The 144,179-nt window shown below is 43.4% G+C and overlaps 2 protein-coding genes across 2 annotated transcripts; one reads left to right on the top strand and one right to left on the bottom strand.

Moving 5' to 3' along the window:
- Window positions 1-41,008: 41,008 nt before the first annotated feature.
- Window positions 41,009-104,571, top strand: LOC147616515 (ATP-dependent 6-phosphofructokinase 6-like). Its single transcript, XM_086777589.1, has 15 exons — window positions 41,009-41,695; window positions 43,311-43,357; window positions 43,453-43,492; window positions 43,777-43,842; window positions 44,017-44,154; window positions 56,201-56,359; window positions 56,464-56,517; window positions 56,681-56,749; window positions 56,848-56,977; window positions 88,790-88,830; window positions 88,964-89,185; window positions 89,368-89,416; window positions 103,407-103,561; window positions 103,654-103,895; window positions 104,025-104,571. Exons 1-15 carry the CDS (start codon window positions 41,390-41,392, stop codon window positions 104,260-104,262), a joined length of 1,956 nt encoding a protein of 651 aa, XP_086633715.1. The 5' UTR covers window positions 41,009-41,389; the 3' UTR covers window positions 104,263-104,571.
- A 17,774-nt stretch (window positions 104,572-122,345) lies between these two features.
- LOC147616516 (uncharacterized) lies at window positions 122,346-123,350 on the bottom strand. The gene is made up of 2 exons (XM_086777168.1): window positions 123,009-123,350; window positions 122,346-122,555 (listed from the first exon to the last, which is right to left on the bottom strand). Exons 1-2 carry the CDS (start codon window positions 123,348-123,350, stop codon window positions 122,346-122,348), a joined length of 552 nt encoding a protein of 183 aa, XP_086633294.1.
- Between the last annotated feature and the right edge of the window lie 20,829 nt (window positions 123,351-144,179).

Consider the following 144,179-nt stretch of genomic DNA (forward strand, 5'->3'; position numbering starts at 1 on the left):
TCTAGATAAGCTTTGAAAATTTGTATGGTCTTGTGAGAACCTTGCTTTGCGTATGTGAAAGGAATGAAGAGAGTGAATCAGTTGTGGGCTTTTGTTTGTGATGAGAAGCGTATGGGTGGTTTGGGAGGGGTGAAGAGTAAGTTGGAAACATGCGGTGTTGGGAATTGTGTGCCCTATTGTCTATGGTTTTAGGCTGCAGGAGAGGATGCATTGAGCAGTGGAGCTCCGACCTCGATGACCTGGCCGTTGCCATAGGGTAAGGGTGAGTAAGAGTTTCTGAAAAAGTGTCCAGCCATAGCTGGTGGTGCCCCCGTTTTTTGTGTTTTGTATATTCCGAGCTGGGTGGGAGAAACGCTATAGAGGCATTCCCATCTTATTTTTTTTCCCTCCACAGTCTTTGGTGCCCCCACTGAGGAGTAGCTCTTCCCAGACATTGTTTCACTGAGGATTGCACTGTTATTTCCTTCTGTTATCAGGGTCTGTGCCCTAGGCATAGAGAGTTTCAGAGGAGGTATTGTCTTGGGATCTAAGGTGAAGTTTGGGGGTTAGGATGATGTCTTATCCAGAGTTTTATGGTGGTCCGAATGAGGATGTGGCAGACTTCTTGGAAAGGATGGAGGTTGCATGCATAAGCAACCATATTAATGAGTCGGTACAGGTGTTGCGGCTACTGAGCATCTGTTTGAAAGGGGATGCAAGAACCTGGTTCAGGGCTTATGAGGAGTCATTGAGGGTTGCTGTTCCACATCTAGATATGACTGAAAATGGATTAAAGACAGCACTCAGCAGCAGGTTCAAGAAGGTGGAAGACCCCGACAAGGTTTGGCATGAGGTGCAAGCTCTGACACAAGGTGAGTTTGAATCATTAGATGATTATATGAAGAAATTTTCTTTGCTTTGGGAAACTCTATGCAGGGCTTTAGGGGAAGACCAGGTGCCACCTGACATGATGAAGAAGAATAAATTTGTAGCCGGGCTTAAGAGGAGTATTCGCTGGAAAGTGGAATTGAAGAAGCCCAGGTCTTTTGAGGATGCGGTAGAAATTGCTAAGTCAAAAGATTGGAAGCTGCAACGAATGAATCAGCTGGGGATGATTCCAGTTGTAGCACAGCCGGAGATTCGTAGAGTGGAGGCTACACCCATGAGTGCAGTGATCGAGAGGATGAAGCCCACTAAAGCCCAAGCTATGCAGATGGTACCTCAAGCTAGTCAAGGAGTACCTATGGTTCCTGCAGGCTCTGATGAAGGATTGCGGCAGGATATGAAACAGATGGTTGATCTTATGAAGAATTTGAGCTTAAATTTAATGGGAAGTACAGGTGGTGGACGTGGTAGAGGCCGAGGCAACAATCATGAGGAGGGAGATGGACAAGCAGGGTATGGACGTGGTCGCGGTAGGGGCCGTCGTTTCATCCCTACGTGCTGGAACTGTGGTGAACTTGGTCATCTGAGTACAGATTGTGATAAGCCTCAGCGTATGGGTGGTGATATGTACCCACTACCTTCACAGTTACCTGATAGGTCAAAAGATTATGGTATTGATATCAGGGATCAAGCAGGCCCCAGTGGAATCACAGCTGAGGAGAAAGGGAAGGCAAAGGTCATGAATGTTGTTACTCTGGAGAATGTTCAGGTGAGAGAAGAAGGGGATGTGATGCCTGTTGGCAAGCGCACAACAGATGAAAGAGAAGGAAAAGGGGTGGCTGGACCCAGCCGTAAGAAGGGAAAGTAGCAGGAAGGAGAAGATGTGAAAGCCAAAAGGAAACGGAAGCCTCGTAGAAGGTTCCAGGTGTCAGACTTCCCACTTGGGGGATGGGCAAACCAGCTATGATTTGAAATCTGATTTGGTGAACAGGAAAGCAAACATCACCTTTGGTTGGAGATGGTGCCAAAATTGAGAAGACAATGGAAGAGACTGGTGAATCCAATGGAAAAGGAGTCAGAGAAGAGGTCAGTCAAAGTACTATCTTTGGAAGAGCTTCCAGATATTTGCCCTATTGTGGAGGTGTGGAGTAAAGGCAAGAGCCTTGGTCAGGCCTATATAGATGGAGGAGCTCAAATCTGTGTGATTACCCAGTCATGTGTGGAGCAGTCAGGCTTGAGGGTGTCTGGGGTTTCTGGGTTTCGAATCAGGATGGCTAATCATCAAAAGGTAAAATGTCTTGGTATGATAAAGGAATTGGAAATTGAAGCTTTTAATGTCAAAGCTACTGTAGATTTTCATGTGATGCCTGCGGGTCTGGGTGCTTTTCCAATCATTCTTGGACGACCCTGGTTGCGAGTGGTGGGTGCAGTACAAGACTGGAGGTATGGGACCATTTCTTTGTATAATAAGCAGGGTAATAAAAAATCTTTTGAGATGCATAGTAGGAGATCTTTAAATGATGTGTGGGAGAGGCCACAGGATTCAAGTGAAGAGGAAACTACCACCACCACTTCTGAATCAGAGACGGATTCATCGACCACTGCTTCTAGTGGAGAAGGGGCAGATGTGGCTTTTCTTATATCAGAGCAACAAAGTAATGAAGATAAAGAAGTGCATGAAGTGGGTGCTGAGGGAGAAGATACTATGGGGTCATATGAAGTGATCGAGGAATTACTGCAGCCAAAGATAGAAGTGAAGAAGAAGCAGGAGCTGATTGAAGGAATGCTGAGTCCGGATCTCTCGAGTGGAGAAAAGGTTAGATATGTTAATATGCTGTCTCATTTTCCAGAATTGTTCATCACTTCTTATAGAGAGATTCGAGGATTTAAAGGGCCAGACTTGAGGATTGAATTGAAGGAAGGTGTAAAAACAGTTAGGCAGAAGCTTCGCAGGATGGGACGAGAACAAATGCAGGCCCTGAGAGAGGAAGTTGATAAGTTGTTGAGTGCAGGTTTCATTACACCAGTGGATACAGCTGAGTGGGTAAGTCCTACAGTGGTGAGTCCCAAAGAAGGATGGTAGGTGGCGTATATGTGTGGATTTCAAGCCTTTGAATGCTGCTACGAAGAAGGATTCTTACCCCCTACCTTTTTTGGATGAGATCTTGGACACTGTAGCTGGATATGAAAGGTATAGTGTTTGTGATGGGTATTCAAGTTATTTCCAGTTAAAGATTGCAGAAGAAGATCAGCGCAAGACGACTTTCATTACACCGTGGGGATGTTTCTACTACAAAGTTCTTCCTTTTGGATTGATGAATGGACCAGTCTACTATCAAAGAAGGGCAAATTGGGTATTATCTCCTTTTTTAAACAAGTTTGTGAAGGATTTTATTGATGATTTTTGTATATACAGCTCCAGACAAGAGCATTGTGATAAGCTGGCTACAGTTTTTCAGCGTTATGATGAGTGTGGTGGTCAATTAAATCCAAAAAAGTGTTTTTTAGCTCAACCGAGGGTGAAGCTCTTGGGCCATGTTATTTCAGAGAATGGTATTGATCCAGATCCTGATAAAGTCAAGTCTCTTCTTCTTCTTCCTACACCAAAGAATACAAGGCAACTGGCTACTTTTGTGCAAAAGGTGAAGTATATGGCTCGATTCATTTCTCTATCTTCACAGTTGTTATATCCTTTGCAGCAAGCAGCAATGCATGATCCTTTGCATTGGACGGAGGAGTGTGAAGTGGCTTTCCAGAAAGTGAAAGAGGTGTTGGGAGCTATTCCTACAATGCAGGCACCTAATTGGGAACAGGTATTTTATGTCAATCCTTCAGTAGGTGAAGATGCTATTGGAGCTATGCTGTTGCAGAAGGGGAAAGGATCACATTATATGCAACCAGTCTACTGTGCTAGCAGAGTAAAACTTGCCAGAGAGAGGTTGCTATCAGAGGTGGAACTTGTTATGGTCAGTGTACTTTATGCATGTAGGCGGTTCCGCCACTACTTGTTGCCTCGCCCCTTTGTGTTTTTGACGAGTTACACTTTTTTGCCTCAGTTGATAAATGGTACAAATTTATCTAAGGCAATGATGAAGTGGGTGATTGAGTTGCAGGAATTTACTTTCTCATTCTTGGTGGAAGAGAGTACCAGGGCTACCTTAGCTGATCTACTGACATATAAGGAGAGTCCTCTTCTTATAAAGGAGGAGACCATCAAGAAGCCAGTTGAGGATGCAGCTGAGTTGATGAATGCACACTTATTATATTTTGATGGTTCTTACAGGAAAAGCCATGATGCAGCCTCAGGAGGTTTGGTGCTTTATGATCCACAGGGTTGCCTTGTTTTTAAAAAGGGTGTTAAGGTGGATGCACATAGCAACAATGAAGCGGAGTATCTGACTTTGGAAGTTGGATTGCAAATATGCTTGAAGCATGGTGTACACAGGATTCGCATTCGAGGAGATGCATTGCTTGTGGTAAAACATGTATTGGGAGTTTGGAAGTCAAAGAATATATTACTCAAAGAAAAGTGTTTCAAGATTAAGAGTCTGTTGAAGGAATTTGAAGCTTGGAGTCTAAAGCATGTGGATCGAGGCCATAATGAGGAGGCTCATGAAGCAGCCTAGGGAATGATTGGTGAAGTATTTGTTCTTAAAGCTCATGCATCATTTTATTGTTGGCAGGGAGAATTTACAGGATGTTGAGGAGTTTTTGTTAACAGGGATGATTCCTAATGGTGTTGACAAATCAAAAAAATATGGTTTCATCAGGAAAGCTGCAAGGTATGTGATGATTGGTGATGCTTTGTATTTGAAGGGAATTGATTTGATAATGCGACGGATACCTTGGAAGGAAGAAATCTATAAAATTCTCAAGGAAAATCATGAAGGAGCATGCGGTGGACATTTTGCATCAAAGATTACCTTGCATAAGGTATTGCAGGAAGGTTATGTGTGGCCAAGTGTGCATAAAGATGTTAATCATTGGTGCAGGTCATGCAAACAATGCCAAGCTCACAGTAAACGGATATTAAAGCCTGAGATGAGGAAGACAATTCTTGCTTATGATGTTTTTGAAAAATGGGGAATTGATGCTGTGGGACCATTACCTATTACCAGCCGAGGGAAGTGTTACATCTTGACTGCAGTTGATTACCTTTCTAGATGGGCGGAAGCAAAGGCAGTGAAACAAATTACTGCTAAGGAGGTAGCAAAGTTTGTATATCAGGATATTTGCTGTAAATTTGGTGTGCCATTGGAATTGCTTTATGATCAGGGTCCAGGTTTCAGAGCAGAGCTTATGGATTATCTGTGTATAAAAATGAAGATCAGTCGCAGTTTTACCACACCTTACTATCCACAGTGTAATGGCCTGAATGAGTGGTTCAATGGTGAATTGATCAAGATTTTATCTAAAGTGACAGAGCAACAAGGGAAGAATTGGGATCTGGAGTTGCCTGCTGCCTTGTGGGCATACCGAACAGCAATTAAGACTGGTACGGGTTTCACTCCATTTTATCTTGTTTTTGGAAAGGAAGCCTTATTGCCTATTGAGGTGGAGATACCAGCTGTTAAAATGTTGGAAAAGCTTTTGGAAGAACCTAAAGATGCCCTTAAAGAGCGGCTGTTATATTTACAAGAAGCACAGCTGAACAGAGATAATGCTTTGAAGCATTATGAAGATATGCAGGCAAGGACGCTGGAGAAGTTCAACAAGAAGATTAAAAGTAAAGGAATTATGAAGGATGATCTGGTATTACGTTATAATAGCAGGCTGGATAATGCCTTTCATAAAAAGTTTCAAATCAAGTGGGAAGGACCTTTCTTGGTGATGCAAGGATTTACAAATGGCACCTATCAATTGGCAGATTTAGATGGGACTTTACATGCTTCCAGGGTAAATGGATACAGACTGAAGAAGTATTATGCACGTCTGATGGTAATTGTGCAGGATGCAGTGTCTGAAGATGTTATTCCAGATGAAGGGCAGTTTTTGGATATGGGTTTAAGTCTGGAAATGCTTTTTGCTGCTGATCATGAATGATTCAGCAGGCTGGGGGTTGGGCAAAGTATGTCAGGCTTTTTCTGTAAAGCTGTTTTGAGTCAGTGTACATATGGTGTGGATAGTGTGTGAAATACATTTGCCCCGAATGCCCTGGCAAATGTACAGCCTAAATGGTTTGGTTGAAAGTCGTTTTTTGCATGTGTTTTTTTGGGAGAAAATGCTGAAAATCTGGTGCTTTATAGCAATTGTGTGATGTGCGGGTGGTTGTTAAATATAGGACACCATCTGGAAAATTGACGGATTTGGTATCATGATGATGCTGCTCATGGGAAGTGGGTAGCTCTCGCATTTGCTTGGAAGCTGTGTGGGCACCGTGTTTTCTGAAAAAAGGAGGGAGAGGGAGAGTTTTTTTGGTAATAATTGTGGCCTTTGCTTTGTGGCTTGGAGACCTTTTTAAAAAAAAGGAAAATATATATATATATATATATATATATGAACAAAGTATTATTCCATGTGGCCAATTTGTAAAAGGCCACATGGAATAGCAAGGTGGCGGCCAGCATGAAGTTCTTGAGAAGGAGTCGCCAGCGAGTCGAAAAGGAGAAGCTCTCGAAGGTGGTCGAAAAAAAGCGAATGAAGGTGTGAAGGCGAGTGGGGAGTCGGAAAAAAAGAGAGAAGTAACCAAAAGTGCTGCAGGGAGAAGGGCTGAGAGAAGAGTGAGTAGCCAGGAGGGTCGCGAAAGCCAGAAGGGAAGTCGAGCAGTGGCCAGAGGTGGTCGCAGAGAAGTCACGAAGGTGTGAATCGTGAAGAGATCGCCGAGAGAAGAGAAGGGTGGTCGACAAAGAGGAGAGTCGCCCAAGGGAGTCGAAGGAGGTCGCCAGCGAGTCGCTGAAGTGCGGCAAGAGTGAGTGGCCAGAGAAGTCGCAAAAAGGGAGAGTCACTAGAGTGGTCAGAGAGAGAAGCCGAGTGGTCGCCGAGAAAGAAGTGACCAGAAGTGGCCAATGCAAACCAAAGTGCTGCAGAGAGAAAGAAGAGTGAGTCGCTGAGGAGAAGTGACCAGAGTCACAAGAGAAGTTGTGAAGAGCCGGCACTTGCTGAGCTGGAGGCGACTGGGTTGCTCTACTCCAAAGGCTTGCTACAGGCATAAAGAAGGAGAGCTGCTTTTGAGTGAGTTTGCGCAGCTAGTTGGGTAGATGCCTTGTTGAAGGCAAACTGGTTTTGTAGAGAAGCCTCTTGAGCTGTACAACTATAGGTAGTAGTGTGTGTATGAGCAAGCAGGGTGGGTGCATGCTTCAATGTTTTTAGTATGTGAAGAGAAGGATCTCCATGTTCTCTTGTGTTTTCTATGAAAGCTCTGGATAAGCTTTGAAAATTTGTATGGTCTTGTGAGAACCTTGCTTTGTGTATGTGAAAGGAATGAAGAGAGTGAATCAGTTGTGGGCTTTTGTTTGTGATGAGAAGCGTATGGGTGGTTTGGGAGGGGTGAAGAGTAAGTTGGAAACGTGCGGTGTTGGGAATTGTGTGCCCTATTGTCTATGGTTTTAGGCTGCAGGAGAGGATGCATTGAGCAGTGGAGCTCCGACCTCGATGACCTGGCCGTTGCCATAGGGTAAGGGTGAGTAAGAGTTTCTGAAAAAGTGTCCAGCCATAGCTGGTGGTGCCCCCGTTTTTTGTGTTTTGTATATTCCGAGCTGGGTGGGAGAAACGCTATAGAGGCATTCCCATCTTATTTTTTTTCCCTCCACAGCAAGCATACCCATTTTTTTCTCATTCTGGCCAATCAAAGTGCGCATTCTTCATTGGAATGCTCTCTGCCTAGTTGTTGCCTCAAACTCACTTAAAGTTTCTTCAATGCCTATTGAAGCAGTAAGTTTCAAACAGTAGTACAATGTAAAATTAAGTTACATAATAAGAGCAAGCTAATGGTAGCAAAACGGAGACGGATAGTGGATGAATCACCTTGAATGGTATCATGAGTGATGCCAATCACTTCTCCTCCTCCATAGTCTAGCAAATTGTCACCCTAGCTTTGACCATTTTTATGCCATGAGATTGACAACATCTCCATGCTGCCGAAGTAATTGGGTCATGGCGGCTGACCAGAATGTATCCACGACAAATGGCTCATTAGGGTCCACTATACTCAAGGTAGGTGTAGATGTGATTGCAACGTTGAGTTTCTCAAAACTACTTTGTTATGGATCCTCCCAATGGATAGTTTTACCTTTAGTTATCAACTAATATGTCATTAGGACTGTGATCTTTGCATAGTCCTTTACATACTATCGGTAAAACCTTGGCAAACTTAGAAAAAATTGTAGTTCTTCAAAGTTTTTTGGCTTATGCCATTTATTAAGAATAGCATCCACTTTCTTAAGATCCATCCATGTTCCCTCAATGGATATAATATGGCCTAGATAATGAATTTCCTTAGCAAAGAATTTGCATTTGCTTTCCTTCACAATAACCTATTCTTTCTAAGTAATTCAAACATTAAGTGTAAATGATCTACATGTTCTTTTCTCAACTTATTGTTTGTAAGCAAGTATGTCATTTAGGAAAACTATTAATGTTCCTAAGTATGCTAAAAACTCGTAGTGCCCAAATTGAGCTCTAAACATGATCCTCGGAACATCCTATTCATTGATATTGACTTGGTGGTAGTCGACCTAAGGTCAATTTTAGAAAAACAGCCTCGTCAGGCATTGGATACTTGTTCTTAATTGTAATCTGATTAAGAGCATGGTAATCTATGCACATACGAATAAAACCATCCTTTCTTTTACCAAAAGAACGGACAAAACCCATGCAAAGAACTAGGTTTATATAATTGGCCAATTGCCACTCCACCTTTTGTGCTTCGGTGTGGCTATCTATAAGCAGGCTTGCTTATAGGCTTGGAACTTGGTAGGACATCAATGGAATGGTCTACCGGCCTAGATGGTGGGACACCATCTCCAATATCCTTAAGAAAAACATCCCAATAATAAAGCATTTAGAGTATCTACATACTTACCATTTTTTATTATCTCATTTTTAACATTGGATTTTTTCAAGTTTTGCTCACATGCAAACAAAACACAATTCAAAAAAATAGGGGTCTTGTCCAAGGCCATTTAAATTTACTATTTCATCTACGGAAACATTATTCACTTATATTTCATCTTTGGAAACAAAATTATTCAAAATGTTACAAATGTATACTAGCTGAATCTTGTCAAGCTTGTAGGCATGGCAAAACTCCATGGATGCTATCAAAGGTGTAGCTAAAACATCATGCTCACCATGTGCAAGGTAGGGCCCAGATTATACAACCACTCCCTACCTAGATAGACATTTTTCCTAGCTAAATGTATGACCTACAAATCAAGCATGGCATTGTAGCCTTGCATAGCAAGCGGCACTCCCACCACTCCCACCTTGTCATAACCATTAGCCAACGACATTGTGTACTTATGGTCACTCTTGATCTCAAGCAGCTTCAACTTTTTGACTAATGAGTAGTTAAGAAAGTTGTGGGCTCCATCATCAATCATAATGGTGACTCTACGGCCATCAATCCTACCATATAAAGGAACCAAATCGTGTGGCCCGACAGATGGCTACCACATAGCCTATGAAACACAACATGCATGGGTGTTGTTTGTATGGTAGATTGTCACCTCTCTAAACTCTATGGATCAGAGAGGTTGAAAAGATGCAAGGGGGAAGAGAGCTTGAACTCTTGAAAGCACACACACACTCACAAAACCCTAATAGAGAACACACAAGGTGAGAGGCTGAATATCTTCTTCTTCTTCACTCAACACTCAACACACCATATACAAAGATGAGAGTACACACAATATGAAAGGTACTCAACCAATACATACACGGGTTCTCTATAGTGTGAACCCAACTAGCTATAACTATGCTAGTCTCTAGAATGGCTGTCACACAGCCTATCATCCCACTGGCCGCATATCACCCATGATCTCACCAACCATGCCAGTGGTGTAAGTGTGGGGCCTATCCCCCAGGCGGGTCATCAGTGTCCACCGCCTCACTAGACGAGCTCGATATCTCAACACTCCCCCTCGAGCTCAACTCCATCTCATGTATACCAAGCGAAGCCCTGAATCTACGGAGCTTCTCTGTACCCAATGCTTTGGTGAAGATGTCAGCTACCTGATCCTCTGTGCTGACATAAACAAGGTCAAAGTTTCCTGCCAAGACCCTCTCTCTAACGAAATGGTAGTGGACCTCTATATGCTTCGTGCAAGCATGAAAAACTGGGTTCCTGGCCAACTGTATACTGCTAATGTTGTCACAAAAAATGACAACTTGTCTGATAGACCCAAATCTGCAAAGTAGCTTTCTCAACTAAGCTACCTCACATGCTGCCTCCTCTGTACTCGGCCTCTGTATTGGATAGAGCAACCGTAGGCTGCTTCTTACTGCTCCAAGTCACAGCAGCACTCCCTAAAGAAAACATGAATCCACTGGTAGATCTTCTATCTAAGATACTACCAGCCCAATCAGCATCTGTGTACCCATGTACACATATCTCTGTCCCAGTCTCATAGAATAGTCCACAATGCAAAGTAGACCTCGCATACCTCAGTATGCGTCTCAATGCATCCAAATGCGATTTTTGTGGAACCTGCATAAACTGGCTCACCAACCCAACAGCATAGCTCAAATCTGATCTGGTGATCATCATGTAGATCAAGCTTCCTACTATGAGCCTATACATAGTAGGATTCTCCAAGATCTCTCCTTAATCTGCACTCAACTTGCCATTCTGATCCAATGGCACTGAGATAGGCTTACAGCCTGTCATACCATACTTGGACAACATGTCCAAGCCATACTGTCTCTGCAGTAATCCAATACCATGTGGTGACCTAATCACCTCAATGCCCAAGAAATATCTGAGCTCCCCCAGATCCTTCATCTCAAACTTCTGTCTAAGCAAGATTTTTACATCAAAGATCTCTGCATCATGGTCCCCCGTAATAATCAAGTCATCTACATAGATGACAACAAGCACAACCCCTCTATCACCATGTCTCACATACAGCGAGAAATCTGCATTGGCTACATGAAAGCCAATAGTGACAAGATATTCAGAAATCTTGTCAGACCATGCTCTTGGTGCTTGCTTTAAGCCATACAAGGCTTTCTTCAACCTGCAAACATGCTCGGGGTGACCCACATCCTCATAACCAGGTGGCTGCAACATATACACCTCTTCTTGCAAATCCCCATGCAAGAATGCATTCTTTACATCCATCTGATGTAAAGACCATTGCTTTGACGCAGCCACTACTATCACAACTCTCACTATTGCCATCTTGGCAACTAGACTGAAAGTTTCCTCATAATCAATGCCATATGTCTGCGCATATCCTTTGGCTACCAACCTAGCCTTATACCTGTTTATGCTTCCATCACTGTTATGTTTTACTTTGTACACCCACTTGCATCCAATGGCTTTCTTGCCTTCAGGCAATTGCACTAAGTCCCAAGTTTCATTTCCATATAGTGCATTCATCTCCTCATCCATAGCTTTCTCCCAACACACATTTCCAATAGCCTCATCAATGCATGTGGGCTCTACAACCTGCACAACCTTTGCCATATATGCATAGTGATGTGCCACATAACCATCATAGGTAAATCTCTGCACAAGATTTTTTACTCTCCCAGATCTTCGTAGCTTTTCATTCATGGCTTCCATAGCCTTCTTTACACCAGGTGTTCTCATAGCTGGGATCCCAAGCTCCTCATCAAGGCTCATATCTGAGCCACTAGACTCTCCATCAACATGAGAATGCCCTACAGAAATGTCAGGCATGCCAAGGGACTCAACCACTTTCTCTTTTCCTTTATGTGATGTACTAATCACATTTATAGGACTGGTATTATGACACAACCTACCACTCCATGATCTATTAACAGACCCACTAGATGAGGACTCTCCTGGTCCACTCAAAGACTGTGATTGCTGACCTGCATTCTGTGCAACCACACTTACACTCACATCAGCCCCAACAGCTTCTTTTTCAACAGCATACCAGCTGCTCATCTCATCAAAGACAACATCCCTGCTTACCCTCAACTCACGTGTAGCAGGGTTATAACACCTGTATCCCTTTTGCTCAAGGGAATATCCAATAAACACACATTTTTCAGCTTTCGGATCTAGCTTAGTTCTTAGCTCATTTGGCACATGCACATATGCAATGCATCCAAAGACTTTCAGATGAGACAAGTCTAGTTTTCTGCCAATAAACCTCTCCTCTGGAGTTACATCATGTATGGCTGCAGTTGGAGTCCTGTTCATGATGTATACTGCTGTAGAAACAGCCTCAGCCCAATAGCTATGCGGCATATTTTTCTCTTCCATCAATGCTTATGCAATCTCAGCAATGTTCCTGTTTTTCCGCTCAGCAACTCCATTTTGCTGTGGAGTGTATCTGCATGTAAACTGTCTCCGAATACCATTCTTCTTCAAAAATTCAGAGAACTCATTAGAGAAGTACTCTCCCCCTCCATCTGACCTTAGGCAGTTTACATATTTCCCTGTTTGCTTTTCAACCAAAACTCTGAAATTCTGAAAGTGAGTGAACACCTCACTCTTCTCCTTCATGAAATATACCCACACTTTCCTTGTGTGGTTCATCAATGAATGTCACATAATATATGTAGCCTCCCATAGACATGGTCTTCGTTGGACCCCATACATCTGAATGCACAACATCTAGTGCATTTCTGCTCACATATCTGTTACGTGGAAACACATGCTTTGTTGCTTCCCAAATTGGCATGCTTCACATATTTTCTGCATACCTTCCACTTTAAACTTTGGCAGCCCTGTCACAATTCCTTTAGTCTACATAGACTTCATTCTCTGCACATTCACATGTCCAATCCTTTTATGCCAAATGTCTGTGTCTGCAACAATTCCTGAACCATTTGCAAACATCGTAGCACTCATTTCAGGCATGTCTACATTCAACGTAAACATTCTGCCCACTCTGTTGCCTTTTGCAACCAACCTGCACTTGCCTTTAAAGTCTTCAACATAACAACCATCAGGGTTAAACCAAACCTGCAAACCCTGCTCAATCATCTGGCCAACTGAAACCAGATTCTTTGTTATGTTCGGAACGTGAAGTACATCTGCAAGGTACTTCACTTTGCCATCCTGCATAGACAATGGCGCATCTCCAACATGAGCAATTGGATGAGCAGTGTCATCCCCTGTTTCCACAAAACCTGGTCTTTCTGGGTTTTTCATCTCCTTGAACCACTCCCCATGACTTGTCATGTGGTTCGAAGCACCTAAATCCACATACCATACATCATCTTTTTGTGCTGCATCAACATTTTCAGACATGGCATTCACGACATGCTGCATAACAAACAACCTTTCATTATCCTCATTATTTCTGCTTGAGGACGCATAGTTGTTTTGCTACACTTTCCCATTTTGCATGTCAGCCTGCTTCTTATAACATTCTACCTACACATGTCCAGGCTTACCACAATAATAGCATTCATGTGCATCATTATACTGCCTTTGCAATTTCCACGGCCTCTTTGACTCCCCCTGCCTCTGAATTTGCCTCTTCCACCTGCGTGTTGTTGTTGTTGTTGTTGTGTATTCTGGGACTGTTGTTGCTGTGTATTCTGGGACTGTTGTTGTTGCTGCTGCTGGCCATAATTCTAATTACCTGTTCGGCCACGTCCTTGACCGCGTCCACGGCCTCCTCTACCTCATCCTCTACCTGAACTTGTGTAGAAGGCCTGTTGCTCTGAACTGTTTTTGTTTTGTGAAGACTGTTGGTCTTCACCCAAGCTCTTCTCTTCTATAATCAGCATAGACACCAAATCTGTAAAGTTGGGAATGTTTTCCCGAGTCTGAATAGACGTCTTGAACGCCTTGTATTGTGGCCCGAGACCACGTAGACAGACTTCCACCTTGTCATCATCTACTGACACACCAATAGTAGATGCAAGGGATTTCACAATACCCTTTATCTTCAGCGCATAGTCATTCATAGACATGCTCTTTTTCTCCACAGTATGAAGTTCATTCTTCAACTGTATCTTACGTGCCTTGGTATTTGTTTCATAGAGCTTTACCAAGGTGTCCCATGCCTCCTTGGGGGACTTGGCATCCTGAATGTGCCCAATCATGGTGTCCTGTATACTAATGGAAAGCCAATACATAACTTTTCTGGCTCCTTGGTTCCAGTCTTTAAACTCTTTCACATCTGCAGCAGTCGGATTTATGTCCGGTATCTCTGGTGCCTCTTCATGCTGCTCACCTTCTATGTAGTCCCAATAGCCCTTTCCCATCAGGAAATTGGTCAACATGAACCTCCAAGCATGGAAGTTATTCTTATCAAGCTTCTCAGCCACAATCTGAGTTATCCCATCATTTGACATCTTGCCAAACACACAATTTTACTAGAAACAGCACTCTGGTTTTTCTGCACAAACTGCTGTATTTTCTGCAGCGGTACTGTAGTACTCTCAAATGTCACAACCAGTGACTTCAATGTACATGCATACACCCAATGGCAACTGTTCACCTCTTTGCAGCACCCACAGTGTCTGCACAGTCAATCTGTCTTCCTGCAATTCTTAAAACAGAGTTCTGCAAAGAATCGATGACTTACCCTTAGTGCTCGAAATCGCCTGCTTTCTGAAAAACAGAGGTCCAGACGCATCGGAAACGCTTTTTCGGCCTAGAAAATTGTTGTCCGATAGGACAGTATAGTTACCCTATAGCTTTACTCCCGCGAAGAAAGCTCCTCAATCAGAGATCGTTTGCCGGTGCTTTCCATAGAGCTCCCGACAAGGGTGTAGTCACCAACACAAATAGAGAAGAGTAGTTAAAGCTCTTACCCTCGTACTGCTTCCTGTGGTTCTCTTGCTTGTAGCTCAGTCCTTAGCACGAACCAGGCTCTGATACCACGAAAAGATGCAGGGGGGAAGAGAGCTTAAGCTCTTGCAAGCACACACACACTCATAAAACCCTAATAGAGAACGCACAAGGTGAGAGGCTGAATATCTTCTTCTTCTTCACTCAACACTCAACACACCATATACAAAGATGAGAGTACACACAATATGAAAGGTACTCAACCAATACATACACGGGTTCTCTATAGTGTGAACCCAACTAAATGAGCTGGCGCTATAACTATGCCAGTCTCTAGAATGGCTGTCACACAGCCTGTCATCCCATTGGCCGCATATCACCCATGATCTCACCAACCATGCCAGTGGTGTGTGGGGCCTATCCCCCAGGCGGGTCATCAGTGTCCACCGCCTCACTAGACGAGCTCGATATCTCAACAAAGGTAACACTTACACCATATAAACTTTCCAAGAGGATTTACCACATCCTTCTTAGCATTGCTAGAACTACCTCCAGCTCTAATCCCTAGCTTAGGACAAGCCGCCTTGCTATGCCCCGTCTCAAAGCAGTGAAAGCACAGATTTTCTTTCTTTACATTCTTGTACTGTTGCTATTTTTTGAGTTTTGTAGTGTTTTTCTTCTCTATTTTTTTTTGTAGTTTTTTAGACCAACGTCCCCTTGTTCATCTTAGCCATGTCCCTTGTTACTCGAAAGAATTTTCTTATAAATTTTGTACCCCCACTCTCATATGTCATCTGCCTAGGAACTAATTTTGACATGTGAGATATATGATCGAATATCTAAGCATATTTTATTGCCTCGTCAAAATCCTTAGACTCCTTAAGCTATACATAACTCTCATAATTTGGGTCAAGAGCTCGCATGAACCCACAAAGAGTTTGGAATGCATCGATTTCCTTTAACTTCAGTACTATTTCTCGATAGTTCAAGATATATTGGGTGAGTGAAATGCCATGCATAGAGCATTTATCCCATTCATGCCAAGACCTCTGAAGCTCATCAATTGGTAAAAACTCTTTGTGGAATGCTATCTTAAACTATACCTAAGTACAAGTGCATCTACACTATCGACAAAACTCATCCACCGTTTATGTGCTTTGCCCGTTGTTGTCAGGAATTCCATACGCGGAATCACCTGCCTCTATAGCTGTCCATCCAACAGCCTTGGAAATCACTAGCAACCAGGGGCACCACCAGCACACTGGCTGGAACACTTCTCACACAATTCACCACACCACCCACACCAGAAAAACAGCCAAAACAGGGGCACCATAGACAAAATAATTTCCCAACAACACATACAGTCTTGTTCCCACGTGTAAACATACACAGCACCATCCACAAATAGTGCTAAAACCAAGGCTGTTTTCCACAACAAACTCTATGCTATTTTCACAGTCTCAAAGAGCCCTCGCTGAATTGCATAGGCTGTCACAAACTGTAAATACATGAACACAGCGTTCTGGACAGGTCCCTTGATTCTCAAGGCAAGGAGTGCCAAACAGCCTTGAGTTCACAAACCCACACAAGCCTGTCTCCTATCTTTTCCTGAGATACATCTTTGAGTCCTTGTACACGTAGACAAGTGTCCATGCATACAGCTGTAAACGCAGCCATTAAAAACAACCCATAAGCTCGTCCTCCAAAACAGCCCCGAAGCTTTCCCTGCAGTTGGCGTTCTCTCCTTCACTCTACTTTGCTTTAGCTCTTGCGCCCAACAGTAGCACCTCCAAGACTCACCGCTATCAGAGGCGGCCACCTTCACATAGTACCACACGTAAAGGCTCTCTCTGTCCTCGACAGCCACCAGCCACGTCCAAGCAAACCAAGGAAACTACTTTGTTCTGCTCGCCGGCTCTTCACAACCTCTCTCTGTCACCACCACCACCGCAGCAGCCCACTCAAAACCCAACTCTCTCTCTCTCTCTCTGTCGCCAGCAGCTGCGCCAACACAACAAACCTGCTTGTTACAGCTATCCTCCTTCTTTTCGTCACTACCAGCCACCGCCGGTGCAACAAAGACAAAAGCAAGGCAACTTTTGTCCTCGCCGCTAACATTCAGAAGCTCGAGCGACAAGGCCTTACCCAAAAAACCCTGAAAACTCCCCCTCGCCGCTAACCTTCTGACCCGTTGTGCTTTGGCGAAGCTACAGTTAACGTTTTCCCTTCTTCTCTACTGTCAAATGTCACCTTCTTTAGCTTCGCTGCACTCTTTCTCCTTCACTGCCAGCCGTCTCGCCGTCTTCCTCTCACTCTTCGCTGCTGCAGTTGGCGCCACCTCCCCTCAACTCAGCTGCGCCCGACACCAGCAGACCTTCTTCCACTTCTCTGGCTACAATCGCCGCCCACAGTCTCTGCGCTGCCCTTCAACTGAAGGCAACCCTCTGCTCCTGCAAAATGAGACGACAACCCTCCACGTCAAGAAAACAAGCTCTCTGACGTCGCCACCAGCCTCCGCAACAACCCCACAAAAACTTCGCAACACCTACCCTCCACTCCCTCTTTCTCTGCAGGATGACCTTCGTTCTGGAAGAATCCGCCGCCTAAGGCCCAATTCAGCATCTTCCTTTCTCGAAATCTCCCTGCGCCACCTCCTTCTCCTCACTATTTTCATCTATGGCAACTCTCCATCTCTCGGGCACATAGCCTCCAACTACTATTTTTGATGCATCCAAATGGCCAGCTTCACTCTTGTTCACATGTCGTCCCATACAGTTGACTTCAAAGCTTCTATTACCTGCTCTTAGAAAAAAAACCATACATGTACTAGCCTACTACAAAGCCACCCACTCTGTACATCTGCCAGGGCGTTCAGGGAAAAACCTTTTAACATGCCATGCATCCCATATGTACACAAGCCCAAAACACCTTTAAAAATTTTACCTGACATACTTTGCCCAACCCCTAGCCTACTGAATCATTTATGATCAGCAGCAAAGAGCATACGACCACGTTTCCCTCCGTCAATCCTTTGAGCATCATACAAGGTAACCAAAACATCTCTATTCCATGTGTTCGAAAAAACACTGTCATCTTCCCAAGACGTAGTTTGCCATCCCGCATCCCACAACATAATATAAGAACTTTTAGAAACAAATCTTTTGACATACATAGCATCCCGCCTCATTTCGATTCCATAATCACTGATATAGTCACCGCTGGTATTAGAGAACCAGTGAAGCAACTCCTGCTGAGGGTAATAACTGATGAAAGCTTCATCAAGAAAGACCTGTTGTGCTATGGCACTTTCTTGTCCATCAACATAAGAAACATCACCATCAAAGCCAACCACTACAGGCAAAACAAACTCCCCTTCAACAGGCACCATTGCCAAAGCATCCACCTCAGTTCCTGTATGCTTACCTTTATCAAGGCCAATAAAAAATTCATCTATTACAGCATCCATAATCTCGTCCATAGCATCAATATCATTCATAGTCTTCTAGTTTTTCTCCTCCTTCATAGCATCAATTCTGCTTGTGGCTTTCTTAACATTAATGCACATTTGATCATCCAATTCCAACTCAGGTTCATCATCCTGCAGACTTTCTATATCCCACTCATCCCACAAAGGTTCATCATCCAAAGACTCAAAAGCATACTCTTTCACATCACATGCATTATCAGAGGCGGCCACCTTCACACAGTACCACACGTAAAGGCTCTCTCTGTCCTCGCCAGCCACCAGTCGCGTTCATGCAAACCAAGGCAACTACTTTGTTCTGCTCGCCGGCTCTGCACAACCTCTCTCTGTCACCACCACCACCGCACAGCAGCCCACTCAAAACCCAACTCTCTCTCTCTCTCTCTCTCGTCTCGCCAGTAGCTGCGCCAACACAACAAACCTGCTCGCTACAGCTATACTCCTTCTTTTCATCGCTACCAGCCACCACCGGCGACAAAGACAAAAGCAAGGCAACTTCTGTCCTCGCCCGCTAACCTTCAGCAGCTCGAGCGACAAGGCCTTACCCAAAAAAACCCTGAAAACTCCCCCTCGTCCCGCTAACCTTCTGAGGTCCCGTTGTGCTTTGGCGAAGCTGCAGTTAACGTTTTCCCTTCTTCACTACTGTCGAATGTCACCTTCTTTAGCTTCGCTGCACTCTCTCTCCTTCACTGCCAGCCGTCGCCGTCTTCCTCTCACTCTTCGCTTCTGCTCTGCAGTTGGCGCCACCTCCCCTCAACTCAGCTGCGTCCGACACCAGCAGACCTTCTTTCACTTCTCTGGTTGCAATCGCCGCCCACAGTCTCTACGTTGCCCTTCAACCGAAGGCAACCCTCTGCTCCTGCAATGAGACGACAAGCCTCCACGTCAAGAAAACAAGCTCTCTGACGTCGCCACCAGCCTCCGCAACAGCCCCACAAAAACTTCGCAACACCTACCCTCCACTCCCTCTTTCTCTGCAGACGACCTTCGTTCTGGAAGAATCCGCCGCCTAAGGCCCAAATCAAAATCTTCCCTTCTCGAATTCTCCCTGCACCACCTCCTTCTCCTCACTATTTCCATCTATCGCAACTCTCCATCTCTCGGGCACATAGCCTCCAACTACTATTTTTGATGCATCCAAATGGCCAGCTTCACTCTTGTTCACATGTCGTCCCATACAGTTGACTTCAAAGCTTCTATTACCTGCTCTTAGAAAAAAAACCATACATGTACTAGCCTACTACAAAGCCACCCACTCTGTACATCTGCCAGGGCATTCAGGGCAAAACCTTTTAACATGCCATGCATCCCATATGTACACAAGCCCAAAACACCTTTAAAAATTTTGCCTGACACCCGTCAGGGACAATCTTGCCTAGATGGGCCTCACATCCTCTCGCGTATGCCTGAGGTTATGTAAGTCTTACCACTTCTATAAGAAAATGTTGATTGCATCTTTGTTCAAATTAAGCATGTTCACATGTCGACAAATTTCACTTTTCTTTTCTTTTCTTTTTGGCTTTGTTCAAGCATCTCTAGATCATACTTTCCCTTGAGCACGGATAAGTTTTATACCAATACACATTTCTACACTACGTGTTGTACGTAGCGTGTTATCAACAAACTGATAGAGGTGATAAAATTGACGTTACTTTTAGACCCAATACAATTTGATGAAACTCTTGCATGTGGGGTTAGTGCATTGTTTAAGAAAATAAATTTTCTTTGTATACAAAGTTAATCCAATGGTTGAATTTGAGCATATTTTGATATTAAGACATGCAGATTTATGGAGTCCATGGCCATAGAAAGAGGTTTATTGAAAGAAAAGATGTCTTTAGATTTAGATAAAAATCCAACGATCCAAACGGTCAAATTTTAGATGGTAGTGAGTACTATAATTTATCAGTTTACTTTATTTTGATTTAATAATTTGATTTAGAGTTATAGTCTTTGTAAAACCAGTTTTAAGTTTATAACGGTTAGATTTTGAGCCATTAAAATGATAACAGTTGCCCTTTTAAAAAACTGATGGAAATTTGGATTTCACTTTGTCGACAGTCGATTTTGGAATCCAAATTTTCATTGAGACTAACGTTTCTATCGTGACATCCAAATTTTTACTTTTTTTTACAGAAATTTTGGTCCATAATGAACCAAAAATTCACTTTTATTAGATGAAAATTTTAGTCTGTCAAAAAATTTCGTAGACAAAAAACAAATTCGTCAAAAGACACCATCGATGGAAAAATTATCATCAAAAAAATTTCATCGATGGAATTTTCAATCCGTCAGAAATTTGGATTCCAGAATATTCTAGTATCTAAATTTTTATTGAAGGAATTTTTTTCATCGACGAAATTTTTTGATAGAATTTTTGGCAGAATTTTTTCCATCGCCAAAATTTTTTCGTCGAAAATTTTGTAGTCGGCGGAATTTTTTCCGTCCAAAAAAAGTGAAATTTTTATTCATTATGGACCAAAATATTTCACTCTCACAATAGAAAAGTTAGTGTGTCCAAAATTTTAGATTCTAGAATCAATTTTGTCAACAAAGTGGATTCTAGAACCCAAATTTTCATCAATTTTTTAAAACGACAGATGTCATTTTCATGCTTCAAAATTTAAATGTTATAAACTAAAAACTGTGTTTTTTGAAAGACGATAACTCTAAATCAAACTATTAGATCAAAATAAAATAAATTGATAAATTGTAGCACTCACTACCATCTATAATTTGACTATTTAGATCGTTAGTTTTCTATCTGAATCTAGAGAAATCATTTCTTTCAGTAAGCCTCTTCTATGGCCATGGACTCTATATACCTACTTATCTTAACATCAAATATATGCTCTAATTCAATGATTAGATGAAATGCAATGATTGGGATGAAGTTAGTTAAATTTTTAGAGAAAAAAATACATTTTTATAATTCGAAGTAAAGAATACATTATACATTACATAGACATGCGTGAATTATTAGTAGTTTTAAAGAATATTAGATCTTGTATTGACCTTGTTTTTTCCATTTTGTTATTCGACACAAAAAGTGAAAATTTTTTCACCTTTAAATTAGCAATATGTACATATTTAAAAAGAAGTTTAAAACTATGCTTATTTTGTAAAATTTCTAAATACATTTCTCTTCAATGTCTCTAAAAGAGTGTAAAATTGATCAATATTTAGGACTAGTGAAAAATCAAGACAACTTGTTGCAAACGACAACTCATGACTCGTTGTCGTTTTTCATGACTCACTGTTTAAACCCTTTCAAGTGCCAATTTTGGGTAAAACATGGAGTCATATTAGGCCATAGAGTGTCCAAATATGGGATCTTCACGAATGAGGGTAAGATAAAAATTATCTTAGAATTACCTCCACCTACGAACTACAAGGGAGTCCAAAGGTTTAGATGGCATGTAGGTTACTACATACGGTTTATACTCTTCTATGTTGAGATTGCTCGTCCATTGTACTACACGCTTCTCATTATATTTAAGTGGAGGTAAGAGTGCCAACATAACTATGATACATTAAAACAAGCTCTGCCTAGCTCTCCAATCTTAAGGGTGCCAAATTGGGATACATTTAAACAAGCTTTGGCTAGCTCTCTAATCTTACGAGTGCCAAACTGAGATATTATATTCCATGTGCATATAGATGCTTCTAACTTTGTTGTTGTATGCATCCTAACTGAATCAGGTGATGAACACAAAGTAGACTACCTTATAAGTTTTGCTAGCCATATACTACCACAGAACGTGAAGGATTAACTATGGTGTATGCCGTGAAGAAATTTCAGCATTACCTATTAGCTATACCACCATGAAACATGAAGGATTAGCTATGGTGTATGTGGTGAAGAAATGTTTGGCATTACCGATAAGTTGTTTTCTATGTTGACCATCAAGTCTTATTATACCTTGTTAATAAAACATGCCCTATAGGTGGTTGTTGATCCTTCTTAAATTTGATTTTACAATGGTTGTGAGACCTAGCAAAAAATATGTCATGCGCTGATCATCTATCTCACATACCTAATGGTGAAGGACCATGATCTAACTAATACTACACTATTTAAGGTTGAAAGCTATACCAGAGTGGAGTGAGAAAATCAACTTTCTAACTAATGGTTTTCTAGAACTAAAGAAGCTAAGGCAAAATCTAGCTAATGGTTTTTTAGAAATAGAGAAGTTAAGGCGAGATCCAGCAAGGAAATTGTGAAAAAGAAGTAGAGCTATACCAATTGATTGCTAGAACCCTTTGTAGAAGAGGTAATGATGATATACTAAGACACTACCTCAGGGAGGATGAATATTTATACATCTTAGAACAAGCACACCAAGGGGTAGCTGGTGGATACTTTGTAGCAGACATTACTACAAGAAAGATACTTCAATTCGGGTATTGGTGGCCCACGTTTTTTAAGGGTTATATATTATTTGGTAGAGGATGTTACGAGTGCCAAAAACCCCAAAAAAAAAGGACATACTGCCTTTGCACCCTATCAAAGTTTTAGAACCCTTTATGAAATGGGACATTGATCTTGTGGGACCCATCAGTTCGGCCGCACATAGCACCCAAGTAAGATACATTTTAATCTTATCGTGGCCATATTCAACCCTGCTACATATTTCATTAAATAGTGCCCCGCAAGCGGGCACTATTTAATGAAATAGTGCTAAGGTTTAAATGTTAGAAATGTTTTAAAAATACAATAAACATTTTCAAATCCTTAGCACGATACGTCTTCCTCTCTCTCTTGCACGATACGTCTTCCTCTCTCTCCCTCTCTCTCCCTCTCTCTCTTGCACAGAGGTTCAAAGCATGTTGCCCTCTCTCTCTTAAAACATAGCACAAACATCCTCTCTCTCTCCTCACGCATCAAAGATCACAAACACACACAAATTGTCTCTCTCTCTTTCATAGAGGTAATCGCAGATCAAAGATCGTAAACACACACAAATTATCTCTCTCTCTTTCATAGGTAATCGCAAATCAAAGATCGCAGACACATATAAATTATCTCTCTCTCTCTTTTATACGTAATCACAACATTCATTCTCTCTCTCTCTCTCTCTCTCTCTCTCTCTCTCTCTCTCTCTCATCGATATGTCTATGTCTCTCATGCACATGGGACTAGTGCCCAGTCTAAAAATGAGACGCACCAGGGTTTTATAGCCTGCATCTGAAGTCTCTAATGCACCAGACAAATCGTCGATTCACCGCCTTTAGCTGTCACTTATGCAACCTTAATGTGAGAGAACGTTTTTTATAAAAAAAACCTTAATCAAAGGTTCGAGCCCCTCACTAATTAATTAATTGGCCAAAAGAATTTGACACCCATATTCACAAAATGGGCCGCCGCAACAACAAGAGCTTTGAGGCCACAACTAAGTTTCTTTATGACAACATTATTACCCGTTTTGGCTATCCTTTTGAAATAGTAAGTGACCAAGGAAATCACTTTATAAATGATGTCATTAAACATCTTACCACAACGTTCAAGGTTGCACATCGCAAATCCACATGATTCTACCCAGTCCGTATATTGAGTCCGTATTTCTATACTAACTAAAACTGTTGAGGCTCAATGCAATGATTGGGAATTTAAGCTCATTATAACTTTATGGTCTTATCACACCTCTTACAAAGTTGTAATTAGTTACACAACTTTTAAGATGGTATATGGGGTTGCACTGGTAGCTCAAGGGTAGCAATAGCTAAGAGACTTAAAGGTAATATGTTAGCAGACTGATTGTTCATTCTTGAACAACTTGAGGAAGAAAATTGGTGTGTGCAAAACATGTTAACTAAAAAGGATCATAAAAATAAATGGTTCGATATACTAATCTTGGAGATCTTGTATTTATGTACGAGGTCCACCAATAGCAAGAAAAAGAAACTCAAATATATGGGGAAAGGACCATTTAGAGTTTGTAAAAAAACTCCCCAAGCTACCATGCATGTTAAAACTCTAGAAGGAGTTGAAACACTAGGTTTCCTTAATGGAAATAAATTCAAAAAGTACTATGGCCCTCTCCCTGAAGGCAGCCTTGCGAGCTACACATGATAAGAAAGTGGCCAAGGAAAAAGCTGAGTTAAAAAATGCATGCTCAACAAGAAGCAAAAGAGTGACAAATCCGACAGTAAAAAAATCGAGAAGCTAGCCTTGGACCCTCACAAGCCTTTGTTGGAGAGGTTGAAGAGGGAGGGGAGAGGGGGGTAGGGGGATGATCACATAGCACCTCTTCGAATACCCATAGAGTTTACTAGCCCTTATGGTAAAGTATTCTACAATGCATTGCTTGATACTAGAGCTAGTAACAATTTACTCTCTTTCAATGCATGGAACTAGTTGGGGAAGCCTTAAATCATAGATACTTCTTGAAAGTGAAAGGTATTAATGTTAGGAATACTATAAATTAACATATATTATGATAACAAATACCTGGTGGAGACTTCCTAGTTATGCCTACAAGAACACCAGTTAGGGAAGCCTTAACTCATAGATACTTCTTTGAAAGTGAAAGGTATCAATGGTAGGAATACTATAAACTGGCATATATTGTGATAACAAGCACCTAATGGTGGAGACTTCCTAGTTATGCCTACAATAACACTAAGGGAACCACTAATACTTGGTCATAGGTGGATGAAAGATGCAAAGTGCACTATATGACTGGTCATCGAGCACATCTTTGTGGGGAAATTTCCAACCCCCACCAATCAACCCTCTACCACACAACTCATTGCTACCTCTTACTCTCATCAAGAATCGCAAAGAGGAAACCTCACCATTGTTTGAACCTAAAGAAACCTCTTCCACCTCATCATCCATTTGATCAGCCAACTCATGGGTTCTTTTCCCTCCACATTGTCAAAACCTCCTTTTCAAAAGAACCAACCACCCCAATGGGCTAAAAAAGGAGTAACCCTAATCCACCTTCAAATGGGTTTTTAAAATTTTACTATCCATGCCACCTCAACTATCCTAGCAAAGAAAATCTCGAAGAGACAATCTCTGCAGAAGGTCCACATTGCGAGCTACCCCAAAATGGACACATATATGCTTACTTGAAGCTCAAGGCTACTGTAAAGGGTAACCATTGGATTTGGATCCCTATGCAAAAACAAGTACCCCTAGCTTCAGTTGCTAGACAACTCCCAAGTCTCGTCAGTGGTCACAAGCTCTAACGATTCAAAATCGGATAAGGGAAGAAATTTTTAGATGGACATTCACCATCATCACCCCAGCGAAATCCGAATCCCTAAAAGATACCCATGCTCACAAGTACCTGAGAAAGGGGAACACTTGGGAAAGTTTCTACTACTATGCAAAAGTTTATAATACCCTCATTAGATATCCAAACATAAACCCCCAAGGGAGGCCCATCACATAAATAGAACTCACCTTGCCCCATAAACACCACCTCTAATGCTCGTTCATGAGAGGAAAAAACCATAAGCCCTATCCAAACTTATAAAGTCCCTTACTACCCTTGAAGCTTGAAATAAACATGTTGCAAACAACAAGCAACGAGATGTGCCTATATACAACAAATATTTATGGAGCAAAGCTAGAGAGGATGGTTAAATAAGACCTACAACACCTTTCAAGATACGAAGGTATGATATGAAGTAGGAAGGGGGGAAACTTGCTATTTTCTACACTTCTATTCCCACGTTTTTTCTCCTTGATAATTTTCATGCCCATGGGAGAGAGCTTGTTAGGAAAAGTTCGCTCCATAGCAATATAGCTTGCACCAACATGTACAACAAGATAGTACATATACACAAAATAAAAAAATAAATTTTTTAAAAAATTACGATGAGAAAGAGCAAAATTAAAATGTAAGTCTGTCTTGTAAGGAGGCTTGGCATGGCCTGAACAATAGCACAAAATGAGAGGAGAAGTGGTAGCAAAGGAATAAATCTGAATTCAGGGGGGGGGGAGTGATGGAAGCTCAACCTTGTCCTACCGGGGTGTGCCAAAAATTACTATATCTATGGAAACGTAAAGTATCTAGCTAAACCAACATGAAGTGTAAACAATAATGAAAAGCAAGAAGTAGAGTGAACATAATGCTTTAATCTCTCTTTTACTTAATCCCATTATTACTCATCTAATTATCCACTAATATCAATCTTATCCACTTCTCCCTTCTTGTGGTCCAAAATTACAAGAGCTTGTTCTCCTCAACCAAGCCACCATTTCCCTTGAAATTTTATGAACAAGTTACCCAGCCCTAGGTGCATCTATAGCTCAGAGCAATTTGGCACATTTAAACTACGTAGCCCGAAAGAGGCGCTGCAGTCAGAGCGATTGGTCTTTTGATGAATTCGTTGCACCTACTCCAAATTGAGTCAAGCACTCTTAGGGAAAGATTAGACATAGCCTAAGCTACACACATTCCAAACTTGGGCCCAAATCGACCACAGGTTAAGCCAAATCAAGCAAAAAAACAATCAGAAGAAGAAGCGTAAATTCGCCTATTTTGTGGTTTTTTTTGTTGGATTTTCCTTGTGTTTCTTATCTTCTCATCAAGGGCAAAGAGCTCAAGAAAAAAGCCCCTTCAATGCTTGCTCCCTCATGCTCAATTTAAGGCTCCATCTTTTAGCTCTGTAATCACAGTGATTAACACTAATCACTGTGATAGTGATTAACACTAATCACTATCATTAGCAGCCATTTAGCAGAAATTGAGCTCAATCAAGGCCAAAATTGAAAAATTAGAGTGATATTCCGTTGTGGGAAATTCTTTGTTACATCAAAATTCATCTCAACCATTTACATTGCTCAAACTTAAGTGAATTTTCACTGCATTGTGTTTATCTCTAGCGTATAGTTTACAAATCACTTGTAAAAGAGTAAGACACTGCCTGAGCACTAAAATCAAGGCTCAAGGTAAGACCCCCTTCCAATCATGGAGCATGTAGAAGTCGTCTCAAGATTTACTGGTGATGGTTTTTTCACATGGCAAAGCAAGACCATGTACTTGATTATGCGTAAGAGGCTTTGGCACCTTATTGAGGATGAAGAAGTGGAGGTTGAGCCACTTCAAAACAACAAAACATTGGGCCTCATCGCTCAAAATCTTGATGATGATGTGATTAGTCACATTGCTGGCATCAAGGATGCTAAGTTGGCATGGCAGGAACTCAACAAGATTTTCGGCACCGACTCAAAGAGCTCAAAGATCAACCTTCTCATGTAGTTTTACAAGCTCAACAAGGAGGAGACCGAGACTATGGCACAACACATCAGTAAATCTAAAGGTATCAAACAACAACGTAGTGCATTAAAGAAAGTCATTGAGGAAGATGAATCTATTGTTGTATTGCTAAAAAGTGTTGACAAAGAACCTTATGAATCAATTGTTGCTACACTTAAAAATGTGCCCAACACTAAACTTCAAGATATAGAATCATCTCTACTTGAACAAGAATCCAAATTCAAAGATAAAGACTCATTCAAATCACATTCAAGTGAGCAAGCACTGTATACAAAGGGTGGGAGATTTCAAAGGACAAATTAATCAACATCTCAACTTCCAAGATGCTATCACTATGGAAAAATTGGTCATACCAAGAATGAATGTCGCAATAAAGATAAACCAAACCTTGTTTGTGACTATTGTGAAAAAATTGGTCACCTAGAAGAAGATTGCTATCAAAAAAAGAAGCAGGCAAACTACATCGAGGCCAAAGCTGTCCAAGCTGAAGACGTGCTCTTCTAGAGAAAGAACCATTGTACTTTTCATCCCTCTTGTCTCTACAAAAAGTGTGATGTAATCAACCTCTAAGGCCATATGATGCACTCAAGCTGAAATTTATAGCCAAAGTAGCTATAATGCCAAAGTAACATAAAGGCCAAAGTAGCCTAGCACAAGGGGAGAGAGAGGAAGAGTGAAAGCCTAAAAATTGTACCCAATCTAGCATCAAGGGGGGGTGTTGAAATGAGTGATGCTACAGTGCCAAGTCACCTAGCCAAGTTATCTCACATGAGCTATCATAGCTTTGTTATACTTTCCTCATATAAAAGGAGGACATTTGAAGCATTAGAATACAAGCACAACATCTCAAGTCTTTTTATGAGTACAAGTTTCTATCTTGTAACATAATTGAACTTGAATCTAAACTTAGTTAGCACACACTCATCACCATGAGTATTGTTCATTTTTATCCACCTTAGATTAGTGTTATCATTAGTGTAGGATTAGAGTAAGATTAGGATCTAATTAGATAGTTGATTGTCATTAGGGATCTTGATCCATGAATTTCATCACCCTCAATGGTAGGCCCCTCCAACTAGCATGCACCAACACCTTCCCTTGATATGGAATCTTAGACCACCACCTTAGAATAGTGTTATCATTAGTGTAGGATTAGAGTAAGATTAGGATCTAATTAGATAGTTGATTGTCATTAGGGATCTTGATCCATGAATTTCATCACCCTCAATGGTAGGCCCCTCCAACTAGCATGCACCAACACCTTCCCTTGATATGGAATCTTAGACCACCAACCCTCCTGTAAGATTACTTCCTTCCACTAGGCCCTACTTTTCCTGATGTTCCATATCCTATTAGCCTTCTCAGTGATCCAACGCTTATCTTCCACCATCATATGGTGTACGCTGGACAATGTCCTAAGGCTTTCGAAATGCCCAATATAACCAACATTGCTGATCCTCCAATTGAGGAATATCACCAAATGGTGTAAGTCCTGCCCTCACCTTCTCCCATAACTATACATATTCACATGGAACCCAAAAATATTGACAAATTTTTCGAAAAGACAATAAGCGGCCTCTATGTGGCAACATTGCATCCATAATTCTCACTAGTCCCAATCGAGCCATTCTATTATTGAATTTTGGCCCTCAACAAGTTTGTCAGGCCACTCAAGAAGTTGTGAAGTAGCCAACACCTCACCTGCTATAGAATTCAGCTGCAAACTCTTATCTAAAGGCTTCCATTTAGTGTGTGCCAACACCTCCTTCCATGAGATCATCAAATAAGAAAGGAGAGGTGAAGCCACCACTTGACCCTATTGGGAACCATTCACTACATCCCACAATGTACCATCAATCCTGGTATTACCATGCACAAGTGCGACCTCCTCTATGAGGGCCTTAGCCATTACCACCCATGGATCTTAAGATACACACATATCTTGCAATTAAGGCCATCTCCTCTAGCGACCATATGTAATCTGACATCTAATAGGGCTACCCCTCCACTCCTCTTCGGAGTAGTAACATGTTCCCAAGAAATCCACGTCTGCCTTGGCTTATTTCATGGTCTTTTCCATAGCATAAATCTAATTGGATGTTGTACCTAATGTAAATCTTTGCTCGTCCATAGAAATAAAGGCAAGAAAAAAATATCATGCTAATCATAATGGATTGTGCCACTTTGAACCTAACATGCTAATCATAATGGACTTATCATTTATCCTTGCAAAAATTCATGCCAACAAATCTTGTGAATTAACATCAACTTCAATCGGATAACCCAAGTGGCATGTGCTACATCCCCTTTGTATGACCTGTCCATTCCATCCCAAACCAAGTAAATCACTCTCGATACAGCTTATCACAGCAAATTTTTGCATATTAATGTATAACCCTAAAGCAAAACCAAAAGTATCCCAAGCAACCATAGCCTTCTAAACATTATCTCTTTGAGCCTTAAGGAACATAAAAGAATCATCTACCAATGGCCTGGCTGACCATCTGCTCTCTGCTTGGAAGAGTAAGCCCTACAACTTCACCATCCTCCACTAGCTTATCCAGTTGTTCTGCAACTTCTCCCTAAAATACGATACATTATGAATCCCATATTAGAGCGAGCAAGCTTTTGAATATTGAACATACAACACTCCCAAGATGACACCCCAATAGAGACTACATGGCCTGAAAAGTTTTGTAACACCTGTAACATAAAATAATGGAAAATAGTATGCTTAAGAAAGTCTGGTGATGCATCTCCAATACCAAAGGGAAATGATCTGACAAAATATGATTATATTCCACCTGCATGGACATATCTCTGGCAGAAACAAATCATGATATCAAAAATACATTCGGTCTAGATAAGCTCTTGTGCCCACGTACTGTTGAGAGGCATATGTAAATCCTCTCTCATGCGAGTGTAGCCATGACCACATATCTTGTTTCAAAACTTGATTGGCAAACACATTCCAGCTCAACCTCTCCAGCCCATCCATAATAGAGTGAGGTGTAGAAGCATGCTCCATTAATTCAAATACATTAAAATCAACGCAAAGCTATTCTTAGCGTTGAACAAACACAATAAATTGTCCCATAACTAACGATGATGTGCACCACCATTAGGTGCATACAACCCCACAAGCCATAATGTTTCATCCATAAACTCCACTTCCACAACAATGAATCGCCCTCGGACATCCTCCATAACCAATGATGGATTAAACTGAGATTTGAATGCAATCATAATCCCTAATTCTGTAGTGAGTTGCCCACTATAAAACACACAAAATTCCTTGTATTTATACACTTGTCCAGCCATGGAATGTTGTTTATGATCCACAGCACAAAACATATCCCATTTGTTGGAATTAGGGTTCGGGTTTCAACAATGCACACACACAAGATAGAGAAGCTTGAGAGCACACAAACTCACTAAAATAGAATGACAAATGTGTGCCAGATACAAAAGACAAGTACACACCCCAAAATGAGTAGATAAGAGGGTGTACATACGCACGGGGGAAAAAACCTCCTAGTCAGGAAAAAAATGCCCCAACGGTCCTAAGTGTGTTCACACTGTTATGAGAATATATTTTAAGTCCTCTAGAAAAATATTATTTATCCCCTCTTGAGTAATTTGGGGACGCCTAGATTACTCTTGCGTCATGCCGGCTAGGTTAATATAGTGGGTGACACCACTATAAATATTAATACGTGCGGTATATGACATATGTTTGAGGCCACCTATGATTATTTCAGTTAGGTTTGTATGGCAGGGTGATTCCTGGGGTACTTACGCCTGGTAGTCATGAGTTGGTGATGATTTGTGCCTGTTTAATATTTGTGGGATTAATTAATTGGGCTTATATTTTCAGGTGACGAAGACTATGGGAATTGAAGAGTTTACTTTGGAAGAAATGTCTTGGAACATCACATTTCATTTTTTGGCAAGCATAGTATCTTGTAACCTAATCAAATGATTTTTCCATTTTGAACTTTAGGAAAGATACATTTATTTATGTGGAATTTATTAAAGCCTATGGCTTTACCCTAGTCCCAATTTGACACTCTATTTTTGTTAAAGAAGAGTGCCGTGCTCTCTAAAAAGCACATCTTGTATTTTGGGGGCTATGGCCTAATTTTGGTAAAAAGGAAAGCTAATAAAGAAATACTCTTGTGTGGGGAGAGGCCACGCACAAGAGGGGGGAAGATTGCACCCAATATGGTCTTTTTGGAGCTAAGTATTTTTGTTTAAGTGTTTAATTTTTCAATTGATTTGATTTAGTTGAAGCTTACAAGCAATGGTTTTTATGATTGAATTAATTCTCTACTTTCCACAATCAATTCCTAGAATAAGATTCTGGTTGCAGTGGTATCAAAGCTTGGGCCAGGAGATTTGTGGAGAAGGTAGGAAAGGGCTTCAACTTCTTAAAAATCAAGAAAGTGCAGGAATTTATCCAGTGGACAGAAGGGTGTTTTGTAGGTCTTTACCCAAAGGTCAAAGATTCAAAACTAGATCTACTCTCAAACCCACTCACCACCCTACAAAACCATCCCTCTCTATCAAAAAGTGGTTTTTCCAAATACTCAGTGAAATCAAAATCTGACCATATGGATGAAATCCTCATAGCCAAAAACCTCACGGGTATCTCTCAGAAATCAGAAAGCTTCAAGGATGAGCAAATCTATAATGGATGGAGCAGATAAATCTGTGTAAAAGCCATAAAAAAAATCTCAAGAAACTTTTGGAGAAGGAGGCGCACGGCGGCAGCCTGCCGGCGCAAAACAGCGTGGAGAGGAGATATATAAAAAAAACCAAAGCTTAATCACTTCATAAGCTTAATCTTGGTTAATCGCTTACTTTTTCCAATCCCCATGCAAGTCACATCACTTTTTGAACCTTTACTTCTCCTATTTTCAAATTTGAAGAGAAATTCAAAGGTTTCCAATTCTGAAAATTTCTGGGTGCAGAAAAGTGATTTACAGGTTTTAAAAGGCTTGAAAATTACCTAGAAAAGGCCAAAAAATTCCGAAATCGCTTCTGAAAAATTTTGAAAAAATTTTGAAAATATTACAGAGATTGGGCAATGTTTACAGGACTGTTTCAGCATGTTTCAAAGTGCAAAAAAATTATTTCATCAACAATTCGACTAGTCCAAGTCTCGTAAATCACGCGGAATGAGGGTACTTCTTCTAAACCATTTACTAAATCTTTTTATGCTTCAAATAAGATGTATAAACTAGGTTATGACAAAGGCAAGGATGAGGCTAAAGGCAACATGAGTACCAATAAGAAAGTCAATGGTGGCAAACCGAAGACATCTCCTATCAAATGTTTCAAGTGCCACAAAGAAGGTCACATAGCACCGAATTGTCCGGATCGTACCAAGAATTCAACACCAGCAGCAGCAGCTCGAGTCAACATGATTGAAGAAGACGACAATGAAGAAGAATCATTCAAGCAAGAGGGTAATTCCGATCCAGATTACTCAGAACAAGAAGGTAAACCTCATGTTCATTCTTTGCTTAAAATAAAAGGAACGATAAATGGACATGAAGTTCTTATTTTGCATGATGATGGTAGTACACATGATTTCATTTCTGAAAAGGTACTTAAAGCATTAAATCTTCATTCTTCACCTACGCACTATAAAGTCAAAGCAGCATTTACTGGAACAAAGTATAATTGCATGCAAGAGGTGAAAGATTTGGATTTATGCATCAAACCTTTAACAGAAAAGAGGGATTTCTTAGTTGCACCTTTACAAGGGGTAGATATAATTTTGGGTATGCCTTGGAGACACAAATACAATCCTATTATAGACTATGACACTCATAGCATTTCTCTAAGGAAGGACAATGAAAATATTATCCTCCAGTGCAACCTTATAGACAACTTGTCTTGGAAGAGATGCACCAACCACCATTTGTGGGACATAGAGGAGTTTCCGCAACACTTCAAGTAGTTTCTCGAGAATTCTATTGGCCTCATTTGAAGAATGATGTAGCTAAGTTTGTAGCTGAATGTAACATTTGCCAAACAATTAAAAGCTTCAAAGGCAAAGCTTTAGGATTGCTTATGCCTTTACCTATTCCTGAGACCATGGGAACAAGTGTCTATGGACTTCATTACTGGCTTCCCTACTACTTCCAGTCACCATGACATGATTTGGACAATAGTGGACAGATTTAGTAAGCAAGCCTATTTTATTCCATGTAAAAAGACACTAACTTCTCAGCAAGCCGCGAACATATTTATTAAGCAAATTTTTGTTCATCATGGACTACCCAAAGTGATAGTTTCTGATAGAGATTCTAAATTTTGTAGTCACTTTTGGGTTGCTCTTTTCTCAAACTTAGGCACTAAGTTAGATTTTTCCACGGCATTCCATCTGGAATCGAATGGACAAACCGAAGTCACAAATAGCACTATCTTAGATATGCTTAGAGCCTATGTTTCCCAGCAACCTAGTACATGGGATAAGTACATACACCTACTCCAATTTGCTTATAATAATACTCCTCATACTGCTACTGGTTGAGCACCATTTGAGATTATCTACGGAAGAGCATTGCCTATTCCGGCTACTAGACTCTCTCATAAGATTGAAGCAGCCGACCAATATGTTAGAGACTTTGATCGCATTCTATCTGAAATGCGTAATTGTATTGCAAGAGCTCAAGAGAAGTATACATCTCAAGCAAATAGGAAGCGCAAAGATTTTTCATTTCAAGAAGGTGATTATGTACTTTTGAGAATTGAAAAGCATCGATTAAAGAGTGTGGAAAAATTCCCTGCACAGTGAAGCTAGCGCCTAGATATTATGGGCCATTTAAAATACTCAAAAAGATTAATGATGTGGCCTATAGACTAGAGCTTCCATCTAATTGGAATATCCACAATTCTTTTCATATCCATCTCTTGAAACCTTTTCGAGGAACACTTCCTACTCACCCAACATATGAGGAACCACCTCTTATTGAAGGAGAGGAAGAAGTACTAGTTCCTGATGCTATCATTGACCAAGAGATAACAACAAGAACAGGTAATCAATACTTCAAGTATCTTTTGACTTTCAAGAATCATCCACAAGAAGATGCTAAATGGATGCCTGAGAAATTTTTCCGAGTTTACCCTGAAATTCTTCATTCTTTTCAAACCCAGCAAATCCGCAATTGAGGACAATTGCAAACTCAAGCAAGAGGGATGTTATGAGAATATATTTTAAGTCCTCTAGAAAAATATTATTTATCCCCTCTTGAGTAATTTGGGGACGCCTAAATTACTCTTGCGTCATGCCGGCTAGGTTAATATCGTGGGTGACACCACTATAAATATTAATACGTGCGGTATATGACGTATGTTTGAGGCCACCTATGATTATTTCAGTTAGGTTTGTATGGCAGGGTGATTCCTGGGGTACTTATGCCTGGTAGTCATGAGTTGGTGATGATTTGTGCCTGTTTAATATTTGTGGGATTAATTTAATAATTAATTGGGCTTATATTTTCAGGTGACGAAGACTATGGGAATTGAAGAGTTTACTTTGGAAGAAATGTCTTGGATCATCACATTTCATTTTTTGGCAAGCATAGTAGCTTGTAACCTAATCAAATGATTTTTCCATTTTGAACTTTAGGAAAGATACATTTATTTATGTGGAATTTATTAAAGCCTATGGCTTTACCCTAGTCCCAATTTGACACTCTATTTTTGTTAAAGAAGAGTGCCGTGCTCTCTAAAAAGCACATCTTGTATTTTGGGAGCTATGGCCTAATTTTGGTGAAAAGGAAAGCTAATAAAGAAATACTCTTGTGTGGGGAGAGGCCACGCACAAGAGGGGGGAAGATTGCACCCAATATGGTCTTTTTGGAGCTAAGTATTTTTGTTTAAGTGTTTAATTTTTCAATTGATTTGATTTAGTTGAAGCTTACAAGCAATGGTTTTTATGATTGAATTAATTCTCTACTTTCCACAATCAATTCCTAGAATAAGATTCCGGTTGCAGTGGTATCAGAGCTTGGGCTAGGAGATTTGTGGAGAAGGTAGGAAAGGGCTTCAACTTCTCAAAAATCAAGAAAGTGCAGGAATTTATCCAGTGGACAGAAGGGTGTTTTGTAGGTCTTTACCCAAAGGTATTTGGCGAGCGCCTCTCTTAGCCACCATAAGCCAAGCTCTATCTTCTATATCTACCAAAACTTGTTTACTTTTATCTACCAAAACTTGTTTACCTTTATCTATCACTTGCTCACTTTGTTTTGCTACTTGTTTTCCCTTCTCTATATTCAAACCAAATGGCAAAATAAGAGCTAACATATCCTTATGAGTCAGTTCCTTGGATACATTCGGTTGTGTGGTTGAGCATTCACCTCCTTTTTGGACACTTTGAAATGAAGTGACCCATCTCCCCACAAAAACGGAAGCAATGGCCTGCAAACAATCCCCACTTTAATTCAAAATACAAAGGATCAAATCCATCCACGCATAACCTCAATTGTCGAGGTCGAGATTTCCCAATATCCCCTAGCATGCAAACCCTATTTTTATTCTTGGACAACATTTTGGGCTCCACCAACTCCTCCCCAATAGTACGCATGGCCAACGGTAACAATTCCCACATAGTTGATGGAAAGTCTACAACCTCAACCCAAATAGGGCGTGCTTGGCGCAACATATCTCTATACTCTACCATAGGGCATGAGGGTACAACATGCACCAACTGTCCATCTAGAAATAACGGGAGTTTCTGCATAACCAAATCTCAAACTTCTTTGGATGAGAATAGGGCCTCATAGAATCCTATGGGACCATCAAATATCTTCTCCACAAAATTACCATATAATAAATCATGTAACCAATTTGTAATCCTATTAAGAATGGAATTTGTCCAGTAAAAAGAGAATTGTAGCCTTGTTGAAAGGATTCCACTTGTGCCACAAACCACCATGTTTCCACTCCGGCATCTACCACTTCCTCTATTGGAACCTTAGTAGCCCTAACATGATTTGGCATCACATATGGCTGCAAAATCTGATTAGCTTGTGCAAGTCAAAAGTCAAAAGCCACCTCATGCTTCTCTTCTTGAGATGCATCAAGAAGCAAGGTATCTTGAAGCATCCGACCAGTCTCCTTCCCTCCTCACCTCCGATCAATCTTTGCCTTTTAGCCTGATCTTCAAGCTCTGGCTCTAGCCCTCCACCCTCAAACTTCTCTTCATCTTCTGTTGAGACATGTGTCTCTACAAAATCCATATCTATGGTTCCCTAACTCATTTCCACTACTCAACATCGGGAATTAATGCTTCCACTAGAAGAAAGAGAAGAGTTACGTTTTAGCCCTGCAATCAAAGAGGAGAAGATCCACTGCCTGGATGGAAAATCTGTTTGCAAAACGAATGGCTCTGAAAGGGGGTAAAACCTCAGCACGGCTAGTGGAACCGCTTCAGGCTCACCCACAGAGAAATTAGGGCAAACACAAACACTCTGCAGGCTAAAAATCTATGCACGGCCGTGATTGCAACTTCTCCACTACTCGAATGGATAATATGTCTGCACAAATGGCTCCGAAAGGGGGGTAAAACCCTAGTAGGGCTGGTGCGAGGCTCACCCATAGAGAAATTAGGGCAAACACAAACATTGTGTAGGTTGAAAATCTGCGCCTCTCTCTCTCTCTCTCTCTCTCTCTCTCTCTCTATATATATATATATATATATATATATATATATATATATATATCTCACACACACACACACACATATATAAAAACTAATATATATATATATATATATATATATATATATATATATATATATATATATATATATATATATATATACCACACACACACATATATATATATATAAACTAATTTTTATTTTCCTTATTGGATAAATCTTCATAAAGGCCAACATGATGAAAGTTTCCTTTGAGAAATATAAAATCCTTTATGGGAAAGGATTTTTTAATTCCGAAAGCATCACCCTTAGAGTTCAAGTGTAAAGAGGACATCATATTTAGAGACATATTCACAGAAGATTAAGAGACATGAGTGATGTAAAGAGGACATCATATTTAGAGACATGTTCACAGAAGATTAAGAGACATGAGTGATGTAAAGAGGACATCATATTTAGAGACATGTTCACAGAAGATTAAGAGACATGAGTGATGTAAATGTTCCATTGAGAAATTGAAAATATTTTATGGGGAAAGTATTTTCTAATTCACAAAGCATCACCCTTAAAATATAAATGTATTGAGGATATCATATTCACAAAGATTAAGAGACACAAGTTGTTCCACATCAAGATATGGAAGGTAGGAATCACTATATCCTTGATGGATCATTCTCTCTTACAAACGAGTTAATTATCTCTTTAGAATATGATACAATTTGCTCTATTTTTATAAACCTAGAAATTATGTCAAAATTTTAAAGGAATTTTTATTATGTATAATTTGATTAAATCAAGGTAATTTTTGCTAAAATGGTCAATAAGCTAAGGTTAAACTAGCTATTCATTTGGGTCAATTGTGTGAATTTGGGGTAAATTATTAAAAGTTCGGCTCAAATTTGATTAACTTCATGATTTTTCTAGGGGAATTATGCCCTAATGCAATATTGTTTATGTAAAAAATCAAGACCAAAGACTATCAATTAGTTGAAAAAAATCCCCAAGGCAATAAATAGATTTATGTTAGAATCATATTATCTCAAGTTCAATTATACAAGCCAAAAATCTCGATTAGTTTGAGACTTGCCAAAAATATTACCCCTCCACTTGTTAACATATAATTTCTCATTCTTGAAATATATCATGGTTTGTGACTAAAATCAAGATGTTGTAAAAGCAATAGTTGATTCTCTCTCTTCAAGATTTATATAAGTGTGATATCACAATACTCCATCCTCTTATTAATATGAGAAACAAGAAAATCAAATCCTATGGATGAGGCTAATGAACACCTCCTCCTCCCTCCCTCCCTCCCCCCCCCAAAAAAAAAAGTGATAAAAAAATCCAAACTCCAACCATAAAGTCTTGTCATAATATCGGGTTTTGTATATGCCCATTGGCAAGGTGAATATATAGAAATTAGCATTTAAATATGAATGAATGAATGAATGTGAGAATCCTAACATATATTAAGGATACAAGCTTCAATAAGGATAATTAGGAGTATTAACGGCACACATTACAATGAGCGTTAAAAGCAACAATAAAAAATAAATCTTACATTGAAACTTAATATGGTTTGATGAAACCTAAATGTGGGCCTAGCATCAACTTTGGCCTTTTTGCTTAATTTAGCTTAATTATATGATGAAATTCATGTGTTAAAGGAGTTTATTTTCACTAATTGAAGTAAAGTTTTAGAGGCCAACTTTATAAGACCATACGATATGATGAAATTCATGTGTTAAAGGTGTTTGTTTTCACTAATTGAAGTAAAGTTTTAGAGGCCAACATTACAAGATCATACGATTTGATGAAATTCATGTGTTAAAGGTGTTTGTTTTCACTAATTGAAGTAAAGTTTTAGACGCCAACATTACAAGACCATACCATATGCTTGTCTCACAGTTCAATGAGCTCACTCACTTATGCACCTTCTTGTATATATACCCTTTAAGCAACAAATCTTAGCTTGCTTTAATGGATGCTTAAGTTATGTAATATCCTATAAGAGTTCCTCCTCTCACTTTAATTTGGAGACGACTTTAAAATGTTCTTCTGCATAAAGGTGCCAAAGGCAAAGTAAGTATGCTCATCAAAAGTCGTTTCATGCATTCCTATATTACATTAGATGAACTATTCCTCCTATGTAGACTTTTCTTCTAATCATATTATCCACCCATATCTTATGCCTATAGATAAAAGATAATGACAATTGTGCTTGTGTCAATTTATGTAGTGCTCTTCCATTCATTTTCCATGATCTTTTAGGGCCACCTAGCTAAGAACACAAGTTAAATCATGTAACCTTGAAGAGTTTACATATATGTACACCCCCATGTGCATGCGTGCATGCACACATGCATGTGCACACACATGCATCTACATGCACACATGCATCTACACACACATATACACAAGTATGCATGATTGCATGCGTGTGCCCACACGCATGATTGCATGCGTGTGGGCACACACATACACACACAAGCATGCACACTCACATGCATATCATTTGACCTCAAGCATATGGTTGCTTAATAAAGAAGCAAGCGGCCTTTTGTTATTAGACCGTGAATAAGCAACCATGTGCAACCGCCTTCATGAATAAACAACCTCAGTGGAATTAATTACGAGGGAATACAAATGTGTTTCAAGAATAGCTTCATTAATTTATATTGCTCTTGGAAAAATGGATAGTCTCCTTACATAATGCTAAAAAAATCTTATTTTGTTGAATATATTGTACGAGTGGAGTGAGATGAAGTATCTTGATTAACAGGTAAATTGTGAATATCAAACTTATATGCGTGCTTTTGATATAAAGCATCTTGTCTAATTGAATTAGGAATATAACACTTCTTAAATCAATGAAGATTTGATACTGAAAATTTAGAGGTAAAAAGGTTATGGTCACTTCTAAATTAATCGTGCTTGTCATGTTTATATTAGATAGCAAGTCACAAATGATTTTGAAAATCTTGGTAGGATGAAGGAGGGCCTTCACAAACGTAGAAATGAAATCTAAAATATTAGATAGCAAGTCACAAATGATTTTGAAAATCTTGGTAGGATGAAGGACGGCCTTCACAAACCCAGAAATGAAATCTAAAACAAAGACACTTATATAGGTTGTAGCAGGAAGCCTTGAATAAGCCGAACCGCCAAGGTCAAGGCGAGACCCACCAACCCACTCCTTGTTGGCCTAGTGAAAGGATGAGAATCGAGATGCATCCACTTAAAGAGCATGGGGGTGTCAAATGATTGCACATCAATCCATAGCTCTTGCTATAGTGGCATTCATAGGAAATGTAAATTTGTTAATTATGTACGTTGGCTCTAAAACATTAGCCATTTTCTCATGTGGAGCGAGATGTCTTTCTTAATAAGCACTTCAAGCACACTAGAGGAGGTTCAATTTCAAAGCAATTTGATAAATGGTGGGAAAGGCATCGTAGTTGAGAGAAAGCGAAGTAACGTGAAGTACCCCTATATTTTGAGTGTAGTTTGGAATTTAGATACTTTGCCTTAGCAGGGGGCACATTTGCAGGACACATCAACTTATAAGATTTAAGTTTCAAAATTGTGTTATATCAAAGTTAGAGTGGGAACAACTTTACAAGTCTACGTAGGGGGGACTAGTGCTCATAGAGACGGTAGAGAGTGAAACAATAAAGTTTATTTTTGAACCAATAAAGTATATGTTTCAACATGCAAATACATAATTATCAATTTCCAAAACCTTCAAAATCAGTATTTTGAGTTATGGAAGAAATACAAAATCAAAAATACTAATGGAATTTGACGTTGTAAATTTGTAGGTTTGGTTAAAAAAAATATTTTCCAAAGTCAGCCCATAGGATAGGCGGAGCCAAATACTAGGTGCAACCAAAAAAGTTCAAAGTCTAAAGCAATCCCGTGCGGTCCTAGCGAGCTGTCCGAGCTAAAGGCATTTCCTGCTGCCGACGGGTAGAGAGAGAGACGATCGTTTTTGTCATTCAAGCGCCATAGCTCTCATCTTTCAAATAGCTCTTAAGAAGCGCCATAGCCAGGACCTTCAATCTTCAACAGTCCGTCTTGCTATTATCCTCTCCACACATTAGCCGTCGCTGCATGACCACGTTCATTGGCTTCATCCATAAATTTCCTCCTCCGCCTTGATGGCTTGCGCGCCAATTCTTGTGCATTTTCTCACCGCTGCATGCCTAATCCACTAATAATCCCCGTTTAACGCCTTCTTAAGCCCCATGGCTTCGCGCAGCTTCAACCTCACGTTCGATGGATCTCCGCAGAGACTCCTCTGTCTACATCGTTCACCAAATTATCCGTCGCAACGCTCTTGCTCGCTTTCTGCCCATGGAAGGATCCTGCAGGGCAAGATTAACATAGCTCCTACTGAGTGGATGTACGGCCGATCGTACACTCGCCATAATCTGAGGCCATCACGGAGGCAGTGGAGTGTCCAAGCTTCCACGAATACCAAAATCGAAAAGCACGGTCCAGCTGTGCTTGAAGACGTGCCTCACTTGACAGACTGGCTTCCTGATTTGCCTGTAAGAACCGCTCATGATTTCCGTTAATTATGACAACGAAAATGTTGATGATGATGCCAATGTAAATATTAATCATTCCAGTAAAAATGTCGTTGATGATAACAATGACAACAATGATGATGATGGAGGCGGTGACAGAGTGGCGGTGGTGGTGATGACTACGAGAATCGTTTTTTACTCATTACAAACCATTTGTAGAGGCAAGGCTTTATGTCTGGTTCCTCTGGTAGAAAGGTTACATACCAGGGAAGGGAGAAAAACCACAATGGCCTTTATCCCATTTGTGCTCACCTAGCGAACAGGACGCGAGATCCAAATGCACATAAAAGCTGCATTGTGTCCTTGTAGAAGCAGAGAGTAGTTCTCAAAGCGCTTCTGTTGACCATTGAGCAAATGAATAAGATGTGTCCATACGGCAAAAACAGTCTTCCCTATTCCCTGCATTGGCCAAACTAAATGTGCCAAGCAGTGAGGCTGCCCCCCCCGAGTCATGTTGAGGGATCTTGCCGTGTCACGAGGGCTTGGCAGGCCTCTACTGCAAATATCCCAATACATATTCATGCTGTCCTCTTCATACAGAGCAAGGCTAGTCTCCACGGCTCCCATTGTGTAGTAAAGCTAGTGTGAGGGTGGCCCTGAGAAAATAGCAGCGCAATCCTGTGCGAAACCTGTGTGCTGTAGGATAGTACCACAGGCACTGACACTGAGACTCCCTCGCTGCTCCAGAAAGCTCACAAGTGGCTGGTCTACCTGTGGTTGGCCAGTACGATGCCTACTGTCAAGCCACATTGAATAGCCTGGCATGTCATTCTCCATGCAATCCAGTGAGACTTCATGATGGGGGTGTGGCCGTGATGTCAAAAGTTGGATCTGGTATGGAGCCAATGAGCCATGTTGAACAAATGAAAAAAGAGTAGGTGGGGTGTTTTGGTCCTTTGGAGTTGTTACTATTAAAACAACCATATTCCATCATGGTTGCCAGATAGTGGGAACTGTTACAACTGGTTGAGCTTCCTCACCAGGAGTTTTGACACCTGAGCAGAACTGGAATTCTTTCCTGCACAGCTGATTTACCAGAAGCTGAGTCACTGTCAAATTCGCCCCCTTTCTGTGAGTTTGATGTGAAGCTGTAATCTGATGTCAGGCTGGCCCCCCATCTTGTCAACCATCATGTCAGCCTTACCCCCCCCCCCCCCCCCCTCCCCCCCCCCCCCCAACAATGACATCAGGGATGGCCAGCCGGTTGGCCATTTCGCTTTGAAAACGGGTTGTTTTTGCCATGGCGGTATTTTTGAAACAAGAGTGTCATCCCAATGGCTGTTCCTTTCCTCTTAATGAGCCTCTAGTGATGCTGGAAGAAGACGACTATCTTTCCCCAGGCACTTTCAAGTACCTGGAGGGCTACCAAGATAAAGCATCTGAGAGCAAGGCTAAGTATGATTGGTGTAGGGATAGCATAGGGATCCTGCAATTTTGATTTTTATAAAATGTTACAACTCAAACTATTAATTTTGATTTTTATAAAATGTTACAACTCAAACTATTAAATGCAATTTTCATAGTGTACAGTCATGAGCTATCATGTGATGGTTTACTTGTTTGGCTCTTGTTGCAGACGTATGACAGTCCTCTTAATTACAATCCTGCTTATGCCACTGGGAGGTAAAGAACAAGTTTTGTCTCTATTTTGCACGCTCCTTTTCAGGCTGCCTTTGAGTTGACCTTTCTAAGTGCTTTACTTGCAATTTGACTTGCAGGCACTATTTTGTGGGCCCTGATGATGTGGTTGCCAGAAATGTGAGATCTGGATGACTTTTTTATGAACTCTTTGCAATCTCTTATGTCTAAAATTGCCACCCCTTTGTTCATGGGTCCCTGCCTGAGTAGCTACTGCCCAGAAGGGGGCTTCGACACTTTGTGCGTGTGCGTGTGGGTGGGCATGTGTGTGCATGTCTGCCTGCTTTTGTGTGTGCGCTTGTGTTTATATATATAATAACAAACACACAAAAAAGCAACACTTATATTATTGTTTTTGTAATGTTCACTCAATTTTGTCACGAAAATGGGTTTTGTGTTTGAAGGTGGTTGTGTCACTACATAATCCAGGAGACGGGGCCCATTTTCGCCGAGCGGGACCTAGGGAAAAGGTCTCTCTCTACAGCTTTTGATGGTGGTGTTTTTTTTCTATTTCAGCTTGTAAAGCTTGTAAATGCCTAAACTTTGATCCCATGGTAGCCAATGCCAGCTTGTACCAGAAACTTTGGCAGCTTCTATTGTTTTCCTTTTGTAAAGCTAATTTTGCTGTTTTTGTGTGGAAACAGGTTTACTTCAAACCTGCAGAGGTTCGAGCTAGCATTGTTACATGCGGAGGCCTTTGCCCTGGGTTAAACACTGTCATTCGTGAAATTGTGTGCGGATTGTGGAATCAATATGGAGTTCGAGACATCATTGGCATTGAGGTACTTGTATTGCCTTCTATGGTTCCTCGTTTTCTTGGGGGTGTCCTAATCCCACACAGATAATGGGAACTCTTATCAATTGCATAAAGAAATGAAAGGCAGTTTGCATCAGTGGAACATGCAAGTTATGTGGACATATCGTCGTCAAACTTTAACACACCAGTTGAGTCCACTCTTTTTTTTTTTTTTTTGAAAAAGATCTTTTGATTAGTTACCAAGAAAACAGCCAAAATGGCTACATACAAACTCATCCTCAAATGTGAAACGTGAGTCAAGATGCATAAAAGGGGAGGATGCTCTTCTCCTTCAGCTGGCCGCTCCAGGAGGAGAAGGCGATCTCTCATATAATGGGGGGAGGGGGAAACAACCACACAGGTGGTCTGTAATGCCAAGTGGGCTCACCACCGCTGTTAGTGAGAAAGGGACCATGATGCCAGATCCTCAAGAAGGCCTCTTAGCGTTTCCGCATGCAGTCTGAGCCACCCTGGAGCTGCCCTCACTAACCATAGAGGGTATGAATGATATTGAGCCAGATGCTCGGGATGGGCTCCGCTGGTGGGGTGAGGGTGCCTTCGCTGCATCGAGCTCTCCATATGTGCCATGCAGCTATACTGCTGCAATTCTCTCATCTCTGGTAATTACCTGGTGACCAACGACTTGTGGATGGAGCTGGGACTAGCACTATAGAAATGTGAAGGTGAGAGACCTGGAGGGCTAGTCCCCCACCTTTCTCCTCATAAGGCATGACAACCGCGGCCTTTGTGGCCTCCCAAAGATAATGACGCTGAGACTCCTCAGGATGGCCACATCTTGGACATAATGCTGGTCTACCCCTAATGGCCAACCAGGTGCCAATTCCCAAGCTCCTATGTGCCAGTTGTTGCCACATGAAAAGGGTAATCTTCCGCGGCCAAAAAGTATACCACAACCGCTTCCAAAAATCTGAGAGTGTGTGTGGCGGGAGGCCCTGGGACCGCCAATGTCCTGCTGCTATTGGAGTCCCCTCTACCTTTGACATCTGAATCTTGTGACCTAGCTGTGCAGTGTAAACAAAAAAGGGGGCGCTAGGCGTCTCCTCATTGTCCTCTGGATCTTGTTATGTCCACTCTCCCAAGTCCCATTGGAGACTCGTGAGAGGCCGGCCACTCATGTGCATGAAAATCAATCACCCTCACCCTGGTTTGCCGACAAGGTTCCATGCCCTCCCGATGATGATGATTATGTTGATGCCGCTGTGAATGTAACACGTGGAAGCTCTGAGAGTCTTCTTTCAGCCCTAAACACTCTTGGGAAACCATCTGATGCAAAACGCAGATATAGAGAGAGTAGAGAGAGAGATATGTGCTGGAAATTCAGTATATTTCTATGATACAAAAAGGTATCTGAATCTGCAGCCATGGGCTGCCTTACATAAAAGGTGATGACACCTAAATCTGTCCCCTATGGGACCTCTAATGATCCAATCCCCTAATGGGAGAGAATGCCTAACACAAGGAGCAAGTGCGCCTTTATATAGGCCTTGGGATCCATGGGAAACTGGCGGACTGCTGGTCGGCCAACAGCCCTGCCAGAAAATACCAAAACGCATGCTCTTTTATTAGATGCTCTTGACTTTATGATGCGCTTCAGCCCCTGGCCCTTCTGGAATCAGCCGACAGCCCTTATCTGGATCATGCGCTTCAGCCGTCTGCTTCCCTCCATGATCCCACTTGTCCTGCTCCATGTCCACCTCAGATATTACACCTGAAGCTCCTACATTCTGGTTCTACCTATCTTCTACTGGTTCATGGTCTTTATCTGTTTGCCCCCTTCTGGATTTATCCTTGAGAAGGTCCATGGCATTGCTTATGCACATGACATCCCCCTTTGCTAAACTTGATGACGGGAATCCAACATGCTCTTGGATGATTGTCATCATCCCAATCCTGTCCCGAAGTCCCTCTGTCATCATCCATCCCTGGCAACCGTTTTCTCTGAAAACCCGGCCTGTTCTCCAAACCACTCTGTCTCTGACGAAGATCTATGCATCTGTTTCCTCTAGTCCACAATCCATTCCTGCCCTGACTCTGAACACCGTCTTGGTCTTCTTTCCTGAGAGATGAGTCTAGCACCCTCACATCACCCTTGGAGGATCAACCTCCCTTGGGACCGTTGCCTGAGAACCTATTTGGCTCACGGAACTGCCATCCCCATCTGGCACTGTGGAACACCACCAACAAACCTCCTGGGAGTTCTTCCCGATCTGTGTTCCTTGCCTTGGGCTTTGAATCCGTGTACTTTCCTGTACCTTGGACCTGTACACCATCATCTGGGACTGAATCAGTGTTTAGCTTTGCTGAGCCTGATGCTCTGATACCAATGTAACACGCGGAAGCTCTGAGAGTCTTCTTTCAGCCCTAAACACTCTTGGGAAACCATCTGATGCAAAACGCAGATATAGAGAGAGTAGAGAGAGAGCGATGTGCTGGAAATTCAGTATATTTCTATGATACAAAAAGGTATCTGAATCTGCAGCCATGGGCTGCCTTACATAAAAGATGATGACACCTAAATCTGTCCCATATGGGACCTCTAATGATCCAATCCCCTAGTGGGAGAGAATGCCTAACACAAGGAGCAAGTGCGCCTTTATATAGGCCTTGGGATCCATGGGAAACTGGCCGACTGCTGGTCGGCCAGCAGCCTTGCCAGAAAATACCAAAACGCATGCTCTTTTATTAGATGCTCTTGACTTTATGATGCGCTTCAGCCCCTGGCCCTTCTGGAATCAGCCGACAGCCCTTATCTGGATCATGTGCTTCAGCCGTCTGCTTCCCTCCATGATCCCACTTGTCCTGCTCCATGTCCACCTCAGATACTAAACCTGAAGCTCCTACATTCTGGTTCTACCTATCTTCTACTGGTTCATGGTCTTTATCTGTTTGCCCCCTTCTGGATTTATCCTTGAGAAGGTCCATGGCATTGCTTATGCACATGACAGTGAAGCTAATGATGATGATGATGATGATGATGATGATGATGATGTTGCTAAGGCTGATGCTGATGTGATACCGCTGATGACACTGATGATGGTAATGAAGATGATGCTACTGATGCTAGTGATGCTCTAAATGCTGACTTAATCAGGGATTCCACTGCTCATGCTGAGGTTTAGCCATGGCACGGACGCGCACGTGATAGATGGTGCTCCTGTAAGAAGAGAATGTCAATGGATCCACCAACTGTTGCTTTGTAGAGCTCCTCTCTAAGGACACCACGCCTCTGGAAGCACTGTGGGTCCCCCAACCCCTGGATGTTCCCTGAGACAATCCGCATAGCTAAGAGCTGAACTGTCGGAACTGCCCTCCACTCGAATAGTCTTGGGCGTGGGTTTCGATGGAGAGCAGTCAGTGTTGGTCTTGGGATGAAGCCGTGCCAGATGGGCATGTATCCTGGCCTCCATGTGGACCCACTCTGTTTGAGCCCTAGAGTATGCATATTCTGGACTCTATCTATCACAGTGTAGGTATCTATAGGAGGGGGGAAGTGGTACCGCCACTAAAACATGAAGACACAAAAAGCAGCACCGCCAGGATGGAGGACACCATCTTCCTTGTCTGATCCCTGAGGCCGGAGCCGCCCAACTCCATCCGAACCAAAGGCCAGAGGTGAGGAAGCACATCAGTGATATGCAAGTCGTGCAGATGACGCGAAAGCTCTATGGCCCGCCCTTGTATAGCAGTGGACATTGACTCCGTGCTCTAGTCCGTCCCTTGTGTTGCACTTAGGGGGAAGGAGAAGATCATTGCTCTACTCTTTGGGGTGGACGGTTTGGAGTGGTATAACACGACACAAATGGGGATGGGAGCCACCATCTCCTCGAACATGCGAGCTCCATCAATAGGGAGGCACCGAAAAAAACTGTAGTTGACTAGCTGTCCCAACACCTTTGGGGGGGCCCCACCTGTGGCGACTCAGGAGGGAGAGTTGGGACCGGAGAGGCAGCGATGGTCATCTCTACCGGCTCCAAGAAATGATGAATAAACTGGGGGACAGAGCTGGTTGGTTGTCGCCGCTCTAGATCTAGCGCAGCCAGAGGGCAGTGGGAGTGCTCTGGAGGCTAGAAAGGGGGGGAGGGGGGGGTTTCTTGTATAGCTGGGGCAGAGAGGGATGGCTACGAGGCCAGTCCCGCTACATGCTCTGGGGTCAGTGATCCCCATGAGAGGCTGAAAACTTGGAGGGGGGTCCTGACAAGGTAAGAGTCTCCAGAAGGTGGGGGCCGGGGCGGGTTCCTCGAGGGAACTGAGAGGGGACCATCACCATCGGGGGCTGTTGAGATAAATGCTCAAAACGGTTCTCTGACACAACCGTATCCTCCTGGATCCTGCCGGCCTAATGTGCCTGTCGATGCCGCTCGATTCTTGGCATCGACCGGCAGTCCCACCTCGGGCCAGTGGTCTACCACTCCTGTGCCGGCCTTAGCCGGGGCTTGGTGATCGGCGTGTGTCTCGCCCACCCACCCTAGGAAGGGTCTGAATTGGGGCCGGGGAGGTTGGGGGACAACTAGAGGCGGCCTTCTGGACTGCTGGCAAGGGAAGACTCTAGCGAGGTGTCCCATGTGGCAGCAGATGAAACATTAGCCTGGACTCAACTGTCTCCAAACCCCACCCACCGTCGGAATGCACAGCGGAATATGAGACACACATCTGAGAGCAAACACGTGCAGGACTCCACGTTTGAACAAGGGCACACGTAGAAGACAAGCGCCAGCCTGCAACACATTGAACTGGGAGCAGAAGGAAAAAAACGCAGACAAGAGTGTGGCTGGGTATGTACTCTGTATATACACAGGAATCCCAAATGAGTGATACAATGGCATGGGTTGTGAGGGTCCATTTTATATGGACCCGGCAGCACCCAACCACAGGGAGCTGGGGTGCCGCCTGAGCAAATCCTGAGATAGCGACTTCGTGAAGAGGACCACCGTACTGTCCTCCGTCGAACAGAACTCTAGCAAGATGTCATCAGCAACGATCTGTTCACGAACAAAGTGCCTCTGGATGACCATGGGCTCCTCCAGTGGAAGCCCAATCTTGCAATGCAACCTCTACATCCGCACCACCTCACAAGCAGCATCACAAGCAGCCCGGTACTCTGCCTTTGTCAACGACAAGGCAAAAGATGACTGCCTCTTACTGCTCCAAAAAACTGCTCCTGGGCTTGAAGTAGATCTCCTCGTGTCCGGATCTCCTCCCCAATCCGAGTCAATCCAACCGTGGAGTCGGACTCCATCCATCAATCCCCCTCCTGTGTAAGAGAGTCCATGATCCTTCGCATGCCACAGAAACCACAGGATACGCAATCCTGCCTCCCAAAGAGTCATCTGCAACCATGAGGTCAATTGCCTCAGCAGGAAGCTCCCGTCCAATCTGGTGTCCATCAACCAGATCAATGAACCATTTTGCTTCTGAGTCAAAGAGGCATCATACTGCGTGGAAACCTGCTGAAGACCACGCAAGGCCTTCTGAAGCTTGTCAACCACCCCCTCTGAATCCGGAACCACAAAGCCTGGAGTATGCACCTCCTTCTGCAAGTAATCAACTGCCACCTGCCTGGCTTTCCGAGAGGTCCCCGTGGAAAGAACATCCTCATCTACAGGAGTTTCTTTGTCCCGAATACTGCGAGACATCAAAACATAAGTTACCTGTTCAGGTTCCTTTGACTGACAAACACAAGAACCACCAACATCAGTACTGGAAAGTTCTTGCCAACTGCTGCCATCAACTGGCAAGCTATCCACCATCTGGTCCCGGAAAGCCTGCACCTGCAGCGTATCCACACTTAAGTGGCCATTACCAGATTGCCACTTATCACAATCTTGAGGACCTGGGGGAGAGAGTGCTGAAAGCTTGTAAACTCCATTCTCCACTCCGCCTTCCCAAACCACCTGGCCTGTTGCTTTGTCCCGGAGAGCAACAAAATGCTCATCAAACTCCACCCGTACGCTAGTCTTGCAAACTTGATGCACTGACAACAGATGAAAACCAAGTGACGGAACATACAACACCTTAGAGGAATGCTTCCCCCCTCTGCCATCGGGAACTATCTCCAACCTACCCTCACTGTGAACTGGAATAGTGGATGTATCTCCCAGTAAGAATGTGACTAGAATACTTGCAGAGATGTAAATCTGAACGGGAAGGAGTCATGTGCCTGGAAGCACCACTGTCTAGAATCCACTCCCGAGTATCCGTTGCGGAGAGTCCTCCAACCTCCTCCCTGCTTGAAGAAACTGAAACATCGGTGTCCATCACCTCCAGGTGCACAAAAGCCGGAGTCTTCATGATTGCTGCTGAGGAATCTTCACCCTTCTCGGTCTTCCGCTTGGGACACTGCCTCCAATAGTGGCCTTTCTTGCCACAATCATTACAGGTCCGCTCTGCCTTTAGTTTCTCGCGGTCAGCGACGGACTTCTTCTTAGAAGACTTCTCTGATGAAGCCTTCTCTTTGCCTGTGTTACGACCTTTCGACCGTTGGCTAGTTAGGGCCTCCAAACCTCCACCCTGAGGAGGGTTCGTGAATTGTTCCTCCTGGTCCAAGACCATGGGCACAAGCTCCTCCCACCCGATGGTGCTGAGCGTGCCAGTGGTAATCAAAGACGAGTAAAATGCTGAGTACTGAGAGGGCAAATGCGACAGCAACGTTATGGCCATGTCCTCTGACAATATCTCCTTCCCAGCTTGAAGAACTTCTTGCTGAAGTGCCTGCAGCTTGTTAATATGCTCCCGCATCTGTACTTCCAAGGAAATCCTCTTCATGGGCGATACCCTGTTGTAAAGAGAAGCCACGGCCGTGGAACCCCAACAATGATGAAATCAGCGAGGTCGTAAGACTCCAGAACAAATTCCATCATAACCTTCCATATGCCGTAGGGAGTGTCGGGATCTTCACATGCCTCTCGGCCATCTCTTACAGATCTGCCATTGCGGGGGGTGAACTTTAGTCGTGTGAATGGGGAGGGTGGGTGGGAACAAAACCTCAAGACGAAGCTGCACTTGCTGCTCCCTGCTTCGCCACGTCCCGAATGGCCCACAAGGGACCCCAAACAGCACTAAAAACACGAAGAGTCCCACTCCTTCGGGGGGGTGAACTTGGTCTTCTCTGAAGGGAGGGTGGGTGGGAAACACAATGAAGAGGAGGCTTGAACTACTTACTCCTCGCTTTTCCACGTCCCGCACGGTCCACTGATGCCTTCGATCAGCACCAATCACGAACAGTCCCGAATCTCCAATTCTCCCGCAAGCTCTTCCAAGGTCTTCAAGGGCTTCAACAGTCCCGCAAGCTCTCCACGTCTCCAGGATCTTCAAGCAGCCTTGTGCTCTGATACCATGTCGAAATGCGCAGCGGAATATGAGACACACATCTGAGAGCAAACACGTGCAGGACTCCACGTTTGAACAAGGGCCCACGGAGAAGACAAGCGCCAGCCTGCAACACACTGAACTGGGAGCAGAAGGAAAAAAATGCAAACAAGAGTGTGGCTGGGTATGTACTCTGTATATACACAGGAATCCTGAATGAGTGATACAATGGCATGGGCTGTGGGGGTCCATTTTATATGGACCCTAGGCAGCAGTCGGCCTGCTCCAGAGGCAGCCGCCGACAGTGGACAGATCACCACGACCAGCCCTCATATACCAGTCGGCCAGCAACCTTGAGTTGGCCAGGTCAGAAATGAGGACGTGTACAGTCGGCCAGAGGAGATGCGCCTGCCAGCCCGTGACTGCCCCCCCCCCCCCAAAGCCATGGAAAAAATGGGAAAAGTATGGGGAAAAATATAGAGAGTGGGGAAAAATGAGAAAACACCTAATAAGGGCGGGCACACCCACAACAGAGGCCCTTGTGTATATGTATAGACAGGAAATGACTTCTAACACCCCCCCCCGGTTAGAAGTCATCTCCTGTCTTTATGTTGACACCAGGGCCTTTGTTGTGGGTGTGCCCGCCCTTGTAGGTGTTTTCTCATTTTTCCTCACTCCCTGTATTTTTCCCCACATTTTTCCTATTTTTCTGTGGCTTGGGTGGCAGCCGCGTGGTGGAAGGAGGACCTCTGAAGCTGGCCGACTGCATTTGGACATGTGCTGCTGGCTGTTTGTGTTGCTTTGGGTCCACGACCTTCCAGATGAGATGGCCGACACCCTGCTGCTGGCTGACTGGTGATGATGGCTGGTCGTGGAGGTTCAGGCCCTGTCGGCTGCCCTACAGCAGGCTGATTGCTGTAGGGGGGCCATATAAAATGGCCCCCAGTCCCTTGCCACATATTGTATCATTCCGGGATCTTCTTTGTGTATATAGAGCAGAGTTACACGCCTCCCTCTCTCTCTCTCTCTCTCTCTCTCTCTCTCTCTCTCTCTCTCTCTCTCTCTGTCTCTTGTGCTGTTATTTTCTGCATTGCGTTTGCTCGTGTTCCCAGATCCGGTCATCATCTCCGCTGCGTATTCTGACATGGTATCAGAGCCCTAGGCTCTTGATAGTTCTTGGGATTTGTGTGAGCAAGAGGGGGACTGTTGTGTTGCTGATTGGTGGACTGTACGGGACTGTTTGGGAAGAGGAGAAGCAAGAGGACGGCGGGTTGATTTGCTGGACAGCCACTTGCAAGTGTAAGTTCTTCTTTGTTCCCACCCACCCACCCTTTTTCAGAGTACATTCCCGCAATGGCAGATCTGTTAGAGATGGCCGAGAGGCATGTGAAGATCCCTACACTCCCCACGTTCCCACTGGACCGTCAGTTGGACGGGAACAACTACGGCATATGGAAGGTTATGATGGAATCTGTTCTGGAGTCTTCCGACCTCGCTGATTTCAGGGTTCCACGGCCGGAAGTAGAGGAAGGGGAGTTACCGTCGATCTGAAAGGACCGGGAGGCACAGGCATAGATGTGGGATCGTGTCAACGCCAGGGTCCGCTCGTTTATCTTCCTCAACTGCACACCGCAGGTAATCAATTATGTAAAGCATATGACGCTGGCCAAAGGTATATGGCAGCATTTGGCTTTTCTTTACAACAGGGTATCGCCCATGAAGAGGATTTCCTTGGAAGTACAGATGTGGGTTATGAGCCCTGCAAAGTCGTTGACGATGCGGGAGCATATTAACAAGCTGCAGGCTCTTCAGCAAGAAGTTCTTCAGGCTGGGAAGGAGGTATCGTCAGAGGACATGGCCATAACGTTGCTGTCGCATTTGCCCTCTCAGTACTTAGCATTTTACTCGTCTTTGATTACCAGTGGGGTGGCAGGCTCAGCACCATCACGTGGGAGGAGCTTGTGCCCATGGTCTTGGACCAGGAGGAACGATTCACGAACCCTCCTCAGGGTGGAGGTTCGCAGGCCTTAACTGGCCAACAGTCGAAAGGCCGTAACACAGGCAAAGGAAAGGCTTCATCGGAGAAGTCTTCTGAGAAGAAGTCCGTTTTACTGACCACGAGAAACTAAAGGCAGAGAGGACCTGTAATGATTGTGGCGAGAAAGACCACCCTTGGAGGCAGTGTCCCAAGCGGAAGACCGAGAAGGGTGAAGATTCCTCAGCAGCAATCATGAAGACTCCGGCTTTTGTGCACCTGGAGGTGATGGACACCGATGTTTCATTTTCTTCAGGCAGGGAGGAGGTTGGAGGATTCTCCGCAACGGATACTCGGGAGTGGATTCTAGACAGTGGTGCTTCCAGGCACATGACTCCTTCCCGTTCAGATTTACAGGATCTGTGCAGGTATTCTGGTCACATTCTTTCTGGGGATACATCCACTATCCCAGTTCATAGTGAGGGTAGGTTGGAGATAGTTCCCGATGGTAGAGGGGGGAAGCATTCCTCTCAGGTGTTGTATGTTCCGTCACTTGGTTTTCATCTGTTGTCAGTGCATCAGGTTTGCAAGAATGGCGTATGGGTGGAGTTTGATGAGCATTTTGTTGCTCTCCGGGACAAAGCAACAGGCTAGGTGGTTTGGGAAGGCGGAGTGGAGAATGGAGTTTACAAGCTTTCAGCACTCTCTCTCCCAGGTCCTCAGGTTTGTGATGAGTGGCAGTCTGGTAATGGCCACTTAAGTGTGGATAGGCTGCAGGTGCAGGCTTTCCGGGACCAGATGGTGGATACCTTGCCAGTTGATGGCAGCAGTTGGCAGGAACTTTCCAGTACTGATGTTGGTAGTTCTTGTGTTCGTTAGTCAGAGGAAACTGAACAGGTAACTTATGCTCTGATGTCTCGTAGTATGCGGGACAAAGAAACTCCTGTAGATGAGGATGTTCTTTCCACGGGGACCTTTCGGAAAGCCAGGCAGGTGGCAGTTTATTACTTCCAGAAGGAGGTGCATTCTCTGGGCTTTGTGGTTCTGGATTCAGAAGGGGTGGTTGACAGGCTTCAGAAGGCCTTGCGTGGTCTTCAGCAGGTTTCCACGACTTGGCTTTGCAACGTAACAGGTGTTGATCCTTGTGAGCAGTATGATGCCTCTTTGACTCAGAAGCAAAATGGTTCATTGTGGTTTTTGTGGCATGCGAAGGATCATGGACTCTTTTACACAGGAGGGGATTGATGGATGGAGTCCGACTCCACGGTTAGAGTGACTCAGGTCGGACACGAGGAGATCTACTTCAAGCCCAGGAGCAGTTTTACGGAGCAGTAAGAGGCAGTCATCTTTTGCCTTGTCGACGACAGAGGCATAGAGTACTGGGCTGCTTGTGATGCTGCTTGTGAGGTGGTGAGGATGTAGAGGTTGCATTGCAGGATTGGGCTTCCACTGGAGGAACCCATGGCCATCGAGAGGCACTTTGTTCGTGAACAGATCGTTGCTGATGACATCTTGCTAGAGTTCTGTTCGACGGAGGACAGTACGGTGGATCTCTTCACGAAGTCGCTATCTCAGGATTTGCTTAGGCGGCACCCCAGCTCCCTGTGGTTGGTTTCACAGCCAGGAGCTGATAGGGGGTGTTAGAAGTCATCTTCTGTCTTCATGTTGACACCAGGGCCTTTGTTGTGGGTGTGCCCGCCCTTGTAGGTGTTTTCTCATTTTTCCTCACTCCCCGTATTTTTCCCCACATTTTTCCCTATTTTTCTGTGGCTTGGGTGGCAGCCGCGTGGTGGAAGGAGGACCTCTGAAGCTGGCCGACTGCATTTGGACATGTGCTGCTGGCTGTTTGTGTTGCTTCAGGTCCACGACCTTCTAGATGAGCTGGCCGACTGGTGATGATGGCTGGTCGTGGAGGTTCAGGCCCTGTCGGCTGCCCTACAGCAGGCCGACTGCTGTAGGGGGGCCATATAATATTCCCTCTTGACCAGTCAAGGCTTATGTCCAGTGCCCGGCACTTGGTCTAATAAGCTGCTAGACATGGGTACACATCTTAACTCCAAGTGGGTTACAAAACTGTGTGGGATTCATGCATGGGAACTGCCTGGAATTACCCAAGCCTACCTTGATGGCTACTGGCGTGACATGTCCTTGGACTAGGGCTCACAACGGGCACATTGCACATCACTTACCCAAAACTTGCACATGAAGCATATCTGCTTGTCCACGTGGCACCCAGGTGCAGGGTGCACCTGACAGATACTGATGAGTGTAGCTTGGTGTGCATGGTTGAGAGCTCCAATATGAGAGCAGAAAAGAAAAAGTGTGAAAAAGAAAAGGTACAGCTTTATGTGTCTAACTATATCAAGAAATGCAAGAGCCACTTTTAAAGGATTTTGAGTGCCAAAATGAATAGGCAGGAGTGATGGATCATGACTTAGTATGGTTTATGCTTGTTGAGAAATAACAAGTATCTTCAGGGGAAAAGCAGCCAATTCTTCGGATCCCTATTGTGGTTTATATTGTGCTTGCATACAATCTGTCTCTGTACCATTTGATCTTTACCGTTTCCATTTTCAGTTCTTCATCTCTATCTTGGCTCAAGATGATGGCCATTTTATTGGAATTTATGTTCTTACGAGATTTGAGTCGTAGCAAGAGCGTTAGTTTATGGTGATATGCTTGCTGGTCTTTAGTGTAAATTTTGACTGTCTGGCTTTGGATCGTCATCCAGGGTGGTTACAGAGGATTCTATGCTCAGAACACTGTATCCTTGAACCCAAAAGTTGTCAATGATATCCACAAGCGTGGAGGGACTGTACTTGGAACTTCCCGTGGTGGTCATGACACCTCAAAAATTGTTAGTAGCATTGAGGACCGTGGTATCAATCAGGTGATTGTCGTGTAATTTGCTCTTGCTTTTTGCATGGTGGGCAGTGTACTGATGGTGACATATCACATGTGTACCTTTGCTTGCTTGTGTTGCCTGGATGACAGGTATACATCATTGGGGGTGATGGAACTCAGAAAGGGGCAGCAGCAATTTACGAGGTATTATTGGTGTTGACCTTCTGTATTTTTCTGCATTTTGGTACACAACATTGCAAAGCAACGGCATATGATTGTAGAGAGGGTTTAAGCATAGCGACCACGTGGCTTGCTCTGTGTACCTCGTTTGTGGAATTCTTATTTGGCAGTCTAACTTTGCATGCAGGAGGTGAGAAAACGAGGTTTGAAGGTGAATGTTACAGGCATACCCAAGACAATTGACAATGATATTGCTGTATGTATAGCTTTCCACGTGTTCTGCTTCATGCACCTCTTTATGAAGAGATATGTATACTCATAAGTGCTTAGGAGCTAATTGTTTGCTTGTTTCAGGTGATTGATAGGTCTTTTGGTTTTGACACTGCTGTGGAGGAGGCTCAAAGGGCCATCAATGCTGCACACACGGAAGCAGCAAGTGTGCAAAATGGCATTGGTCTCGTAAAATTGATGGGTCGTTACAGCGGTAGTGTATTCTATCCATTTACTTCCTTGTTGATTGATGCAATTATCTGTTGTTTGGATTCCATGTTGAATCTCTCTCTCTCTCTCCTGTGTGCGTGTGCGCACGTGCGTGCATGACTATGGTCTCAGTATTTGGGCAGCAACATACACTTAGCTGAGTCATCAGAGATTATATATGGTGGATACACACTCAAAAGAACTAGGCAACTAGACATGCTTCCCTCCAGGATGAGTGTGTAATGAGATCAGTTTCCCACGGTGAGAAGGATGGTTTAAACCATAAACAAGCATCCTTAAGAATGCTGGCTACATGCACTTTTGGAAAATTCATGGGATAGTGCAAAGCACAGTAACAGGAAATGGTTGTTTCCCAGCCAAAATTGTGGAAACCCCGTTTCTTCGGAGGGGCCGTTTCTGTTTCCTGTTTCCTAATTTCGTCTAAGGATTTTTGCCACACTTTTCCCTTGCTATGTTTTAATTTTTCCTTGTTTTCTCTTTTAAATTATGATCTATTCTCTATTTCTCTTAACTATTTTCATCATTTCTATTTACATCTACTATATAATGCTAAATACATGCCGTTTCCTAGTTTCACGCTGTTTCCGTTGTGGAGACATCATCTGTTTCTGTTGTGTACAACAAGGGTGCAAAGTTTTCACATAGGTTCTATATTGAGATAAGTTAGGAGATACAGCTGACATGAAGACATCAAGAGCCGTGGATATGCAGAATATGCGATATAGATAGAGGATCAGGCCATACGACAATGCTCAGCAACCAGGATACCATGAGATCAGAGGCAGATTTTATTGCTTTGAGGCATCTGGTCCCTTTTGCCTGATCATAGAATTTTAGGATCAGGGATGCGTGGTTGGACTAGTCACACATATGCTTTATTACATTGACCTATATTGACCCTTGGACGAATTCAGAGAAAGACACTTGCTACATTATTATCCACTTCTTTGTGTTGTTTTCAATCAGGAGATACTGTAGGCATCTTTGTAAGAATGTGTTGTACACATCATACAATTTTTGTCAGTGGCCATTTTTTGGCTTTCTGCCGATGTAGAAATCTTTGATTTTCTTTCAAGAGAACCTCTTCCTCTCTCCCCCCTTGGACTAGTCACACATGCTTTAATACATCGACCTACCCAATGTACCTTCTATTTCTTTGTTATAGCCCTTGAAGATGCTATATGCATCTCCTATTACAGATTGTATACACATTGTGTCTTCTGGGGAATCTATGGGTGGGTGGTGAACTTGAGCTTGCTAAGAATTTGGACTATTAACTTGTGTGTCTCGTGTTTAGAAGATCTTGGGAGGATTCTGTCCCGAGAAACTCAGTTTCCGTCTTGCGAGAATATGTTATGTACCTGATGCTATCCAAAAGGGTTAGTTGGACCAATCTTGGGTTACAGGGATCAAAAGCAGGCTGACTATAGTGGCATAAGGTTATAAACACTAGTAAGTTAATAATCCCGTAAGTGATTGCTTTATGCTTTTGTGGGGGATTACTATTTAAGTGGGATGAGTGGATCTATTGTGCATGTAATTGTCTTGAGGACAAGATGGGTCTGTACCTAGACCCGAGGGTTGATCCACTCATGGATTTGTCCATTCAAGATGCACGTAGCTTGCCCAGTGCTTTGGCTAGGCAAACCGTGGTGGGATGGGACACTAGGGTTGATAGGCATGCATTTGTGATGGACGGGAGCCTTAGCTTGGAGGTAATCCCTGATGGGGGATCTATGGTTGGGTGGTGAGCTTGAGCCTGTGAACTTGAATTTGGACTACTACTTTGTGTGTCTTGTGTTTAGGAGAGCTTTGGACGATTCTCTCGCAAAGCGTTGCGAGAACCCCTTACAGTTAATATCAGAGTACCCTAAACCAAGAGGAGGCATGAAGGTGAAGCATGGAGCAAGATTTTTGTAAGGTTCTTCATTGCTTTTATTAGGGTTTTGTGCTAAAAGCAGGTATTCCTCTGAACCGCTTTTGCTAGGGTTTTGATTTATGCTTGAAGGATGCAAGTTTGATGCTTGTAGAGAAAACGTAGGGTTTGATTTTTGATGACGATGCATGGTGAAGGTTTGGTCTGGAGGGAGGAGGAGAAGAGACAGTTTATGTGCGTGTGTGAAGTTTTGAGTCTAGGTCGCTTGCTTTTAGTTGATGCGTTTTGAGTGTGTGTGTACAAACACATATGAGTGTGTGTGTGGAATTTTCGAACAGGGAGATCTGCTGCTGCTGACGCCGACTTAGCCTCTGTGCGGCGTTGACGCCACTTCTGTGCAGTCCTGTTTGTGCAGTGTTGACTGTGCAGTGTGGTCCTCTCCTCTGTGCACCATCTTCATTTCTGGCACATGAATCCAAGTCTGTGTCTCTGTTGTGCGCGTACAGGAGTTCGATGCCTCTGTTGGGGTCTATGGCGTGTCCCGTCTCTCTTCTGTCGACTCTTCCTGCACCTTCACATCTTCACGAATCTTTGTTTTGACCTGCTTCGGCTCCCTGTTTTACCTTCTGCCTACCTACTGTTTTTCGGTCCTCTTCTGCCCTGTTTTACCCTCTGCCTACGTACTGTTTTACCCTCTGCCTATGCTGAGCAAGCAGGTTTACGCTCATCAGGGCAGGCAGGCTTCAGGAGAGCTTTCTCTACCACTGACCATGTATTCACTTTGAGATGTATGATTGATCAGGCCAGAGTGAGGAAGAGAGAGCTCTATTGCTGCTTTGTGGATTTCCGCAAGGCATTTGACACAGTACCACGAGAGAGGCTCTTTCAGCGCCTGCAGTCTCTTGGCATACTAGCAGATATGACATGGGGCATCTATGCATTATATGAGCAGGTTTTTGGGCGAGTCAGATGCCCAAGAGGTATGTCCGAGACTATTGCTAGTACCATTGGTGTGAAGCAAGGATGCCCACTTTCCCCCACGCTATTTGGGTTATACATTGATGAGGTGGCTGACTTCATTACACGGGGAGGCGGAGACGGAGTTGATCTAGCAGGTACCTCAGTACATATTATGCTTTATGCTGATGATATTGTACTAGTGTCTGAGTCTCCAGGAGGTCTACAGCAGCATCTACATGCACTCGATGATTTCTGCACACAGAGGGGTCTTACTGTGAACCTTGGGAAAACCAAGGTTATGGTCTTTCATACATTGAGACAAGGTAGGAGTCAGCTGACATTCACTCTCGCAGGACGCCAGGTGGAGGTGGTGACATCATATGTGTACCTAGGGGTTACCTTCTCTGCAGCAGCCACGCGCTTCACCATGGGTTCAGCAGCCAAAGCCAGATTGACACGGGGATATGCAGCATTGGCTATGCTAGAGAGACAGTGCCACCAGGCGCATTTTCAGGAGCCCCGGACGAAGGGGTGGCTATTTGACACATTAGTCACACCGGCACTGATGAATGGAGCAGCGGTATGGGCGCCAGGACTTGCTACCTATTGGTGGACACAGATAGAGAGACCACAAGCCCTCATGATGGCACGCATGATACGCAACAAACCGTCAGTACCTCATGACATTATCCGAGCAGAGTTCGTTGCGCCTCCTATGACGGTAGAGGCCATATTCCATACTATATGCCTGCTAGACAGATTTAGAGAGATGCCACAGGACAGATTGTCATACAGAGCTTTTGAGGCATTTAGACAGCTGGTTGAGACAGGAGACAGAGGATCATGGTATGCACAGGTCACACATTGGTTCTCACAGCATGGCCTAGACATGGATCATCTACCACCATTCCAGTATGACAGGGATGCACCACATATCCGTCTCTCTCATAGTGAGAGGAACAGATTATTGAGACAGGACCTATGGCAGCTCTATACACGAGAGACATGGATATCACCTACACAGCCTCTTCCACCGAATATGCTATACTACAGAGATCACTTCATGAGTATCACTGATGATGGATTTATAGAGAGGCCTAGATACATGGAGGGCTTTTTACCACACGGCTCCCGAGTCTCATCACATCGATTGGACATCGAGACTAGCAGAGCAGCACGGATCCCCCGAGAGGAGAGGGTATGCAGATTGTGCAGAGAGGAGGAGAGTGAGGAGCATTATGTATGCAGATGCAGAGCATATACAGCCATCAGAGAGAGATATCCCATTTTATTCAGAGAGCCACATTCCCTACGCCAGATCTTTGAGGCAGCAGACCAGCGCATACTGGGGAGATTCATTCTAGACATACAGCGTCACAGAGAGACATCATTACAGGCTCAGACAGCTCCAGAGGGGGGACGACAGACACAGATTACTACATTTTTTCAGAGATCCACCCCACTCCCAGCCCCTACACAGCAGGGAATTACTCTCCAGAGAGCAGAGACACTCAGAGCCCGCAGGAGACAGAGGACACCTGGCTTTCGGACACCACGCCTATACCAAAGAGAGATGACAGAGATCAGAGCTCAGTTTCACAGAGAGGGTGCGGAGCGACTGGCTCGCTTCAGAGCAGACCCAGGCATGTTCTTCAGGGAGCTGTGGACACCCCCTTCATTGATGTATACCATTCTATACCCCCAGTATGGTACAGGATGGAGCTAGCTAGGTTGCATATCATGATTGTATACTCCATGCATATAGCTTTGCATTCTCCTAGTAGTAGAGCTCCATCACCTCCCCCACTCACTGTACTTATTGCACACCCAGATTCAGCTTTTTTTTAGTTTAGTACTTTTTCATTTTGTTGGGATGACAGAGGATACCTCACACAGGTACACTGATTTGTCTCGTAGGCCGAGTTCGGTCTTTTGGAAGACGTTAATAAAATCTTTCTTTCTTTCTTTCTTTCTTTCTTTCTACGACCCTGTGTGTGTGTGTGTGTGTGTGGGTCTGTGTACAGTGATCAGTTTGTATCTCTTCAGTCCGTGGTTTAGCATGGCTTCTTTTCCAGACCAATTGGCTTCAGATCAGAATGTGAATATTAAGGTTTATCATTATGCTCACAAGAATGATGAGCACAGGAACAAAGTTCATCTTTCCAATGGTGCCCTTGGCTCGCGGTCAACCTTGTTTGACTTTTTGCTTTTTCTTGCTTTTTGACCAAGAATGGTGCTTTTTCTTAATCAAACCTTATGGACCCTGTCCCCATGTCTTCTTCTACATGTCTGGTGTCCGGACATGGGTTTCATCATGTGAAATAGAGCTAGGAGGGCCAAACAGTTACATAAGGTTATTTGTCCTCCTCGACTTGCTGAAGATGGAAATTGTTTCATGATTCTCTGGGATACAACTAGACCTGTTGTTCCCTCGGTCTCTATTGGAATAAAATGTATTGATGATAGACAACTTGGGATTGGCCGTTGGAACTTGGAACTATGAGCTTATTTGGGACACTTTTGCTGGTGCATGCTTTAAATGTAAACAGTTTGGCATATCTCCAATAAATGGCCTACTGTCATTCATAAACCGCCAGCTATGGCCTAGCCCCTGGGGCCCGGTAGCATCAGCTTCACCTTCTAATTCTCTTGCAAATGCCATTCTTGTGTCGCCCTCTGCTATTTTGCATAAGCAGCAAGAAAAACTGAAAGGCTCTTTACCTGTGGTTAATCAGCAAGCTTCCACTAGTAAGGCTACGCCATCTGCCAAGTCTAAAGGGATAAGTATAATGGATCAGGATGGTTTTATTGCCCCAAAAAAGACTTTCAAGGTGCCTTTGTACAAAACCCATAATTGGACCTAGACTCGAGAGAATGTAGCTCACAATGTGGATTCCTTGGCAGCTAATGTTCTCAATGCAAAAGCAAATCTTGTTGTTAATGCGGTCTCACGTAATTGGGTTCAAGTTTGTACTGGAGGTACTCAGCTCTTTGATAAGCATGATGCTATTTGGAATGTATTGCGGGATCTGTGCATATGGATGAGAGTTAAATCCTCTCATTTCTCTATCATGTACATAAGATGCTTCCAAGAAAGTGTGTCACCTATAACGTACACGGTATTTGCAATCCTCATAAATGGAGATGTTTATGGGATTATGTACATACGATGAGACCGGATATAGTTTGTTTGCAAGAACACAATTAGCATGAGTATGGTGGCCAATTTGGCCATTTTGTTGGATATGACATTTTCTATGCCAAAAGCAAGCAATTCTCGGGTGTTGCTTTTCTTTTGCGACATGAATTGGAGCCAGCATTGGAATATAATGATTCATTGGGCTGATGTATCATTGTGCAATGTACTTTGTTGGCTGAAATTTTTCATTTTGCAGGAGTGTATGCATCATCTCAATCTTCCCATGAGCGGCAAAAGATTTGGAATTTCCTCAATTCCTATCCTTGGTTGTCAAATGCTTTTGTTTGTGGAGATTCTAATAACTCTCCACAAAGGGGATAATACATTTGGCTTTTCTCATGAGCGTCAGGCTTGGGACAATTTCATTCTGCAAACAAACACCTCTGATCTTTGGCTGTCAACTATGGCTAGAACTCCAGGATTCACTTATCGCCATAATGCTCTCACTCAATATTGGGCTAGATTGGATAGATGATATTTGTTACATACTCGATAGTATGACTCCTTTTTGTGCAAGCTTTGGGTTGATCGTGCCTCAACACTCTTTGATCATTCACCACTATGGTTGGCTTTATATTTTCATATGCCCTTATGGGAAACTCCTCTACATCATCAGAGATTGTTACACATAATTAACATCTATCTTCTGCATGATGCCTTCAGAGCTTAGTATGTGATGCCATTTCTCCGCTTTCTGCACAGTTATTAGATGATGTTGACACTGCTTGGTTTCATTTTGTTCAATGAATGTAGATAGTCATTGCTGACTATGGTAGGTATTATGTTGCAAACGCTAGGCAAAGAGTTGAAATGGCGAAGAGACAAATCCAATCGCTCACGTCACTTAGCCATCTTCAAACTCTTACACAAGATCAACAAAATATGTTATGTGAAGCCAAAGCGTGTGTCTCTATGAATCAACAAAGCAAGATATAGAAATGGTAAATCAGATCGAGATGTAAGCAACTCCAAGATAAAGGTTGCTCATCCACGTAATTTTCCAAAAGCTTGCATGCTGATAGAGGCAGAAGCATAAAATAGTGTGTTAAGAAATTTGATGGCACATGGACATCCACACAAATGGAGCTTGCAACTGAATGTATCAATCATTATCAACACATATTTCATAGTTCATTTCGTGTGGATTCTGATGCCCTTGATGCTCCAAAATTTTTCTTAAATTGTGTGCACTTCGTTGTTGACAATGAATCTTCTTTGAGGCATGATCTCCCCTTCACTGAGGAAGAGCTGATACATGCATTATATGGTATGGGACGTTGGAAGTCACTTGGTTGGGATGGTCTGATGGTTGAATTCTTTGTTGCTTTTTGGGATGAGCTTAAACTTTTGATTTTGAAGATGATTAATGTTGCATGGGAAACATGATATATGCCTGATTCTTGGAAAGAAGGCCTTGTGTTACCTTAAAAAGCATTGGGACAATCCTTTGATGATTGGAGACTAATCACGTTGATGCAAGTTATCTATAAATTGGCAACTAAAATGCTTGCAAATCGTATTGGTGGTTTTTGCTTTTCCATGATTTGCATCCACAACAATATGGTTTTGTCCCTAGAAGACAAATTCTGGATAATATTGCTAATGTATATCTGGTGATGGAATACGCCAAATATACTTCTTAGGATGTTCTTATTATGCAGGTGGATGTAGCTAAAGCTTTTAACATAATTCAAAGGGATTACATAGTTGAGGTCATGGCTACAATGGGCTTTGGTTGTAAAATGTAACAAGCTATTTTTTGGCTATATATAGATAGTAGTGTCCATTTTGTTTTTGGTCGTGATCTTTCATCGAAGTGGACTTTGAAAAAATATGTGTGTCAAGGATGCCCTCTTAGTGCATTGCTCTATGTGATTGCTACACATCCACTTTTGATGTATATGGATCTTTTAATTGCACAAGGGGCAATTACATGGTTTGCGATTACTCAATGGTTCGCATTTTGTGGCTCAAGCCTATGCAGATGATTCTTTGTTCATGTCTCAAAATGATCCAAATGATCTCAAATGCATCATGAAAACTTTGGAATTGTTTGGTAAAGGAGCTAAACTTTATATCAACTTTCAAGTCTAAATTACTTCCGTTGACTTCTTGTGATTGGCATGCATTGCTATGGTCAAGGCAAATTATTCCAACAGACCACTTGGTTAGACATTTGGGATATCCACTGGCATGGCATATGTCTACGCAGGATGCTATTCTTTGGGTATTGAACAAATTGAAGGCCAAGCTAGCATACTGGAAGATTTCTACATGGCCTTTATGTGTGCATCTCAGAATTGTTCAATCAATCATTATGGCCTATGTGCAATTTTATTTGCCGTTGTTGATCAGGTGCAAAACTAATATTGATTCTTTTATGTCTGATGCCTTGGAATTGTTGTGAAAAACCAAGCATTATATGAGAGCGCTACGTCTTTTAAGACGATCTTTAGGCTGCACTCCTAAAATGCATGGTGGATTAAATATACTTGATGTGCATTATCATCTTTTTGGCAAGAAAAGCCACCTTGATTCCCACTTTATTTCAACTTCGGTAGCCATGGGCCATAATGCTTGTAGGCATGTGTGCTTCTATCAAAACTAGAGCTTATGGCAATTGGCACATTTCTCACTAGGAAGTAGTGATTAGTAAATCTGAAGAAAAAATTCCGGGATGCCCTTACGCATCTTCTCTTCTTCGTGATTGGAAATTAGCTCTGTCTTCTGTTCGCTAGCATGGAAGAGATATGCTGACTTGGAATTCTTTTTGATTGGAAAGCACTTATTGGTCTTCGGTGTTTCCTCGACCACTTGCAGTACATGAACTATGAAAGGCATGCTTTTTGGCCTCTATTGGTGTTACCACTATGGCGGATGTTGTCACAGATAATGGATTTGTGACGACTTTCCCACAAGCCTATTTGAAACATAACTTGGGTTTGCATCACAGGCAAGTGTGGAAAACTATTACTATGTTGTTGCGGCCTTTTGAACTCATCCCACCCTCACGATTGGCAACTTGTTGCTCATACTAGCACTCTTCGATTGAATGTGCTTTCGGCAAGTAATGTGTACAAAGTGTTGCTTTCTTCATCATGGATTCAACCTCATGCCGATGCATTATGGGATTTGCATAAGACTACTAAATGGTGTGACAGTCTCCTTTCGAGACCTTAGGAAGGAATACCTTCCTCTCCTCCCGTGATAGGTGGTGCTATTGGGAGGGCGATGGAATCCCCCCCCCCCCCCCCCCCCCCAACCACCACATCGGTTCTTGCGCGGACGGCCGGGATTCCATTCCTTAGTATTTGCATCACCTCCCCAAACTCAGTGCGTCACATCATTTTGCTCCTAGTCTGCGGGGGATTTGATTTTGCAGAGAGTGGAGTACTCTAGTGTCCTAGGCTAATATTTCATCTGCTAGATGGGACATCTTGACCAAGTCTGCCCTCGTCTCGACAGTCCAAGAGGCCGCCTCCAGTTGTCCCCCTTTCCAGCCACGTTTCAGAATCTCCTCAGGGGGGGTGGGCGAGGCTCAGGTCCCCATGTACCAGAGCACCAAGCCCCGGCAGAGGCTGGTGCAGGAGAGTGGCACATTGCTTGCCCAAGGAGGGACCGCCAGCCGATGTCAAGAGCCGAGCGGCATCGGCAGGCGTTCCAGGTTGGCAGGATCCAAGTGGATACGGTTTTGTTAGAAAACCGTTTTGAGCATTTATCTCAGTAGCCCCCTGATGGTGATGGCCCCCCGCAGTTCCCCTGAGGAACCACAACCACCCCCCCGCTCCCCCCGTCCCGCGCCGCTGAACCCTCCTCCCCCCATCCCTCCCTCCTCCCCCCCCTCCCCCGCACTCTACCTCGACTCTCCCCCTCTAGCTCTCTCTGCTCCAGTTGTTCTAGATCCTCCTCTCCTCCCCCCCAGCCTCTCCAGAGCACTCCTCTCGCCCTGCGGCTGTGCCAGATCTTGAGCAGTGATGACAAGCGGCGAGCTCCATCCGCCACCGGTTGATTCATCATTGTGTGGAGCAGGTAGAAATGACCATTGCCACCTCTCCGATCCGGGCTCTCCCTCCAAAGTCGCTAGGCGCCCCTCCTAGGGTGTTGGGATAGCCAGTCGACTATAGTTGTTTCCGGTGCCTCCCCGTTGATTGAGCTGGCATGTTTGAGGAGACGATGGCTCCCATCCGCATCTGTGTAGTGTTATACCACTCCAGGCTGTCCACCCTATAGAGTGGAGCGATGATCTTCTCCTTCCCCCTGAGTGCAACATAGCAGGGGACGGACTGGAGCACAGAGTCCGTATCCACTGCTATACAGGTGCAGGCCATAGAGCTTTTGCATCATCTGCACGACTTGCGCATCACAGATGTGCTAACCCACCTCTGGCCTTTGGCTCAGATGGAGTTGGGTGGCTCCACCCTCAGGGATCAAGCAGGGGAGATGTGTGGAGGTGTTGCTTTTTGTTTTCCTACATGTTTCTGTGGCAGTACCTCTTCCCCCATCCTACAGATACCTGCACTATGACAGCTCGAGTCTAGAGTATGCATACTCTAGGGCTGCGATAGAGTGGGTCCACATGGAGGCTAGGATACGTGCCCATTTGGTGTGGCTTCGCCCCAAGACTGACAATGATTATTCTCCATCGAAACCCACGCCCAAAACTCTTTGACTGGAGGGTAGTTTCGATAGTTCCGCTTCTCACCGCTCCTAGCCATGTGGATTGTCTCATGGAACATCCAGGGGTTGGGGGGCCCACAGTACTTCCAGAGAGGCATGGTGTCCTTTAGAGGAGCTCCAGAGAGCAGCAGTTGGTGGTACCATTGACATTGTGTCATGACCCTGTGAAAATGGAACAGCACAAGTGTGGGCATGGTGGTTGTTGAGCAAAAATATTAAAAGATTCACATATGGGGTGCCCGGACAAATGAAATGATGTGTGGACACTTCAGATGTGAAAGGGGGGACCAAGACATTAATGTTTTTAATGTTTTATTGATGGTTGCCCCTAGGCCTTAGTGGCCCCTAGGGAACTTTAATGATTATTAAAGTTGGGGCCCTAGGATAAGTTTGGAGAGAGGCCACTCCACTTTTGGAGTTGCATGCCTCTCTCACCTCTCTCTCTCTCTTGCTTTTGGGAATCGTGCAAGCTTAAGCGTGGAGAAGAGGAGAAGCAACGTGGACTGCTGGCTGCTGTGTTTTTGCTGCTGTTTTCTGTGCAAACCTGCCCGTACAATCCACGTGTGCAGGCCGTACAGAGTTGTACGACTGCTGCAGGTTTCTCTGCTGGTACAGGCGGCGCTAACAGGCTGAGCAAGTACAGGCGGAGCTGTGGGATCTGACAGAGGCTATACTGCAGGTACAATCGTACGGACAACAGGTACAGGTATCTGTACGCCTGCTGACAGGTGGCTGTGCTGCAGGTACAGAACTGTACCATCAGGTACAGTCCGGTACAGCAGGCACACCAGTAAACTCAGGCGACAGTAGCACCGTTCGTACAGTTTTGTACGGACAGATTCAGTCAGGTGTGTGTAGGCTGTACGCACAGGTACAGTGCTGAATTACTGACCTGTACGGACAGGTACAACATCTTCAGTTGCAGACAGAGTTTTTCCAGAGCTTGGTTGGTGCAGAAGTCAAGTGATTGCAAGGGAAAGAGTACAGACAGTCGTTGTCAAGTGCAGATTGGTACGAACTGTTCCACGGGTGCAGAATCACGCACTGACTTGGTAAGCACTGAACTTGTTCATCTGTCTTTCTTTCCATTGGCTTATGTCTGCTGCAGATTTGTGCTATCTGGCCCCTTGTGAGAGGAGGGGTACGGCAGATTGAAAAGGGTGGAAACAGAGATTGGACAGTGAATGTATGTTTGTGCTGAGTTGTTGAATCATGTGCATGAGATATGCCAGATGTATGCTCAAGGCTGTCCTGCTGAATGGTCTTGGCTGATCAGAGGGAAGCAGAGAGTGTTGTTTTGAGACACAGATCTGTGTGTGTGAATCCTCTGTGCTAAGAGGTATTGTGGGCTGCCAGATTGGACATACAGGTGTATTCTCTTGGCTGGTTTTGTTGTACTCAGCCTTACATATTTTTGAAATTGAATAAAGAAATACCGCAAGGGGCGCCAAGCTTTGGGGCCAACAGGTGTCATTCTATTTTCAGATTTGGGGCACTCTAGCTCCAATCAAATTTGTTTTCATATCTGGACTACAAGTGGAAGGGTGACTGCTAGTCTACCGCACTTTGGTTTCTACCAGAGGCCGGTTTCAAGGTTCCGTTGCCAGGACCTATCATCAACTTTCTTAAGGGGGTGAGCTCGTGGTTGCCTCGAGGAAAGTCATCGCTGAAGAATTCAGCAACATGTCTGATACAGAAGATGAGTACTTTTATCATGAAGAGGAAGAGCAAGAGACCTCTCCTGAGAGAAATGCATCTGAGGATATTTTTGCAGGAGAACAGGCTGCAGATGATGAGCATTATGAGGATGTAACACAGTTAGAAGATGTACTTGGTAAAGAGGATGATGATGCTCGGTTTAAAGACCGTTTGGTTGGTGTTATGGATGTGTTTATGCAGCTCACACAAAGTGAGAAGTTTGCTGAATTTATGAGATCCCGTACAGAGCCCGAAAAGAAGAAGAAGAAGGTGCGTTCTAAGAACCTTCCTCAAGGTCATAGTGGTGCCATCCCATAGGATCCATCTTTTGGCCAGTTTCCGAACATGCAGCATGCTTATGGTGCTAACTCTCAGAGTTCCTTCTTTGGACAGCCATCTATTCCTCAGCAGACTATGCATCCAGGTTATTTTGGCGGTGGCTCGGTGTTCCAATCTATGATTGGGGGTTATCCTCAGGGAGGCATGGGTATGCCACGGCCTTTTGGAGCAAATTTTCAGCCTGGAATGCAGGGAAATATGTATGGTGGTATGCAGTCCGGTATGCAAGGAACTATGTTTGGGGGCATGCAACCTGGAATGCAAGCAAATATGTATGGTGGTATGCAGCCAGGTATGCATAATGGTATGTTTGGAAACATGGTTGGAATGTATGGCATGCCAGGTGTGGGAATGGGTAATGTTGACCCTATGATGGGCATGAATGTTGGGGGCAGCAATCTTATGAAGCCACTTCCCATGGTTGTCATGGTACGAAAATACGATACCATACGATACGATACCGTACAGGAATTTTTGGTACGATATGAAATTTTCGGATACTGTACGATAAAATACGGTTTTTATTTTTTACACTTACAAGCTATGGAGCTTCAAGCTTGAATGTGAGGGAAGGTTGGGAGGGGAGGAGTCTACAGTGCTTGAGAAACCAGTACATAGATATGTGTCTCTCCCGGTTGGATCTCCCGATTGTCTCCAAAAAAGAACCTGGATGGGTAATGCAATACCAAAGGTCTCCCAGTGTAGCGTTTATGACTAAGGGACCGTCCTTGCACAAATACGAGGAGTGCATCTAGGGTGATAAGTTTAGGGACTCCTCTCTAGATCAAAATGGCCATGTCCAAATGTTCTCCCTCGTGCATAACTTGAGAATCTAATTGTCTAGCCTACCTATACTAGGGATCCCCAAGTGATGTAGCAAGATTCTCTCATCCTACCAATCAAGTGTACACTACCAGTCTACCTCGCCAGATTTTTTAGGTCTCTCCACAACCCCATATGGAATACTGAGTGGACACAAAAGTTGCGAAGTATTGCGAGCATTTGGGATCTTCGTAAAGCAGGGTTTCTATTTTTTTAAAGCATTTGGAAAAATTTTTTTTCAAGGAAAAAAAAATTTGGAAAAAAAAAACAAACTCCTACCGTACGATATCGTACGAATTCGTACGATATCGTACCGTACGACTCGTACGTACGAAGAGGTTCGTACGCGTACGAGAAACAACTATGCCACTTCCATACGATAATCTAACGCCTATGGGAAAGGCGAAGGATTATAAGGAAGGGGGAGCTGCTGTGAAGTTTGATACATTCAGTGGAGCCAAAGATAAATTAAAAGCACTTACCTTTTTACAGCAGTTTGATGCTGCTTTTTCTGGTGGGAATTACACAGAGTCCTCTAAAGTGAGGAAAGCTGCCACTTTTCTCAAAGGCAATGCTTTGCAGTGGTGGTCTACTCTTCTTTTGCAGGGCATAGCACCCACTACTTGGGTACAATTTAAACAGGTCTTCTCTTCCGTATGGCTCACATCTACATTTGAGGTGGATGTTATGACTGCATGGCACAAGTTGGATGCTTCAAAATGTGAAAATTTGGAAGATTATAACAAGAAGTTTTGGAAAGCTTTACTCCCAGTGACTTCTTACTGTGCAGTGCCTTTGTCTGAGCAGGTAGAGAAGTATTGTTGTGGGCTGCCCAAAGAGGTGCGAGATTATTGTATCAAGACTCGAGTAACGAACATGTCACAGATGATAGAGAATGCTATGACAGCTAATGCGTTACTCACTGGAGGATCATCTGGGTTTAAAGGTAGTAAGAACTTGAGCAAGAAAGCTGAAAAATCTGGGCATGCTTCACGTGATGCTAAAGGGTCTTCAGAGACGAAGTATAAGAAGTTGCCAATGCCCAAGAGGACTTCTGAGGAAAGACAGGCTTTGAGAGATGCTCGGAAATGTTTTTACTGTACCGAAGAGGAGCATATGTCATTTAATTGTCCCAAGAGAAAGTCCCAAAAGGACTCTGACAATAAAGGAGAGTCCAAGTCAAAGAAACCAAAACCTTCTGCAGGGTTAGTTTCTGATCTTGTTGGGGAACAGCCAGGTGGTGAAGAGACAGAGTTGTGCAGGGCATGGGGCAAAGTGAGAGTTCAGAATGCCTTGATATTCTTTGACACAGGTGCTAGAGCCAACTTCATTTCACCAGATTTGGCTGGCCGATTGGGGATTCGTGTAGAAGAGATGGGGCCGTTACATGAGGCTAACATGGCTTGTCCAGGGTATGCAGAACCTGTTACTCCTATTATTGGGAAGCTTCGGCTTCATTTGCAGGGTTATGTGGACAGCGAAGAGTTCTTCATCATGCCACTTGATGGCTGTGATGTTTTGTTGGGGATGCCATGGTGCCACAGAGTACATGCGGTGGTGGATACTTACAATAGGAAAATCACTTTGACTCATAGAGGGAAAGAACATGTATTGGATGTGAAACTCAAAGGGGAATCTGTTCCTATTGTATCTGCTTCGGCAATTTCATCAGTAATGAAAAAGCATCTTTCCGCGTACTTGATTTATGTAAAGGATGCACAAGATGATGAGTCTAAGTCTAATTTGTCTATGTTAGATAAGGACAGGACTGATTTCTTATGTGGGTTTCAAGATTGTTTTTCCGAGTCATTGCCAGGAGAACTCCCTCCTGAGAGGCCAGAAGATCATGCCATTGATCTAATTCTTGGTAGTACTCCACCGAATAGACCGCCGTACGGTGTTAGTGCAGCCCAACAGGAAGAGATTATGAGTCAGGTGCAGGAGCTTTTGAATAAAGGGTTGATACAACCTAGCTCATCACCCTTCTGCTCACCTGTACTCTTGGTGCAAAAGAAGGATGGTTCTTGGCGCATGTGTACTGACTACAGGGCGCTGAACAAGAATACCATCAAGAATCGATTCCCCATACCGAGGATCGATGACATTTTGGACCGCTTACAGGGCTCCACAGTCTTTAGTCGCATTGACTTGAAAAGCGGGTATCATCAGATACGTATTAGACCCGAGGATGTGCATAAGACAGCATTTCGAACCACGTTTGGGTTGTATGAGTTCTTGGTTATGCCCTTTGGTTTGACAAATGCACCTTGTCACATTTAACAGAATGATGGACAGGATTTTCAGGCCTCATAGAGCGTTTGTGGACACATTCTTTGATGATATGATTGTGCATTCACAAACTGAGGAAGAGCATAGAAGGCATTTGGCCATTGTGTTTGCAGAACTCAGGAACCATAGGCTGGTTGTTAATGGCAAGAAGAGTGAGTTCTTTTTGCAAGAGATACATTTCTTGGGGCATATTGTGTCTAAGCATGGAGTCCGTATGGATCCAGCAAAGGTGGAAGCAATTCTTAATTGGCCAGATTTGAGGACCGTGCATGATGTACGCAGCTTTCTAGGATTGTGTTCCTATTACAGGCGGTACATACGGTATTTTGCTGAAATTGCTTCACCCCTTCATGCCTTGACAAAGAAGGCAACTCCGTTTAGATGGGTTGATTGGGAAATTACAGCATTCAAAAAGCTCAAAGAAAAGCTTACTTCGGATCCAGTATTGGTGTTACCGGACCTCCGAAAGGCTTTTGTTGTCCAATGTGATGCATGTGGAAGTAGCATTGGGGCAGTTCTCATGCAGGAGGGACATGTGATAGCCTATGAGAGTAGAATATTGCAAGATGCCGAGAAGCATTTACAGGTTTATGAGAAAGAGATGTTGGCTGTAATTCACGCTCTTTCTACATGGAAACACTACTTGCTTGGGGCTGATTTCACTGTGCAGACAGATCATCAGACCTTGCGTTATTTCCTCACGCAAACTAAGCTTTCAGAGAAGCATATGCGTTGGGCAAACTTTTTGTCTATGTTTCACTTTCAGATTGTGCATGTGGAAGGCAAAAAGAATGTAGTGGCAGATGCTTTGTCACGCACGCCACAGGTCTCCGCAGTTTCACTTGCTTATCATCATGAGCTTGATGAAATGAAAGAGCAGTATGCCCATGATGAGGACTTTGAAAGGTTGTATGATCTGATGTCTGAGGGTCAGCGACATGAGCATTATACTCTCAGAGCTGGGTTTTTATTGATGCATGGCAGACTGTGTGTTACCAGGCCATTGCGCCTCAAGGTTATGATTGAAAGTCATGCTCCACCGTATGCAGGTCATAGAGGTATTGACGCTACGGTAAAAGCAGTTGAGACTTTCTTTTATTGGCCAACCTTGAGAAGAGATGTTGATGCCTTTGTGAGGCAATGCATTGTATGTCAGAAGGTAAAGTTTGACCGTCAAAAGACACCAAGGTTATTACAGCTTTTACCTATTCCAGATAGGCCTTGGGAGAGCATTGCCATGGATTTTATATTTGATCTTCCACGGACACAAACGGGCAATGATGGCATTTGGACTATTATATGCAGGTTCAGTAAGCAGGCTCATTCCCGTGCGTAAGACGATCAAAGTGGATCATATGGTGAAGTTGTTCATGGCGAACATCTTCAAGTATCATGGCTTGTCTACGTCTATCATTAGTGACTGTGATCCACGGATGACGAGTTTGTTCTGGAGAGGGTTGTTTGACAACATGGGTACAACTCTCAAGTTTTCATCGTCATTTCATCCACAAACAGATGGTCAGTCAGAAGAGGCCAACTCTACAGTGTTAGATCTTCTTAAGTGTTATGTGTCAGAGCACAAGCAACAATGGGAAAAGTATCTTCCTTTGGTGGAGTTTGCATATAACAACACTGTTCATACCTCGACAGGCAAGGCGCCTTTTGAGATTGTGGAAGGAGGGAAGAAGGTACCACCCATTTTGCATACAAAGGATAAGATCTTTGAGGCTAATCAGTATGTGGAGAGTATGGATGAAGCTTATCGGAGAGTTAAGTTGGCACTCCAGAAAACTCAGCAGAAGCAAAAGAAAGCCGCAGACCGTCATAGACGTAATTTAGAGTTTGCATTGGGTGATTGGGTTCTTTTGCGCTTTGAAAAGGCTAGACTCAAGAAGATGAAGGGTAAAGAGCGCTTATTCCCTAAGTTGAGAATGCGTTATTATGGGTCTTTTCAGGTATTGGAAAAGATTGGTGAGGTAGCCTATCGTTTGAAGCTACGAGATCACTGGAGGATTCACAATGCTTTTCACGTGAGTCTCCTTGGACCTTTCCGTGGGGATGTGCCTGAGGATATATCAGATGAGGCTCAGCCGGAAGTTGAGGAACTTGATGAGGTTCTGATGTTGGAAATAATTGCACACTAGGTGTACTATTTCTCTAGTCTAGTTTCAGTCTTTGTGTCTTGAGTCTAGTGCCATGTGGCACCTCTACATTTATCCCATAAGTGAGTCTACTCAATCTTGTACTTCTCACCTATAAATTGTAGGTGTCACATCAATGAATATATCAATCTTGTGTCTTGTCTACACTCAAACATGGTATCAGAGCAGGCTGCTTCTGCCCTGTATTGCCTGCCATAGCTTCAGGCCACCATCTCCCTAGCTGCACTCAGCCTGTAGGACCAGCCTATTCACATTCTGCACAGGCTGCGCCGACCTGAACAGCCTATTCACATTCTGTCCGCCCTGTGCCGACCTGAATCTTCTGTCCGCCAGTTTTTGCTGTCCGCCCTGCGCCGGCCTGATTTCAGTAGCTGCTGTTGCCCGCCGTACTGTTGCAGCTCTTCTTTGGCTGCCTTCTTCATCAACTCAAGGGTGCGTATCATCTCAAGGAAGCTGCAGATCGACTGTCCTCCTAAACGAGCTATTTTGCTGCATTCAGTTCTGCCATTGCTTCCTCTTGAAGAGTCTACAAGGTACTGTACATTGTCTCCATCAGTTTGCTGGTTAGTCCTTTTCTTATCCTCATATCTGCAAACTGCCAGTTCCTCATGCTTCGATGGGCTGTCAAATGCTATGGCCTTGACAAGTGGTGAGAGAGCCGGCTTCTAAAAACAGTTTGGATCTCTTCTTTCATTCATTTCTGCAATCTTGTAAGGGAATAGACACTGCCCTTGCATTTTAGCAAGAGGTAAGACCTTCCCACATGGCCTCTTCTACTCATTCTCTCATGTCTATCGACAAATTCAATGGGTCCAACTTTCATACTTGGCAAATCAAAATCAAGTGCCATCTTATGAAAGAAAGTCTTTGGGACATTGTTCATCCTGCTGCTCCCGAAGATTCCGACATTGAGCAAGTTATCACTTATGCTCCCACTGCCAAGAATGACAAAGCCTATGCTATCATCTTGCTCGGTCTTGGAGATGATTACATTCATCACATCTCCGAAGTACAGTCTGCTTCTCGAGCATGGATCACTTTGGATACCCTTTTTGGACCCCGCTCTAAAAATTCTAAGATTGCACTTATGATCTCATTCTTTGATCTATATATGCAGGAGGGAGCTACTATAGCCTCTCATGTCAATTATTTTCGCAGTCTTATGGTTCAGCTTGCATCAGTGAAGTCCCCCATCTCCGAAGATATTGCTATTGCTGTGCTTCTCAAAAGCTTACCTGACACCTATGCTACTCCTGTCACTACCTTCAAGTATCACAATAATCCTACTCTTGAAGGTATCATCAATGCTCTCCAAGAAGAGGAAAGAACAAAACAACAAAAGGTAACTGACACTGCATTTTTAGCAAAGAAAGGAGGTTCTAAGGTAAGAAAGCCTTGCACCCATTGTGGAAAAACTAATCATATGGAGAAGGACTGCTTCAAGGCTCATCCATGCACCATTTGTGGCCGTGATAATCACCGGGAGAAGGACTGCTACTCTAAAACCTCTACATCAGCCCCTGCATCTACCTCAGCCCATGTTGCTGCAGCATCTACATCAGCAGATCTTGCTGTTCATTCCTCACATGATGAGGAATGGGCTTTCTGATTACTTCACCTTTCTTGTCTACCACTTTGACCACCGATGATGTAGGTCAAGGGGTTCTAGTGTCTTACTCATTATGCTTTTTGACCTCTCTCTTGTCCCTACCCAAGAGGCAGAGATTGTCCTTGAGGAGGGGATGTCTTCAAGGTCCATCTGTTTGTCTACAGTCAGTCTTCTGTCTATCTAGTCTTGTCTGTCTGTCTATCTGTTGTCTGTCTATCTGTCTATCAATCTGACTGTGTCTTGTTTTAAGATCCATCTTGTCCCTATCCTTGTGGACCCATATGAGGATATCACTTGAGGAGGGGTGTCTCAGGATCTTTTGTCTCTCATGTCTTGTTTCTCAGTCTATCAGTCTTTATATCTGTCTTCTAGTATTGTCCATCTTGTCTTCTAGCTTGTCTCTCAATCCTTGTCTAGTCTCCCTGTCTTGGTCTTATCTTTTGTCATGTCATAGTCTTGTCTTTTTGTCTTCCTCCTAGTGTCCACTTAAGGAGGGTGTTGGAAATAAGTGCACACTAGGTGTACTATTTCTCTAGTCTAGTTTCAGTCTTTGTGTCTTGAGTCTAGTGCCATGTGGCACCTCTACATTTATCCCATAAGTGAGTCTACTCAATCTTGTACTTCTCACCTATAAATTGTAGGTGTCACATCAATGAATATATCAATCTTGTGTCTTGTCTATACTCATCTCAAGGTAACTCTTTGTCTTTCATTTGTTCTTGTTTCATTTCTAGTTTTGCTCTTGCTTTTATATTTTCAACATCTGATTCCAGAGCAGATACTGGCACATAAGGAAAGAAAGGTACGAGGTAAAGTTTCCCGTCGCTATCTTGTGAAGTTCAAGAACTATTCACCGATGGATGCGAAGTGGATGGAGGAAGGTGACTTAACAGATTCACCTCAGGTTTTGCAGCTTTATCTCGATGCCTTTGAGTTAGAGCCGACTCTTGTTGTGGCTCATTCAGGTTCAGCAGAGCATGGGTCTGGAGCATTACCTGATGCTCAAGAGGGGGTAGCACCTCCACTCCCTTGATACAGACAGGCTCAGATGACATCTAGAGGTCGCTTGGTGCAGTTTTTATCTCACCCGAAGGTACTGATGGCTGACAGTACATCTGTTTATGGGACTTCTATGATATATGTGTACTAGTCACATGGGATGTTGTGGTTGTGTATGGTTCACAGTGGTATACAACTTGGACTACTACTACGCCATTGGTTTGCAGTGAATGTTGATACATGTGCATGGCTTAGAGAGATTGGGACGCTGATCTTGCCATATTGTATATTTCACTTTGGATATTTTGTTGTATCACCATAATGCAATCGAGGACGCTTGCCATTTTTCAAGAGGGGGGTATGTCATGGCCCTGTGAAAATGGAACAGCACAAGTGTGGGCATGGTGGTTGCTGATAGAGCACCCCGACTCCGTCACCGAGAGATAGCAGCTATCCGAATGAGACACCAGATGGAGACACAGGAGAGGCTAGCTCGCTTTCATTCAGACTCAGGGTACATGTTCATGCCATTCACAGCCTCAGCATCGGCGATGTATGATATCTTATATCCCTCTTATGGCACTGGATGGAGTTAGACATAGATTTGCATAGCATGCTTGTACTACCCCTTCAGCATATAGAGATGCATCTTGCCTTAGCACTCCATCCACAACCCCACCTCCCATATATTGTTTGTATATGGGCTCCACCGATCCATGATGATTCACAGTTGTATCCAGACACATGTTGGGGTAAAGGCATAATGCCCACCCTTATAGTGTGTACAAGCCCATAAGTTATAGTACATAGTACACTTAGTACTTTTAATGTACTAAGTGCACTATGTGTACTAGTGCAATATACATGTGTGATAGGGGAGTCACACACTCACTTGATGAGTTGACTTATCCCCACAACTCTCTCTCTCTCTCTCCCTTGTTCTCTCTGTGTATGTCTCCCACATGAATTACTCTAACCCTAATTCTCCCATTCAACTGGTATCAGAGCCGGTGCCCTTTGAATCTCTCTGCTGCATAGCTCTCGTTTCACACAGCCATTCTGCTGGTCGTACCCTGTGCTGGTCGTACCCTGTGACTGCTATCAGCTGGCTTAAGCAGTGCTGCTCTCCCAGGCGCAGGTGGAGAAGAAGGCGAATGCAGGGGTGTCAGTGCAAGGCAGCAAGCATTGGTCGCTAATCGTGTAGCGCTACTAGGAAGGCGGCGAAGGCAGCGCTGAGTGTCAAAGGCGGGCGTCAACAGCAGGCGGATAAGCGCATATGGAGTCGGCTGCAACATGAGTCCTAGGCAGGCGGGCGTCAACAGCGCGAACATAGGCGAAGGCAGGCAGGACACGTAGGCCTTTGTCCATACTCTGGCATAACCAGGCGCATAGCCAGGCGAACACGCGTGTAGCGCTGGGTGTAGACTGGCGCTAGGCGAAGCAGGCAGAAACACAAGCGAAGGTGCGTAAGCGTGGACACGTAACTGGCTGCGAACCAGAACCAGGGGTAACTGGCTGCAAACCAGAACCAGGCGCATACCTGGTGGTAGCCTATGCAGGTTCGTTGGCTTCATCGACTAGCCCCTTCTCCTCTACGGCAAGCAAGCTCCACGTCACCTTCTCCTCTACGGCAAACATCACCAGCAGCTAGGAGAAGCCTTGTACGCCTGCACTTGCCCATTTCTGCACAACAGCAGCAAAAATCATCAACCCCATTTCCCTGCAACAAAAAGAAAAATCAGAAAATTACAAGGTATTTTCCTCAATTTTTTTTTGGGATTTGCAATTGAGCAAGTACAATCAACAATTGAGCAAGTACAGGTGTCGAATTGCTCAATTTTGAGCAAAATTGGGTGACATTGGTCACAATCAGGATCAATTTGCAGGAAATTGGTCACAATCAGGATCAATTTGCAGGAAATTGGATGTCGAAATTTGGGGCTTTTGATGTAATTGTGCAATTAAGCAGTCATACATGCTGTATGATGTGAGAAATCGCACATTTGGGCAAAATTGCAGCAAATTGCAGTGCAAATCAAGGGGCTTTTGTGCCGATTGGGTTGATTTGCATGCAGGCACTCGCAGTTGATGCTGTGGATAATGTGTTGATGCCTTACAAGCACTCAATGTGCCTGTAAATCAAGGGGCTTTCATTATTTGGATGTATATGTGGCCAGGGGGAAGCATCGTGAACACTTTGGATGCCTTCATGTGCGTCAATGTACCATGTATGATCAGAAATTGATCTTAAATCAAGGGGCTTTTCAAGTTTGTATGCTTGTTAAGCTTGGCAAAGCAGCAAGCAAGACATTTATGCCTTGAATCCTCAGAAATCAGCTTGCAGTCAAGGGGCTTTTGCCCAATTTCTGTTCGGAACTGTTGTATGCAGTGTTCGGGACTGTAAAAGTCTGATTTTCACTCATTTGGACAGCCAGGAAAGCATTTATTGCCATTGTACGTGCTGGTACAGATTTGGCACAGCTTTGTGCAAGTTTTGGCATGGCTGTACACTGATTTGAGTGAGGAAAAGGTTCAATTTCAGTTGCTGTACTTGCCGGTATAGGTTTGGTACATCATTGGTGAGCACTTGGTACTGCTGTACAGTACTTTGGAAGGGCAACAGAGCACATTTATGGTGCTGTCCAAAATCTGCAGCAACCAGATTTTGGTGATTTCATCACAAACAGTGGGAGAAAAGTTGCATTCTTGCTTCCGCAGTGGGAGATAAAGCTTGGGAGAATAACTGTGAGCACTTTGTGTGCTTTTGGTGCAGTGTTTGCACATTTTGCAGGGAGTCAGGCATTGACAGGTTGCATTTTGCTATGGCAACCACCACAGGTGAGAGCTCTTCATTGCTTCACATAAAGAAGCTTGAAGGCTCACATAACTATGATATTTGGCAAACCCAGTGCTATAATGTGTTGCTCCAGAAGAAGCAGCACAAGCCTATCAAAGAAAGGGGTGTGATGCCCGCTTCTCTTACTGCTGAAGAGTGGGAAGATATGGATGAGCTGGCAAGATCTACTATCATGTTATCTGTGTCAGACTCTTTACTTTTCAGCATTCGTGAAGAGAAGACAGCTTGGGGAATGTGGCAGAGATTGCAGGACTTGTATGCCCAGCAAAGTGCCTCAAGCAAAGTGTATTGGTTGAAGAAACTCATAGGTCTTCAGATGAAGGAAGGGGCGTCTATGATAGCCCATCTAAATGAGTTTAATGGTATTGTCAGCTAGGTCATTAATCAAAAATTGGCAATGGACGATGAGTTCAAAGCCACTTTTCTGTTATGCACTTTGCCAGAGAGTTGGGACACATTCAGGACAGCCACTAGCAATTCGCATGCTATGCTGTCATATGCAGATGTTGAGGGTGCTCTTCTTCAAGAAGAGATGAACAGGAAAAACAACTCTGTTGGAAAGTCCAATGCAATGAATGCACGTGGGAGATCCCAACAAAGGGGAAAAAGCCAAGAACGGGGAAGGAGCAAGTCTCGCTCCAAAAAGGATTTGGAATGCCATTATTGTGGCAAGAAGGGACACATTAAAAAGCAATGCTACAAATGGAAAAATGATCAAAAGGAAAAGGGAAAAGGCAAAGACAAAGAGAAAGATGAAGCCAAAGATGTAAAGCCAAAGGGCAAAAGTGGAGTCAAGATTGAAGAAATCAATGTGTCACATGCAGGTGGCAGTGAGGATGAGGTCCTATTTACGTCTTCACTTGATGCCCATTCACTTCTTACAGGTGGTCATGGTATGCACTCATGGATCATTGATTCAGGTGCCTCCTTTCATGTCACAGGTTGCAGAGACTTGTTTGTCAGGTATACTGCTGGCAATGAAGGAGTGGTTTATTTGGGTGATAACCATGCATGCAAAATTCTTGGCAGAGGTGATGTGAGGCTTGTGTTTTCAGATGGCTCACAGCTTATGCTCCATGATGTCAGGCATGTGCCTGAGATCAAGAAGAATCTGCTTTCTACTGGACAGCTTGATGATGCTGATTATGTTACCACATTTGGTAGTGGAAAGTGGAAAATTAGTAAGGGCTCACTGGTTGTTGCCAGAGGCTCTAAGGTGGACACTCTTTACTTTATGCATGCAGGTGTTTGTCACCATGCTAATGTAAATGCAACCGAGCTGCCGGAAATTTCTATGTGGCATAGCCGGTTGGGACACATGAGTGTCAAGGGAATGGAGCAATTGTCTCGTTTGGGTTACTTGCCTTCTCTAAAGTTTTCAAGTTTTCAGTTTTGTGAGCATTGTATATATGGTAGGCAACTACAGTGCCCCCACAAGAAAGCTCTTGGACAGAAAGATGCTCAGTTAGAGCTTGTGCATACAGATGTATGTGAGATGCCTCAGCTTTCTTTGGGAGGGGCAAAATACTTTGTGTCTTTTATTGATGATGCCACACGCAAGGTGTGGGTTTATCCTCTTCGTTTGAAGAGTGATACATTCTCAGTGTTTGAGAAGTTTGTTGCTCTTGTTGAGAATCAAACTGGCAAAACACTGAAAGCTTTGCGTTCCGACAATGGTGGAGAGTACATGTCCAAACAGTTTCAGGACTTTTGTGATGCTAAAGGCATCAAGAGGGAGCTCTCTACTCCTTATGATCCTCCACAAAACGGGACAGCGGAGAGGATGAACAGGACCATACAGGAGAAGGTCCGTTCTATGTTGTCACATGCTGCGTTACCTCATGGTTTTTGGGCTGAAGCTGTTATGACAGCCGTTCACCTTATAAACAGGTCACCTAACACGAGGCTTGGTGGGAAAGTGCCAGAAGAAGTATGGACAGGGAAGCCTCCGTCATACAAGCACTTGAGAGTATTTGGTTGCGTTGCGTACGTGCACATACGCAGGGAAATGCGCACCAAACTTGATCCTAAGTCTCACAAATGCATATTCCTAGGATATGGTGACAGAGGTGAAATGGGGTATAGACTATGGGATCCCGTGAATAGAAAGATTATACGCAGCAATGATGTCATTTTTGATGAAACATGCATGTATAAGGAGCCTGCAAGGCAACAGGAGCCTAGCAGAGTCATCTTTGATGATGATGGACATCATGGACAACAACCAAGGGCTGTAAATCAGCCATTACAGCAGCAAAACCAGCCCTTAAATGGTGCTGAAAATGGTCCAAATGGACAGCCAGAGATGGCAGAAGATATCCCTATGGATATGCCACAGTTAGAGGAGATACCGGGCATGATTTTTCAGCCTTATGGCATGGAACAGGAGCCACCAATGGGTGATATGTAGGCTGGACAGCAACCTGCAAATGATGGTCAATGGGTACGGAGGTCCACAAGACCCTCCAGAGCCCCTGACAGGTTTGTTCCAGGGGTTGACTACTTGATGCTTACTGACTGTGGGGAGCCCTCATGTTATAAGGAGGCTTTACAGAGGGCAGACAAGGCTCTTTGGGAGCGTGCCATGAAGTCAGAGATGGATTCTCTGCACAAAAATGGAACATGGAAGTTGGTGCATTTGCTTGCAGGCAAGAAGGTTTTGCCATGCAAGTGGGTATACAGGCTCAAAGTTGCATCAGATGCTAAGCCAAGGTACAAAGCCAGGTTAGTGGCTAAGGGCTTCAAGCAGGAATATGGTGTGGACTTTGAGGAGATCTTCTCTCCAGTGGTCAAAATGACCACACTTAGAGCTGTGTTGGCTTTGGTTGCGCATGATGATCTGGACTTGATTCAGATGGATGTGAAGACTGCTTTTCTTCACGGTGATCTCCATGAGGAGATATATATGCAGCAGCCAGAGGGTTATGCAGTGAGTGGAAAGGAGAAGCTTGTATGCAAGCTGAAAAAGAGTCTTTATGGGCTCAAACAGGCACCAAGGGAATGGTATCATAAATTTGATACATTCATGAAATCCCAGAAATTCAGGAGAAGTGACATAGATCACTGCTTATACACCAAGAAAGCTTTGGATGGCAGTCTATTGATCCTCATCTTGTATGTTGATGATATGTTGATTGCCGGGAAATCTCGTAAAGAGATGGATGCCTTGAAGAAGAGGCTGCATGAAACCTTTGATATGAAGGATTTGGGTGATGCAAATCACATTTTGGGTATGCGGATACTTCGGGACAGAAATCAGCATGTGTTGTATTTGTCTCAGAAGGAATACATTGGCAAAGTCTTGCAGAGGTTCAATATGGACGGGGGGAAGAAGACTAGTACTCCTTTGCCTCCATATGTGAAACTCAGTGCTATGGACAGCCCACAGTCAGATAGTGGCAGGGCTGATATGGCCAAAATTCCGTATGCTTCAGCTTGTGGCAGTCTCATGTATGCCATGGTTGCTACTAGGCCGGACATTGCATTTGCAGTGGGAGTGGTTTCTAGATACATGGCCAACCCTGGCAAGAAGCATTGGGAAGCAGTGAAAGGTGTCATGAGATACCTGAAGGGCACACAGGATTTGTGCATTTGCTTTGGCAAACAGGATGCATTAGTGCATGGTTACACGGATTCGGATTATGCCGGTCATCCAGATAACCGGAAGTCTACTACCGGTTATGTGTTTACATTCACAGGAGGTGCTGTGTCATGGATATCCAGGATGCAGAAGTGCACTGCCTTATGTACTACAGAGGCCGAGTATATTGCAGCCACAGAGGCTTGCAAGGAGGCATTATGGCTATCTCGGTTAGTGGTTGATTTGGGTTATACAGGGGATATTCCATTGTTGCATTGTGATAGTCAGAGTGCCATTCAGTTGGCAAAGAACCCTGTTTTTCATGCAAAGACGAAGCATGTGGATGTGAAGTATCACTTCATCAGAGAGGTGATAGAGAACAAGCAAATTCAGCTTGTTAAGATTCATACGGATGACAACCCGGCTGATCTGTTGACAAAGAGTTTGCCTCCGGAGCGGTTTGCTCATTGCAGACACTTGATGGGCATTGGATGAGGCCAGTTTCCGCCTTGATATGGCCTTGTATATTATCATGTACATGCTGATTTTTTCTTTTCCTTTACTTAAGGGCACTTTGCCTTTAAGTGGGAGGTTGTTGGGGTAAAGGCATAATGCCCACCCTTATAGTGTGTACAAGCCCATAAGTTATAGTACATAGTACACTTAGTACTTTTAATGTACTAAGTGCACTATGTGTACTAGTGCAATCTACATGTGTGATAGGGGAGTCACACACTCACTTGATGAGTTGACTTATCCCCACAACTCTCTCTCTCTCTCTCTCTCCCTTGTTCTCTCTGTGTATGTCTCCCACATGAATTACTCTAACCCTAATTCTCCCATTCAACACATGCACACTTTTTCTTTTGTTTCTTTTCTTCCGATGACCGGAAGAACACAGTTGTATTATTTTTTGTCTCATAGGCCGACTTTGGCCTCTCGTAGACGTTAATATATCTTTCTTTCTTTCTTTCTTTCTTTCTCTCTCTCTCTCTCTCTCGCTTTTGGGAATCGTGCAAGCTTAAGCGTGGAGAAGAGGAGAAGCAACGTGGACTGCTGGCTGCTGTGTTTTTGCTGTTGTTTTCTGTGCAAACTTGCCCGTACAGTCCACGTGTGCAGGCCGTACAGAGTTGTACGATTGCTGCAGGTTTCTCTGCTGGTATAGGCGGCGCTGACAGGCTGAGCAGGTACAAGCGGAGCTGTGGGATCTGACAGAGGCTGTACTGCAGGTACAATCGTACGTACTACGGATAGCAGGTACAGGTATCTGTACGCCTGCTGACAGGTGGCTGTGCTGCAGGTACAGAACTGTACCATCAAGTACAGTCGGGTATAGCAGGCGCACCAGTAAACTCAGGCAACAGTAGCACCGTCCGTACAGTTTTGTACGGACAGATTCAGTCAGGTGTGTGTAGGCTGTACGTACAGGTACAGTGCTGAATTACTGACCTGTACGGACACGTACATCATCTTCAGTTGCAGACAGAGTTTTTCTAGAGCTTGGTTGGTGCAGAAGTCAAGTGATTGCAGGGGAAAGAGTACAGACAGTCGTTGTCAAGTGCAGACTCGTACGAACTGTTCCACGGGTGCAGAATCACGCACTGACTTGGTAAGCTCTGAACTTGTTCATCTGTCTTTCTTTCCATTGTGAGAGGAGGGGTATGGCAGATTGAAAAGGGTGGAAACAGAGATTGGACAGTGAATGTATGTTTGTGCTGAGTTGTTGAATCATGTGCATGAGATATGCCAGATGTATGCTCAAGGCTGTCCTGCTGAATGGTCTTGGCTGATCAGAGGGAAGCACAGAGTGTTGTTTTGAGACACAGATCTGTGTGTGTGAATCCTCTGTGCTAAGAGGTATTGTGGGCTGCCAGATTGGACATACAGGTGTATTCTCTTGGCTGGTTTTGTTGTACTCAGCCTTACATATTTTTGAAATTGAATAAAGAAATACTGCAAGGGGCGCCAAGCTTTGGGGCCAACAGGTGTCGTTCTATTTTCAGATTTGGGGCACTCTAGCTCCAATCAAATTTGTTTTCATATCTGGACTACAAGTGGAAGGGTGACTCCTAGTCTACCGCACTTTGGTTTCTACCAGAGGCCGGTTTCACATTGTCTTCTTGCAGGAGAACCATCTTTCAGAGGCACGGACTTGTCAATGCGGGAAGATCTTGCAAGGGAGGAGTCACACCTTCTGGCCCCAATCTTTTGGCCCCTCTAGGACATAGGGTGGAGTATGCATTTCCGTCGGTGAGCAGCTTTTGCCGGCAGTGGTAGACTCACACATCATTGTCATTAGACGGCTTAGTGGGTAACTGTTAGGATAGTGGAGAGTCGACTGTATTGGCTTCCTGGATGTCTACGCACCGAACGCGGCAGAGTGAGCCACGACATAGTCATCTTCTGGAGTACAGTCCGTCAGTCCTTGCCGCAGGCAGATTTTTGGTGTATGGGTGGGGACTTTAACATGCTGGAGTTGACTGATGACAAATTCGGAGGTGGCATGGTCACTATATGTGGTGAAGAGTACTCGGCACGGGAGGAGTTGATCTTGCCGCTCAAGGGACAGGATCCTTGGCATCTTCCAGAGTTCAGACATAGTCCTGGGAGTCTGTGTTTCTCCAGCTCTGACAGGAGGAACACCGTCCCTAACCTATCGAGACTCGATCGTTTCTATGTTGACGAGTGGGCTTGTGGGCGTGGTGGCATGATTGGTATTTTGGCAGGCACTACTTTTTCTGACCATGCTCTGGTTATTCTCTCCCTGGATGACCCCTGGAGGACAAACATATGACTACCAGGATTCCAGATAGCCTCATTCAGGACCCATAGATCTGCAACATGATAGAGGGGATTTGGGAGAGGCTGTATTTTCACTCAGGAGCATCTGCAAGAGCCTTGGATGCAAGCCTTGGTGAGATTAGCGCTCTTTTACAAGAGGCAGCACAATGGCACATAGTAGATTGGCTGGCTTTCGAGAGCAGGAGAGGAGTATTCACAGGAGTCTTGCCTCTCTACAACGGCTTCAGGAGAGACTATTCGCAGGAGTCTTGCCTGTCTATAGTAGCTTCAGGAGAGATAGCCCATGGATTGAGAGTCCGCTGGATGCCGCCCATATGGAGCTTAGATCCATTGAGGAGTGGCGGGTGGAGTACAGATACCACGCCAGAGGCTCTTTTTGGATGCAAGTGAGAGACAGGGCACTGGAGATTTCTTTGAGCACAGACGGAGAGAGGGTATACGCAAGTTGCGAGGCCCAGATGGATCCATTGTTACAGACCCCCCGCATGTGAGAACCATCGCCACAGATTTCAACACTCTTCTCACCGGTGCCAGGGCCATTAGCCGGAGATTGCAACCCTTTCTCCCCAACTTGATTCATGGTACACAGACAAGTTACGTTCAGGATTAGAGTATTCTGGACGCGACCGCGTCGGCTAGGGTGTGGCCACAAGATCCGATTGTGCTCCTTCTCGATTTTGAGAAAGCCTATGACAGAGTAGATTTGGGCTTTTTGGAGGGGACGATGTGTAGGATGGGTTTTCCAGAGGAGTGGGTCCGAGGTGTATCGGGTCTCTACTCGGCTTCTCATAGCGAGGTTCTTATTCAGGGTGCTAGAGGTGACAGATTTCTGCTTTCACGCTCAGTCTGGTAGGGGTGCTAGCTTTTCCTGTTTGTCGGTGAGGCCATGAGCAGTTTTCTCTCCGCTCAGGAGACCGCACTTCAGGGACAGTGTCTCCCGATCCGAGTGCATGAGGAGTTTCCTGATTCCGAGCTCATCGACGACACAACAGTATACCTATCAGGGGGCGAGAGGAACCTCCAGAGATTTGTGGTGGTGATTTAGATTTTTTGTCGTGCATCCGGAGCATAGATTAACTGGCACAAGGAGTTCGGCCAGGCTTTCCCTAGCTGGCCGGGTAGTGGTGGTGAACCAGGTTCTTCTTGCCACCATGTGGTTACATTACCTCCTGCTGGTCTTTCTCCCGGGGCATGTATCCTAGTTTGCTTTATGGAGACGACATAGTATGGATCTCAGATTCAGCAGAGGGGCTTCAGAGACATTGCAAGCTTGTTGTGAGCAGCGGGACCTCACGGTTAACCTTGGCAAGACCAAGGTTATGATCTTCAACTCATGCCTTGTGGCTTCCAGACTGAGCTTCACATATGCAGGAGGTCTTATTTATTCTTGGGAGTCACCTTTTCTGGACCCTACTTCACACTGTGCCCAGCGGCTCAGGCTCGACTAATGAGAGGGTATGCGGCTTTGGCCAGAAGTGCCCCTCCACAGGCAGTGGATGTGGAGAGCCTCTGTACAGTCATAGATGTCAAGGATCCACTTGGATCCCCTCACATTGTACCATTGTAGCATTGTACCAGTGGCACTTACAGGGCTGTTGTTTCTTCTCTCATGGTTTTTGTTTTTTTAAAACCATTTTTTTCCCATGATTTTGTCACTTCATGGACACGTTGTATCATTTTTGGTCTCATAGACCCTTTGGTCTTTCGTAGACGTTAATAGAACTTTCTTTCTTTCTTTCTTCTCTCTCACCATCTCCTTGCTGAGTCTCTGCAAGTTTTAAGTGGTTTACTAAGACTTTGTCTTGAGTGAAAGTTTTCACAAGTAATTGATTGCTGATTGAATGCTTGTCATGGCAAACTCACAATTTAATGGCATATGGGCTCCTATGTTAGGCTAATTCAAAGTTCCCATTGCTTTTTTTGCAGGATACATTGCAATGTATGCAACCCTTGCAAGTCGTGATGTGGTGAGGATCATTGTTTCAAATGAGGATATTAAGTAGTGCGGGTTCTGGTGGAAGGGAAGTGCAGCATATACAAACTCCACTTAAATGCGTGACTGTTGTTTTTGCATGTTCTCAAATGAATAATATCATGCAGGACTTATGCTTGATACCAGAAGTTCCCTTCTATTTAGATGGTGCGGGTGGACTGTATGAATTTGTTGAGAGGCGTCTTAGAGAGAATGGGCATATGGTTGTAGTTGTGGCAGAAGGGGCAGGACAAGAACTGCTTAAGAGTAGCGGAAACACAAATGCACGCGATGCATCCGGGAATCAATTGCTTCTCGACATAGGCTTGTGGCTCTCTCAGAAGCTCAAGGTAATGGGAGAGGTTTCAAGTAAAGTCTAAAATTGTATGGTGTTAAATTGTGGTCTATGCATTAAACTGTGTTTTGCTTATGATATTGTAAGTAGTTCATAACAATGTTTGGGATTTATGAATGCAGGATTATTTCATTTCAACAAAGAAAGCATAACAATGTTTGGGATTTATGAATGCAGGATTATTTTCTTTCAACAAAGAAAGAAGTCTTGAATCTGAAGTACATTGGTGAGTACTGCATTAGAAATTATTTAAACACGCAGACCTACTAATTGAACGCAGGTATACATACCTACACATGCATGTATTTAGGTACAGATATGCGTTCATAGGTACGTGTGTGTACATACCTACACATGCATGTATTTAGGTACAGATATGCATATACAGGTATGTGTGTATATACATGCACTCCCAAGTAATCGAATAAATGTGTGCGTGCATGCATGTTGCATTTTCTTTTGTATGTGCTCGCAGGTGCTGAGTGTTTGCATGTGCATGCATGTGCCGGCACACATGTGGGAGTGTGCATGTGCCTTCTTTTGAGTGTGTGCATTTGTGTTTGTGTTTGTGTGCATGCGCGTGTGCATGCCCTTGTGTGTGTGGTTATAGCTGTGTTTATGTCCCCCCCCCTCCCCCCCCCCCCCCCCCCCCGAAAGAAGAAGAAAAAAAAGAGATCCTTCTATTAGTTAAAAAAAGACTTGCGTAGAAAGCAGAATACAAACACTGATACAGCAGTAAAAGAAACACAACATAGAAGGGTGTGTCCTTCTCAGAGGAAGGCTACATTGCTAATACAAAGGTAAAATTGGGACCAGGGTCCATCTGAAGAAAGGACCCTCCGACATCCTGAGGATCCACAAGGGTTGTCTCACGCCCGGAAAGAGTGTAATCTCGAGGGTGGAGCCTCTCTACTAGGCTGGCACAAAATAAAATGATAGCAAATATGCGTGGAAGAAAAAGGGGGAAGGGGGGTGGGGGGGGGTGTGGGGGTGGGGGGGGTGGAGGGAGGGCCGAAACCTCCATTTGTTCCCTAGGTGCCAAACCAACTAGTGCAACGGGTGTTTGAGGCTGGTTGTCAGGGGTGCCGCAGAGGGGGGCTGGGGCATCTGTCTCCTGCAGCTGGACTGTAGGATCTGGAGCTGTAACCAGGGAAGCATGTGACGGGTGTACCTCAAGCCCGGGTGTCTCACTTGCAACTGAGGTCTCGACGACCGTGTCTGACCTGAGGCCTAACTGTGATAGTGATGCCTGCGGCGACAGCCCTATCTCTACCACCCTAGGTCCCGGTCATTGGCTGGTTAAGGCACCTACAGAGGAGGGTGGGCAGGGGGAGAAGGTTAATGGCGAGGTAAGGGTGGTGAGGGTGCGGAAGGTTGACAAGTAGGGTGTGAGCGCTGGTGGGGGAAGAATGGGCCAAGTGCGCCATCTGGGGGCAGATGAAGCACTGACCTGGCAAGCTTGAGAACTCCACCCACTGAAGGAAGGAGGAGCCGTTCAGTTGAGGAATCATCAAGTGTCGAGAGAGGTTCTCCGGCGAGGGGAGAAGCACCCGGAGGGAAGGGAGTCCAGCTGCCCGTGCCACTGCCATTGAGAGGACTCCAGGACCTGTCCCGAGGGTGTGCCCGATTGTCAGGAGAGGCTCCAGATACTCCTTGGGGAGTCCAGGAAGGCACATGGTGACGGGAAAACCTCTTACTCCAGCCTAAGGGTCGGACTCTGAAGAGAAACCGTGACGCCATCAGGCAAAAAAAATATGAGCCACTTGAACTACAATCGGGCTCTGCTCCAAGGTGTCAGTTGTGAGGGCTGCCGAATCAAACTCAATCCGGGTGAAACCATGGCCCAAGAACTGGATATCGGTGATCCGTCCCTGTTGGCCCACTACGCAGCCTGCAGCAAGTCCCTGATCTGCTGGTGGGCTGGTCTGCTGCTTGCAAACTTGCTTCTTACGAGGAAACTACTGACGATAAGAGCTGCATATCTGCTTCTGACGTATACATACCCTCTGGAGAGAGGGGGGCCAGAATGCGCAGCATCCGCAGCCAAATCTGTTGCGCCTGAGGGTAGTCCCATAGGCAATGTCTCTGTGTCTCCAGAGGGTGGCCGCATCGGACGCAGGCCGCCGGAAGACCGCTGTAGACAAGCCAGGTGCCAACTGCTGAGCCCCTGTGGGCGACTAGCCACTGGAAAGTCGAGATCCTGCGTGCCTGTCGGCTAGCCCAGAGCCGGGTCCAAAAATCCTCCAGGAACTCCTGTGAGAGTCCCTGTAGCCGCCAGTGCCCCGATGCAGCTGGAGAGACCATCCTCCTCGCCGTCAAAATATGTCGCCCCAACCGAACAGTATACTGGAAAAAGGTGATCTCTGTGGCCTCAAGGGATGCATAAGGATCATGCCACTCGTACTCACCAGGGTCCCATTGGAGCCGGGCCAAGGGGCGCGCTGCATATGCCCATATGCGCCAATCAGGGAGCACATCTGCAGGGTCTGGGTCAATATGCCACTTCCGAGAAGCGGCGGCCACTACCCGTATCCTCTGGAAGATGCACTCTGCAACCAAAGGCGACTCCACCTCCACTCTCTCAAGTCTGCCCTCATCGTGGATCTCATAGTAGAGGCATCTGCCATTCTCAGTGCAAGCTCTGACAGCAATCAGGATCTCCAACTGTGTAAAGGCTCCCATCCACCGTGGTGCCACGAGCTCGAGAGGCGTGAACCACTCCTCTGTGAGTGCCTCCTGAATGTCGTCCCTCATAATCAACCCCCCTCTGAAGTGACTCAGCCTCTCCACCTGGACCTCCTCTGGGAGACAGCAAAAGGCCTGCCAATCTCCAAAACTACGTGCTGGGCCTGCCGCCAATGGTCCCCAAGCTAGACGAGGTCGAGAACCCAGCATATGACCCTGCTCTGTGCGAACCGCTGGGCTCCAGATGAGCGGCTGTCTGGCCCGCTCCTCTACACAAGAAGGAGGTCTCTGAGAGAGCCCCGATCTCAGCAACTCCCAAGCTCTCAGGATGCTCAAGGCAAATCTGTCCTCCCATCCTCTACTGAGGCCTGTCCTCCTCATCTCTATGAAGATCCATCGCTATCTCTGGTGCCCAAGTGTCCCCTGCTTGGGAGCCCGAGCCTGCAGCCGCTGCAAAAGAAGCTCTTTCCAAGGCTCAGCGCCTAGAAGCAGCCCCCGAACAATAAGTTTCCCCAATAAGGCTCTACTTTGATCAACTGGATCTATAATGCCCAAGTCTCCCTGGGCCAGCGGAAGTGTAATAACTGCCCAAGCAACCTTTGCCCGGGCTGGCTGACCATCCCGCCCAGACCAAAGAAAGTTCCTGATCAACCTCTGTACCTGGCTGATGCAAGAGCTTGAGAAGATCCAGCAAGACGTAATGTACCACATGGTCGCTAAAAGCACCTGATTTGCCACCACCACCCTCCCAGCCAAGGATAGCCGAGCTGTACTCCAATACAAAAGCTTCTTCCGAATGCTAGAAGAAGCGGGGCAATCTGCTGCTCAGGTGACAAATCTAGTCCAATCTGGCATCCCAAATATCGCATTGCTGTGCCAGGAGGAATCCATCTAAACCCGGGTCTGGGCTCCATGCCGGAGTGGGAGCGCTACTGATCCAAACGGCCACTGTCTTGCGCCAATTGATCAATGCTCCCGAAGCTGCACTAAAAACCTGGAGCGACTGCTCTGCCCGATGAAGATTGGCCTCCCGGCCATGCAAAAATGAGCCCGTGTCATCAGCAAACTCAGCATCGAGCAGGTCCTCCCCCCGGACTGGGAGCTGGAGTCCTCTCAAACCAACCTCCTCTGTTGTCAGATACATGCTCATAGCCTCAGCAAAGAAGAGAAAAAGAAACGGGGCGAGAGGACACCCCTGACGGACTGATCTGGTCAGCTCAAAACTCGGCCCCCGTCCTCCTGCAATCAGCACCTGGCTACGAGCTGTGGAATACAGAGCCGCCACCCCTCGAATCCAACCTGGCTCAAAGCCCAGGCGAAGCATAGTGCCCTCTAAGAAACCCCAATCGACTCTATCGTATGCCTTCTCAAAATCGAGAAGCATCACGACTAAGTCCTCACCAAGAAATCGAGCTCGGGCCGTCGCCTCCCAGAAGGTGAAAATGTTGTCAAGGATACTACGCTCCTTGACGAATCCTGTCTGGGTAGCATGAATCAACTCCCCTAGGAAGGGCTGGATCCTCAAACTCAAGGCCTTTGTTAAGACCTTGTAGACAATATTGAGGATCGTAATAGGTCTCCAATGCCGAATATCATCTGATACTCCCTCCCCCTTGGGGATAAGAAAGATCAAGCCCTCTGAAAAGCTTTGTGGCATCACCCCAGTGTCCAAAACATATTGAAAGCCCCTGCGGAGTGATGGGGAGAAAACAGGAATTAGGGTTAGAGTTCATTCATGGGAGACATACACAGAGAAGCAAGAGAGAGAGAGAGAGAGAGAGTTGTGGGGATAAGTCAACTCATGAGGCATGAGTGTGTGACTCCCCTATCACACATGTATATTGCACTAGTACACATAGTGCACTTAGTACATTAAAAGTACTAAGTGTACTATGTACTATAACTTATGGGCTTGTACACACTATAAGGGTGGGCATAACGCCTTTACCCCAACAACCTCCCACTTAAAGGCAAAGTGCCCTTAAGGAAAGGAAAAGAAAAAATCAGCATGTACATGATAATATACAAGGCCATATCAAGGCTGAAACTGGCCTCATCCAATGCCCATCAAGTGTCTGCAATGAGCAAACCGCTCTGGAGGCAAACTCTTCGTCAACAGATCAGCCGGGTTGTCATCCGTGTGAATCTTAACAAGCTGAATTTGCTTGTTCTCTATCACCTCTCTGATGAAGTGATACTTCACATCCACATGCTTCGTCTTTGCATGAAAAACAGGGTTCTTTGCCAACTGAATGGCACTCTGACTGTCACAATGCAACAATGGAATATCCCCTGTATAACCCAAATCAACCACTAACCGAGATAGCCATAATGCCTCCTTGCAAGCCTCTGTGGCTGCAATATACTCGGCCTCTGTAGTACATAAGGCAGTGCACTTCTGCATCCTGGATATCCATGACACAGCACCTCCTGTGAATGTAAACACATAACCGGTAGTAGACTTCCGGTTATCTGGATGACCGGCATAATCCGAATCCGTGTAACCATGCACTAATGCATCCTGTTTGCCAAAGCAAATGCACAAATCCTGTGTGCCCTTCAGGTATCTCATGACACCTTTCACTGCTTCCCAATGCTTCTTGCCAGGGTTGGCCATGTATCTAGAAACCACTCCCACTGCAAATGCAATGTCCGGCCTAGTAGCAACCATGGCATACATGAGACTGCCACAAGCTGAAGCATACGGAATCTTGGCCATATCAGCCCTGTCTCTATCTGACTGTGGGCTGTCCATAGCACTGAGTTTCACATATGGAGGCAAAGGAGTACTAGTCTTCTTCCCCCCGTCCATATTGAACCTCTGCAAGACTTTGCCAATGTATTCCTTCTGAGACAAATACAACACATGCTGATTTCTGTCCCGAAGTATCCGCATACCCAAGATGTGATTTGCATCACCCAAATCCTTCATATCAAAGGTTTCATGCAGCCTCTTTTTCAATGCATCCATCTCTTTACGAGATTTCCCGGCAATCAACATATCATCAACATACAAAATGAGAATCAATAGACTGCCATCCAAAGCTTTCTTGGTGTACAAGCAGTGATCTATGTCACTTCTCCTGAATTTCTGAGATTTCATGAATGTATCAAATTTATGATACCATTCCCTTGGTGCCTGTTTGAGCCCATAAAGACTCTTTTTCAGCTTGCATACAAGCTTCTCCTTTCCACTCACTGCATAACCCTCTGGCTGCTGCATATATATCTCCTCATGGAGATCACCGTGAAGAAAAGCAGTCTTCACATCCATCTGAATCAAGTCCAGATCATCATGCGCAACCAAAGCCAACACAGCTCTAAGTGTGGTCATTTTGACCACTGGAGAGAAGATCTCCTCAAAGTCCACACCATATTCCTGCTTGAAGCCCTTAGCCACTAACCTGGCTTTGTATCTTGGCTTAGCATCTGATGCAACTTTGAGCCTGTATACCCACTTGCATGGCAAAACCTTCTTGCCTGCAGGCAAATGCACCAACTTCCATGTTCCATTTTTGTGCAGAGAATCCATCTCTGACTGCATGGCACGCTCCCAAAGAGCCTTGTCTGCCCTCTGTAAAGCCTCCTTATAACATGAGGGCTCCCCACAGTCAGTAAGCATCAAGTAGTCAACCCCTGGAACAAACCTGTCAGGGACTCTGGAGGGTCTAGTGGACCTCCGTACCCATTGACCATCATTTGCAGGTTGCTGTCCAGCCTGCATATCACCCATTGGTGGCTCCTGTTCCATGCCATAAGGCTGAAAAATCATGCCCGGTATCTCCTCCAACTGTGGTATATCCATAGGGATATCTTCTGCCATGTCTGGCTGTCCATTTGGACCATTTTCAGCACCATTTAAGGGCTGGTTTTCCTGCTGTAATGGCTGATTTACAGCCCTTTGTTGTTGTCCATGATGTTCATCATCATCAAAGATGACTCTGCCAGGCTCCTGTTGCCTTGCAGGCTCCTTATACATGCATGTTTCATCAAAAATGACATCATTGCTGCGTATGATCTTTTTATTCATGGGATCCCAAAGTCTATACCCCATTTCACCTCTGTCACCATATCCTAGGAATATGCATTTGTGAGACTTAGGATCAAGTTTGGTGCGCATTTCCCTGCGTATGTGCACGTACGCAACGCAACCAAACACTCTCAAGTGCTTGTATGACGGAGGCTTCCCTGTCCATACTTCTTCTGGCACTTTCCCACCAAGCCTCGTGTTAGGTGACCTGTTTATAAGGTGAACGGCTGTCATAACAGCTTCAGCCCAAAAACCATGAGGTAATGCAGCATGTGACAACATAGAACGGACCTTTTCCTGAATGGTCCTGTTCATCCTCTCTACTGTCTCGTTTTGTGGAGGATCATAAGGAGTAGAGAGCTCCCTCTTGATGCCTTTAGCATCACAAAAGTCCTGAAACTGTTTGGACATATACTCTCCACCATTGTCGGAACGCAAAGCCTTCAGTGTTTTGCCAGTTTGATTCTCAACATGAGCAACAAACTTCTGAAACACTGAGAATGTATCACTCTTCAAACGAAGAGGATAAACCCACACCTTGCGTGTGGCATCATCAATAAAAGACACAAAGTATTTTGCCCCTCCCAAAGAAAGCTGAGGCATCTCACATACATCTGTATGCACAAGCTCTAACTGAGCATCTTTCTGTCCAAGAGCTTTCTTGTGGGGGCACTGTAGTTGCCTACCATATATACAATGCTCACAAAACTGAAAACTTGAAAACTTTAGAGAAGGCAAGTAACCCAAACGAGACAATTGCTCCATTCCCTTGACACTCATGTGTCCCAACCGGCTATGCCACATAGAAATTTCCGGCAGCTCGGTTGCATTTACATTAGCATGGTGACAAACACCTGCATGCATAAAGTAAAGAGTGTCCACCTTAGAGCCTCTGGCAACAACCAGTGAGCCCTTACTAATTTTCCACTTTCCACTACCAAATGTGGTAACATAATCAGCATCATCAAGCTGTCCAGTAGAAAGCAGGTTCTTCTTGATCTCAGGCACATGCCTGACATCATGGAGCATAAGCTGTGAGCCATCTGAAAACACAAGCCTCACATCACCTCTGCCAAGAATCTTGCATGCATGGTTATCACCCAAATAAACCACTCCTTCATTGCCAGCAGTATACCTGACAAACAAGTCTCTGCAACCTGTGACATGAAAGGAGGCACCTGAATCAATGATCCATGAGTGCATACCATGACCACCTGTAAGAAGTGAATGGGCATCAAGTGAAGACGTAAATAGGACCTCATCCTCACTGCCACCTGCATGTGACACATTGATTTCTTCAACCTTGACTCCACTTTTGCCCTTTGGCTTTACATCTTTGGCTTCATCCTTCTCTTTGTCTTTGCCTTTTCCCTTTTCTTTTTGATCATTTTTCCATTTGTAGCATTGCTTTTTAATGTGTCCCTTCTTGCCACAATAATGGCATTCCAAATCCTTTTTGGAGCGAGACTTGCTCCTTCCCCTTTCTTGGCTTTTTCCCCTTTGCTGGGATCTCCCACGTGCATTCATTGCATTGGACTTTCCAACAGAGTTGTTTTTCCTGTTCATCTCTTCTTGAAGAAGAGCACCCTCAACATCTGCATACGACAGCATAGCATTCGAATTGCTAGTGGCTGTCCTGAATGTGTCCCAACTCTCTGGCAAAGTGCATAACAAAAAAGTGGCTTTGAACTCATCGTCCATTGCCAACTTTTGATTTATAACTTGGCTGACAATACCATTAAACTCATTGAGATGGGCTGTCATAGAAGCCCCTTCCTTCATCTGAAGGCCTATGAGTTTCTTCAACCAATACACTTTGCTTGAGGCACTTTGTTGGGCATACAAGTCCTGCAATCTCTGCCACATTCCCCAAGCTGTCTTCTCTTCACGAATGCTGAAAAGTAATGAGTCTGACACAGACAACATGATAGTAGATCTTGCCAGCTCATCCATATCTTCCCACTCTTCAGCAGTAAGAGAAGCGGGCATCACACCCCTTTCTTTGATAGGCTTGTGCTGCTTTTTCTGGAGCAACACATTGTAGCACTGGGTTTGCCAAATATCATAATTATGCGAGCCTTCAAGCTTTTTGATGTGAAGCAATGAAGAGCTCTCACCTGTGGTTGCCATAGCAATATGCAACCTTTAATGCCTGACTCCCTGCAAATGTGCAAACACTGCACCCAAAGCACACAAAGTGCTCACAAATGTTCTCCCAAGCTTTATCTCCCACTGCGGAAGCAAGAATGCAACTTTTCTCCCACTTTATGTGATGAAAACACCAAAATCTGGTTGCTGCAGATTTTGGACAGCACCTTAAATGTGCTCTTTTGCCCTTCCAAAGTACTGTACAGCAGTACCAAGTGCTCACCAATGATGTACCAAACCTGTACCGGCAATTTCAGCAGCTGAAATTGAACCTTTTGGTCACTCAAAACAGTGTACAGCCATGCCAAAACATGCACAAAGCTGTGCCAAATCTGTACCAGCAGGTACAATAGCAATAAATGCTTTCCTGGCTGTCCAAATGAGTGAAAAATCAGACTTTTACAGTCCTGTACACTGCATACAATAGTCCCGAACAGAAATTGGGCAAAAGCCCCTTGACTGCAAGCTGATTTTTGAGGATTCAAGGCATAAATGTCTTGCCTGCTGCTTTGCCAAGCTCAACAAGCATACGAACTTGAAAAGCCCCTTGATTTAAGATCAATTTCTGATCATACATGGTACATTGACGCACATGAAGGCATCCAGAGTGTTCACGATGCTTCCCCCTGGCCACATATACATCAAATACATGAAAGCCCCTTGATTTACAGGCACATTGAGTGCTTGTAAGGCATCAACACATTATCCACAGCATCAAATGCGATTGCCTGCATGCAAATCAACCAAATCGGCACAAAAGCCCCTTGATTTGCACTGCAATTTGTTGCAATTTTGCCCAAATGTGCGATTTTTCACATCATACAGCATGTATGAGTGCTTAATTGCACAATTACATCAAAAGCCCCAAATTTCGACATCCAATTTCCTGCAAATTGATCCTGATTTGACCAATTTCCTGCAAATTTATCTTGATTGTGACCAATGTCACCCAATTTTGCCAATTTTGCTCAAAAATTGAGCAATTGGGCACCTGTATCTGCTCAATTGATTTAATTGATACCAGTTGATGGTTGGGCAGCCTGGGCAGCCACGTATGCTGGCTGGGGCAGCTGGTTGGCCAGCCCCTTTTGTGCTGCAAGGAGCAGGGCGACCAGTGTGACAGGGCTGTCTCATGCAGGAGCCATCAAGGAGAAAAGGGAGGGAGGGATCACTAAGGGCTCTGATACCAGTTGATGGGGAGAAAACAGGAATTAGGGTTAGAGTTCATTCATGGGAGACATACACAGAGAAGCAAGAGAGAGAGAGAGAGAGAGAGAGTTGTGGGGATAAGTCAACTCATGAGGCATGAGTGTGTGACTCCCCTATCACACATGTATATTGCACTAGTACACATAGTGCACTTAGTACATTAAAAGTACTAAGTGTACTATGTACTATAACTTATGGGCTTGTACACACTATAAGGGTGGGCATAACGCCTTTACCCCAACACGGAGGCCTGGCCCCAAAAGGTCCCAATAGCGCATAAAAAAGGCAGGCGTCAATCCGTCCTCCCCTGGGCAACTATGGCGCGGAAGGACCCTCAAGGCCTCAGCACGCTCAACCTCTGAAAGAGGCTCACCCAGAACTGTACGCATACGATCTGTGACCCTCCTCTGCACATGGGCCCACACAATCTGTCTGCAAGCATCCCGAGCATCAGTGGCTGGCTCCGTTGAAAGCAGGTCTATATAGAATCCAGTGGCAATGGCTCTGATCTCCTCGGGCTCAGTGGCTACCGATCCGTCCGGCCTCCCAAGCTGGCGGACTCCTGCTCGAGCATGGCGGGGTCCAGTAATCTCAAAAAACTCCCCAGTCACTCTATCACCAAGCTGCGTCCACTGAGAGGCCTGGCGACGATAGTAAAACTCATGTCTTTGCTCCTCTACCTCTCTAACCTCCTGGCGTGCCTGGCTCAGCTGGGACGCCACCCACTCACATGCAGCCTGCTGCTCCTGAAGGCGGTGAAGCGAAGCAAGGCTGCGTCTCAGCCGATGCTCCTGCTCGCGAGTCTCTCCCAGCCGTGTCAAGGCTGCCGCATGTAGAGAAGAGCTAAGCTCGATGAGTCCCTGGGCACACTGGCCTGCTGCATCCTGGTCAGAGCTCTGACTATCATGCCATATCCTCTCAATGTCCTCAGCGAGACTAGGATCTGTAAGTACCCTCTCTGGGATCCTCAACTGCAAGCTGGTCTCCCGTGTCCTCTCCTCAAATGTCAAAATAACTGGCGCATGGTTTGAAAAAGAGGTGCCAGCGAGAATGCCAACGGAGCCCCCTCGCTCCTCTAACCTGTCGCCCACATAGAAGCAATCAATCCGTGATAGATTAGTCCCTCCCTGCTGGCGATCCGACCAAGAGAAACTAAGACTGTCCTGAGAGCGGGAGAAGGCCCCATGCTGCCATGCATCAGTGAGCCTCAATGACATGCAAAATCGCTCCCAAGGTGCAAGCTTCGTGCCGTGCACTATAACATGACTGCCTCCCACCCTTTGGGCCGGGTCCTCAAGCATGTTGAAGTCTCCCCCGACACACCAATGTGCGGCCTCTGGCAATGCATCCGTAACCTGGGTCCAGAACTCTGCTCTGGCACTAGCATGGTTGGGCGCATAGACATTGAGCACGCCAAAGAGCTCATCATGCGTCCTCAGAATGACATACTGTGCTCTACCAGGCACAATGATCCCGCGATCCACAATGGCCTGCCGCCATACATCCGCAATGACCATACATACTCCTCCCTGCCCTCCCAAAGGGCCAAACCCTACAGACCAAAAGGTGTCCCATCTACCAGGCATCACCGAACCATATCTCCGGATCCTGCTCTCACCCAAGTGGTGCTCCTGCATCATCAAAATATCAATACTGCCCCCAACCAGGCATCTTTGAAGCTCCTGCCTCAAGCAACCACGATAACGTATATAATGTGCTCCGCCAAGGCCCTGTACATTCCATGAGATGATCCTCATGGATGACCTGCTGAGGTGGATGCTGTCTCAACCGTACGGCGGGCCTTCGCAAGCGGCTTGGATGGAGAATAGTTCCATTCGAGCGGCTACGAATCTGCCCACCCGGTGTGCTGCAAGAATCACGGATCAGGCGCCAATGGCTGTGTCCCATGGCGACTGCCTCCCGCTCAGACAGAGCAACCTCGTGTATGCATACATATCCAGGGTCGCGTGCTAAGTCTGCCACTATGCGAACGACCAAATGACGAATCCCTGAGGCATCCACACTCCCGGGATCCAAGAAAAAATGAGCCAACTCCCATAGTCGGCCTATCACATCTGTCACCTCCAGATCGCTCACATGGTGAGAAAACTCAACTGCCTGAGTCTTCAAAGTGCTAAGAGCGAGCTCCAGAGTCCACTCCCGGTCGCATGGGCCACATAGAGGAATGAGAAGGCCACTGCTGAATCAAGTGCCTCCTCCCCGCGGGCCGGAGGTATCACTACATGAACTCTGATGGTGGGTGCTGGCTCATGGGGGCCCTCTGCTCCAAAAAGCCGTGTGAAGGAGTAATCAAAAGCCTCCGAGCGCTGTCTAGTGCCGAGACGACTCAGCCGACTACGGATAGATGATATCCGTGAAGCCCGAATCGGCATGGTAAGTCTCCTCTGCGGTGCTCGAGCAAGGTCAGTGCTCAGAGCCCTCCGGACTGCAAGTGAACGCCAGGGGACTGCCAGGGCCTCCTGGGGAGCTAAGGCAGGCGGGGGGGGGGGGGGGGGGGGGGGGGGGGGGAGAAGGGGGTGGAGAAGGAGCCGCTGCCGAAACCGGAGCGGGGACGGGAGGAGGCGAAGGTGGAAGCGAGGCGGGAGGGGGGGACGGGGGAGGGGGGGGTGGGGGCGAAGGAGGGGGTGCTGGCATCTCCTAGTCCTCAGTCGGCGTTGGGGTCTCCTCCTGGAGGGGAGCAAAGCTGTTCCTCACGGGAACCCAGTGATGCTGAGACTGTTGCTGCTGCTGCTGCATCGGTCTCTGGGCGTGCTGCTGTGGCTGTCTTCCTTGACGGCGCCCCTGTCCAGGCTGCCACTTCGAGGTCTCTGAGGGCTGAGCAGGTGTCCCGGAGGTTGCCTGTCGAGCCGCATCTGTGGGCGGGCCATCAGGGGCCTGCTGCTGCTGCGGTGAGGGTCGGGGTCTCCTGCGAGGGCAGGCCTTGGCCAGGTGGCCGACCTGCCTGCAAATAAAGCACTGGTTCGGGAGCCTCGAGAACTCCACTCTCTGATCAATCCATCCCCCCCCTATCCTAGGTAGCTGAATGACCTTCGAAAGGGAGATGTCAGGAACCAAAACTCTGACCGAAGGTAGCCCAGCTGCTCTAGCCACCACTGAGGCTGCTGTGGGGCCAGTCTCGAGCACTGAGCCCACCAGTGCTCCTAGCCTCGAAAGGAGCGGAAGGTACTCGCGGCGGAGTCCAGGGAAGCAAACTGTAACATGGAAAAGGCGCTCTCCCTGCTCGGCCGCTGCTGGGTCAAAGCCATGCTGCCAAGGTCTGAAGAATGCCCGAGCGCCCCTGATGTCAAGGGGACTCATGGCAAGGACTTGGGCCACGCTCTGGGCTGTCTCGAACTCGATCTGGTAGTGTCCATGGCCCAGTAGCTGAACGTCCAGGATCTTGCCCACATCTGCAACAAGCAGGCGGGCTTGGAGAAGATCCCGGATCTCCCCTCTGCTGGGGTGAGTGCTGACTATACGGCAGATGGTGGAATGTGCTTGGAGGCGTTCCACCTCTGCGGCGAGGCTCGCTTCGTCTTTTGGCGAAAGAGAAAGCCTGATGGGGGTATCCTCAGGGGCGGGTGAGGGGGCTGCGGAAGAGTCCCTCTGAGGTGGGGCGGGAGGAGCCTCCATCAGAGTCTGAAGCTATGGCGAAGGCGGAGCGAATGCGGAGAGACCTGCAAGAACCGAGCTGCACACGAAGGGCGGAGGGGGAAGGTAAAAAAAAGGAAAAAACCCCAGGGGGCGGAAAAAACCAGAAAGTCGGGGAGGGAGGGGTAAGGCGGCGAAGAAAAAACCCCGCGGGGGGGGGGGGGGGGGGGGGGGGGGGGGCAGGGGGTGAAAGCTGCGCGAAAGGAGGGGCGGGGGGGATGAGAGGGCTGGCGAAATCAGGGATGGGGCGCTGAAGAGGGTAGGGGGGCGCAGAGGCGAGCAGCGCAAGAGAGCCAGGCGGAGGGGGGGCGCATAAGCGAGGGCAGGCGGGAGGGAGAGGGCGCGTGGGAGGGAAGGGGGGAAGGGCGTGCAGGCAGCGCGAGCAGGGGGGGAGAGCGGGAGCTTCAGCGAGCGGCTAACTTCCTTTTCCTTTCATCTTCGGTATGTTTATGCTTTGGGAGTGTACTTGTTCTAAAAGTTGAGTCTTTTGCAGATCCAACATACATGATTCGTGCTATTCCTAGCAATGCCGCGGATAACGTGTACTGTACATTGCTGGCCCAAAGTGGTATTCATGGAGCCATGGCCGGATATACAGGATTCACAGTTGGGCCTGTGAATGGCCGTCATTCTTACATTCCAATTTCGGTAAAGTTGTCCCTTTCCAACAGAAATCCAGATTCCACTGTTTTTTTTTTTTTTTGGCAACCAGGCTTTTAACTGGTGCTGGATCGATGCAGAGGGTGACAGAAAAGCAGAATCGTGTGAATATTTCTGACCGAATGTGGGCCCGGCTGCTCTCAACAACCAATCAGCCGGCTTTTATTGATGCAGACAGAATAAATAGCAAAGAGTTAAAGCTGGAAGCCAAGAGTACGAGTCAATTGCCAGTTTTGAATTCTTCACCTGCTGAGGTTCCACCACCAGCTCACAAGAGTACAAATGGGTTTTTGTTGAGAGGGGGGGAGCATGAGGCTACAAAGTGAGCAGGATTTGGTCTTTGCGTGCCTCTGCTTATATACCAGGAGGCCTTATGATCATGCTTTGTTGCACTCTATCTTCATATAGCAAGCCCTAACAGTCTGTGCACCCATGCTTTGTTTGTTTCCAGAAATGGCCTACTAACAGCTCATATGGGATCAGTAGGTCAACTTGCATATGACCAAATGGAAAGTGGGGTAGCAAGGATGCAAAGGGTTCTTCAAACAGTGGTCTTGGAGCTAATGCAGCTGCTGAACTGCTTCGCTTCTCTATATGTGGAGAGCTGTGCTGTTGTTGGAAGAGTCTATGCAGCGTGGAGTGCCCACTTCCGTGCCTGGAGACATAGATTTAAGGAAGATAATATATAGAACTCGGTAATTCATCATTGTGATGATGACTAGCAAACACAACATTAGAGGAGAGTTAGGACACATTAAGATAATGCTGGACTGTAGTGAGTAGGGGTGGTGGTTTTGATTAAGTGTTTAATCATAATGCCTACTTTTGTATCACAATAAAATGAACCCACAAAATATGCGCGCCATTGGTGGGCTGGCATAATTTTTGACAAACACATGAAAGAGGTTTGTATTATTCTGATCACTTCGTCACCTTCTTAAGGTTGTAGCTACCATGGCTTTCACGAATCAAAGTGCAATCCCAACTAGGACTTACAGGTTGCAGGCTTTGTTTCTGGCTATTCTTAGTAAAGAAAATGCTCAAGTATTTGGGCAAAGGCACAGGGAATGCAGTATACCTTGGTTTCTCTAATGTTCTCTTTTGCATTTCACAGTAAGATGTCACAAGGCTCAGAAATACCTTGGTCCATATGAAGGGTGGTGAACGAAAGTGAGAAAGACCGTAACTTGGAAATGTCAATGTTGCATACTTATATGCAACAGATTGCACATTGACTAAGCTCCCTTGCCATTGGATCATTGTTGCAACCTATGTTATTGTCCACCATGCATGTCCAATCACATTAGTCTTGTAATAGCAAAATCACGCACAACTCACTATGCACATGTCTGATATATTGCTGCCTTCAGGTTCATTTTTGCTCAACATGTGCTTGTGCTCCATCCCAAATCCTCTCACACTTGCATCATTAATTTTCCCCCAATCCTACCCCTATTTAATCAGATCGCCAAAGTCTTTGTAATCAACCTATGTCTACCTTGACTGAAATTGTGTTCTCAAAAGCCCCTTTCATAACAATAACAAACACACTACTTTCCTACCTTCCTAACAAGAAACTGCCACTTGTTGCCTTCAAACTCCTCATGCGCATCTTTTTCATCATCTAGATCTTCTAGATCTCCCCGAATCTTCATGCACAATTTCCCTATTTAGCCATTGTATGGCATCTATATTTATCCTTCACGTACGACGTCGACTACACACTATGTTCTAGACTAGAATATGTGCATCATATCTTCCTACAACTTGTCTTTTTCTCCTCGTGAAGAGTAGGCATGAACAATGAACAAGCTGCCCAAAGAGTGCTTCCAAACGTGGGTTCAGAAGCAATTCCCCTATTATGTCCTCTTGCACCTAAGTTGCAACAACAACAAGATAACTACATGGTAGTCTTTTTTTATGCCCATTTGTCATCGAGATTACATTATTGAGGCTCTTCAAAAGCTAATGATTATAGGAATCAACTCTTATTAAATTTGGACTCTGCATTTTCATTGTTTTCTTGCATTTGCTATAAAACCTTTAGGTTGATATATGTATTGATTTTGTGCTCCTTACAAGTGAGCAATATGTATCCTAGCTTGAAACATATGTTGAAATATACAAGTGAATATGGTGTGTGCGAGAACAAGCCCTTAGCAAGAGGCTGTAAAAGAGAATCTGTAAATATGAGAGAAGTTGTGAAAAGGTGAGAAGTATCTATTGGGAGAGAATAAAGGGTAGCATGAGAAGATTTAAGAGACGTGGAGATATTCTAGGAAGAGGTGGAGAGAATCAAGCAAAAGAAGTGGAGTGAATCAAGGGAAAATCAGTGGGATTAGATGCTTGGATGTAAACCCTATAAATTGAGACATTGGCTTAATGAGAATTTGTTGGTTTTTGATTATCCATGTCTACATTAAGTTATCAGTTAATTGCTCAGTAATTATAATTATCATCTAAATTCTTTTCTAATCTTGATTCTAGCATTTGATCTACCATAGCTCATCACATTGTTGCAAATTTAACATGGTATCAGAGCCTAATCTAGAATCCATCAATTTTATGAGTCCATTATCTTGTTAATTATTTAGTTAATTAAGATTAGTAGATAATTAAGTTTTTTAACCTCTTTTTCAATTAGCCTCTGTATCCCCAGTTGGTGGAGGAGCTCTCTCTCTCTTCATACATAAAATTGACCCAAACCACTTTAGTCACACAGCCACAAGCCTTGTGCTTGAGCTTATCAAGACAACCCAGACGCAAGCAGCAGAAAATCGCGTTTTTTTTTCAGCGCTTGCTTTTCTGAAGAAAATTGAGATCGTCTACGCCAGGTACAATGGCTCTGATTTCTCTTGGTCTTAGGGGTTTTCAAGGGTGCTCTACAAGCTGGTGAAGACAGTTTTTGATTTGATCAAGTCTACAGTGAGATCCAAGCTCTTCATCAAATCTGCAGGTGACTTTGATAAAACAGAGATTAAGCATTTAATGTTTGGTCAAATCTTGTGTTTCTTGGCTTAATCCTCTACTAGACTAATTGCTATTGATGGCCTTGAAAGGATTTGAGCTCATTTGAACTCTAAGGTCCCAGATCTGGACTCCCCGCATACTCTATTTTTTGCACACAAAACAGAGGATTAATTTGCTATCAGTTATTAATCAGCACTAATCACTGTATTTTGATACAATTGAGGGTTCAAATTAACCATTGAGTATCTGATATAGATCCTTATAACCTCATATTACAATTCAGAGATGGTTTGATACTCCAACCATTCCGTACAGATTTGTTACCCTTGATTTAATGTAATTTTTGATGAATTTATGCTAATAAATCTGTTGTAATTATCACTTAAACACCAGATTGAGTTGTAAAAGAGTAGACAGTGCCCTTGAATCTTGAAATTGGATCAAGAGGTAAGACTCCCTTCACATCATCTCATGAGTACGGCACAAGAGATAGCCAAATTTAATGGGGAGCAGTTTTACACATGGTAGACAAAAACCATGTATCTGCTCATGAGGAAAAATCTGTGGGGGCTAGTTGAGGGAAGAGATGAACGCCCAAAGGTGAGAGGGAAAAATGAGTGGAAGAGCAGGAATGAGAAAGCATCAGGACTTATCGCACTCAGTTTAAATGATGAAATCATTCAACACATCATAGGGATACAATGGGCAAAAGATGCATGGGATGAACTCAATAAATTATTTGGTACTCAAGCAAAAAATTCAAAGATAAATCTGTTAATGCAATTCTACAAATTGGATATGAAGGAAAGTGAACCTTTAATCACACACACAAACAAATATAAAAGCATTAAGCAACAACTTAGCCATTGGCAAGATGATGAGGCACTAGCAGTGCTTCCGAAGAGTGTGGACAAAGGTGAATATGAAAACATCGTAGTAGCAACATTAAAGAATGTACGTGAATTGAAGCTGCACGAGATAGAAGGAGCCCTACTAGAGCAAGAGACCAGAGTCAAAGAGAAGAAATGGCTGGACTCAACAACAATTGGAGAAGAAAAAGCATTCTTCATCTGAGGAGGATTCTCTCGAGGACGAGGACGAGGACGAGGACGAGGAAGAGGCCGAGTAGGAGGAAAGACCTTCACTTGCCATAACTGTGGAAAGCCAGGACACATGGCAAGAGACTGGTACAGCAAACCTAGTGGAGAAGGAACGACATCGGCAAACTTCATGGAGGCTCCTAAGGAAGTGGAGTCAGATCATCTTTTGTGAGAGAGAGAGAGAGAGAGAGAGAGAGAGAGAGAAATCCCACAAACCCAATATAACCTGTCCCAACAGAGTAAAACCACCTTTGAGCCACCGTAGGCCATGTGGTAAATGTATGTGTGAGCACTTTAGTCAAGGTCACGGGCACTTGTAGTAGCCTTGGACACATAGAGAGAGAGAGAGTGTCAAGGACTATGAGTTTAGGGACTTGAGGCATTGGTCGCGGACTATCAAGTAAGAGGGAAACTTGGTATAGGGTATAGGTGTGCTAGGAGTATTCACTTGAGGGGAGGTGTTGAAATATACAAGTGAATAGGGTGTGTGCGGGAACAAGTCCTTAGCAAGAGGCTGTAAAAGAGAATCTGTAAATGTGAGAAGTTGTGAAAAGGTGAGAAGTGTATTTTGGGAGAGAATAAAGGGTAGCATGAGAAGATTTAGGAGGTGTGGAGATATTCTGGGAAGAGGTGGAGAGAATCAAGCAAAAGAGGTGGAGTGAATCAAGGAGAAATCAGTGGGATTAGATGGTTGGATGTAAACCCTATAAATTGAGGCATTGGCCTAATGAGAATTTGTTGGTTTTTGTTTATCCATGCCTACATTAAGTTATCAGTTAATTGCTCACTAATCACATCTTAATCTCTTTTCTAATGATATTGATTCTAGCATTTGATCCACCATAGCTCATCACATTGCTGACAACATAATGTCATGTTGTCCATACATAGTGTCACTATCCACCATTCTAGCACTAAGTCAGAACGTGCTACACCCATGATGGCAACTCAACTCCAATTAGATCATTAATCCTTTCTTTAGACGAGAATCTTTTCCTTGTCTTGGCATAGAGCACACTAATCAAAGTGTATCCCATATATTCAGGTGCTTTGACTTCATCTCTTTTACGAGGTGTCATTCATCGAGTTTCAAGAACGGTATGAGCTCCTTTGGGAGCTATATGAAGGTATGTTTGACAAGCTAGATTTTTTACATGCACTACAAAATCTTGTGTATTTTTTAAATACCTTGACACATAAGTTGCAAAAGGTGGTACACCATAATTGAGGAGGCAATGGAGCATGCATTAAGGAAGGCTATGTGGAGGCATGTAAGGAAGGCTAAAAAAAGTGAGGATACTACAAAGGTGTGGCACGTAGCTCTAGTTCTTAAAGAGAGTATTTGAACATGAATACTCATGGTGATTGTAGGGGAGATGGATGAGCAACCTAAATTTGGTAGGGTTAGGTGGGCAAGATGAGTTCAATGCTTTCCGTTCCAGTATGAATGAAGATTGAAAGTTCTTATAAGAACCTTGCATGAGCATGTTGTATGAAATATATCATACTTGCATTCTTGGTTTGATTATTCTATTCTTGTTTTAAAATGCATTATCTTATAACACAATCTGCACAAATTTCCCACCCAAAAAGGGGACCTTTCATTTGGCGGCAAAGCTTTGGTTCCATGAGCGAAGCCATCGAAGGCACCCTCACCCAGCTACTAGCAGAGTGTATTTAGAGCATGTGGTTCATACCCTTCGAGGTTAGTGGGGGCAGCTATAGGGTGTCTCAGATTGCATGACGAAGCATCAAGAGGCCTTCCTCAAGATTTGGAGGCATGGTCCCTTTCTTACAGATAGTGGTGGCGAGCCCACTTGGCATTATAGACCACCTATGTAGTTTTTTCCCCCTTTCCCCATTGTATGAGATAGCCTTCTTCTCCTAGAGCGACTAGCTAAGAAGTACATCCTCCCCTTTGTTCATCTTGACTCTTGTTTCCCATTTGGGGATGGGTTTGTACTTGGCCATTTTGGATGTTTTTCTTGGTAACTAATAGAAGGATCTTTTTCTCGGGAAAAAAAAAGTCTCATGCATTTGTGCATACTAAGAGAAAGCAGTCTATACATGAGTAATGCATTCCATGAAAGCAAAACTATAACAAATCCGAGACAAGAACATGTCGACTATGCTCTGAAACCACTATTACAAATCCGATACAAGACATGATCAAATATTCTCACACTTTGTAGGAAAACAACACACACTTTTTGTAGGAAAACAAAAGCACAGACACAAAAGCCAATAAACTATACTATACTAATAAACATAGAAGCGAATAAACACTTTCACTCTGTAATCGAATTCCAACATATATAGAGCATAAAGACCATACACATCAGACAACAGGGACTATGGAGTCCACCCTTGTTGTATATGGTTACATGGACCATACACCGACCAGATACAACTATATATATTTCTACACATACAAACCATTTAGACCATGTAGACCACACATCGAATGAAAAAACCATGGATCCCTTTCTAACCTTACAAGCCATGCTCAGACATTATGGAGCGTGTAAAGATCTCGTGCAACCTGCTTGGATTATGTATAGAGGCCATGTAAACCATACAACCACACAAGATGACACCAAGTATGTAGAGATCTCAAGAGTGTTGTTCTGACCATGTACAGTGCATATGGACCATATAGACCACACCAACACGACACCGAGAATGTAAAGATCTTGATTCACCCATTCTAACCATGTGCAGACCATATGGAACATGTAGAGTATAACATTCCGACCATGTGTAGAGAACACAGAACATGTAGAGCACATTATGAGAAGACCGAGCATACATAGATTACATAGAGCCCATTCCAACCATATACAAACCGTATGGACTGTATAAAGTACACTCGGAGATGATCAATCATATGGAAATCACATACAATCCAATCATACACTTGTTGTATGGACCATGTAGACCACATGGACGTAGTGGCGGATGCGTTGAGTTGCATGTGTGGATGGTGTGAACATGTTGAGTTTCACCACAATCAAGAGTAGACTCTTGGATTCACTACGTGGTATGTGCGAACATGGTCCAGTTTTTTTCAGAGGCATGGCTTGCTGTGTACGCGGCCACACTTGTCAACAACCTACACCTTCCTCATTCAAAAGGGGCCTAATCTGGAGCAATTAGCTGAGGTTTTGACGAGAAGGAGAGTGGGAACTAGTGTGGAGAGACTAGGCGATAAACTTAATGTAGTGGCGGATGCATTGAGTTGCATGTGCGGATGGTGTGAACATGTTGAGTTTCACCACAATCAAGAGTAGACTCTTGGATTCACTACGTGGTATGTGCAAGCTTGATCCAGTTTTTTCAGAGGCATGGCTTGCTATGTATGCGGCCACACTTGTCAACAACCTACACCTTCCTCGTTCAAAAGGGGCACTAATCTGGAGCGATTAGCTGAGGTTTCGATGAGAAGGAGAGTGGGAACTAGTGTGGAGAGACTAGGCGAGTCTCTTGGGTTATGTATAGAGATGGAAAGCTCGGGGGTTGGACTCTTCACAAACCACTTGACATTGGTTCATTTGGAGGTGATAAAGTTCGTTTGGTAGGATAAGTATAGACATTATTCTATTGACGATGAGTACCTTCTCTACAAAGGTAGAGTTTGTGTACCAATTGGTGATTTTCGGCACCAAATTCTTATTGAAAGTCACGATAGTCCGAGTGCTAGTCATCTCGAGATATAGAAGACATATGCACTAGTTAAAAGATAGTTTTATTGGCCTAGTTTGTTTAAGGACTTCTAGGACTTTGTGCTAAAATACAACAAGTGTCAGGTCAATGAACATGAACGCCTCAAGGTTGGAGGTTTGTTACATCCATTGGATATTCCTGAAGGGAAATGGGAGTATTTCCATGGATTTCATCACTCGTTTACCTAAAATGGATTTCATCACTCGTTTGGGTAGTGGTTGAGAGATTGACCAAGATGCTCAAATTTATACCTACTAAAACGAAGGTGAAAACTCCTGAGTTAGCTAGGTTGTTTATCAAACATATCTACAATCTATATGGCGTGCACGTAGATATAGTTTCTAATAGAGATAGAAAGTTCGATAGTCACTTTTGGAGGGAAGTCTTCAAAAAGTTGGACACTACTCTGAGTATAAGTACGCATTAGGACATTTTGGAGGTCATTCGTAGGGCCTTTTAGTAGAGAGAGAAAAAGGAGCATATTCAATCAGGAAGAAGGCAACGTTATGTTGAAAAATAGGTTATTTATTTTTTCTAAATCCAAAAACTCTTCTTTTTCACCTCAAAATGTACTCTACTTACACTTGATAGTCACTTTTCACACCCGAATGCATTAAACACACCTACACTTTTCACACCCGAATGCATTAAACACACCTACACTTTTGTAGGGAGGGAAACTTCTATTCGAATCCATGTATTAAATACACATCTTTGCAAAGGAAAGAAAATTCCCTCCCTCTCAAACTTGCTCTTGGGCTTAAACAATATCTCACGCTCTTTTTATTTCCTTTACCTTCTTCTGCTACACTTCATTTTCTGAAGCTTCAAACTTTTGTACTCCATTTCTTCTTAAAAAGATGGGTAGCAAATCTTGTTTTATATCATCCCGATTTTGCCCCACTAATGCCATCATAAATGATTCAATTTCTACGGTAAGGAGACCAAGATCATCAGTGTTTGCTATACTGGTATCCAACTCTCTCAATGCGCAAAATCAATGGACTGAAGTGCTAATCACCAAGGGCACATGGGTCCTTATGCAGTCAAGGAAGAGAAGAAAGACAAACAACAAGAATACATTTATGGTGTCATGGAAAGGAAGAGTGAAAGACTTCAAGATAGAGGCTGGAAGGACAACCATCAAGGAAGTCCTAGTGCAGCATATATATATGCATAATGAGCTTGTGCTTGAGAATCCAGATGACATAAAATTGCCCTCGCATAGACCAAACTGTAAGTTAATCTATCGCTTGTCAATATTTCATTTTCTCATATAATGGTCTAATGAACTGTGTAAACTGTCCACGTTTATGGTTGGCAGATGTGTACCCCTCATCATATGAGGAGTGGGAGCCAGTTCAGTGTATCATTGGAATTATGAATGTGGTTCATGCACACATTGGTCGGCTACAGTATGAGGGAAGGAGCAACAAAAGCCTTGTAGATGCAGGAATCTTTTTCTATGATCATTTCTACCGTTTGCTAAACAAGAAACACAATCGTGGCTGCTGAGTGGAACTACATGGATTGGCCTATCCCAGACCCCTTAGTAATGGAGTCAATTGTTCTTCCAAATAAACATCATTTGTATTACCTTCGAAAGGAAGGGGTGATATCCATGTTCCAATGGGATTGTACTACATAGCCTTCTCAGCACAGTATCATCAATTAATAATGTATTTGTGGGATTATACGGGTGTTGGATATCCACATAGCGCTTCATAAGGAAGGGCACCCTAGGTTTGTTTTGGGATGAAAAACACTTGGGTCAATGTAACAGTGTCTTTGGTCATATACAAAATACAATTCTGTTTCCTCAATCTTAGATTCTCTCAAAACTAGCATGGCAAGAGGCCTCAAATTATGCGTCATCATTGAGGACCAGATGGCCAATCTAAAGTGCTTAGTTACAAAGTTGATAAATTGATACAGTTTAGGTCTTACCATGACATGTATTTCCCCGACTTTGTAATTCCTTGTAGCACTTGGTCCAAAGCTCTTGGGCTGTCTTTTGAGCAGCAATCCATTAACATGCAAGATGATAAGCCTCCTCAGCGTCTGGAACCATTATTGACATGGTTCTAATCAGTCTGAATATGATTGAAACTTATAATCATTTTTAAGGGACAAAAACAGCTACTAATAGAAACAATTCTTATAATTGAGTTGGTTACATTACATCAGGTAAATTAGGCTTGGGATCTTCATCAAGCTTGGGATCCTCACTAGCCTTGGCATCCTCATCAGACTTAGGTTCTTCATTGTTCTCCTCCCCTACTACTATAGCAGCCTCTGCAGTCTGCTTCGTGTCTGTCTTCTCTTTAGGCTCTTCGGCTCTGCCTCTTCAGCTTGCTCTACCTCATCAGCCTTGGGATGCTCAATGTTAACCTCCACATTGGACCTTGGCTCTGTCTCTATGTGCTGAGAGGGCTTTGGCTCGCCCCCTACAGCCTGAAGGAGCACCTCAATGTCTGCAAGATCGGGGGGGATTCCAGCTGGTTCTCCTCAGATATCTCTATGCTATTCTTTAGTATTAATCGTATCATGGTCACTCTGTACCGCTCCACATAGTTCCTATCATAATTCTGTAATGTGGTCTGAAAAAATAAAATTCACAATGTCAAACCGCAAATCTAGCTAAATCAATGTCCACCCGCCGATGATTCTTTCACTTACCTTGGACATGAAGGGATTCATGGAGAAGAGGCTCTGGAGAATATATTCTACATGTATCATCAATCTCCACCCATAGGAGTGTGAGTCTCCTTGCTTGGGCACTTGAGCAGGCTTGACCTCTGATTTGTACAGTTCATAGTCTCCATATAGGGAACCAAGAACATGAAGAAGCTTTTTATACACCTGCATAATAAATAAGCTTTCACAATAAGATACATTGCCAACTTCAAGGCGCCATAGATACTAGAGAAAGGTGCTTTGAATGTCTACTTACAGGCCTAACTCAGGATGTGATCTTGGTACTAAATTAAGAGTCCACACGATTCTCTTATCCAATTCTATAATGGCGGCAAGGCTCCAATGGTTCTTGCAAAAGCAGAAATATCTAAAACTAAGGCATCCCCTATCTATTAGATGCATATAGCTAACAAGATAGAGGAGTAACATACCCTGATTCGTATGGAAAAATTAATACGGTAACCTCCGACATGTTCAAATAGGTGAACCACTTTTGAATCTCTTCCTGGGAAGTACTCCTTCTTCTTTAGCAGTGGTGCCAGCTAAGAGTTGAGAATAAACACCTCAGAGTGGCTCTCACGTGGAAGCTGGCACTTTATTAAACTGCAAAAACAAGGGTAACTCATTGAGGAAAAAGGGAAGAACTAAAGACCGAAGGACCATATCATCAGAAAATGCAATTTGTATACCTACTTTAAACAGACGTATAGGATAGTATCTATGATCTGTGATGTCCTATCCATCAAAGTTTTGACATCCATGATGTCAAGAGAGACTGTCGCTCACTGTCTTCCATATTAGCAAAGACAAAAATGCCCCTCTGTGCAAGCTCCTTAGTATCTCCAGGTTGACTGACTCCAACTCTTTTGTTTCTTTGATGTACTGTTTCTTGGAGATTCTTTGGGTTTGTTTTTACTTGTTGCTCCTTATCTTTTCTTGCCTTCTGCTCTTCCTCCCGTCTGGCCTCCTGCTCTGCCATGGCTTGTGTTAATATTATGTGTAATATGTACAATTGTTATTTTATCCTGAGAGGAGCTCTTGCTGGTGGAATCATGAGGATGTTTTTCATCTTTGGATCTATAAGCTCTACAGGAGGGTGTAGAAGCTTCTCATACCTCCACCTAAGTCTCTTTAGTGTCTCACTATCCTTGGGCATTATAGTTATCCTATGTGCATGGGCATAGACAACACACAGGTCATTGAAGTACTCTATGAGAATGTCTTCACAGCAGCCTCCTGTAGATAGAGCAAGGTTGTCCTCTTCCACCTTATGGATAGGCTCCAGTTCTCACATATAGACCTGCACACCCTCTGGAAAGGGAGCTTGGGAACACATAACTACACAATTTTGCGCCTTCCTAATCTCCCTCAGAATGTAGTTCTGTGAAAATCTCCTTATTTTGGCCTGCTTCAGAATATGGATAGGCTTTCCTTTCCTTGGCTTCTTCTAAGAGGCAGCCTTTGCGGCCAATCCAGGCCCCTTACCATGTCTCCTTGCAGTGGCCTTTGTTCTAGCCATGATCTACCAATTAGCCTAGTAGAAAGAGACATAACACAATCTCTCTCTCTCTCTCTCTCTCTCTCTCTCTCTCTCTCTCTCTCTCTCTCTCTCTCTGCCTTTGTGTGTGTGTGTTTTTGTATGTCCTGTGTTAGACCGCACCAGCGAGGTCTCTATAATAATAAGTGCGGTTTGGCGCACAATATCAAACTTGCATTAGACATGCAAGAGACATATCGCGCCAAACTGCAAAAATACCTCTCTCTCTCTCTCTCTCTCTCTCTCTCTCTCCCTGTGTGTGTGTATTTGTGGATGTCATGTAATTGTATATGTGTGTGTGGTTTGGCATGATAGAGCTCTTCAGTTTGGCTTCAAAGTGCCTTATCGTGCCAAATCGCAAAAACCACGCACACACACACACACACTCTCTCTCTCTCTCTCTCTCTGTAGCATTACTTATGTCTGTGTTGTATGTGTTTCTCCTTGTGTTGTGCGTGTGTGTCTCATTGTGTGCGTGCATGAGTGTGTGTGTGTCTCTGTCTATGTGTGTGTCTCTCTCTCTCTCTCTCTCTCTCTCACACACACACACACACATAGAGAACTGTATACAACACAAACACACACATACAGTACACTCACAAAGAGAGAGAGAGAGAGAGAGAGAGAGAGAGAGAGAGAGAGAGAGAGAGAGAGAGAGAGATTTGTGCATTTTGGCGCGATATGGCTCTTATAAGGGTAGTGTAGGTGCTTTATCGCGCCAAATTGCACACAATACACACACACATATACACTTATATCACATCCACAGTGTCTGATGAAATACCCAAAACAAGGATTCATGGTTCTCTTTCTTAACCTCAAATGAACCTAGCCACCACCAGATGTTCATCTCGGACTGCACACTAAAATACTTTGGATCATCCCTACTACTGCAATTACAAAGAGCCCTATTCATAAGTGTTACTGTGACCCTTTCCATCTTTTTCTCCTTGATAATCTCGCACTCATCAAGCTTGATGACAAACTGAAGTACACCTCCTATCTCCTCAAATGTAATATCATAGAACTCCACCATTCTCTTTTGCAAGAGCTGCAAGTCCATGAATATATTGTTGTGTTCATTCTAGAATATGCTGCCACCTTCTCCCTTAAACTCTTTTACAATGTGGTTTGAGTGACCAACATAGTGAAGCTGTTCTGTGTTTAATTCCTCCCTATGTCTCCAAACTTTTGTAGGTGTTGGAAGTAGCTTTGCTTTAATGCCTTTGGCCTCAAGGAGGGATGAAAATGACTTCTAGATATGGCACTATAACCCTTACGCGACGACTGACTCCACTTGAATCCATGGCGGATTGAATATCCGCAGCAGCTGAAACTATATTGTTGGTTACAAATTCATCCAGTATATCTCGTTGAATCACTTTGAACTTCTTCTCTTTTATCATTTCTCTTGCCATTCTTGATGTCACGAATGGTTTTAGTTGCTTTATTGGATTAAGATTAGGATTGATATTCTCTTTGTCAGGATGTATGACAACCCTACAAATACAGCACTACTCATTACTAACGTAGAGAACATGTAAATCCCAAAGAAGCCCAGCAAATAAAATAATATTAACTCTGCTAGTGAGGCAGTCCGGGACAGGCAACAAGAAGAGCGGCCTCTAAGCACTCCTCAAGGCTCCCGTGTTGCTCAATGGGCTTGGGGCACAACGCAACACAAACATAAGAACCCCAACACACTCAACAAGAACGGGGCACCACCTAATTATGTGTGTGAACTAGGACACCAAAGATCTTTCCTTGTAGCCAATCAATACAAGCTAACCATAGACACACACACCCTCAACAAACACTCATAACATATGGTATTATGTGTGGAGAAGACTAGCATAACACAAATAGATGCACACCAAACTTGGAGAAGAACTTAGAGAGACAATATAAGCTTGATTTTGTTGTCGCGGTATATACATGGTCTTAAGGGTACGGGAGCCCTCTCACCATACAACCCTCTTACCATGGAATGAAAGGCAACAAATCAAAAACAGGCCCTCAAGCCGCCAAGCATAAAATCATACCACAAAATACAAGGATCGAATTTACCTTAAGTCAAACATCGGACCGCTTTGCTAAATCAACTTTGGAGATGTAGGAGTCGAAGATTTTGTACACAACTACACTCAAACTACTAATCTTATTTATGCACAAAGGCAAGATACAATTATGATAGGGAGTATGGTATCACTCAAGCCCTCACAATGACATAACTAGCTTCAAGCTTCTCTATGCAATCAAAGGTATTGATGTATAGAGAGAGTTCACAAGTTCACTATCTCCTTACACACTAGAGTTGGGAATGGTGTACAATGTGTGTAATCCCCCCTTTACAAGGAATGGAGGGGGCTCTATTTATAGGTTTGAGAAGCCCCAATTAGGATTAAGCCTAATCAATCTTATTATGGAAAATCATAGATTATGGATTTTTTATTTTGAAATGAAAGTGGGCCTCTTCTTATCCCTTGAGTCACATGGATGTGGGCTCAAGGTGAGAGAATTATTAAAGATGAGAGGAGAGTGTGATGTAGAGGTTTGAGCAAATAACTTGTAGTAATGCCTACTCCAAAAGTAGTAGAGTGGGTGCTTATTTACAAATGTTAGTGGTTAGTAGTTAGTAATCACTATAAAAGGTTAGTAGTACAATGTACAAAATGGGTGAGAAGGGCTGAGAGGTTGAGTGAAAGGAGTAAAGATTTGGAAAGATCCTTTGTGTGGTTGAAAGCTCGAAGAAGCTTGGATTCTCCCATGTGTAGATCTTTAAGTTAACCGCTGGTCTCCTTCTTGCATTTGACGCCACAAAAGTTGATTGAGGTGAAGAACATGGGGGTTTTTATAGATGGAAACCCCATATTTACAGAGGTTAATATGATACATTCATGCTGAATTTTTATGTATTTTTTGAGATTGGGAAAATAATTTAGTAATATGGGAGTAGTAGGGAGAGAAACGGAGATGAGGTATGGGTGTAGAGTAGATATGAGAGTAAATGGAGATGGAAGGAGAGGGCAAAGGTGGAGAGAGTGAGAGAGGACATGAAGTTTGCAGGTTTGATGGAGTGAGAAAGGAATGAGTAAGTGTGTATGTGATGAATGTGTAAGGGAGGTGAGAAGAGACTAGGTGTACCTTGCCAAAAAGTGGGCAGACTGGGGTCCAATAAAAAATTCATATCTCACAGCCATCAGCTCCGAAAATTCTCAAAAACATTGAGCATATTTCTGAGCTCCCGAGCTAACTTTTGTCTTTTAATGACCAGTCCAAATTCGGAGTGGAGGCGGGCGCAAAAAATTCAGCAGAATCATGTATTTTTTGAATTTTTAAAATCTTTGTGTGGGTCCTCGTTGGTGGAATTTCTTGATAGCTCCAAGAGTGAGCCTCCCAATACATCATACCCTGACCTTAGAGACTCAAGTGTATGTGGACACTTGCATGGAGGAGATTTTTTCCATTTTATAAAGGATCTACATAATAAGAAAAAACAAGCTAGTATTTAACTAGTCAACATATCATGACAATATGGTTATTATGATAGGAAAATAAAATAAACAAAGAGATCCAATTGTGAATAAAATACTAAAATAAAATATACAAAAAAAATTGATATATGAAAAAGTATTTAATGAAAATATATAAAATATTTAATAGTAAAAAATATATACAAAAATACTAAACTATGGAAGTCAAAAGGGAGGGAGACCCTCATTTATTTTAGGGTAGATGAGAGAATAAAAGATGAAATAGTCTAAGGGAAAAAGTGATTTGGGTAGTAGGCTTTCTACATGGTGTGGGTAGAAATGTGAGGGCATAGGATTTACTTATGCATGGTGAAGTTGAAGCATATGTACAATGATGGTCCAAAAGTATTATGAAGAAAAAAGAATAATAATAAATAAATAAAATATACTTAGGTTTTGTAATACACACACCTAATGAAGTATTTACATATTTGAGAAAATAGAGACCCCCATATTTAGGCCCTTATATGAAATGAAATATTTACACAAAATGGACCGTAATAATTTTATTTATTTTTGATGAGTAGCTAGCCAATTTTTTTTAATAATATAAAAAATATATAGAAGATATGGGTAAAGTCCCTAACGACACACGCCTATTTACAGTGAAAAGGTATTTATGACAAAGAGTTTATGTGATTTTCCTTGGCCAAGGTAGCTCCCTGTGACAATGTGGATAGCCGAAAAAATGGCTATCATTTAGCCCTCCCCCTAGATGATGGTATATTCATGTACCATCATAATGTAGGCCTTCTAAATCAAGTGGTGTAATGTGGTTCTCTTGTCCATCTTTCTTTTGTTCCTTGTGTTCTGCACCACATCCATCACTCAAACCACAGAACTTACATGCCCTTTTATCTCCTTTTTATGGTTGCTTTTGTAAGTCTGTCGGTAGAATGCGACTCAAGTATGGCTTGAGTCTATAGCCATTAACCTTCTTAGAATGTTCTTTGCCATCCAAATCCATGAGCTGATAATAGCTAGAGTTGAAAACCTTCTTGACAATGTATGGTCCCTGCCATCTAGTTTCAAACTTGGCATCAAACCGGTTTATCAAGTCGGTTGTCATACTTTAGCACAAGATCTCCTTCTTTGATGCCCTTGTCTTTCAAAGTTGCATTGAACTTCTCTGCTGCTTGCATGGCTTTTCTTCTATAACACTCGTATGTAGCTTCTCTTTTCCACTCTAGCTCAACTAAAGTGAGAAGTTGATCTACCCATGCATCTTGATCTCCTAGTCCACCTTTTCCATGTAGCCGCATTGTTGGAATGTTGAGCTCAATAGGCTGCAATGCTTCTTGACCATAAACCAAGTGAAAGGGCGTAAACCCCGTTGCTTCTCGGTAGGTAGTCCGGTATGCCCATAGTGCTCCATCAAGGAACTCGTCCCAAAGCTTCGTCTTGTTCTCCACCATCTTTCTTACGATTCTTGCAATGACACCATTAGCCTCATTTGATTGTTGGGGATAGTAGGGTGTGCTATGACGATGTGAAATATGAAGCTCTTCACAAACTTTGGTGAGCAAACCTTTTCTAAAACCTGGACCATTGTTAGAAACAATCTCCAAGGGTGTGCCAAATCTGCAACATATATGAGTGTAAGCAAATCTGCTTACAGTCTTTCCATTCACCCTTGCCACACTTTGAGCCTCCACCCACTTAGTCATGTAGTCTATGGCCACTAAGATGTACAATTTTCCGTTTTTAGTTCTAGGTAGTGGACCCATAGCATCAATGCCCCATTTTTCAAATGGACCACTTGCAATGACTAATTGGCGTGGACCATGTAGCAACCTCTTATTACCATTGACTTGGCAGTTATGACAGCTCTTACACCAATGTTGGACATCCACATGTAAGCTTGGCCAAACATACCCAGCAAGCAAAATCTTTTTCACAGCAGTTAGTTCTTGAGCAAAATGGCCACCACATGCTTATTCATGCAAACCTTCTAAAATGGCTGGAATCTCCTTGGTTGTTGGTACTCTTCTGCACACTTGATCTTTTCCTCTTTGGTAGAGGGCACCTTCTAAGAACAAGAAAGAACTTGCCCTCTTCATGAGCCTCCTCTTTTGTGCCCTTGTGAAGTCTTGTGGGAATTCACCTTCCAAGATGTAGCTCACTATGGGAGCCAGTGTCTCCATTCCTTGGTACCGTGGTTGCTTAATAGCCGCTGCCTGCAGGCAAGACTACTTGCATTTCCCTCTTAACACATGCAATAGCTTGTTGTGCAAGTAGATCAGCATCCTCATTTTGTTTCCTAGGAATATGATACAGTTGCACCTCCTCAAATTGATTAAACATCCTACGGATAGCATGAACCTTTTGCCTTAATCTTTCATTCTTGCATGCCCAAATGCCTAAAATTTGCCGTACAATAAGAAGTGCATCCCCTTTTACCAGGAGACGTTGTATCCCTTGATTGATGCACACCTTCAAGCCATGAAGTAGTATGTCGTACTCTGCTTCATTGTTGCTAGTAGAACTTGGCAAGTTGACCTTCTCCTTCATAACCACCTCTCCATTTGGGTTGAGTAGCACCAGCCCTCCCCCTGCTTTACTTGTGGCTTTTCTAAAAGCTCCATCAAAGAATAAGGTGAATGCATTAGGTATAGTTTTGGGTGGTGGCAATGGTAGGGTCTTTACTTCAGGCACCTTAATCTCCTTTTCATGCACTCTATAAGTGAGAATCCCTGCCAATTGTGCACGCACACTATCTTTTACCTTGAAAGAGTATTGGAATTCTTGCAATTCCATAACCCACTTTGTGATTCTAGCACTGATAGTCATTTGAGAAGACACCCAAGGAAACCAATTTTCTGCAGTGAGAATTACAAAAGGTTTTGGTAACAAGTAGGATCTAAATTTTCTCACCGCAAAGATGAGAGCAAGCATCATGAGTTTTGCTTCTATGTAGCCTTTCTCCAAGACATTCATGACCCTACTAACAAAGTAGATGGGCCGCATCCTAGTACTGTGGGGATCTTGCTGTAACAAAACTGCACCCACTATTTCCTTTCCAACACTAGAGCTAACAAAGAAAGTGTACTCCCAACAAGGAGGCATGAGTGTTGGTAGCTCTGACAAAATGACTTTAATGTTACAAAAGTACTCCTCAAGCTCATTAGACCATGCAAACTCTACTTGTTGAGTCAATTTTTGCAAGGGGTGAAGTAACTCTGAGGCTAAGTGAATGAAGCGTGACATGTACTTCACCTTTTGAATAAATGCCAGATGACCTCCTTGAGACTCTTTGGAGATGGTAGGTCGATAAGAGCCTTTGCCTTTGTAGGATCCACCTCAATGCCTTTGGAAGAAACCTTATGACCAAGCAAGATTACTTCATCCTCACCAATATGACATTTGTCGGGATTGAGTTGGCCCCCCATGTCGTAGAGTTTCTTCAAGCCTTCTTCCACCCTCTGCACATGCAATGACTTAGAGCTATAGATGCAAAAATCATCTATGAACACTCTAATGGATTTTCCAAAGAATGCTTGAAACACCATGTTCATGAAACGTTGAAATGTCACTGGAGCATTGGTCAAACCAAATGGCATGACTCTGAAAGCATAACAACCCCAAGGAGTGATGAAGGTTGTTTTTAATTGATCCTCCAATGCAATCCCACCAATGCAATCCCAATTTGGAAGTAACCCGAGTAGCCATCACATATCGTATACTTCTCATGACCTGCTACCTCATTTAGGATCTCATCTTGAAATGGGAGAGGAAAGTGGTCCCTTTTTGTCGCCTGGATGATAGTCCACCCACACCCTCCATTTGCCGTTCTTCTTGGGAGTGATCACGACGGGAGAGACCCACTCTGAATTTTCTACAGGATATATGAATCCCGTTGCTAGAAGCTTCCTCACCTCTTTGAGTAGTGCTTGCTCCTTGATGACTCCTAGTCTTCGTAGCTTTTGTGCCTTAGGTTTGGCTTCTGGCTTTAGCTCGATCTTGTGTTGAATGGCCTCTACGCCATGCACATCTGTGTAATCTTTAGCAAAAAACCTAGGAAATTTCCTTAGTACACATTTAAACTCCTCTCCTTCCTCCGATGTAAGCTTTTTTGAGAGCATAGCATCAAACATTTCTTCATCATGCACAATTTGGTCTTCTTGAGAGCCTACCTCCTCCAAACCTTGACAGGGTGTCTCTTTGTCTTTTGCTCTGAATCTTACCCCCATGACTTCAATGGAAGACTCCTCTTCCATAGTGCTATTGCTGCTTTCTTCCTCTGAGGTGTCATCGGTCCAATCCTCCTACCTTGAGTAGATTCTTCATTTATCTCCTCTCATCGTTGCTCCTTCATGTCAAAGATAATCTTCTTATGATTTTCATTCCTGCAAATTAACTTTCCATTTTCCCAATCCTGCAAAGCTCGCATTCTCATTAGCCATGGTCTACCTAGGATAAATGGATAACCACTTCCCTTGGTAGACATAACATAAAAATCAACAACCTTCTTAATGCCAAAAACTTCCACAAAAACATTCTTACAAATCCCAAGACACTTTGCTTTGCTATTGTTTGCCATTTTCACCTTAATTTCAGGTGTTTCATGAATATGCATGCCTAGTCTTTGCATAAGGTCCTCTGTCATAATGCAAATTTGTGCACCCCCATCTACTAGACCCTTCTTAACTAGCCTTCCCTTGATGTAGCAATCTAATATAGGTGTAATGTCCACATCCATCTCGGCTTGCGAAATTTTTACAACAGGCACATTCTCTTTTGTTTTTCTCCTAGTGCTCACGGACTTTGTTAATTCTCTCCTAACTTGTGGACATAAGGCTAGAAATTGAGGCCACGAGATATCAGGACCCTTACCTCTCATGTCTTCCAAAAGGTTGTATGGAGCCATAACATGTCCAAGGGGGAAATCTTGGAGGTTTATATGACGTCGTCTCCTCTTGACTTCCTTGTTTTCCTTCACTTTCTTTCCTCGTCCATGGTCACTTTGTGATGCCACACCCTCCTTTTCCTTCTCTTTTCCACGCCTTCGTTTGACACCATTTGCTTCAATGTCTACCTCCTTGGCCTTTGTTACCTCTACCACATGTACATTTGGGTCCGACAAGAGCGGCATTCCTTCTACTCCTCGTGGAGGTGGTCTTGTTGCATTGGGCCTCTGCAAAATCATCGGTTGTTGTTGAATAGTGCCTTCACCTGCATTCATCACTAGATAATTCATGTTAGGCTTCCCTGGCTCCCCACGAGGCCAAGGACAATTATACATTCCATGCCCTGACTCTCTGCAATTCCAACATTGCAAGGGTCGCCTAGGTCATTGCTCTCGTTCTTCAACCCTTTTAGCTTGGCCCTTCTGTTCCACAGCTTGTGCAAAGTGAATAGACAAGTTATTTAAAGACTCATTTAACTTTTCTATCACCTCGACTGTGACCTCAGGTAATTCTCTACTACGAGTGCAAGACTGTACCTCTTCCCTAGGCTTTGAATCATCAAAGATAAAGCCCCCCCCAGCATACACCTCATCTTTCGGAGTTTCTTGGTAGCCCTAGCATCAGCAACATCAAATGTTGTGGGCTCTCCTGACTCTACTTGCAATTTTAGTGATGGGTATATCCCTGCAATAAATCTCTCCTTCTATAAGAATTCTGCACCATCTCCAGGGTTAGGAAGACTATGCAACCAAAGAGTCCAAAGACGTAAGAATTCTTGCTTATAACTCAAGTAGTCCTCTAGATCCTTTTGCTTATGAGCAACTATTTCTTGCCATAGCTTTTGTGTGTTAAAAGGAGTGAAGAAATTGTCTCTAAAAAGTTGTATGACCTCCTTGTAATCTACTCGTGCGGGTGCAGGTAGAGATTGAAACCAAGTGGAAGCATCTCTTCGTAGGACCAACTCAAACATGTCTAAGAATTCTTGGTCTCCTACCACTCTCTTTATGTGGAGTGCCATTCTAAAGTTTGATAAGAACAACTCGGCATCCTCACCGGGCTCTCCAAAGGATAAGGGGTGGCCACTCATTTGCCTAGTGGTATCCATGCTTAAGAAGAAGCACAAATATGATTGCACAAAGGTCTTCCTTCACTTTCTTTCTCTCTCACTCTTTTTTTTTTCCTTTTTTTTTCAAAGTAGAATGAAAATGTAGACGTCAAAGCTTATGTCATAACAAATCAAAGGCAAAATAAATGGATTAACTGAGGCATTAATGGCTGCTACTTGCCTAGGTCCAAACATACGACGAATGACACGCTGAAATTGCAACTTACTACCAACAACTATGTGTATTTCTTGCCTAGCATAAGAGATTGGCATACGGTATAAGTCTTCTTGATTCATAAAACTAAGCTAAAACAAGATGAAAATATGCACATCAAACGAAATGGTGTAATCTACAATGGGAAGTATGATAGGATTAGGTGATGCTAAAATCTCTCTTAGTCTTTCTGGACCAAAAAGAAGAACCATGCGTTGTTGGTAGAAAATTTTTCTATCAATGCAAACATTCACTCTAGTGGAGCGCACCCAATGAAACTGGTTGAATTGAATCTCAAGAGGATTAGGAGGAGGTGGATTATCCATGAAAGATCACACAAAAGTACCAACTTTCCTTCTTAAAATATGATACCCACAACAAGCACACAAGGAAATTTATGTGTTAAAGAGATCGATGTACCTTAAATACCCATTCAAAAACTGCTCATCCTCAGTGGGGGCACCAAAATTGAGGCAGTCCGGGGCAAGCAACAAGAAGAGCGGCCTCTAAGCACTCCTCAAGGCTCCCGTGTTGCTCAATGGGCTTGGGGCACAACGCAACACAAACATAAGAACCCCAAAACCACACACTCAACAAGAACGGGGCACCACCTAGTTATGTGTGTGAACTAGGACACCAAAGATCTTTCCTTGTAGCCAATCAATACAAGCTAACCATAGACACACACACCCTCAACAAACACTCATAACATATGGTATTATGTGTGGAGAAGACTAGCATAACACAAATAGATGCACACCAAACTTGGAGAAGAACTTAGAGAGACAATATAAGCTTGATTTTGTTGTCGCGGTATATACATGGTCTTAAGGTTATGGGAGCCCTCTCACCATACAACCCTCTTACCATGGAATGAAAGGCAACAAATCAAAAATAGGCCCTCAAGCCGCCAAGCATAAAATCACACCACAAAATACAAGGATCGAATTTACCTTAAGTCAAACATCGGACCGCTTTGCTAAATCAACTTTGGAGATGTAGGAGTCCAAGATTTTGTACACAATTGCACCCAAACTACTAATCTTATTTATGAACAAAGGCAAGATACAATTATGATAGGGAGTATGGTATCACTCAAGCCCTCACAATGACATAACTAGCTTCAAGCTTCTCTATGCAATCAAAGGTATTGATGTATAGAGAGAGTTCACAAGTTCACTATCTCCTTACACACTAGAGTTGGGAATGGTGTACAATGTGTGTAATCCCCCCTTTACAAGGAATGGAGGGGGCTCTATTTATAGGTTTGAGAAGCCCCAATTAGGATTAAGCCTAATCAATCTTATAGAGGGAGGTGAGAAGAGACTAGGTGTACCTTGCCAAAAAGTGGGCAGACTGGGGTCCATAAAAAATTCATATCTCACCGCCATCAGCTCCAAAAATTCTCAAAAACATTGAGCATATTTCTGAGCTCCCGAGCTAACTTTTGTCTTTTAATGACTAGTCCAAATTTGGAGTGGAGGTGGGCGCAAAAAATTCAGCAGAATCATGTATTTTCTGAATTTTTAAAATCTTTGTGTGGGTCCCCGTTGGTGGAATTTCTTGATAGCTCCAAGAGTGAGCCCCCCAATACATCATACCCTGACCTTAGAGACTCAAGTGTATGTGGACACTTGCATGGAGGAGATTTTTTCCATTTTATAAAGGATTTACATAATAAGAAAAAACAAGATAGTATTTAACTAGTCAACATATCATGACAATATGGTTATTATGATAGGAAAATAAAATAAACAAAGAGATCCAATTGTGAAAAAAATACTAAAATAAAATATACAAAAATAATTGATATATGAAAAACTATTTAATAAAAATATATAAAATATTTAATAGTAAAAAAATATATACAAAAATACTAAACTATGGAAGTCAAAAGGGAGGGAGACCCTCATTTATTTTAGGGTAGATGAGAGAATAAAAGATGAAATAGTCTAAGGAAAAAAGTGATTTGGGTAGTAGGCTTTCTACATGGTGTGGGTAGAAATGTGAGGGCATAGGATTTACTTATGCATGGTGAAGTTGAAGCATATGTACAATGATGGTCCAAAAGTATTATGAAAAAAAAAAATAAATAAATAAAATATACTTAGGTTTTGTAATACACACACCTAATGAAGCATTTACATATTTGAGAAAATAGAGACCCCCATATTTAGGCCCTTATATGAAATAAAATATTTACACAAAATGGGCCGTAATAATTTTATTTATTTTTGATGAGTAGCTAGCAAAAACTTTTTTTTAATAATATAAAAAATATATATAGAAGATATGGGTAAAGTCCCTAACGCACACACGCCTATTTACAGTGAAAAGGTATTTATGACAAAGAGTTTATGTGATTTTCCTTGGCCGAGGTAGCTCCCTGTGGCAATGTGGATAGCCGAAAAAATGGCTATCACTAACACAAAAGACATGTGAATGGGACTGCATTCAGTGCAATCTTACCTTACGGCTTGGATTCTCTTCTTCAGGCCTCCAGAACCGAGCCTTAAGTTCTCGACATTTTTAAGATTTCTTTTCCGTATATGCGCCGTTCAATGATTGTATCTTTTTCTCTATATTTGCAGAGGTCACTTCTTAGTTTATTGATTTGACATTCTTGTTCTTTCAATCTAACTTTCTGTGTCTTGCATTCACCAGACAAGCCAAGAAGCTCATTCGCTGTGTTGTGAATAATGATTTTCTCTTTCTTGCATATGTAAGAAATTGACTTGCAATATCCTAGTAAGCCTGTGGTGGCGCCATCACCTGCAAAACGCAAGAGAGTTGTGGGATTTGAAAAGGGAGGATGTGAAGCAGTAAGGGGGTCAATAGGTGTTCAAGCTCACCCTAACCCTCCTTGAAACACATCCAAAAAGAGATTACCTAGTGAACCACAACTGTCGTGTGAGGATCTTTCCAATGGCCGAGCTCGTAACCCTTGAGGTCTCCAAGCTCTACAACTCCTTGAGAAGAAATTTCACCGCCGCGAGCGTTGTCACACTGCCGCGTCGCACTACCTATTGTATTATGAGAGAAATTCACTTATATACATGGCCATAAGTGTTCACACTCACTTAAACTATGGCCGACCGGGCACTTTGGACTCATAAGAGACTTAATGCTATTATAATGACTACTCTCATAATATACCCATGAAGTACATCACTTAGGACTTCATCCTAACTTGCTACCAGACGCTCTTGAAGCGGGAATTGTCATAAATACTTCGTCACACCATTATAGGCACCCGTCCAAGTTGTAGCTTTGGACACTATTGCTTGATATCTTGAATGTATGACCCTTTGGTGTATCTATCGTGACTCCTTGATGTAAGATAATGGCGGTAGCTCTTATTAATCCTAGAATTGGATTAACATTTTCCCCTTCCTGATGACGATCGCGTCCTCATGATCGCATTCAAGACCTTTGTGTGGGGAGAATGAACAAGCTTTGTTGATGGCTTTGATGTTGAATGATGTTCAATGGTCTGTGTTCCTCCAGAAGGAATAAGAAAAGCTACTTAATGAATGAAGAGGTTAGGGTGTATTGGAAATTCCTAATGGGGTGGGGGGTTATTGTTGCGAATGATTGCATTTTTATATTTGTGAGTTGTTTTTTTTTGCTCACTTTGTTTTTGGCAATCATCGGCAAGGTTACATGTGATTTTTGTTAGTGGGGACACTAAGAGATGTTAATAATGGGAGAGAAGAGAGAGAAGGATCTGGAGGAACGTAGACTTAATCATCAGAACGGATGTTGATTCTCAGTTCCTCATTTGATTCATTGAAGCAACATTCATCATTTGAAATAATGGGCTTGTGATGATGACGTCCCTTTGTGTGGCAGGATTCTTGTAAAATGTTGTTGAGTAGGACCTGATACTGTCTTCTTTTGCCCATGTGCTTTTTATCTTTTTATGCATATTTAAGTTCTCTTATGAAGTTGATTTACATGAAGTACAAGAATGGAGTCATATAGACTCTTATTGAACTGCTCTGTGTTGAAGTAGCCACTTGTTGGTGAGGATTCAAGGAATTATGTCCACTTGCGAGGTTAATATAGATACTTCACTAAGGATTGAAGATCATTGATTTGTGAAGATGGTGGCATCGTTTGGAGATGTTTATAATTTGAAGGAAAATTTGAGGCGATGGGTTGTACCATTGACCAGGCTTCCGCCCACCATGGCCCCCCCATCCAGAGATGTACCTGGAACTTGTCGATGGAAGGGTTTGGTGCAAATGTTCTCCAATGCATGAGTATGGATATGTACTCATGGAGCAGCTACTGCTACATTAATTTAGCCAAAAGAATAAAAAGCAATAAGCTTAACAAATATATAGTGGCTATTGTGTGATATGGGTTAATCCATTATGATGAGACTTAAATCGTGAAAATGCACGTTCTTAAGCCTTGAGATGGACTCCTTGAATTTGTAAATTTTGACCTCATCATTTTTTCCACGTGAACTGCTAAGACGTGAAACACTGAGGTGTGAAAGACTAGATGTGAATGTCATGACGTGAAAGTGTAGATGTGAAAGTCATCACGTGAAATTACAGACGTGAAAGTCATGATGTGAAAGTCTTGCCGTGAAATAGCAGACATGAAACTGCGGATGTGAAAGTCATGACGTGAAGATCTAAGACGTGAAAGTCATGACGTGAAAGTCTTATTGTGAAATAGCAGACGTGAAAGTCATGACGTGAAATAGCAGACGTGAAAGTCATGACGTGAAATAGTAGACAAAAAATTACAGACGTGAAATAGCAGACGTGAAAGTCATGACGTGAAATAGCAGATGTGAAAGTCATGACGTGAAGTTGCAGAGACTGACATGGGCCATGACTTTACAACTGTGTTTGCACTTGCTTAGGATGGACCATTTATCATTTCCAGAGGGGTGACAAGAGCATTGCTATTTCATTCTTGATGTGCTCTTAAGTCTCTGTATTTAATCTTGAAGTTGTTGCTGAAATGATGTTGAGGCAGTAGGGAAGACTACTGATTGTTTGCTTGAACAGACAAGCTCTTGTGTTGGTGTTGAATGCACGAGAGTGGTTGAGGGATTTGCTTGCTGTCTCTTGGGTCTCCATTCTTGTCGAACTATAGGTGAAGTTGTTGGGGTTGAAGTCGGTGGTGAGGTTTTCTTCACATTGTTCGATATTTTGGCAACCATATGATGGACTTACCATCATAGTATCCTTGTTGTTGAAGTACATGCATAGGCACCCATCTTTGATGAACACTGTAATTTGGTTACCGATGTGTTGGGTGTTGAGGCTTCCTTCTTTGTGCAAGCTTAGGGGACTTTGTGATGTGCTTGGGGACCCAAGCTTTGGTATTTCTTTGGTAGTACCCTTGCGCTTGCAGCAATGGTTTTGGTACCCACACTTGTTGCATTGGTGGAGTTCTTTGAGGAACTCGCATAGGCTTTTGTGGACGGTGTTGTGGAGTACTCTTGTTCTTCCTTTGCTTTCGAATGTTGCGTTGAGGAAGAGGTTTTGACTATCGAGGCACCCAAATTTGATTGGCACCTTCATAGTAGCCTTGAGCTACAAGTAGCTACTTTTCCACCCACATTTTGATACTATTAAGATATCTTGATTGTGGTTGTCGTGGTGGAGTTTTCTTTTGGGGTGATGTGGAAGGTTTGGGGCCCTCCTTGACTTTGGTTGGTACTGAGGTTGCAGGTTTTGAGACTCATTGGGATCATTGATGATGAGGTTAGAGTCTCTTGTGGAGTGGTTTTTGATGACGAGGCCTTTAAGCATGTGGTTGTCTCCTTTGGTGAGGTTTGTCGATGAAGATGCATAGGAGCCGGGGCCTTTCCTTTGAGTTCCCTTTTAGAGTTAGATGGTTGGGCTCTGGGAAATTATTTAGGAATAGCTGCTGATTGCGAGGTTTTGGCATCAAACTTCGTAGGTGAGGATGGGGTTGATGGAGTAGAGGCTTTAGTGGAGTTGGTTGTTGATGCAGATGGTAGGTCATTGTGTAAAGGGGTCTTCATTTGTACATTTCTTGCAGGAGTGTTCAAGGTGACTATTTGCATGGATTCATCTAGTGAATACAACGATTCACTTATCCAAGATCTGCCAATGATGACATCATACTCAAGGGAATATAGGGTGACATGAAATGTAAATTCCATATCGCCCATCGATTGTTTGAGTAGTGTATCTAAAGTAACCTGGAATTGCAATGTTTTGTTCATTGGTTCCTTTTGCAAGACTATTGCTTGTCAAGGTGAGTTTAGGTTGTCCCAATGACACCTAAGTGTCTATTGTCATGATGTTATGACTTACTCGAGGGCTAATCATGTGCGCTTGCATTGAACATCATTGCTTGTAGGGAAATCCAACCATATCATGATAGAATCTTCCAAAGGAACCATGGGTGTTTCAGTTTCAGATCCTGTGTCTGTTTCATATTCCCATTCACTTTCATCCTCTGTTTGGGTCTCAACTTTTTCAAAAGTACCCAGTGCGTACAATGGCACACTTGTCCCTCTGACAATTCTTAATGAGGGTTGTTTGGAAACTTGCGAATTCTGACAGTCCTGTTTTATGTACTTCGTTACGTCCTTTTATAACTCATGTTGACTCCATTAAAGGTGCAAGTGTTGATATGATTCTGGATTTATCCATGAGAGAAGAGCATTCCTCCGTATGAGGTTTTGAGAGTCTGTTTTAATCTTGTAAGGGAATTATCAAATTTTGTACGTGCTTTCTCAAGCCTATAGTTCGTATAGTCTGTTTTAAATGACTCTTCCGTATAGGGAGTATGTCTTCCTCTTGAAAGGGAAAGCGGTACTCCTGTAAGCTTTGTATCTTGGTTGTTGGTTTAGGTTTGGCATTATGAGGCTCAATCACAACGGGTGACCCTGTAAGACATTCAACCATGTTTAGCATGCACTCCAGAGCTTGTTTTTTACGTTCTGCATATGTAATATGATCATTATTATCCATTTGGGGTGGTTGGGTGGGATCTAGTTTCTTGATTGGTCTATGTGATGCACTGTGGGGGGGAGAAGAGTAAGAACTTGTCTCATCCTCACTTAGTGATGTACTAGAACTTGTTTCATTCTTTGACTTCCTTTGGTTTGTCAGTTTTTCACTATGTTTACCCATGCGATGGGAGCGAATTTTCTTTTGGGTTTTTGTATCCTGTGTCGCACATATGGGTGTTGAAGTTTGTGTGGTGGTCTTTGACGTGGATGCTTCTGTATCATGTATAGCTTTTGGCACTTTCGTGTTTATGTCCCCTTTTGGGTTTATGTCCTGTATAGACTCCTTTTCCCTATCTTTTAATTTGACCCTGGTTTCGACAGTTTTTTGTCCCTTGTTTTTCTTGGGTTTAGAAGGTTTTGTTTTCTCTTTTGGGTTCTGTTTTAAAGCACATTCTTCTACCCATGTTAAGGTATTGTCTTTTGTGTTCTTTTTGATTGTTTGTCATGCCTTGGCTTGTAAACGTATAAGCACATTCAATGGCACCATGGCCAATTGTCCATTTTGTACACTTAAAATGTTAAGAGTTGTATTTTGTGAGACAAGCTGCATTGAAATGTTAAGAGTTGTATTTTGTGAGACAAGCTGCATTGAAGCAACTCGTCTTTTTGGGCAGTCTTGGAACATGTGATCAATGCCACACTGTTCACACATTGGTCGCAAGGTGTTAGTTACTATAGGCATGGAAGTATTCCAAACTGTGCAGTCTGCCACCTTGTGAGGTCCACGACAATAGAAACACTGAAGTATCTGATTAACTACCTCCTGAGCAATTTCTATCCTTTAGACTGTTTCTGTTTGGTGCATGGGAGATGGAGGTTTTGAGTCCATTGTGGATGAAGCGGGACACTTTTTACTATCATGGTTAAAGGTTTTACAATACATGTAGTATAGAAAAATAGGTGCCTTGTATGCACAATGAGGATTGGGATGGTCATAGTGATTGCACTCAACACAAGGCATTTTGATCATCATTTTTGTAGGCATTAAGGATGTCTGATTTTGAAGGTTTTCATCCTCTCTTCGAGATGTTGACTGTAAGGTTTTAAGCAAGGCTGCATAAAATTCTGGAAATGTCAATTCCGAGATCGATCTTTCTTTTGCCATTGCTTCATTTAGTTTAGATGAGTAACATCTCGTAGCATGATCATCTTCTAGAGCATGTTGTCATCTAAACGTGTTGCTTCTTTACAACATTGATCGAATGTTTTCGGATTGGATACAATGATCAAGTTGTGTAAGCTGTTATTCTTTAAGCCCATCATAAAACATCTCCTCAATTGAACATTGTTTAATTTTGCCCATGACTCACAACGTGAGTCCAAGAGTTTTATCCAAGAAGAATAAAATCTCTAATGGATTCATGTGGTTGACGTTCAATTGAATAGAGTTGTTTTGTTGCACTCCACCGATCACCTTGTCTAGAAAATTCATGTATAAAGGCTGATTTCAAGGTTTTGAAGTTGGTCTCGCCGGCATTAATGCAATGAACCATCGACTAGCTTTTCCTTCTAAACATAAGTTCAACGCATGTACCTTAGTGGGGCAGTTGGGATTTCTAAAGGCTTCACATCTCTATTCAAACATTTGAATGAATTAAACACGGTCTGTTGTTCCATCGTATTTGCCCATAATTTTAGAAATTTGTACGGCCATATTGTTGTATGAGTCATTGAGGCCGTATGTGAGTGATCTTGTGGGAAGAGACTCACTGAGTCCTTGGGCCACCCCCTTCCTAGACTAGTCAGTATGTGCGTGCAAGGTGTGGGCATCCAAGAAAGGGTGGTGGTACTTATAGGATTTGCAGGAATGTTAGGCAAAGGACCAAAGCCTGGTGGGATCGAAGTCATAGGGGGTGTAAAACCTGATGACACGCTTGTTATAGGCATGGTCAATGGCATGGGGAGGTGAATTGGCCGCATGGATCTCAATGGCTCGAAGATGTCAGCCCTTGGATTCAGTCCTTGTGTAATTGTAGAGGCAATCCTTCTATTGTGGCCATGTTAGAGTGCCTAAATGCTCCTTAATGAGCAATCACAGTAAAAAAAAAAAAAACTTTCCCACTGCCCGTTACAGCCTCAAGAGGCTTGGCGTACTCTTCGTTGGATCAAACGGGTGTCCGTTTGCCCTAATTAGCTTAGGCGCTACACGTGAACGACCAGAGATATTTTTTCAGAAAAAGTGTATGTTAGGAACTTCCAAGATGGAAGAGGAGGTCCTAAAACCTATTTTCCATCACTGTCTCAAGAGGGAAAAAAATTTCGAGAATTTTTTCCCTGTTTCGAAGCAGGTTTTTGAGGGTGTTCCAAAAGGAAGTTTGAAAAACTCTGTATAAGGGAGTTGTAGTATTTTTGGAGTACTACAACTTTGTTCCCCTGAGCCATTTATCATTTTGTCGTTTAGACCCTCAATAAGTAGCCCAAATATGACTTGTCGTCGTTTTCGCACTGTTTTTTGTGGTTTTTGGACTGCTTTTTGCCTCGATTTCGGGTCCAATTTTGAGGCTGCTGGTCGGAGGCCAAAATGATCAATTTTGACTTCGGATGAACAAGTCAATAGTCGTAGAGCTCGATGTCAGCTTTTTGATGAGCCCTAGAGTGCCTTCATATCGGATACACGGTTTAGGATATACGGGCCTCCAAACAGAGGTGGTTTCCAGAGTCAGTTTTTTTTTCCACGTGGACTGCTGTTTTTTTTTTTTCACGTGAACTGTTGTTTCACGTCGTGAAGAACTCTTCACGCGTGAACCGGACTTCATGTGAATTAAATTTTGATTTTTTTTTCTGTGAACTGCTGTTTCACACCGTGAATAACTCTTTTCACATGTGAACCGGACTTCACGTGAATTAAATTTTGATTTTTTTTTTCGGATGAACTATTGTTTCACGCCGTGAAGAACTCTTTACACGTGAACCAGACTTCTCATGTGAATTAAATTTTGAATTTTTTTTTGACGCCGTGTGAACTGTTTCACGTCGTGAAGTGAAGAACTCTTCACGCGTGAACTGGACTTCACGTGAGAATTAAATTTTGATTTTTTTTGAGTCTAGTGGAAAATACAAATTTTTCTTTTTTGGGGAGAATATTTTTTGAAATTAGAATGAAAGGGATATGGGCATTTTTTCAAAAAAGATAAGTGGAATAAAAAAAGTCAACCCTTACCTTACACCCTTCATAAATGAACCCCAAAATGGACAAATTGACAACTCATGAGCATCTTCTCATTGAATGCTCATTAGCCTTAATGAGTTATGTAAAAAGGTGATCAAGGATTAATCCTTTCACTAATCTTTTCCTCTTTTACACTAATCAAGGACTCTAATTAACCACTAATTCCTAATTAATTCACACAATTGAGCACACCATTGGATAGAGCAAGGAAAAACTAATCTATGTGCATCAACAATTGCATATATTAATCTAAATTAGAAAATTAATTAGACTCTTAATTATAGTCTCCTTTTTAAGACAAAATTAAGCAAAGAGAGTTAAATTTCTCCAATTGATAAAAAAATTGATGTGATTAGGTGTTTTGATGCATCTAGTTGCTCTCAAAACACTTAAAAACTCCAATTTCAACAACTTATATGATCAATTTAGATCCCAATTAACACAATTTCTAAAATTTTAACCTATTGATTGAGATTAATCACTCTTAATGAACCAACAAACCATGGTGAATTGGCAAGGCATTGCATATGCCATAGATCGTATGGGTGATAGTAGGCAAAATACATTGGAAACATAGGAAAGCACACTTCAAGGACAAATCACAATGCAAGTCACAACTTGTAAAGACTCTTCATCAAGTATCTCTTGTGATCACTGACATGGACATTGAATTAGTACAAAAGGTACTCACATTGGAACATATAACAATACCTAAAATCAGATTTTGTATTTCCCATGTCTATTAGACAAGTGTAGAAAAATGATATGAATAAAATTCATATTGTATTTCAATATTGTCATTTATCCCATATACAATGAAGCCATAATATGAAACCCATGAATAGAGGTATGATATTCTTGGACTAACTATGGCATTTTGAAACATGGCCTAATTACTTTGGTTCCAGAGCATCCACGAAGTTCGTGAGGCACTCAAGAGAACGGATGGCTTTTCTTGCATTTTCCATGCTTGTTTCTTACATGAATCAAGCATTCTCTCACATTGGTCAACTGGTATAGGGTTACATAAGCATGAGACAAATATGATCAAGAGAACAGATGACTTGTCTTGCATTTTTCATTATTGTTTCCTATATGAATCGAGCATTCTCTTGCATTGTTTGATTGATATTGGTTGCATATGCATAAGACAACTACGATCAAGATACTAAAACCATTACAATATCCAAGATTTAGCATACATTAAAAGTGAAAAAAAATAGGAATAAGTTGCCCACTAGCTATCAGAAGGGTAACTTAGCCCATTGGCTATTACAAAGGCCTCAGGCCCTTACTAGAACAAGGTGTCTACAAGGTTTGCTTCATGCCTTGTAGTTTCTTCCTTCTTTCCTTTAGCTTCATTTTGCTCATCTCCCTTCTTCTTGCAGCAATCCTTGATTACATGGCCCTTCTTTTTGTAGTAGAAACAAGACCTTGAAGTCTTGAACTTCTTCTTTTGACCATCCATCACAAAATCTGTCTCTCGTGTTTTGAGGGGTTGTTGAATCATTGGCAAGTAGTTGAAGTAGAGGCTGTTCTTCCTTTTAATTTTGTCTCCTGAGTGAAGACAACACTGTAACAAGGGTTAGATTGGGTTGATTTGTAATGACACTAACACATTGCTAATGTGCTTCAGGTATACTTGCAAGCAAAATGAAAACAACTTCTTCTTCTTGAACTGCCACACGAGCTCCAGTAAGCTGGTCTATGAAGCACCTAATGTCATTAATGTGAGAAGCCACTGTGGTCTTCTCCTCTTTCTCCAATCTATGCAATTTCTTTCTTAAGAAGAGACGAGATGCAGCATTGACTTGACCAAAAATTGCTCTTAACCTTAACCAAGTATCATTAGAGGTAGGGGAGAACTGACTTGATGAATTTGGTTATCACTTAAGCCATTGATGATGTATGAGAGAGCTTTTACATCATTGCTCACCCATTTTGCAACCATATCATAATTCCTAGCATTGGATTTCCTTTCAATCCCATTCACAATTCTCCAAAGCTCTCTATCGGGCAAAGCCATTTGCATCTTGATGGCATACTTAGTCCCATCAAATCTATCTCCCTTTTTAAATATCCATTCCCATTGCTCCCCATTGCTACAAAATGAAAGACTACCCTCTCTGAGTAGGAATAAATCTTTAAAGATGAGGGTTTGTACAACAAGAGTTATACTCAATAAAAAATAGCCAACGCTTAAGCTTCAAATGCTAGAAACCACCCTCCCTATACAAATGCATGTTCATACCCAAGAATTTTGAGAAACAGAATTTCCTTAATGCCTGGTAATAATGGGATTTCTTGCTCACTTGAGTTTGGATTTTTTAAAATTTTTAGTTTAATGTGCTTAGGGTTTGGAGTTGAAGATGCCATGCATCTTTTCTTTACAAAATAAACTTCTTACTTTGTGACCACCACACACTTAAAAAAGAGGTAGTATCCTTCATACGCTATGTACAAGGCTTGAGAAATTCCAAGTAAATCCCAAAAATGATTTATCCACCTTTAATGAAAAGGCTTCAAAGCGTCAACACAAGAAACAACCCAAAATAGTATCAACTGAACCACATGCAGGGTTTAAAAATAGTAGCAACCCAAAATTAACGGTCGCTACTTGCACAAAAAAAAACATTGTTAATAAGCCTTACGCGCATAGCCAGCTGACCAACGCGGGTTGATTACTGCACCATTTGTAGGGGCCGCAGGCTCTCAGGGGCCGCACCATTTGTAGGGGCCGCAGGCTCTCAGAGAAAAACAATAGCAATAGTATGGAGTTCTTGCATCGCCATCTTCACACAGAAAAGGATGCACCCAGTTGCTTTGCTTCTTGTTGAGGTTTCCTCTGATCTCACACAGAGAAATAGAGAGTAGCTCACCACTTCAGCTTGATCTTTAAGTAGAAGCAGGCCGCCAAGCCCATATAGAATGTAGACCAGATTAAGCTGATGTAGAGATTAGGTTTGTGTGGCTTCCTTCAGTTCTTTTACTCCATTAGGTACACGAAGTATGTTGATAATACTTAACCTTAATCACCTCTCACTCTCTCTAAAACTTAAGAAACCTCTCTTTTCAAAAGATTGATGATAATGATACATCTCTATGCCACACACAATAGAATGAGTAGATATACATTACCCACTAGATAATCACAAAAGATTCTTAATCCCTCTCACACAAAGATTAGGAAGGCTTAATCACTCTAAATATGTCACTTAGTTAGACTAATGAAAAAGAGACCTTCAACACAAAGAAGTTGCCCATAACACTTAGATTCACAAATGCTCCCTCTCCCATTATGACAATGAACACTCCCAAGAAGGGGGGCTCTAATACCATGTGAAAAGATTAGGAAGATTTTCACACTAAGCAAGAGATTAACCTAATCTTTAATGTACTTGGTTTAGCAATGAATCATAAACCGCAATAGACAATAAAATAAACCAACAATTGATCACTCTTAAGAAATAGCTTATGAGACTAAGCATAGATGGCTTGTCTCTAGCACAAGATGCTACATGAGAGTGAAACAAAATGGTAGACATATGACAAGAGTGTTGGTACCATAAAGGTTCACTACTATTGCTCTCCACAAAGGAGTCCACCACATTGGATACAATAAGAAGTGTACACCCACATGGGTAAGGGGTATTTATACACCTAGAGAGCAAGAAGGTGCCTAGAGCAAGTTGCCATGCCACTTGCATCCACTTGCAATGCCTAGTGAACCTAGTCCACATACTACTTTAGTTCCCTAAGGTTACCCACGTGAACTATGATTAATAAAATCATAGTCTAAGGTTTCCAATTATTAAATCCACCATCCTGAGGTAGTGTACCTACAACTAATCTAGATCACATCTTTCAACATAGTCTAATATGGTCCCTATCGGATGCTGCGGTTGGTCATTTTGGACTAACCATATAATATGGTCCTTGCGGTTGGTCATTTTGGACTAACCATATAATATGGTCCTTGTTGGATTATATGATTGGTCTCAAATGGCCGTGGGAGTTGGATAAGGTCCATGTGGGTTTCATTGTAAGGTCGTATTGTATATAGTTAAAGCTACCTATTTATTCAAAGGTCTTTGAAAGGGATTAGCCTTGTATGTTATGAAACTGAATAAAGTTGATGATAAGTCTCCAAAATGGAAACCTCAAAGGCTTATGAGTATGGAGATCTATTCCTAGATAAGCTTGCAAAATTTCTACCTTGTTATCAAGAGTTTATTCAACCTAGTGTATCACCTTGGGGAGCACCCATTCTCTTCCATAAGAAAAGAGATGGTACCTTTAAGACTGTGTGTGGATTATAGATGTCTTAACCAATGCACCATTAAGAATAAATATCATATTCCTTACATCGACGATATTTTTGATAGGTTGCATAGTGCCAAGTACTTCACTAAAATGGACTTAAAATTTTGGTATTGCCTTCCCCCGCTATGGTCATTATAAATGTAAGGTGATGCCTTTTAGGTTAAACAATGCTCCCCAACTGCTTTCAATAGATTGATCTTTCGAAGAGTAGTTGGGTGATATGAGAAATTGGATGATTTTGTGCTCATGTTCTTGATGATATCTTAGTGTATATTGTTAGAATAAACAAGAGCATGAAATGCACGTGAGGAAGGTTCTAGACACTCTAACGTAACATAAGTTGTATATGCAAGGAAGAGTAAATGTACCTTCTTCATAGACAAAGTTGAATGTCATGTAGTTGCAAAGGAAGGGTTGACTCCAGATCTTGTGAAGATCCAGTCTGTGATTAATGGCCTACTCCTAAGTCAACCAAGGATATTCAAAGCTTGTTAGGTTTAACAAGATGGCACCGCTTGCTTCTGAGCTCAAGAAGAGCTACCCTTCTAGTGGTACCCTAAATGTCAAAGTAGTTTTGGTGCTATCTTGATGTAACAAGGCCATCTTGTCGCTTATGAGTCTCGAAATATTTGGCCGCATGAGAAGAATTATTCTACCCATGATTTGGAGCTCCTGGATGTGATTCATGTGCTCAAGCTCTAGATGCATTTCTTACTAGGACATAGATTTTAATTGATCACTGATCAAAAAAGCTTGAAGTGGATCTTTTCTCAGCTTCTTGTTCAACATGAGGCACAAGAGATGGATCGTGCTTCTTCAAGAGTTTGATTTTGAGATTAAATTTCACCCTGGAAAGGAAAATGTATCAGTTGATGCTCTCAGTCGTAAAGTTTCAATATAGCCATCTATATGCCATCTAATCCTCTTTTAGAGAAAGTTTAGAGTCTTCTCAATCCACGATTCTTATTTTCAATCAATTATGATAGCACTAAAATCTAATAACAGAGATCCAAATCTTGAAGGCTTTATCTTGGAGGATGGATGCATGTCTTATCATAAAGGTTGCACATTCCCCTCAGTGAGAGAAGATTAGAATCAAGATCCTCTCTGAAGCACATGATATCCCTTTAACAAGTAACCCAAGTTATGCTAAGACCTATGCTTTAATTAAAAGGAGTTTCTTTTGGCCAGGTTTAAAGAGGGATGTATTGAATTATGTAAAGCAATGCTTTTCTTTTCAAAAGTTTAAAGCAAAAAGAGTTAATCTTCCAAGGAAGCTTTGCCCCTTAGAGATTCTATAGATGAAATGGGAATGTATCCATGTGGATTTAATCACTGAGGTCCTGACTATGCAAGGTGGATATGATTCCATCATGGTTGTGGTAGACAGATTAACCAGGGTAGCCCATTTTCTACTAGTTAAGAAGACCTTTTTAGCGGTTGACATTACTCATATTTTTGTAAAAGAAATAGTAAGACTTCATGGATTGCCTCACCGCATTGTTAGTGATAGGGACAACTTAACTTCTCAATTTTGGACTACTTTATTTGAGGTTGTTGGTACTCATTTAGATACAAGTATGGCCCATCTCCCAGAGAGGTAGATGGACAGATTGAGAGGGTTAATCAGGTTATTGAAGATATGCTTAGGGCTTACTATAGTCATGAACCTAAGAAATGGTTTAAATTTTTGTATCTGGTAGAATTTTCTTTTGAAGTCTCTTGTCATAGATGCTTGGGAATGTCTCCCTTTATACCACCTTGTATAGGCAAGGATATATTACACCTTTGACTTGGTTAGGTCCTCTGATTAGAGTTGAGGCCACAAAGTTAGAGGAATGGATCATCAAGTCAAGCTAATTCGACAAGATATCAAGGCTAGTCAAGATCGACAAAAGAGTTATGTAAACATACAGAGATTTGAGAGACTATTCAAAGAAGGAGACATGGTGTTTCTCTAAGTCAAACCAAAGAAGAGTTCCGTATCCTTGGGAAATTTTTAAAAACTCTCTACTAGGCATTGTGGTCCATATGTGATCACGATGTAGATTGGTGAGCCTATGAGTTCTACCTCTTCATCTTTGGACTCTTAACATCTCAAAGTATGCTTGCTTGCTAAATATATCAACTATGGTCCATATCACGTCATTATGAGAGGAGGTAGTCGGCAAGCCAGTAATAAAATCCATTGAAATCTCTTCCCATGGACCTTTGGGAATAGGTAGGGGCATTAAAAGACCAAAAGATTTACCATGATGGCATTTAAATATTCGATAAACAATACATTCAGACACAAATTTTGCAATGTCATGTTTCATGTTAGGCCAAAAGAAATATTCTTTACGTAGCTAGTCCCTCTCATGTATTAGATGATTCATAGGTGATCATTTCTAAGAAAAGGCAAATTGAAGTAGAGCTAGATATATATTAGACTTCTAAGATAAGCCTCTTTGGAATAGATGTGGATGGCTTTGCCGGTTCTCGCGATAGGGAACTCACGGACTACCGACACAAACACTAGGGTTGGGGGAAGGGGAGCATGGATCCTCTCAGGGAGCATGGATCCTCTCAGGGAAGTATACCCACTAAGGATGAGTCGACTTCACTGGCTAGACATGCAGGACCTATGCTTTACACTGTCTACCGTGCTCTCCGACCACCACCTAGCACCACAGTATCCCTACAGGCCTCTCACTCACACCATACCCACCACTGACCACTCACTCACCTCAGAGAGAGAGAGAGAGAGAGAGAGAGAGAGAGAGAGAGAGAGAGAGAGAGAGAGAGAGAGAGAGAGAGAGAGAGAACACCACAAGAGCATAACATTGTATACCAAAATGCGGAAAAGAATGATACAAGAGAGACTGTGCTCCAACAGAGAATGTGATACAAGTGAGAGTGTGCTACACTAGCCAGAATGTCCTCCTGGCTTTTTGGAAACCAAGATGAATGAATTCTTAGAGTTAACCCAGGGGAGCAAAACTATTGAACAATATCACCAGGCGTTCGCTCTCCTCCTCAAATACTCACAACCACTGGATGAAGAACAACTGATGGGGCTAGGTTCATTTGAGGAATGAACGAACCCTTGAATACCCTGGTGATGGATGCCAAGCCAGTTTCTATGGTTGAAGCCGTATGGATGGCGAAGGATTTCACCAAGGTCTTTGTTCTCAAGGTCCCGCAGAAGCCAACACCATCATCTTTTAAAAGATTTCTAGCTCCAGAAGGTGATTCCAACTTTCCACCTCCTAAGAGACAACCAGGTCAAACTCAGGATATGGGAAGTTCCAGAATGGAAGAAAGGTCTTTTTCCTGGAACACAATCACCTGGAATGCAACCTTACTTGTCCCTCCCTTGAACAAAGAAGTTAAATTCTTTAACTGCCAAGGATATGGTCATCATAGTATGGATTGCCCAACTCCTTTTGGATCAAGGTTTTCAAGACAAGGAAGTCAAGGACCAAGATTCCAGATGCCAGCTCCTTCCTTCCAGAGTAATCAGGTTCCTTTCTGTCAAAATCAGGGAAACCCCGGAGGTAGACCCTCTAACCAACCCTCAATTTCAATCCAAAGTAATGCAAGACCTCCCCTTTAGAATAGGGGAAGTCAAAGAGAGAGATTCCCAAATCGGCCATCTACTTCCAAGGTAGTAACGTTGGAAGTAAAAGCACAAAGAAAGAGAACTAAGAGATTATCTTCCAGCTGCTGCGAGATGAGGACATCTTGTGTTTTTTAAGTGGGGTAGGATGTAAGATTCCTCCCCCCCAGCTTTTCAAATGTATAGATGTAAGAACCGTCCCTTCAGTCTGTTGTAATCATGCCCTCCTCACAAATGGAAAAAGATCTTGTTTTACCCTGTTTTGGCCTTGAGAGAGATAATATCTAGAGAGAGATAATTCAAAATTGAGATATTTTTTGATACAAAAATCCTCCTAATGCTAAGATGATTTCCCCTGAAATAGAAGTTCAAAATGAACTTTCCAATGTGCATTAAAAATCAATTGAATATGTGTATAAGAGACCTTAGCCTAAGGGTCCACATTTTCAGAAATTTTTGGATTAAGGTCCAAATAAGGTTCCAAAGAGCCAATAGGATTAATCCAAGTGTTGGGATGAGATAAATACAATGAATAAAAGCAAAAAGTCCAAAAATGAGTAAATGCTCACATAAGATGAAGAGTTGATCGAGTATAAGGTTTATTAGTTAAAAACTAAGGTATATTAGTTAAAAAAATGAGATATTTAGGTGAAATAATGCATTTTTTACACCTCAGTAAGGTGGGAATCCCACTTGAGCTAGGCACCTTCTT

Source organism: Cibotium barometz, chromosome 38, assembly GCF_041138505.1.
Source record: "Cibotium barometz isolate CiBa-2024 chromosome 38, ASM4113850v1, whole genome shotgun sequence".
In the NCBI taxonomy this organism is placed as follows: domain Eukaryota; kingdom Viridiplantae; phylum Streptophyta; class Polypodiopsida; order Cyatheales; family Cibotiaceae; genus Cibotium; species Cibotium barometz.

Excerpts from the sequence above, each read along its gene's own strand:
- LOC147616516 (XM_086777168.1), bottom strand. The coding sequence starts at position 123,350 with ATGGAAGAGGAGTCTTCCATTGAAGTCATGGGGGTAAGATTCAGAGCA. Across the intron at positions 122,556-123,008 it reads AGCAAGCACTACTCAAAGAG|AGGGTGGAAGAAGGCTTGAA; the intron begins GTGAGGAAGCTT and ends TTGCATGTGCAG.
- LOC147616515 (XM_086777589.1), top strand. The coding sequence starts at position 41,390 with ATGGCTTCGCGCAGCTTCAACCTCACGTTCGATGGATCTCCGCAGAGA. Across the intron at positions 43,493-43,776 it reads ATGATGTGGTTGCCAGAAAT|GTGGTTGTGTCACTACATAA; the intron begins GTGAGATCTGGA and ends TTGTGTTTGAAG. Across the intron at positions 56,518-56,680 it reads GGGCAGCAGCAATTTACGAG|GAGGTGAGAAAACGAGGTTT; the intron begins GTATTATTGGTG and ends CTTTGCATGCAG.